Source organism: Macaca nemestrina, chromosome 1, assembly GCF_043159975.1.
Source record: "Macaca nemestrina isolate mMacNem1 chromosome 1, mMacNem.hap1, whole genome shotgun sequence".
Classification (NCBI taxonomy): domain Eukaryota; kingdom Metazoa; phylum Chordata; class Mammalia; order Primates; family Cercopithecidae; genus Macaca; species Macaca nemestrina.
Window position 1 is genome coordinate 107,998,783 of NC_092125.1, and position 140,544 is coordinate 108,139,326.

The 140,544-nt window shown below is 47.7% G+C and overlaps 8 protein-coding genes, 1 long non-coding RNA gene and 1 other non-coding gene across 20 annotated transcripts in view; 7 read left to right on the forward strand and 3 right to left on the reverse strand.

Annotated features, from left to right (window-relative positions):
* The first annotated feature begins 3,760 nt into the window (after nt 1-3,760).
* On the forward strand, nt 3,761-12,004 carry LOC105497865 (thioesterase superfamily member 5). The gene is given in 6 exon segments (XM_071068717.1): nt 3,761-4,357; nt 5,825-6,026; nt 8,039-8,177; nt 11,083-11,193; nt 11,513-11,637; nt 11,961-12,004. Coding segments are annotated over 6 exon segments (750 nt in total). The 5' UTR covers nt 3,761-4,228.
* A 12,665-nt stretch (nt 12,005-24,669) lies between these two features.
* Nucleotides 24,670-25,833, forward strand: LOC105497866 (C2 calcium dependent domain containing 4D). Its single transcript, XM_011769379.2, has one exon. It carries the CDS (start codon nt 24,670-24,672, stop codon nt 25,729-25,731), a length of 1,062 nt encoding a protein of 353 aa, XP_011767681.1. The 3' UTR covers nt 25,732-25,833.
* Nucleotides 25,834-32,127: 6,294 nt separating this feature from the next.
* Nucleotides 32,128-56,948, forward strand: LOC105497867 (RAR related orphan receptor C). Of its 4 annotated transcripts, none has more exons than XM_011769380.2 (11): nt 32,128-32,223; nt 34,534-34,563; nt 46,580-46,665; nt 47,047-47,188; nt 48,424-48,936; nt 49,152-49,273; nt 50,148-50,361; nt 50,520-50,627; nt 50,798-50,908; nt 52,417-52,526; nt 56,274-56,948. In XM_011769380.2, the coding sequence occupies exons 1-11, from the start codon at nt 32,184-32,186 to the stop codon at nt 56,433-56,435; spliced, it is 1,638 nt and encodes a 545-aa protein (XP_011767682.2). In that variant the 5' UTR covers nt 32,128-32,183; the 3' UTR covers nt 56,436-56,948. The 4 variants fall into 4 exon arrangements, with proteins under 4 accessions (XP_011767682.2, XP_011767684.2, XP_011767686.2 ...); XM_011769382.2 differs by having other exon boundaries at nt 50,229-50,361; XM_011769384.2 differs by lacking the exon at nt 56,274-56,948 and having other exon boundaries at nt 51,277-52,520.
* A 130-nt stretch (nt 56,949-57,078) lies between these two features.
* LOC105497856 (leucine rich repeat and Ig domain containing 4) lies at nt 57,079-65,282 on the forward strand. The gene is made up of 2 exons (XM_011769357.2): nt 57,079-58,663; nt 61,166-65,282. Exon 2 carries the CDS (start codon nt 61,179-61,181, stop codon nt 62,958-62,960), a length of 1,782 nt encoding a protein of 593 aa, XP_011767659.1. The 5' UTR covers nt 57,079-58,663; nt 61,166-61,178; the 3' UTR covers nt 62,961-65,282.
* Nucleotides 65,283-73,154: 7,872 nt separating this feature from the next.
* LOC105497857 (tudor and KH domain containing) lies at nt 73,155-96,366 on the forward strand. 8 transcript variants are annotated; one of them, XM_011769359.2, is made up of 14 exons: nt 73,163-73,439; nt 80,980-81,128; nt 82,417-82,523; nt 84,105-84,294; nt 85,001-85,140; nt 85,237-85,558; nt 87,660-87,820; nt 87,992-88,164; nt 88,375-88,439; nt 88,717-88,868; nt 89,095-89,196; nt 89,454-89,550; nt 89,756-89,847; nt 93,915-96,366. In XM_011769359.2, the coding sequence occupies exons 2-13, from the start codon at nt 81,005-81,007 to the stop codon at nt 89,806-89,808; spliced, it is 1,686 nt and encodes a 561-aa protein (XP_011767661.1). In that variant the 5' UTR covers nt 73,163-73,439; nt 80,980-81,004; the 3' UTR covers nt 89,809-89,847; nt 93,915-96,366. The 8 variants fall into 8 exon arrangements, with proteins under 8 accessions (XP_011767666.1, XP_011767665.1, XP_011767664.1 ...); XM_011769360.2 differs by lacking the exon at nt 93,915-96,366 and adding an exon at nt 90,034-92,773 and having other exon boundaries at nt 73,163-73,464; XM_011769361.2 differs by lacking the exon at nt 93,915-96,366 and adding an exon at nt 92,584-92,773 and having other exon boundaries at nt 73,163-73,464.
* LOC105497858 (ornithine decarboxylase antizyme 3) lies at nt 93,251-96,257 on the reverse strand. Its single transcript, XM_011769365.2, is given in 6 exon segments — nt 93,251-93,506; nt 94,338-94,423; nt 94,886-95,061; nt 95,800-95,874; nt 95,876-95,936; nt 96,220-96,257. Coding segments are annotated over 6 exon segments (564 nt in total). The 5' UTR covers nt 96,243-96,257; the 3' UTR covers nt 93,251-93,363.
* Nucleotides 96,367-99,670: 3,304 nt separating the features above from the next.
* Nucleotides 99,671-103,498, forward strand: LOC105497859 (mitochondrial ribosomal protein L9). The gene is made up of 7 exons (XM_011769366.2): nt 99,671-99,845; nt 100,027-100,183; nt 100,670-100,794; nt 101,008-101,058; nt 101,608-101,709; nt 102,244-102,327; nt 102,972-103,498. The coding sequence occupies exons 1-7, from the start codon at nt 99,693-99,695 to the stop codon at nt 103,101-103,103; spliced, it is 804 nt and encodes a 267-aa protein (XP_011767668.1). The 5' UTR covers nt 99,671-99,692; the 3' UTR covers nt 103,104-103,498.
* LOC105497860 (uncharacterized) lies at nt 103,447-108,781 on the reverse strand. Its single transcript, XR_011616928.1, has 3 exons — nt 108,245-108,781; nt 105,818-105,904; nt 103,447-103,574 (listed from the first exon to the last, which is right to left on the reverse strand). It is a non-coding gene; the product is annotated as an uncharacterized lncRNA (long non-coding RNA).
* Nucleotides 108,782-117,571: 8,790 nt separating this feature from the next.
* Nucleotides 117,572-117,675, forward strand: LOC112429577 (U6 spliceosomal RNA). The gene has a single exon (XR_003021846.1). It is a non-coding gene; the product is annotated as a U6 spliceosomal RNA (small nuclear RNA).
* A 20,444-nt stretch (nt 117,676-138,119) lies between these two features.
* LOC105497861 (regulatory subunit of type II PKA R-subunit domain containing 1) overlaps nt 138,120-140,544 on the reverse strand; it is an 8,327-nt gene continuing 5,902 nt past the window's right edge. The window contains exons 3-5 of the mRNA XM_011769367.3: nt 140,105-140,151; nt 138,835-138,962; nt 138,120-138,238 (exon numbers count right to left, since the gene is read on the reverse strand). Coding sequence (XP_011767669.1) covers nt 138,892-138,962; nt 140,105-140,151 — 118 coding nt within the window. The 3' untranslated portion in view covers nt 138,120-138,238; nt 138,835-138,891. The remainder of the gene's footprint in view (nt 138,239-138,834; nt 138,963-140,104; nt 140,152-140,544) is intronic.

Sequence of the window (140,544 nt, forward strand, 5' to 3'; positions counted from 1 at the left end):
TTTGCCACCTAGGCTGCAGTGCAGTGGCACAATCTGGGCTCACTATTGCCTCAAACTCCTGGGCTAAAGTGATCCTCCTGCCTCAGCCTCCTGAGTAGCTGGGACCACAGGCACACACCACCATGCCCAGCTAATTTTTTTTCTTTTTTGTAGAGTTGGGGTCTCACTATGTTGTCCAGGCTGGTCTCGAACTCCTGGGCTCAAGTAATCCTCCCACCTCAGCCTCCCAAAGTGCTGGACTTAACAGGCATGAGCCACTGCACCTAGCCACCTACTGGCTCTTTATTTTTTTTGAGACAGAGTTTCACTCTTGTTGCCCATGCTGGAGTGCAATGGCGCGATCTCGGCTCACCGCAACCTCCGCCTCCTGGCTTCAAATGATTCTCCTGCCTCAGCCTACCAAGAGCTAGGATTACAGGCATGCACCACCATGCCCAACTAATTTTGTATTTTTAGTAGAGACGAGGTTTCTCCATGTTGGTCAGGCTGGTCTCGATCTCCCAACCTCAGGTGATCCACCCGCCTTGGCCTCCCAAAGTGCTGGGATTACAGGCGTGAGCCACCGCGCCTGGCCCTACTGACTATTCTTAGGAGGACATCTTTCCTCCTGGGGCCACCTTGCTGGATCCAGCTCCCAGCTGTCAGGGTTGCCTGAGGATCCATCCCCTCTTGCTCCCCACTCGCCTTTCCTCTGACTTCTCTCCAGTTCACCTACCCTTCTTAGGATTTTTCTTTTTCTATCCTGTCTTCTCAAGTCCATCCTTCCAGATCAAGGATGGACCCAGAGAATGAAGGAACGCCAAGTGCCAGGGGAGGCCTGGGCAAGCCACAGGCACAGGGTACCAGCTACAGCTGTTGCGGTAAACTGAGGACCAGAGAGACAGATATGGAAACACAGGAGGATGTTTATTTTAAGGTAGGCACTGGCTCAGTGAATTCACATCCAAAAAGCTGAGCATTGAACAAAGACTGAGCAGGATTTTTATAAGCAGGCTTACAGAAGCAAAACAGAGGCAATTCATCATATAATGACAGGTCACATAATCTATAGCATAACTGATGACTTGGCATAACTTGTGTCTTTGCATAGCTGGTGGCCTTGTAGCTGTGTGGAAAGAAAAAAACAAGAACTGGCTAAATACAGACAGACATTTGTCCATTTTTTTTCCCTTCATCCTTGCTCCAGACAGGGGATGTCTGGAGCCTATCCCTTTGGTTTCGACTTCTCGAACAGCGTTATCTTATAACTGTCTTTGAAGTGAGCTTGCTAGGCAGAGGAAAACTTGTTCTTCCTTTCTTTTTAACTTTTGCCTTGTCACATTCTGGGCCTTGGCTTTTACTTCTCAGACTAGGTCACTACGACCTTCTTATAGCCTTGTCTGTTACTTTTCTTGGAGTGAATGAATGTAGTACTTATTATTATTATTATTTTTAAATTTCTGCCTCACAGCAACGGCTGTGGCCCAGGGCTGAAAATGAGTGCTGCCAGATCTTCCCACTTATCTGGGGATGGCAACCAATTCAAATATCTTTGCTTAGACCCAGAGCCTGAATCAATAAAAAAAAAACTGGTTCCAGCTGGGCATGGTTCCTCATGCCTGTAAATCCCAGCACTTTGGGAGGCTGAGGCAGGTAGATCAGCCAAGGTCAGGAGTTTGAGACCAGCCTGGCCAACATGATGAAACCCCGTCTCTACTAAAAATACAAAAATTAGCCGGGCGTAGTAGCAAGCGCCTGTAATCCCAGCTACTTGGGAGGCTGAGGCAGGAGAATCGCTTAAACCCGGGAGGTAGAGGTTGCAGTGAGCCGAGATGGTGCCACTGCACTCCTGGGCAACAAGAGTGAGACTCTGTCTAAAAAAAAGAAAAAAAAAACTGGTTCCCCCCAGTCCTTGAGGATGTTTAATTCAAACCTTTGCAGGAGGTGAGGAGAAATATTTATATTCCAGTCTTCTTCTAGGGCAACAAAATACAGAGGGTGAACCAAATCTTTTAAATTTCCGCATTAAATCAGTTTCATCTTTCGGAATCTGCCAAAATTTCATAATCATCACAACTATTATTATCATTATCATCGTTATGATTCCACCTTTGCACAGGTCTGATTTTTTTTTTTTTTTTTTTTTTTTTTCTGAGACAGGGTCTCACTCGGCCTTCCAAAATGCTGAGATTACAGCTATGAGCCACCGCATGAGGCCTGATCTTTAGAGCATGCTTTTATTTTAGTCAATTTAAAACTGGGACTTTTGGCCGGGCGCGGTGGCTCAAGCCTGTAATCCCAGCACTTTGGGAGGCCGAGACGGGCGGATCACGAGGTCAGGAGATCGAGACCATCCTGGCTAACACAATGAAACCCCGTCTCCACTAAAAATACAAAAAAAAATTAGCCGGGCGTGGTGGCGGCGCCTGTAGTCCCAGCTACTCGGGAGGCTGAGGCAGGAGAATGGCGGGAACCCGGGAGGCGGAGCTTGCAGTGAGCCGAGATCGCGCCACTGCACTCCAGCCTGGGCGACAGAGCGAGACTCCGTCTCAAAAAAAAAAAAAAAAGGCCGGGCGCGGTGGCTCACGCCTGTAATCCCAGCACTTTGGGAGGCCGAGGCGGGCGGATCACAAGTTCAGGAGATCGAGACCACGGTGAAAAAAAAATAAAAATAAAAAAATAAAAATAAAAAAAAATAAAAAATAAAATAAAATAAAACTGGGACTTTTTTTTTTTTTTTTTTTTGAGGCGGAGTCTCGCTCTGTCGCCCAGGCTGGAGTGCAGTGGCACGATCTCGGCTCACTGCAAGCTCCGCCTCCCGGGTTCACGCCATTCTCCTGCCTCAGCCTCCCGAGTAGCTGGGACTACAGGCGCCCGCCACCACGCCCAGGTAATTTTTTGTATTTTTAGTAGAGACGGGGTTTCACCGTGTTTGCCAGGATGGTCTCGATCTGCTGACCTCGTGATCCACCCACCTCGGCCTCCCAAAGTGCTGGGATTACAGGCTTGAGCCACCGCACCTGGCTGCTAAAACTGGGACTTTTAATTGAAAATTGGCAGTTTAAATTCAATAGAAGACACAACGCCACCAAATAAAGCCCACCGCCTTGCAGATGTTGGCTGAGTGTCCCTTCCCACTCACAAAGCCTCACTGCCACGCTCACCTCACTGCCAGCACTGCCTGCTGACATCAGCCACTCCCTGGGCATGGGGTTCCCAAAGCATGACAGTATACCTGCCAAGTTGTTTCCTCCCAAATTATGTTCTGCCCTCCCCATCAAGCCCTCCCCCACCCCAACTCCTATCCCCAGCCAGAGACCAGCAGGTGAGACTCTTCTGTGCTAACCCTTGTCTGGGATATAAGAAGAGGTGTCGGCCGGGCGCGGTGGCTCACGCCTGTAATCCCAGCACTTTGGGAGGCTGAGGTGGGCAGATCACCTAAGGTCAAGATTTCAAGACCAGTCTGGCTAACATGGCAAAAATACATCTCTAGTATACAACCCCATCTCTAGTAAAAAAAAAAAAAAAAAAAATACAAAAATTAGCTGGGCGTGGTGGTATGTGCCTGTAATCCCAGCTACTCTGGAGGCTGAGGCAGGAGAATCACTTGAACCCGGAGGCGGGGGTTGCAGTGAGCTGAGATTGTGCCATTGCTCTCCAGCTTGGGCAACAAGAGCAAAACTCCGTGTCTCTCTCTCTCTATCTCTCTCTCTCTCTCTCTCACACACACACACACATGCGCACACACACACACACACACACACACAAAAGAGGTGTCTAAGGCTGTGAGTTGGTTTTCTGAGTCACAAAATCATACCAGAGTTTTCAGTCTGGTATACACTGCAGAGCACAAACACTCCACCAGCACCCTCCAATCAAGGGACAGGCTTCCCTTATCCTTCTGGAAATATTCTTGGATTTTCCCTCAGAACTGCCAGGCAGCTCTCCAAGGCTCTATATACCCCATACTATTTGTTTATGTACTTGTTTACTCCTTTTGCAACTCAAGCCAGTCCTGCTGCCTTTTCATGCCCAAGCAGCATCTGCCCCTCCCCAAGCACTGGGTGGGGCTCTTAGACCAGTTAAAGGCGCTGAGCATCTGTGGGTGTTGCAACACGCCAGCCCAGCCTTGCCTAGCGCTCTGAAAGAAAGCCTGCGACAAGGGAGAGAAGTGGCCCCAAGTGCAGCTGAAAGCACTCCTTGGGAGTCAGCCAAGACCCTCCATCCAAGCAGGGCCAGATCCTTGCACATGGCCATGATAAGGAGAGGCTTCCAGGTGGCAGCAAGACTTGGCCACCACAGAGGCCTTCTTGGGGCCCCCCGTATCCTGCCCAGACTCAACCCTGCCTCAGCATTTGGATCCTCCACAGACTCCGTGGTAAATGAGTTCCCAACTCAGCCAGATGGGCAGTGTTTTCCCAGAAGCCTAGGGCTTAAGGAACACCCCAAATCTCCTCTTCCCAGCCCATGGCCAGGGCAGGTGGGCAGTGTTCGGAGGAGCAATTTGATTTGGCAAAGAGAAGGTGCTCTGGGATACCAAGTAGCCCCCATTCAAAACTAAAACCACCAGGAGACCTGCATCTGGCTCTGAATCTTGTGTGGCCACCAACAAATCGCTTTCCTCCTGTGGGACTCAGACTATTGCAGCAAAGCTGAGGTATCCCCAGACAGAGGACCCTGTCTGTGGCATTGACAAGCAGCTCACATGCTGCCTACAGTTGTAACTGGTGTGTGAGCAGGTGATGCTACAGAGGACTTCCTTACGTCACAACACCTCTGTGGGGGCCCAAACGTGTTTCAAAGGAGCCACCCTGCCCAGGCAGGCCCACAGCAGTGGGCAGAGCTGGAGTAGCCCCTGAGGTGGGGGTTGCTAGAGTGGTCCTCAACAACTGTGGCCCTGCCCTGCAGAGGAGACAGCATCTAGTGCGACCACCAGCTCTCACATTCACATGCTTGGCAACCTTGGCCATATTCCCTTGTTATGCCCAGACCGTTTATTCCCCGAAGAAGACCACCAGAGTCCAGAGTCAAAGCTAAGCAGCAAGGATCTTTATTACAGGTTCGAACCTGGAACTCTCCCTCGCTCGTGAAACGAGACGGGCAGGAGAGCTCCCCCACTGAGCTCTGAGCAGTGTTATATAGTCTAAGAAAAGTGGGCATAGAGTTATTATACAAATCAGATATATGATTGGCTAGTGTTTGAACAAGGCGATTTGGCTAACTATGATTGGTTCCCGCCATTTCTGATATTTTGGTTCAAACTTTGAGGCGGGAGAGCAGGTTTATGGCAGCAAGAGTTTATCTTACTTAAACACGTCTTGTGACCTTGCCTCAGAACTTACAAAATCTCTGGTATGTGCAAAACAAAATCTCTGGTACGTGCAGAAAACCAGGTACTCACAGAACTTACGAAATCTCTGGTATGTGCAAAGATTAGAGAGCAGAACAAGGGTGTAGCGGGTGGGGGGCGGGTACACATCTATCTTTGTGTCCTTTCACCCTCAGTTTCCCCATCTGTACAGTGAGGCTAACATGAGCAGTTGTCAACTTTAAAGAACTGCTCACATGTTTTCAACAGAACAGGGGTACATCAAGCAGCATGCCCATCATCTCTGGCCCCACTCCCTGCCCACCCTTCCCTTGCTCTTTAGCATCCCTGGGCCCCATCACCCATACGGGTCCGCAAACCCCCTGCAAGGAAGATGGGCCCTTTCCCTTGGATTGATACTCTGGCAGAAGGGATGGAGAAGCCCCAGCACCCAGGAGCACCTGTTTAGAGGTCCTGAGCCCACACAGCAGCCCCACTCCAGGACGCTGTCTAGTCATTCTGATTTTTCCTACCCAGTTCTCAAGATTCTTGCCAGAGAAGACAGAGTTGAAGGATGATGCTCTTCCCAATGCCAGCTGGTGTTTGGACATGCTGTGCCTGTACCAAGAATTTCTGGAGAAGACCAAGTCTAGCGGCTGGATCAAGCTGCCCTCCTTCAAGTCTAACAGAGACCACATCTAGGGACTCAATCTCCCATCTGGACTGGCAGTTTCCTCGGGTAAGGATAGGACCATGAGCACACACATCCCCGCCGCCCTTCCCTGTGTTCTAAGACTCTGAGAAGCAACTTCACAGACCGCCTTCCAGTTCTCAGCCCAGTTCTTCCTGCTGTCCAACTCCACCCCTCATGCTGCAGCCCCAGGTAATAGGCGGTGGGTGTCCTCTCAGGTCTCCAGTTCCCCTCCTCCCATCTGAAGCAGCACACCCTGGTGGGCCCACCTTTGCTCCCAGCCAAGCATGTCTCCACTGGAGGACAGCCAGCCCAGCTCCCGCCCTGACTTCTCACTGACTGCCCCTCCCTAACTATCAAGCCTCATTCCAAGCCTTCTGCCCCAACCCCATGAAAGCCCTTGGACCCTACACCCCTTCCACTGGAGGCCCTGCACATCATCCCTGCTTTGCCGGGTCTGGAGCAGCACTTCTGAAACACCTATTGGATCCTAATGATAAAGCTTCCACCTTCGTGTGTGTGCACACTCGCACGTGCACGCATGTGTATCTTCCTCATAGTGTATCTCTCACTCATATATGTGGTCTTCCTGCCTAGTGATGAAGGAGTGGTACAGGGGACAGATTACCCTTGGGTTTATGGCACAAACAAAGCAGAGATACCAACATAATTTTTTTTAAAAGAATTTGGTACTTCCAAAAAAGGATATAGCAGTGGTAGTTGTCTTGGGAAAGAAATCAGAACTTTGATGGATTTTCTGCTCTTATTTTACTGTTTAGTACTATTCTTTTGAATTATATGTGAGTTACATGAGTAATTACATTTTCAATTTTCAATGCTTATGGTCTCTTAAAGTCTTGCCCTGGCCCTGATCCTATCTCCATTCTCAGCCAGGGCACTTCCTGCATGCTTCTCCCCGAGATGGAAAGGCTCTGTGAGGACAGCAATTGTGCCTCTGCTCCCAGAGGGAAGGCTCCCTGGGGGTGGACCTGGTGTCCTGTGGGGAAAAGAAAGAGAGTTCAGACTATTACTGTGTCTATATAGAAAGAAGTAGACATAAGAGACTCCATTTTGTTCTGTATTTGAGATGCTGTTAATCTGTGACCCTACCCCCAACCTTGTCCTTGAAAGAGACATGTGCTGTGGTGACTCAAGGTTTAACGGATTTTGGGCTGTGCAGGATGTGCTCTGTCAAACAAGTGCCTGAAGGCAGCTTGCTGGTTAAAAGTCATCACCATTCTCTTAATCTCAAGTACCCAGGGACACATGCACTACGGAAGGTCACAGGGACCTCTGCCCAGGAAAGCTAGGTATTGTCCAAGGTTTCTCCCCACGTGAGAGTCTGAAATATGGCCTCGAGGGAAGGGAAAGACCTGATCGTCCCCCAGCCTGACACCCGTGAAGGGTCTGTGCTGAGGAGGACTAGTATAAGAGGAAAGAAGGCCTCTTGGCAGTTGAGATAGAGAATAGCATCTGTCTCCTGCCTGTCCCTGGGCAATGGAACATCTCCGTCTAAAACCCGATTGTATGTTCTATTTACAGACAAAGGAGAAAACCGCCAAGGTGCTAGCGGCAATGCTGCTCTTTATGCACTAAAAAGGTTTATGGAGATGTTTGCATATGCATATCAAGGCACAGCACTTTTCCTTAAACTTGTTCTTGTCACAGAGATCTTTATTCATATGTCTTACTGCTGACCTTCTCCCTACGATGATCCTATTATCCTGCCACTTCCCTTTTCTAAGATGGTAAAGATAATGATCAATAAATACTGAGGGAACTCAGAGACCAGTGCTGGCGCGGGTCCTCTGTATGCTGAGCGCTGGTCCCCTGGGCCTAGTTTTCTTTCTCTATACTTTGTCTGTGTCTCATTTCTTTTCTCAAGTCTCTCGTTCCACCCAACGAGAAACGCCCACAGGTGTGGAGGGGCAGGCCACCCCTTCAGTGTACTCTGGTTTTCTCTCCTTAATCTTGTACCAGAGGCAAGACTCAACCAAATGGTGCTGTATCCTGACCATGCCCTCCCTTCTCCGGCTGCGACACTGCCCATCTCTCCCCAGACAAGGGTGACTGTCGCATCTTCACCAGGTGCATCCAAGTGGAAGGACAAGGCTTTGAGTATGTCATCTTTTTCCAGCCATCCAAGAAGAAGTCGGTCTGTCTTTTCCAACCAGGCCCCTACCTGGAGGGGCCCCCAGGGTAAGGTCACTGGTAGGACCTTGGCTGCCTCCTGGGCTTGACTCAGCAGGCAGGTTCAGCATCCATCAGGCTGGCACTGGAGACTCCGTCTTTCTCTAAGCGGGGAGGATGAGAGTGTGGGGCACTGGGCTTCAGCCTCACAATACCAGGCCTGGAAGGACACACAGGGTTATCTGGCCTAATCCCCAGTGTGCAGATAAGGGCTCCTCATCAAAGTCTCAAAATTTTCCAGACAAAAGACCTGAGAGGCCACTTTGAGAAGAATGTGGTACACTTGGAAGAGGGCAAGATCTGGACTCTAGACTCTGACTTCCTGTCCTGCTCGGCTGCTGCTGGCTGTGGGACTCTGAGCAAGCAATTTGACCCCTGGTCTTTAGTCTTCTTACCTGAAACCTGGGGCAATAATATCTACCTGCCGGGATGACCAGAGATATGATATTATGGGCCTATGTGTGCATGCTCATGAACCATAAAGCACAGTATAGCTATCAGACACTTCTATCCAAAACCCATGTTCTACCCATGGGGAAATGGAGGTGCACACAGCTAAAGTAACTCGCCCAAGGCAGCACTGCTATCAAAGTCAGATCCAGGACAGTCGGATCTGGCAGGTGAGATTCCAAGTCCACTGTTTTCTCCACTCCCCTTTCCACTCCATGGTTGTCCCCCTTATCCTCTATCCCTATGCCTGCTCCAGATGGTCACTGAAGGCTGGAGGTGGTGCTGGAGCTCCTGCAAGGGAAAGAGAGACAAGAGAGGGCAGGAGTGGCTTTAGGGTCCTGAAGCCTGACAGGGGCTAAACTGGGGTTAAATAGAATCCAGAGTACTAAATAGATGTCAGGGCCTCCAGAGGCTGTGGATGCCAACTGCAGCCTTCAGTCACTTTGGCCATAGGATGTGCAGATACTATGAATTGTTCGGAGTCCTGTCCAGGCCATGGACTCCCTCCCTTCTGAAGCATGGCTGACTTTTATTTAGGAGCTGATGGAGGTGAGGCCAGAGAGGCAGAGGAGGACCATCCAACACTGAGGCTAGTCAGTGGATTGAGGGGTTGGGGGTCTAGAGAAGAGATTAGTATCCACGAGGCCCCTAGACCATGGGGAGTGGGAAGGGGGAGTTACTCGCTGGCCAAGAGCTACTCTGTAGATCCACATACTAGCCAATGGGTCCCCAGGTTGGCCAGTGAGGACAACGTGTCCTTTGACACCAACTCTTTTCACCCTCTTTCAAGCAATTTGGGAGGCAGAGAGGGAAGTGCTTAAGAAGCCTGTAATCCCAGCACTTTGGGAGGCCGAGGCAGGCGGATCACCTGAGGTCAGGAGTTTGACACGAGCCTGGCCAACATTGCGAAACCCCGTCTCTACTAAAAATACAAAAATCAGCCGGGCGTGGTGGCAAGCGCCTGTAATCCCAGCTACTTGGGAGGCTGAGGCGAGAGAATCGCTTGAACCTGGAAGGTGGTGGTTGCAGTGAACCGAGATCGCACCACTGCACTCCAGCCTGGGTGACAGAGCGAGACTCCATCTCCAAAAAAAAAAAAGAAGTATGTAAATTACATTTGCAAACATTTGTTTATTTAATCCGCTGAGATTGGAATTGTGAAATTCATGGTGGAAAAACTAAGGCTCAGAAAGGTTTAGCAATTTGCTCAAGACAAACAGGTAGTGAGCTGTGGGACAAGGAGTCCAACTGGGTGGGTAGAGACCAAAGAAGCAGGGAGGGAAGGGTCTGGAAAAGCCACTGGTCACAGGAGCAGGAGGGTAACCCATGGCAGTACAGTGTGCACAGCTGATCTGGCTCCGTGGAGAATTGGGACTGTGCTTTTGAAAATCAGGGACTCAAATCTGTTTGATGTTAATTGAATTCTAAAATTGGGTGCCTTTCTGTTTTCCCCAAATTAGCCAACCATGAAGTAGCTGACATGAAGCTTGCATAAGCAAGAATGAACATTTTATGGGTTTTTTTCGTTTGTTTGTTTGTTTTATTTTGAGACAAAGTCTTGATCTGTTGCCCAGACTGGAGTGCAGTGGCGCAATCTCAGCTCACTGCAACCTCCATCCACCAGGTTCAAGCGATTCTCATGTCTCAGCCTCTCGAGTAGCTGAGTTACAGGCACTTGCCACCACACCCGTCTAATTTTTGTATTTTTTAGTAGAGACAGAGTTTCACCATATTGGCCAAGCTGGTCTCGAACTCCTGACCTCAAGTGATCCGACTACCTCGGCCTCCCAAAGTGCTGGGATTACAGGCGTGAGCCACTGTGACCAGCCATTCTGTGCATTCTGAATAAAGCAAATGTCTGCGGCATTTGAGCATTTCACCTCAATTTCAGCACTGAGCCTGCTGAAGTGGGCTCTCTGCTTTCTGTGGCAATGCTGCACAGAAGTGTGTCATGCCAGCCCTTGATAGGTCATAAGTTATGTTTCACATTTACTTATCTTGAGATGTGGGCCCCGCACTGGCTGTAGTGACTGGTAAGGTGAGAAACAGCCCAGGGTTGTGCCTCAAAGACTGAGTCACAAAGTTCAGGGACTTTTTCATTTCCTGTATATGCCCATCCTTCCAAATTATGGCAGTTGTTGCCAGCAATTAGGTAATGAATCAGAAAAATGTTTTCTATTAACTTTATCAGAAAAAAAAATTTTCCCTGATGCAGTGTCAGTGGCTACAAAAGCATGCTGAAGCAAACCAGAAAAGCTTAGTTGATTTTGACCGGTCTGATCAGATGGGATGCACCTGTTTCCTTCTTTCCTATTTGGCTGCCCTGAGGCTGAAGGTCTATGTTTGGAAGGGTCTAGGGAAAGGGAGAGGTAGGGTCGCCACAGGAGGGAGGGAAGGCCCAGTGAGGGGGTCTGCCCAGTGGCCCCAGCCCAGGCCTTGCTCCTCACCTTACCCCCACCCCCAGGTTTACCCACAGCGGGTCCCTGGCAGCCATGATGGACGAGACCTTTTCTAAAACTGCCTTCCTGGCTGGAGAGGGGGTGTTCACACTAAGCTTCAACATCAGGTTCAAAAAGTAAGTACGGGCCTTCGGGGCATTGACCAAAGTCATAGCCCTTTTCATCCCTGGGGGTGGCCATCCTCAGCAACTGGGGTGTGGGAGCCCTGCCTGCCACTCTCCTTCCCCAGCCCACTCCCAAGCAGTTCCTCTAGTCCCTGGCCAGGACACAGCCTCTGCTGTCCAACTTTGGGAGCTGACAAAAAGGCCGTGAGCCCAGGGCCACCTAAGAGTCCTCAAGGCAGGGAGGGATGAAGAGAGGGAAGAGGACACAGAGAGTGAAGGGATGGGGAGCCAGGTTCACATGAAAGAAGGGCTAAGCTGCCTCCTCTCCCAGCTTGATCCCCATGAGCTCTCTGGTTGTAATGGACATAGAAGTGGGAAAGATTGAGGACCAGAAGCTTTACATGTCCTGCATCGCCCACAGCAGAGACCAGCAGACAGTTTACACCAAGTCCTCAGGTAAAGGAGCCCCCAGCCCAGCCCCAGGCCCTGTCCTGCCACCACCCACCCCCAGAACAAACAGGAGGAAGGAAAGATGCCAAGGATTCTTCCCAAGCTGCAGTCCAGCTTCTTTAGGGGAGGGATAGGGCACCTACTGGGGACACAGATGAAGTGAGGGAGAGCAGAACTAGGATTTTTTTTTCTATGTATGAGTTATCCAACCTGTAACGAAAGGACAAGACCCAGGTAATGGGTAATTTGGAGCCAAATGCTCAGAGTGTCCATCAAACTCCTGCCATCTCAGTGCAGCTCTTGCAGCTCAGCTCACCCTTCTCTTGCAGGTGTTTTCCTTCAGCTGCAGCTGGAAGAAGAGTCTCCCCAGTAACAGTCACTCTGCCTGCAGGAGAGCCTCCCACTGCCTCCCTGCCTGCCTGGGACCCACCAAAGAGCAACTGCTTCCTCAAGAAGCAGTTGGTGAGGCAAGGGAAAGGACCCTTTTCTCTGAGTAAATAAAGTCTCACAGCCCCATTCTCGGCCCAAGGCCTTTCTGTGGTTGGAAATAAAAATCCTTCCAGGGCATCCCATATACCCACCTTCCCACTCAGCACCGACTGTAAAGGTTTACTGAGTACCCGCCAGGTGTCAGACACTGTGTGAGGCACCAGGCATCCAGAAGTGAAAGACAGGGCCGCAGCCTCAAGATGCACAATGCGGAGGCGAGGTGCCAAGTCACAGAGTGCCCTATCATGCTCCTCCCACACCCACCCTGGCTTCTATCATGAGTGCAGCGTCGTCTCAGAGGAAGGAGGGGGCAATTTTACTCTACAAAAGCAATCAGAAAACATCTTCTAGAAGAAGCTCTTCCTGAACTGTCTCAAAAGTTAAGTGCTGGTCACTGGGCAGGCAGGGGAGGGGAGGATATCCCAGGCAGAGAGAAAGTAAGACAAAGCAGCAGAGGTGTGAAAGTGTACAGGGGCTTTGGAGAAGAGCAAGGTGTTGAGGAGGGCAGGCATCCAGAGAAAGATAAGGTGGGCAGGACCAAGCCACGGGAAGGCTTCATAATCCCTGCTGGAGAGCTGGAACTTTGTCTTGCAGGCAATAGGGAGCCTCTAAAGGGCTTGGGCTGGGGAGTGACAGAGCTTTGTTATTTAGAAAGATGACTCAGTGGCAGTAAGGCATCAGCAAGACTGAAGGCAGGAGCGCTGGTTAGGAGATCCCTGCAGGCTTTACACTAGAGAGCCTGCAGGGGTCAGAGCTGCGAAGCTGAGAGATATGGAAAAATGTTACAAATACAGGAAGTGCAGGACTTTGCCACTAGTTATACAACGTGGATCTGTGAAGAAGAGCTGTCTAGGATGACTCCAAGTTTCTGGCTTATGGGTTTCCAGGTGGTTATCACTAGAAATACAGAAAGAGATGGGGGTAAACAATGAGCTCAGTTTTACATGCATTGAGCTTGAAGTGCCCATGGAACTTGCACCATGTGGCAAGTGCCAGCAGGAACATGGATATTGTGATATGGAGCTCGGAGAGATAAGCTACTGACTCAAATTGTGAGCCAATATAAAATGTGACATGAGGCTGGGCACGGTGGCTCATGCCTGTAATCCCAGCACTTTGGGAGGCCGAGGCAGGCAGATGATCTGAGTGATTTGAGAGTCGAGAGAACTCAACTCATGACCAACATGGAGAAACCTCATCTCTACTAAAAACACAAAAAAATTAACCAGGTGTGGTGGCACATGCCTGTAATCCCAACTACTCAGGAGGCTGAGGCAGGAGAATCACTTGAACCTGGGAGACAGAGGTTGCAGTGAGCCGAGATCATGCCATTGCACCCCAGCCTGGGCAACAAGAGCAAAACTCCGTCCCAAAAAAAAAAAAAAGTGTGACATGAAACCCCTGGGAATGCCTTATGCAGAGTGGAAGTGAGGAGGAGGCAAGGGGAAAGACAGGGGTGGGGAGGGAGGGGAAAAGGGGAGGGAGGGAAGAAGGGAAGAGGTCAAAAACAGAACCAGAACCTTATGTTGCACTAAGGCTGAAAGTTGGGATAGAAGACCAAGGATCCACTAAAGAGGCTGAGAACAGGACAGGAGTGACCATCCTTAAGAAGAAGAGGTCAGCGGTATCAAATGTTGAAGAGAAGGCAAGGAAGATGAGAATTAAAAAGAAGCTTTTGAGTCAGGAGTGGTGGCTCACACCTGTAATCCCAGCACTATAGGAGGCCAAGGCAGGAGGATTGCTTGAGGCCAGGAGTTTGAGACCAGCCCGGGCAACAAAGTGAGACCCCCATCTCTACAAAAACAAAAAAAGATAAGAAACTAAAATAAGTAAGTGCATAATAAAATTAAAAAGAGACCTTTCGATCTGGTCATGAAGAAAATGTAGTTTCCTTTGCCAGAGCAATTTTAGGAGATGGGACAAAAATCCAGATTACAGGGGATGAAAATATGAACAGGGAATGAGGAAATGAATGTAGATGCTTCTTTCCAGGAATGCTGTTGTTGTTATTCAAGGAAAGATATTTGACTGTATTTTAATTGCTAGTGGAAAGAGGCTAAAACTTTTAGGAGAAAGAGGGACAGAGGTGTCATCCAACAGAACAGCTTTCTTAGAGCTGCCTTGGGAGCCATGGGAGAGCGTCAGCATGACTCTGAGACCGAAAGGAAGGAGGTAGAGTGCAGAGCAGGACAGGAAGTTGAGGGGATTCAACCCGGAGTGCTTCAACTTTCCCAGTGAAATGGAAGGCAAGGCCATCAGTGAGGAAAGAGGTTGGGAGGAAGGGGGATGGTTTGGAAAAGCTGCTGTAGGGATCAGGAAAACAGGTACCAGGTACATGTGTGACCAAGACCTCCTGAGCGCCCAGCTGCTGGTAAAAAACAGGTATCTGGAGTGGCACCAACCTTACGAGAAAGGAAGGTGGGAGCCAGCTGGCAAAACCCAGGGGCGATGGTGGATGAGTCAGATGAGAACAGTGGAAGGGGAGGAAAGACAGCAACATGGCTGGTACACATTTCTAAGGAGAAAAGATTTGCCGTGAGGGAGAAGAACAATGGAGGAGGCAATGGCTATCCAGAAGAAGTCTGTAGCTCCTCTGAGCCTGGGGAGGAGAAGGGTGAGACCAGCTTCCACAGGGACGGCTGTAAGAGAAGAGGTGTCCCGTCTCGAGACAGCCAGAATTCCACTGAGGCTAGTAGGTGGAGGGGATGTTCAGGAAGAGGTCAAGATTAGAGAAGGTTTACCAAAGAATTAAGGCTTCCGGGCCATATTATAAAGGACTTTGTTATTAGGTATGGTAAAACCAAATGTTGAAACAGATAAGCCTTTAAATCTCAGTAGCTTAACCCATATCTTCAAATAGAATGCATTTCTCACTCAAATAAAGTCCAGCCCATGGTTGTCTAGGAGTCATTCAGGAACCTGGCTGACAAAAGCTTTGTCATCTCCAACACATGACTCCAAAATCACCCTTGGTGTTGGCATCCAGTTGCCAGATGAGAGAATCCACAGGGAGATGTTCTGGGCCAGGCCTCCAAGTGGTTCCATTGGCCAGAACTCAGTCACAAAGCCCCACCAAACTGCAAAGAAGGCTGGTTAGAAAGTATGGTCTAACTCCAGCCTGGCCAATATGGTGAAACCCCGTCTCTACTAAAAATTAAAAAAAAAAAAAAAAATACCCAGGTGTGGTGGCACTCGCCTTGTAGTCCCAGCTACTCGTGAGGCTGAGGTAGGAGAATTGCTTGAACCTGGGAGGCAGAGGTTGCAGTGAGCCAAGACGGTGCCACTGCACTCCAGCCTGGGTGACAGTGAGACTCCGTCTCAAAAAAAAAAAAAAAAAGAAAAGAAAATATGGTCTAACTATATGTTTTTTGTCTGTTGTTTTTTTATAATCTACAAACTTTATTCAGATTTTGCCAGTTGCCCACTAATATCCTTTCTGTGGTTCAGGATCCAATTCAGAATCATATGTCACATTTAGTTGTCATGTTTAATCCCCTTTAATTTGAAACAGTTCCTCTTTCTTTGTCTTTCATGACCTTGACATGTCTTTTTTTTTTTAATTTCCTTTTTTAGAGACAGGATCTTGCTCTGTTGCCCAGGGTAGAGTACAATGACAATGATCACAGATCACTGCAGCCTCAAACTTCTGGGCTCAAGGGAGCCTCCTGTTTCAGCCTCCCAAGTAAATGGGACTACAGGCACATGCCACCACACTCAGATAAATTTTATTCGATTTTTTGTATAGATGGGGTCTCCCTATATTGCCCAGGCTGGTCTCAAACTGTTGGCCTCAAGTGATCTGCCTACCTTGGCCTCCCAAAGTGTTAAAATTACAGGCATGAGCCACTGTTTGGAATTCAGTCCACTGATATGTTTCTCAGAGTACGAGTTAGTTGTTTCGTAGCGTGTTCCAAGGTCTGGATTTCTCCAATGTTTTCTCATCATTAGACTCAAGTTATGTATTTTTGTCAGCAATATTTCAGAAGCAATGTTGTGGCCTTCTCAGTGCTTCATGACAAGAGAAACGTGATGCTGATTTGTCCCATTAATGCCAATGTTCCCTTTGATCAGTTGGTTACCGTGGTGTCTGCCATATTTCTTCACTGAAAATTACCATTTTTACCTTTTTAATAAGTATCTTATTGGGAGATACTTTGAGATTGTATGAATATCCTATTTCTCATCATACTTTTGCCCATTAATTTTAGCTTTTATTGATCATTCTTGCCTAAAGCAATGATTACTGTGATAGTGGTCAATGGTAATTTTCTAATGCCATCATCTCTTCAACATGTTTTCATCCTAACTATATGTTAAAGAAGAAAGTAAAATAGGGGGCCAGGCACGGTGGCTCATGCCTGTAATCCCAGCACTTTGGGAGGCTGAGGTGGGTGGATCACTTGAGCTTAGGAGTTCGAGACTAGCCTGGCCAACATAGTGAAACCTCCATCTCTACCATAAAATACAAAAATTAGCTGGGTGTGGTGGCACATGCCTGTAATCCCAGCGACTCAAGAGGCTAAGGTGGAAGAATCGCTTGAACCTGAGAGGCGGAGGTTGCAGTGAGCTGAGATCACACCACTGCACTCCTGTCTGGGCGACAGAGCAAGACTCTGTCTCAAAAGGAAAAAGAAAGTCAAATGGGTTTGGTGAGTAGCTAGCAGCCACTGCCTCAGTTTAAGGGGAGGGCCAGTAGAAGACGACAGAGTCTATGTAAAAACTCTTACTCTGGCAAGTAAAATATTCAGCTTCAGGCATATGCTAGGGCTCCAGTATCTGGGACTGGAGCTGGGGCTTCAGGGAATCAGAGAGAATGAAACCCTTTGTGACACGGAACCAGGTCAGAGAGCTGTGCACAAATTCAGCAGCAGAGGTGAGGTAGGTGGGTCAGGCTCCCTCTCCAGTACCTAGACCACATGCTTGCTAAGCCATCAATCTCACATGATGGGCAAAGGAGAGGTGGACATGGATTTGAACGGCCTCAATGTAGTGCCTTCCAAAAGCTAGAGATGTACCAGAGGCCATAGCCAAAAAGCTTATGACAACCAACTATTTCCTCTCCCATATACTCACATAAAAACTTTTTCTCCTGTGCTTTCACAGTGCCCAAGATATCTACACTCTAGACCCAGAAGCTAAATCACTGTACACTAAAAAACTGGTTGCCCTTCATCCATGGTCAAGGAGAGTCTAATCTTCATCCAAGCACTCCCAGAAGAAGGAAAGAAATACATTCCATCCTTCCTATGCAGTCAGGAAAAGGAAGAGGTTGGTCCAAGTGCAGTAGTGTTTACAACTAATTGATCACAACCAGTTGCAGATTTCTTTGTTTCATATCCACTCCCACTGCTTCACTTGACTAGCCTAAAGAGAGAAAAGAAAAGGAAGAAAAATAAAACAGTAAAACAGTTGTGTTTGGGTTTCCATACTAAAATAGATTAAATGCATCCCGTGACTTCTCTGCTGAGGCCACTGTCTAAGAGAAATAGGCACAGGGTGGAAATCCACAGAGGTGAGAGCCTCTCAGGCAAGGCCCCACAGCCAGGCTGGGAGTGTCAGCCTTGACTGCATAAGGCCAGCTGGGTAGGTAGGAGTCTAGGTAAGGGAAAATGTCCCAGCTGCTGGGGCACTTTTCTGGTGTCTACGGTGGGGAAGATGCCTCTCCTCTCCCAGAGGCTGAGTATTGCACTGACTGGCAGAAACGAGGGACATTGCTGCCATCATATTTGGAAGCCCATTCCCATATATATCCAGTGCATTTATGAGGAATGCAGCTACTGCAGAGGTAGATGGGGCTGGAATCCAGTAGGCAATTCAGGAAAATGTGACAGCTCCTTCTGTTTGAAGCAGAGGATGTATATTCTCCAGATGCCTGAGTCAAGTGCCAAGAGAAACCAAAGAATGAATAAGGCCATTGTAAGGCCAACCAGTTCAAGAAAGCAGGGGATGTCAGTAGCTCAGACTAGTTCTTATAGGAGGGGCCCACTGAGACCTTTCTGGAACTGAGACTGCAGAGACAGGTCATTCATTACAGTTCCTGGGTGAGAAGCAGGAGCTTCAAGGCACAGTTTATCACCAACCCTATCACATGCTAGAGCCCACCATGAGCATTGGTGGCCAAGTCATGCTGCCTGAGGCCACCACTAAGCCACAGGACATACAGCTTAGAAAGACTCAAAGCCCAAGGATCCTCATAGCAGTTGCCTTCCTACCAGAGGAAAGGCCTGTCCCCTCTCTGCCTCTCCCTCTGGCTTGGACCCAGGAAAGCACTCTGTGCTGCTTAGACCCCTAAGTGTCCTTCTGCAATGGTACCTAGAAAGGAAGGTAAGGCCCTTGGGTCACCTGGGAAGTTCTCAAGGAGTGGCACCAATGGTGCTGGGAGAGGTGAGAAGACAGCACTCTGGGTCCTTACTCGAAGGAGCAGCTCTGCTCAAATCTGAAGACCCTTAGTACATAAGAAAGAACAACGCTTTTTGAGATAAGAGATCTGGGTTCTTATCTCAACTCTGCTACTGTTTGGCACATCATTTCTTCCTGGGTCTGTTTCCTGTTCTGCAAAAATGACGGTATATGAGGTGACATCCAAGTTCCTTCCAGGTCAGATATTTCATTGTTCCAATCAAGCCAACTTTTGGCTATACATCTGCCAGTCTTGCCTGATGGCTCACAGATTCCCAGCCTCCCCACATTCTGCTTTATATTGCAGAGGGCCAGTGCCTGGGTGCCTGCAAACTGTATTCTCCAGTCTCTTTTGTCATCTGGCTTTGGAAGCCTTGGTGGCACATTGGAAGGTGGGAAGAGGGAGAAGCAAGGTGTGATGGTTAATACTGAGTGTCAACTTGATTGGATTGAAGGATGCAAAGTATCGATCCTGAGTGTGTCTGCAAGGGTGTTGCCAAAGGAAATTAACATTTGAGCCAATGGGCTGGGAAGGGCAGACTCACGCTTAATCTGGGTGGGCACAATCTAATCAGCTGCCATTGAGGCCAGAATAAACAGCAGGCAGAAGAACATGAAAAGACTAGATTGGCTTAGCCTCCTAGCCTACATCTTTCTCCTGTGCTGGATGCTTCCTGCCCTCCAACATTGGACTTCAAGTTCTTCAGCTTTGGGACTCCGACTGGCTTCCTTGCTCCTCAGTTTGCAGATGGCCTGTTGTGGGACCTTGTGATTGTGTGAGTTAATACTCCTTAATAAACTCCCCTTTGTGTATATTTGTGTGTGTGTGTGTGTGTGTGTGTGTGTGTGTGTGTGTGTGTGTGTGTATCCTATTAGTTCTGTCCCTGTAGAAAACCCTGACTAATATATACAAGGGATTTTTCTCCCTTTATCTTTGCTTTGGGAGGGAACTTAAGTAATGATTGTGTCTTCATGGTTGCAGATCCTTCTGAACAGCCCCTCACCATCCCGTTTGCCTTTTAAACTCTTCTGACACCTTTATCACAAGCTCCCTGTGTTAAACTCCTTCTGTTGAGCCACTTAGCAAGTGCCATTTTCCTGACCAGTCCCTGATGAATACAGCCAGGTTGTGGATTATCTGTAGTCAGTTTTCAATCCCACTGGTGTACAGCCCAGATGGTATGCAGTCTCGTATGCAGCCTTAATTTAACATCCACAAAGAGAAGGACGTGGAAGAGAGGGAACAGGAAAGTGAACAGTCAAACATTTAGCACAATCTGGCTAAATCCAAATCTCTGTCCATCTTTCCACTGCACACTGCACAGCTGAACAGCTAGAGAAAAAAGACATAACCATGCTGTCTAGTTTCACTTGAAAGTCATGATCACTACCCTCAAGTGGGCTGTTAATGCTTCCCTGCAATCATCCTGAGTTCCCTAGGCCATTCATTCTCCTGCTTTCCTAGGCAACTATTCCAGTCCTTACCCTCTCTACTCAAACCCCTGACACCACCTTCTCCTTTATCATCACTATTAGCTGATGACCTTGCTTCCTGTTTTGTGGAGAAGTCAGAAGCATTCAAAAGAAAACAAGCTTTTGTCATCACATCTGTCCACCTGCCAGCCTCTACCCATTTAGTCTACCTTCTCTCCAGCATCTGTCCACACAGCAGGCAAAGGACAACCCTTAGAGCTATCTCTTATGCACAACATAAGAAATGGTCTTGTCTACCCACTTGTACTGTTCCAACAATTCTTCTTTCTCCTCTGCATTATCAATTTTCCCCTTTCCGTTGGATCTTTCCCATCAACATACAAATGTGCCATTGTTTCTCTCATTTAAAAATTTTCCCAGCCGAGCACAGTGGCTCACGCCTGTAATCCCAGCACTTTGGGAGGCCGAGGCAGGTGGATCTCCTGAGGTCAGGAATTCGAGACCAGCCTGACCAACATGGCGGCATAAGCTTGTAATTCCAGCTACTCGGGAGGCTGAGGCAGGAAAACCGCCTGAACCCGGGAGGCGGAGGTTGCAGTGAGCTGAGATCGCACCACTGCACTCCAGCTTGGGCAACAGAGCGAGACTCCATTGCAAAAAAAAAAAAAAATCGCTTGACTCTACCTCCTCTTCTGGCCATTACCCCACTTCCCCCCTACTCTTTCAGCAAACTCTTCAAAAGAGTTGTCTTTGCTCGCTCTCTTTCTCCTCCCATTCTTTCTTTCTTGAGCCCACTTAGATCACACTTTTGCCCCCAACACTCCACTGAAACTGCTCTTGTCAAGGTCACCAATAACTTCTCACTGCTAAATCCAATTATCAATTCCCAGTCCTCATCTTACCTCATTTTGCCTCAGCCTCTGGGACAGCTGGTTCCTCCTCTCCCCAGTCTCTCAATGTTGGGGCACCCAGGACTCAGTCTTTGGATTCTTTCCCTTTTTACCTATACTTCATCAAGTTTCATGGCTTTAAGTTCAGTCTATGTTTCTCTTGGTGTCCACATTTATACTTCCAGCCTGGACCTCTCCCCCGAGCTCCAGACGCAACAGCCTACTGGACATCTCCCCTTGATGTCTAACAGACATCTCAACTTTAACAGATCCAAAACTGAGCACCTGATTTTGCCTCTTCTCATTCTTGGCAACTTCATTCTTCCAGTTGCTGCTCCTCTCTCTTTGGATGGGGATGGATCCATCAGGAAATCCTATTTACTCTATGTTCAGAATATATCCAGAAACTGACTACTACATCCCTGATCATGTCCAAATCATCTCATCCCAAGATTATTTCAGTCATCTCCTATTTGCTCTCCCTACTTTGGCCCTTACCCACTTCTGTCTACTCTTAACACAGCCACCAGAGAGAATCTTTTAACACGTAAGCCAAGTCATATCACCCCTTAGCTTACCAAAAGTAGAAGCTAAAATTGCTACAGTGCCTATGAGCCCCAACAGAGTCTGGCCCTGTTACCTCTCTGACTTCATCTTCCCCTCACTCATTCTGTTTCAGCTACTGTGGCCCCTTTGCCTCCTGGATCACTCCAGGCATGCTCCTAAGGGCCTTTGCATATGTGATTTCTTCTGCCTAGAATGCTTTTCCCTAGATATTCTTCCTCCTTCCTTCATATCAATACTGAAATGAGGTGACCATCCCTGACCAGTCTATTTAAAACTGCATACTCCCCTGATACCTTCGCTCATCCTTCCCTATCTTAATTTTTCCTACAACACTTATTTCCAGCTAACAAATCATATTTTTATGAATTTATTTATGTCTATTGTCTTTCTTCCCCCACTAAAGCATAAACTACATCTAGCCAAGGGAGTTATCACTGCTATATACCCAAAGTCCAGAATAGTGCCTGGAACATAGTAGGTACTCAATAACTGTGGTTGAATGAATGAATGAAGCCACAGAATCAAACTTCCCTGGGTCCTACCCTACTTCTAGACTTCTTATTATGGAAGTCAAGTATCCATATTGTTAAGTCAGACTGGGTTGGGTTTTCTGTTTTCTCACATTTTTAGCGGATGTCAGCCTAAATGATGCCCACGTATTCTCTTGTTCAATCCTCATACCAACTCTGAGAGTTTTATTCTTTCTGTTTTCCAGGTGGAAAAGGTAAGCCCCAAAGAGATTAAGTTACATGCTAGAAGTCACACAGCTAGTCAGTCGCAGAATCCAGATTCCCAGCCCATCTGACTGATGGCAAAGCCATGAATACTGCAGCACTCCAAGAAGACTGACCCTCCCCAGAAACAATACCAGGGCTGAGCTGAGTCAGGAGCCACAGGAATGGAAGGTCTGGAGGTCGCCAAGGATCTCCACAAAATAAACATTTGCTTTGTTAAAATCTTCAAGTGACAAAATAATCATTGCATTCACTGGTTTCATTTTGTTTGCTGCATTTCACAATTTGTCTTACTGTTGTTTGCATGTTTATTGTCTGTCTCTCCCCTTAGACAGCTCTCTATTCTATGTATCCCCCTAGCACAGTGCATGGTACATTTTAGGCACTTCAGTGAATGGATGAACAAATTAATTCAAGTATAATTTTGCTTACTACTTCACTCATCAAATACATCCTGATTGAGTACCTGCTTTGCACTAAGCACTGTTTTTACAATTCTTAGTCTAGTAAGACAGGTAGGCATTAAATAACCACATAAACTGAGGGGTAAGAACTGTAATCAATGCCATAAAGGAAAAGTATGAGGTACTATGAAAGTGTACAGCAGGTGCCCCTAATTTAGATGGGAGGGTGTCAATGAGGGCTTCCAGAGCTGAAGGATGAAGGGGAAGAGTGGTCCTAGGAGAGGAACTAGGCTTGCTTCCTTTTGGAGACTGAAGGATGGTAGGTGTGCCTAGAGTGCAACTGATGGTCTCATCCTGTCCGTGGTGGCCTGTGCTTCCTAAGAGCTGCCAGGGATGGAGGGCATAGGCCAGCTTGATCCTGACTGTTGGATCCAGCTTTATCTTCATTGTTTCTAAGTCCAGAAATCCTGAGTCTGGTAAGTCCAGAAATCCTGAGTCTGGTCACTTTTCCTTCAGCCAGAATAATTCAGAAAACTATTAACCAGAATAATGCAGAGAACTGATCACTGCAAGTCACTCTGCCTCGGAGCTATTGGAATGGCTCCAGAATAGGGCACTGGGGGTCAAGGCAGGATTTCAACAAGGAGGGTTTTACAGAAGACAGACTTCACCTGCGAGGGCTGGGGTGGGAACCGAGCACCAAAGAAGACGAGTGGCCACTGTCCACTGATGGCCGTCTCCCTCTTCTCTGTAGCCCTCCCCCACTCCTAAGCAGCCCAACTTCAGCAGAGGAGGCCTGGGCACAGGAATGGATTGTTGCTAGAAACCTGGCTTCAGCTGGAGGAAGTCAGAAGGCCGGGCTGATGGCCGCGCAGACAGAGCTGTGTTTATCCAGGAAAAGAGGTAGGACGTAGGCAGCGGAGGCCCCTGCCAGCTCCTCCCAGAAGGACTGCGCTGGGGGAGCAAGCTGCAGAGAAAGCTGCTCCCCTCTGGCTCTGAAAGTGTCAGACCCTGAGGCCAGAACCCAGAGGCAACCCACAGGTGAGGCCAGCACTCCGGGCGCGCGACGGAGAGGGTCGCAAGTTCGGATCCCAGGGCAGAGGGTCGGAACGCGGTGCTCTTGGTGGCTCCGCGCAGGGGTGAGGCGAGCGCGTGGTGGCGGAGCCTTCCAGAGACCGCTCTGGGGGTGGCAGAGAATCAATGCTGCCTTTGTGCTCGGTGGTTTCCGAGGGAGAAAAGGAATGGAGAGTGGGAGGGGCGACCCAACGGCCCGGTCCCGCCCTTTAGACGCGGGATGCGGTAGGGCTGCGAGGCGCGGGAGCTGGAGGGTCAGGGCTACCGAGGGGTGGGATTCTGTGCCCCCGGGAGGTGCGTCTCCTTGGACCAGCCCTGGGTGTCCTGAGGTCAGCAGCCAGGTGTGTCCCCTGGCTGCCAGGAGCAGAAGTGAGTCCTCTTCTGGCTTGGAGCGACTCGAGGAGGGGAGGGAGGAGCCAGAGGAGACAGGTGGGGCTAGGACTGAGGGATGGCTCAGGCCAGAGAAGCTTGCGCCGGGGCAGCCTGGCAAAGGGAGGAAGTCCCGAGGGGCGCCAGACTGAATCCCAGGGGAAAACCCAATTCTTCGAAATGGGCGGGGGAGAAGGGGAACCCGCCGAGGGCAAGGTGTCCCTTCCAGGGGGTTTGGGATCTGGGTCCTTTTGGTATAATGCGGTTATTATCCTATTTGTCTTAATAGTACCCTAGGGTTCTAGTGGGTACTATATGGGCCCTCAAACTCTAAGGTGAATGGGGCATCTTTAGTACCAGTGAGGGAAGCTGTGTACTTGGTGACGGAGGCCCATATCTGAATATGTGACTGACTGGCCCTTGGCTCCCTCCATTTCTCCTCACCCCCCCCAGACTTCGCCGCCCTTTCTTTTCCTGCTCAAATAGGGGTCCGCGCTCCCAGTGGGTCCGGAGACCCGAGCGCGGTAGCTGATCACCCGGTCTACGCCAGCATCACTCACCTCTGACTCCTCTTCGCTACTCGCCCAGCCCCGCTCCGCCGAGCACTCCAGTCTGAGACTTGGGATTTGGACCCTCTCGGCCCTGCGGAATTCGTAATTCTATTACCCTACCCACCGCATGTGGCTCTTGGAAAAAGCTGGCTATAAGGTGGGGGCCGCGGAGCCTGCGGCCCGTTGGGCGCCCTCCGGCCTGTTCTCCAAGCGTCGCGCCCCGGGCCCGCCCACGAGCGCCTGCCCCAACGTCCTCACCCCGGATCGCATCCCGCAGTTCTTCATCCCGCCTCGGCTCCCGGACCCGGGTGGCGCAGAGCCCGCGACCAGGCGGGACGTGACGGGGCGCGGCCTCCCCGCGGCCTGCTCGCTGCCTCACCTGGCGGGCCGCGAAGGCTGGGCCTTCCTGCCCGAGAGCCCGCACACGCGCCGGCGCGAGTCCCTGTTCCACGCGCCGCCACCCGCCCCGGCCGGGGGACTCCCCACGGCGCAGTCCCGGCTGCACGTCTCCGCCCCGGACCTGCGCCTCTGCCGGGCCCCCGACAGCGACACGGCCTCGTCGCCGGACTCGTCGCCCTTCGGCTCCCCGCGGCTGGGCCTGGGCCGGCGCCGGGTGTCCAGGCCACACTCGCTGTCCCCAGAAAAGGCGAGCTCGGCCGATACCAGCCCGCACCCGCAGCGCCGCGCCGGGCCGCCCACGCCGCCGCTCTTCCACCTGGACTTCCTGTGCTGCCAGCTGCGGCCCACGCGCGAGAGCGTGCTGCGCCTGGGGCCCCGTGGCGGGCAGCTGCGGCTCTCCACCGAATACCAGGCCGGGCCCGGGCGGCTGCGGCTGCGCCTGGTGAGCGCCGAGGGCCTGCCCCGGCCGCGGTCCCGCCCCGGGAGCGGCGGCGGCGGCTGCTGCGTGGTGCTGAGACTGCGGCCCCGTGTCCGGCCGCGGGAGCAGCAGAGCCGCGTGGTCAAGTGCAGCGCCAACCCCATCTTCAACGAGGATTTCTTTTTCGACGGGCTCGGCCCACGGGACCTGGCCGCCCGCAGCCTGAGGGCCAAAGTGCTAGACAGGGGCGCGGGACTTCGCAGGGATGTGCTGCTGGGGGAGTGCGAAACGCCCCTCATTGCGCTGCTGCCCCCGCTGGGTGGGGGACTAGGTCCCGGGTCCTCCCTGGCGCCCACCCATCTCAGCCTGTAGACTGAGCCCCTGGCTTCCTCAAGACGTCTCCATTGTGTCTGCAGTCCACATTCTTTCCACCCTGCCCGGCTTGTATTTATTTTTGCTAATAAAATGTCCGCTTGTCCCTAGCCAGATCTTTCCCCTTACTGGCACCTTACACGCTCGGGCGTAGAGCCTGCCCATCTTCCCTCTGTCCCGGCCATACGCCGGGGGAAGATGCTCATTCAGACGGTGGGTGCGAGTAGAGCAGACCTTAAGCGGTGGTTCTCAAACTTGAAGAAACATCAGAATAACCAGACATCAGAAATCCTGGAAGAGCTTGTTAAATATGCAGGGTCCTGGGATCCATCCCCATGAGATGCTCCTTCAGTAGATCTGGGCCAAGTAGGTCCTAAGGTCCCCGTCCAACAAGGCCCCCCAACTATCAGGGAGCCGTTCAATCAGAGTCACTCTGACAGAAACCAACACAAGCCACCTTCCACTTGGGGGTCCCTTGAGGCTGCACAGAGGAAATTAACACTCCCCTCCTGTGCCCCTCTAAAACCCACATCTGTCCTGAAGACAGATTAAATTTCTGGGCCTTGGGAGTGAGTCAGGGGATGTCAGATGAATACACAGTGCCCTTTAGTCTTCCTTCTTCCCTCTGCCACACCTGTGCCTCCCTTGAGGGGTAGGGCAAGTCTGGAGCCAAGAACCAGAGAGCTGCTTGGGTACCAAATGAATGAGATATAATGTCCCAGGGATTGAAAGCGGGGAGGAGGGGTACTACCAAAGTGTGAGAACTGTTCTCAGGAATGCCAGAAGAGGCTCCTCCAGCCAGAAAGAGGTGGGGTTGAGGGGAGGTGAATAATTGTAGGTCACATCGTGTTTACCTCTACCTGAATGTCCCTGACGTCAGCAGTGACCTTCTTCTCTCTCCCTCCACCTTCCCAGGAGCCGGTTCCTCTGGACGCAGGCCAGGCTTGAAGGAGGGAGGGAGGAAGGGAGGTAGGCACTAGGCTAACCCAACTTCTTTCTCCCTCTCCCTTGGGCCCTTTCTCATTTTTCTTGGTGCCAGCTGTGGCCTGCACCAGGGCTAAGCTTTCTGGATCTGACAAAACCTCAGTACCTGGACATGTTAAATTCCAGCACAACACACACACACACACACACACACACACACACACACACACACACAGAGCTTCATTTAGACAGCTCTCCAGTTCCTTCTCCCTTCCTCCATCAGGTCCCCACCACCCAGCCCTAGGCCAGAGAACTCTTGCTGCAGGTGTCCACCAGGTGGTGGCATTGACCAAACAATCCTAAGTGCTAACTACTACACGTGGATTATAACCACGTGAGGAACTGTTCTAACAATTAAGTCAAGCCGTTTATTCCTCCCAGCACTTCCTATAAGGGTGTAAAGACTATTGTTATCTAATGTGACCTTGGGCCTCAGATAACTAGTAAAGGGAAGAACTAGGACTCACATAGCTAGTAAAGGGAAGAATTCAGGGAGTCTGACTCCAGAGTCTGGACTCTTAATCACTTCACGATAATACCCTCAACTGCCAGCTGCAAGGGGCCTCCTTCCCTAAGATGGTAACACTGCAATGGTTTCGTACCCTGCCGGTTTAAAATCCCACGTTTGAATTCTGGGAAGTCCACCTATAGATTTAGGTCTACCCCTAGTACTGGATTTCTATTTCAGCCCCCAAATTCTCCTGTAACAACCCTTGGTGAGAAACTGGATTTGATGCCCATTTGGAAGTATCTGGAAAGAAAGTTAGAGGCCGTAGAACCTTCATTCATGCATTCCTTCAACAAATACTTCGGGAGGGTCCATCAGGTGGCAGGCATTGGATACAGCAGTGATTAAAACAGACATGGGGATCAGAAAAGTGACAAAATAAGCCATTAAAATGTAAAGAATGCTACTTGGTGATATGTTACACAGAAAAATAAAACAAGATAGGGAATAGAAAAGAGGGGTCAGATAAAGAGAAGGGAAGATTATAGGGACAGAAAGAGGGAGGGAGAAGAGGAAACTATTTTTTTTAACCACGGTACTTTGGACCAGGTCCTGAACTTTGTCTGTGTTATCTCAGTTAGTCATCACAACCACTCTGCAGAATAGGTATTATTATTCCCCTTTTTTTTGGGTGGTAGGGGACGGAGTCTCACCCTGTTGCCCAGGCTGGAGTGCAGTGGCGCAATCTCAGCTCACTGCAACCTCCACCTCCCGGGTTCAAGTGATTCTCCTGCCTCAGCCTCCTGAGCAACTGCGACTACAGGCTCACGCCACAACGCCCAGCTAATTTTATGTATCTCTAGTAGAGACGGGGTTTCACACTGTTAGCCAGGATGGTCTCCATCTCCTGATCCGGTCCTGTGATCTCGGTTTCGGTCTCATGATCTGCCCGCCTCGGCCTCCCAAAGTGCTGGGATTACAGGCGTGAGCCACCGCATCACAACCACTCAGGAGAGTAGCTATTATTATTCCCACTTTACAAAGAAAGAAATGGATCAGATAGGTTAAGTAAGCTTGCCTGGGGATCAGCCCTGGCTGGAGGGAAGAGTTCTGACCGTGACTCCACCCAGACACCCCCACTGCCACCCCAACTGCTTAGGGGAGGTTGTGAGGAAATCCAAGGCCACTCCTCCCAGGAACAGTTCACTCAGCTTTCACAGCCCTGAGGCTCTGTGATGGGGGCCCCAGCATTGCTGGAGGAATATCCTGGGTAGCTAAAGTACAGAAACATGACAGTGAGGTGGACGGAGGGATGTGTGCAAAATAAGGTCCTAAGAACCCCTCCAGTGTGCAAATTGCTCTGGCCCCAAAGCACTTCTATGAACGCTAGTCAGAGGCTAGGTGTGGTGGCTCAAGACTGTAATCCTAACACTCTGATAAGTGGATAAATGTGGGAGGCTGAGGCAGACCGATTACCTGAGCTCAGGAGTTTGAGACCAGCCTGGGCAACATGGTGAAACCCCATCTCTACAAAAAATACAAAAATTAGCTGCATGGGCGGCATGCACCTGTAGTCCCAGCTACTTTGGGAGGTTGAGGCAGGAGGACCACTTGAACCCAGGAGGTCAAGGCTACAGTAAGCTGAGATCATGCCACTGCACTCCAGCCTGGGTGACAAAGTGAGACCCTGTCTAAAAAAAAAAAAAAAAAAAAAAAAAAAAAAATTCCACTAGTTAGGATAGGTACTATTGCCCCATTTTTATTGATGTGGTAGCTGAGGGCTGAGATTTCCCTCAGGACCCACAGCTAGTAAATGGCAGACCACCTTCTTACAAGTGGTTCTGCTCTGGCATTTAAACCCTTCTTGCCTCCTCCAAGCCTGTGTGACTATAAATATTAATTGGTAGAGGAGAGGTACAAGCAGGGTCACTGTGGAAAGTTCAAGGCCAAGAGCTAGGGTCAAACTCCCACAGTTCCCTCCACCCACAGTGGCCTTTGTGACAAGAAAGGGGCGGGGTGGGGACTGTGAGATCTGGAGGCTACCAAAGTTTATAGAGCCTGGGCTGTCCTTTTTTTTTAATGGTTGAGGCACAACCCATCCCTGAGTCACTCCAATGAGTTGAGGCATCCCCAGGCATGGACCCCCCTAGAACCCAAAGAAAAGTGGTCCCTAATCACTGGATCAGGCATCCCAAGGAGAGGGCCCTCCAAGGATGGGGCTGGGGAAGTGTGTGCCACTGCAGACTACCTGGGCTCCACATATTTTCCACCTTGACCCCCAGGCCCTCCCTGAAAGGGCAGACTTGTGCTGAGCTTTAAGTGGTTTCTGTGGTTTGGGGGTGGGGAGGGAGGGAAAGAGATGTTGGGGACTGCTCCCCAGTTCCAAGCCACCACCACCACCTCCCATCCCTTCCAGAGTGTTTGCCCCCAGCATGGAGATTTCCCCAATAAGGGGACTGGGCACGTGGGGATGAAAAGATTCTCTGATCCCTATCAGCCCCTTCCTTACATAAGAGTGTATTTGAAGAGGAAATGACCACTGCCCTGCTTTGAAAGGACCGATTCCTCCAGACAAGGGACTGTGATTGCAGTAAGAGGGAGAAAGTTTAGGCAAGAAGGGGAACTGCCCAAAAGGATAACCAAGGGAGCTTCTTGCCCTGGGGAGAAAAAAAACTCAAGCTATCCATGCTTAAGGCAGGGGAGAGGTAGAGAATGCCTAGGAAGCATGTGACACTCTTAGGCCAAGAGGCCAGGACTCTGTCTTCTCAGTCTCCAGTCACTTCCTCCCCACCCTACACAGCAGCACAAAGCGGCACAACCGGGGGAGGCAGCTGTGCCTGCAGTGTCTAGGGATGCCCTGTGTCCATCTGCAAGCATTCTACGTGACCTCCACTCTGTGCTTGCGATTGGTGGGTAGTAGGAGAGGTAGTCAGGAAGGGCCCCTGGAGACCCAGAGTCAAGAGGAAGAGAGGCCTAAAAAGGAGAAAAGATAGAGAGGGGAGAGCTGGAGAAGAGCCATAGACAGGCAGGAGCTGGCAAGGAGAGACAGAGAGATGGGGGATAACTGAGGAGTTCTGGGCAGGAGGGGAGCAGAACTGCATCTCCCCTACACTCCCACCCCCGACATGCTGCTGGCTCCTCCTGTCAGCTGGAAGGTGCTGGGTGTGGGGGGGTGCTGGGTGGGGGATGCCAGGTGGGGGGGTTGTTGGGTGGGAGGTGCTGGGTGGGGGGTGCTGGGTGGGGGATGCTGCATGGGGAGTGCTGGGTGGGGGGTGCTGGGTGGGGGTTGCTGGGTGGGGAGTGCTGGGTGGGGGGTGCTGGGTGGGGGATGCTGCATGGGGAGTGCTGGGTGGGGGGTGCTGGGTGGGGGAGTGCTGGGTGGGGGAGTGCTGGGTGGGGGAGTGCTGGGTGGGGGAGTGCTGGGTGGGGGAGTGCTGGGTGGGGGGTGCTGGGTGGGGGAGTGCTGGGTGGGGGAGTGCTGGGTGGGGGGTGCTGGGTGGGGGCTGCTACAAGGCACTTGACCTCTCACTCCAAACCTGCCCAAGGGGCAGAGCCCCCAGACCAACATCCTGTTCTGTGCAGAGACTCATACATGGATGCGTGCGCCCACATTTACCAAAAGAACACAGGGATAATCAGAGCCTCAGAGGCATAGACACACACCCTCAGACTCCCAGTGCAGAAGGTCCCCAAAACTTCCCCTCCTCTTTCTCACTACTCATCCACTGTCAGTGACCTTAGCAGTTGAAAAGTCCTTCTCCACCTCTACCTTTATCCCTCAATCTGCAGCCATGGGGAGACTCTGGAAGCTACCTAAGAACAGAGGTGCTGATGGTAGCAGAGTGTGAAGCTCCAGGGTTGGGCAGGAGTGGAGGATGGCGAGAAGACAAGGCAGAAAAGGGAAGGGACAGCTGCCTGCCCTCTCCATGCCAGGTGCCACGTGCACCAGATGGGGGGGAGTGGGTGAGTCACGAGGCTGTGGCATGGCTGACTCCTGCTCTGCTGTTTACCAGCTGGGAACGAGAGCAGGAGGAGGTGCCAGGGAGCCTCTTGCTGCAGCCTGGCCCCTGGCCAGTTGCCTGTTGGGTAACCAGGAGAGCCAGGCCCAGCTAATCAAACTCTGGGCCCAGGCTGTGCAGGAGAAAAGCAGCACCAGGATCCCCAGAAGCCTCGTCCTCTTGGCCCCCCTCAGAGCCTTCACTGCAGGCCTCAGTGTGGGCCACTCAGTCTGGGAGCCTTTCCTTCTCCCAACGAGTCCAGTGCAGGATCTCTCCTCTCCTCTTCCCCACCAGGGCTTCTCTGCCTCCAGGCACTCCTCCAGGCCTGTCCCTTGTCCCAACAGTTGAGGAGCACGTGGAAGCATCAGGGGGTCAGGGAGTCCTGGCAAGAGCAGCAAGGGTTACAGGCAGGGGCCAAGCAGGCAGCGGCCTCAGGGAACTGAACAGTCAACTGGGAGGAGTCTGACTGCATCTTAGAGAAGAGACAGAGTCCCCCAAACCTGCCCCCTCCATCTCCCCTATGCCTGTCACCTGTCTTAGGTAGAAATCACAGGATTCTGAAGTCACAAAGACTTGGGTCCAAATCATAGCTCACCCATTTATTGTTCTTGTGTGAGTCCTTGGGCAAAATCACTAATATCTCTGAGCATCCCTCCACTCACTGATCAATCTGGAATAATAATGTTTCCCTGTGGTGGGTGTTGTGAATATTTACACAAAGTAAAAGCATGGATTTACATAACGGACCCTGCAAATGACCCAGCACACAGTAAGTGATCAATAAATGCTACTTCCCTTCCTTTCTCCTGTCCTGTTTCTCAAGGTTCCATGCGCTGGTCCACTGGTCTCTCCTCATGTCCCCTCCTGGTGCCAGGACACTCTGCCAGCCACTCCTTTTCCCTGCCTGCTGGAGGGCCAGGTGCTCCCGCCCTCCACCCCCCGCCCTCCTCCTTCCCCTGGGCCCTGCTCCCTGCCCTCCTGGGCAGCCAGGGCAGCCAGGACGGCACCAAGGGAGCTGCCCCATGGACAGGGCCCCACAGAGACAGCACCGAGCCTCACAGGGTAAGAGGCCCATGGCCCTGCCTGCAGGTGGAAGAGACTGCCGGAGGTTCAGAGGAGGGGAGAAATGGGAAGAGAATGGGCAAGAAGTGAGGAGGGGAGGGAGGGACAAGAGTGCAGAGGAGGAAGGCCTGGGTTGGGGGGCAGTGCAGGAGGCTGAAACCGAAGGAGAAACTGGAGGAGGGGCTGGGAAGATAACAGAGGAGAAGAAATCGGAAAAGGAGAGAAACAGGAAAGAAAGGGAGAAGCAGGAGAAGGAAGGAACAGGTTGGAGGGTAGATGGGAAGGGAAGAGCCAAGTCAGGGGAGCCAGATCTAGACCTAGCAAGGGGTCAGAATGTGGACAGGCCCTCCCAGGTGTTGGCCTGCCCCAGGAGGCACGGGGACACTGCCTCCTTGATCTGGCCAGGACCCCAGGCAGCAGTGGCTGGAAGGCTGGCTGCTCCACTTTCTGTTCATTCACCAGTGGAGAAACCTGTCCTTTAAGGAGTGACAGACTTGGGGAGTGTGGCAGGGGGAACCACACCCTGTCAGCTGCCCACGACCACATAGCCTGCTGGCCCTTTCCTCCCACTCACCCAGGGGTGTGGGATTTCATCTCTGCAGAGAATGTGGGGCACTGGGCCATCAGCAGGCAGGGACAGAATGTCAGGCCGTCCTTGGCCCCACCCATGGTCCAAGTCAGGAACCCCCTCAGAGCAGGATCCCAGGGCCACGGGCTTGGTCAGCTGTGAGCATGGAGGAGGAAAGTTTGAGGGCCAGAGCCACCAAGCTCCAGGGCCACCTGGTGGAGGAAGAACTGGCTGCCTGAGTGAGCAAGGGGAGCACCCCCACCACGCGACTGCTGTGAGGTGTAAGGCTAGAGGCCAGGAGCCGGTGCCACGTCAGGGAGGAAGCTGGGTGGGGCCAGGCAGGAGCAAGGGGAGGTGGATGGGGCTGGGTGGGGCCTCGCCACCTTGGGGCAGTCTTTTCTCCTCCCTCACCCCAGCAGAGCCCAGAGCCCAGGCCATCAGGCCACTGGCCTCCACACAGCCCAGTGAGCACGGCCTGCCAGTGGGGAGCATCTCCTGGGCAGAAGGGCATTGTGTGTGTGTGTGTGTGTGTGTGTGTGTGTGTGTGTATGTGTGTGTATGTGTGTGTGAGCCAGGTGTCGAGACTGAACAGCAGAAGGAAAAAAATAACAGAACAGAGTCAGAGGTTAGGGAAGCTATAGGGGGTGTAGGGCATGGTTGAAGGGCTTTCTGAGACAAAAGACTGGCCCTGTGCTCTGTGATGAGCTGCTATGTGGATGTAGGAAATGGACCAAGGTCTGGCAGGGGAATCCTCTTTCCAGGGGCTCCCTGGCTAGGTGTTTCATAGATGCTAACTGCATGAATGGGTGACCCCCGCAATCATGCTCCAGCGAAGGCCCTCCCCTCAATGGCTGCTCCTCCTGGAGGTCCACGCATCTCTGTGACCCCCATCAACCCACTCATGCTCCCGACTGCCTAATCTCCACCCAGACCCGGCCACGCAGCAGCAGCAGAAACGGGATGCCTTCCTTTTCAGGCTGGTAGGCCAGGGAAGCCTGGCCCGTGGAAGCCAGAGAGGGGTCTGTGTTTGCAGCTCTCCCTTCCTCTTCCTCCAAACATCCTCTCCACCTTCTCCCAACCCTCGCATCTCTAAGCCCTGGTGTTTTCAGGCATAGATAAGCAACCAAGAGACTTCAGTCCCACAGAAATTTAGCTGTGGCTGTAGGATATTTCTTGTGCACCTCCAGTGAACCAGGTACTATGGAGGGCTCTGGAAATTACAAGGTGAATAAGACTGACACGGTCCCTGCATTCACAGGGCTTTACAATTTGGCAGGGAAGACCCATTTCGTAGACAACGACACAATTACAGCAGTTAGGTGACAGGTGACATGGTGAGTGCCAGGAAATAAAATGCAAGGAGCTAAGTGTGTCAGCACGAGGGCAGGGAAGGGGGTGTGTGTGACTTCTCCAAGGAAGAGACATAATCAGAGACCTGAAGGAGAAAGAGAAGTTGGCTAGATTAAGGGGTACAGGAGGGACAGGCATTCTAGGCAAAGGAGTAGCCTGGGGGAGCCCCAGAGGCAGTGAGGAGCCTGACAGTTCTGGGTACCTGGAAGAGGGCCAGCGTGGCCCAAGAGCGGAGGAGGAGATAGGGGCACTGCAGGGGTTGGCCTGTCTGCCCTTCAGACGCCAGGCTCTGAGGGAAGGAGTGCGGCAGTGGGATCGTAGGAGTGGGGGAAGTGTCTCAACTCCTCATGGTCTTCAACCTTTGACGTCAACCCCCTCTCTTGTCTTTACAGAGCTGCTGGCTGCAAAGAAGACCCACACCTGTGAGTAGGTGGTCCAGGGCAAGAAAATGGCTGGGGCACAATGAGATGGAGAAGAATTCAGGAAGTAATCTGGTGGGGGACTGAGGTTGGACAGAGGTGGAGGAGTCAGGAAGAAATGGCAGGCAACAGGAAAGCAAGGGGAGGTGCGAGGAAACCACAGATCAGGGCAATGGGAGGAGATGAGGAAGAAGCCTAAGCATGAAAGGAAACACTGTGAAGAAACCAGGAAAGAACAAAGGAAAAGGGAACCGCCTTGTGAAAAACGGCGAGGAGAGATGCTGGACAGAGACAGGGAGATGGGAGGGGGTGGGGGCGGACTGCCAGGCCGGGGAAGGAAGGAGATGGAGGTGGGGGAGTGTGCAGAGGCGAGGTGGCCTCAGGAACTCAGCGCTGCTGCCATGGGAGGAAGGGAGCCCGCACCAGGCTTTTTGTTGTTGTTGTTTGTTGGTTGGTTTGTTTGTTTGTTTGAGACGGAGTCTCACGCTGTCACCTGGGCTGGAGTGCAATGGCACGATCTCGGCTCACTGCAACCTCCACCTCCCAGGTTCAAGAGATTCTCCTGCCTCAGCCTCTCGAGTAGCTGGGACCACAGGCACCCGCCACCACGCCTGGCTAATTTTTGTATTTTTAGTGGAGACGGGGTTTCACCATGTTGGTCAGGCTGGTCTCAAACTCCTGACCTTGTGATCCACCCCCCTTGGCCTCCCAAAGTGCTGAGATTACAGGCCTGAGCCACCTTGCCAAGCCTGCACCAGGCTTTGTGGTGCTGAGCCAGGTTTGGTGTTCATCTCTGTGGTTAACACATTCTGAGGTGTGAACAAGCCTGAAGCCAGCCTGTGCAGGACTAGAGAGCAGGAGAGTTTTATCTCTGTAGGAAACAGAATGGACAGGGGCACTCTGTGTCCTGGGGCCCTGAAAGCCAGACTACAGCAGGTAGGAAGGGCACTAGAGCTCAGAGAGGACTTCCCAGTGGGTGCTAGTGAATGAGCATCCTCTCTAGGAACCACTCAGCACATCAGCTCTCCTCTCCTAGTTTGTGGTAAAGGCTAGTCCCCCAGAGAATGCACATAGTCCCAAAGCTATGCCCATTAGGGCCACGCATGCCCTTCTGTAAGCATAGGTCCCTGAATCGACGAGAATCCCTCCAGGGTAGGAGTAGCCACACCATTTCTCCATGGCTGTCCATGAGACGAGTAGAGACATGTCAGAGAGCAAAGCATTGCCCTCCTCCCTGAGCTGGGCAGCCCAGGGCTGAGGGCCATCCAGGATGCTACCTCCTCCTGGGTGGGGGTTGCTTTGCTCAGCATAATCCTGATCAGTGTTTCGCCTGCCCCTAGCCACAGGGCCCCACGGAAATGCTGAGCAGGGCCCCAGGAGGAAAGCGGGTCAGGGAGTGACGCGGGTGAGCTGGGGGAGGTGGGTCACGGACCATATGTGGGTGGGGGGAGTAGGGGGACTTTCGGAGCAGTAGGAACTGGGAGAGGTCAACCCCTATTCCTTCCTTTAACCCCTGACCTCAGAAACCTCAGCCAGGACCATACCTCCTTATCCCTTTCCCAACCCACCGGGCCTCATGTCCCCACCCCAAGAGTCCTAAGGATCCAGGCTGACAGCCTCTCCCCCCACTCCACAGCCCAGCTCCTAAAGCCCCAGGAAGGCCCGGGAAGGCAAGGAAAGGCCTGTGCCTGGATGAGAGGGTCTAGAGTCCCAGCAAGATTAGATACCCCTCAGGAGTTTGCCCCACAGAATCCAGGAGACATTAAGGCCTCCCCCAGGCCGAGACTCTGAAAATTGGCTCCTGAATTGAGACAACCCCAAGATGGGGGTCCAAGATGGGGAACCTGGGGGAACTCCCCAGACCAAGAGGGAGCCTGAATACTGAGGGGCCCTGAAGAGGGACTCTCAAAGCCAGCGTACAACATAGAGCACATAAGAGGCTGAGAAGGCCTCTGGAATTGTTTGGCCTCTGAGAAGGATCTCCCTTCCCCAGGCCAAAAAACACTCCAGAGAGACTCACATGCCAAGGGACCTCCCAGACTGAGACACCCTCAAAAGCAGACTTGAACCAGAGAAACCCTCCCATCCTTCAAGTGGGATCCGAGGCCAACCCGCCTGGGCTTGAATCCTGACTCTGCCACTAACTAGCTGTGTAACCTTGGACAGGTTACTTAACCTCTGTGTATCTCACTTTCCTCCTCGAAGTGAGGATAATGGTAGCTACTTCATAAAGTTTTTTTTATTTTTTCTTTTTGAGACAGAGTCTCACTCAGTTGCCCAGGCTGTAGTGCAGTGGCATTATCTCAGCTCACTGCAACCTCCGCCTCCCGGGTTCAAGCGATTCTCCTGCCTCAGCCTCCTGAGGACCTGGGACCAAAGGCGCTCACCACCACGCCTGGCTAATTTTTGTATTTTTAGTAGAGATGGGGTTTCACCATGTTGGCCAGGCTGGTCTCAAACTCCTGACCTCAGGTTATCCACCTGCCTCAGCCTCCCAAAGTGCTGGGATTACAGGCGTAAACCACCACCCCCAGCCCACATAAAGTATTTTGTGAGGATTAGATAATCCACATAAAACATTGAGAACCAGTTCTGATACATAATAGTAAGCACTATTATGATTATGAGCATGATGATGGTGATGACGATCATTATCGACACTCCAATTTCAGCAGTTTGGCTCCTAAGGAAATTTCTGATTTCCTTCTGCGGATTGTGGGTATTTGCCTGGTGATTATCACTGCTTCTATCGTTTCCACGTATTCCCTAGCACAAGATAGACGTGGTATCTGCAGGGAGGAGCGTGGGCATGGGGGTGGTAGGACAGCCCCCCAGGCTGCACCACACTGGGCATGGCAGTTGGCAGTCCACAGGGTGTCAGGTGGCACATGCCACCACCCCAGGCAGACATCCTGTGACTTACCTCTGAAAACATCCCTGTCCCTGAAGTCACCTGGCAAAGAGGGTCAGGCTCGGAAGGTCCTCAGGGGGAGGAGGAGTAGAAACCTGGCCTCAGGCTCGTGTGAGCTCCATTCCGGCTCCCCAACCAGAACTACCCTGGCGGGTGGAAACAGCTTTTACCGCGTGTGGCTGTCGCATGTGGTTTTGGAATTTTCCAACGCCCCCTACGATTGGCTGCCCCTCCCCTCACACCCTGCCCCAGGCCCAGATTGGCCACGTGGGGCGCCTGTCATCCTACTCACTGCACCCCTTGGGGGTGGGGTGGGGGGTTGTCACTTGGCCACCTGTGTGGTGCGGAGCTTAAACCCCCCAGCCCAGAAGCACTGGGGGAGAGTTAGGTGCAGAGCTTCAGGCTGAGGCACTGCTGAGAGGGCCTCGCCCCGCCTCTGCTGCCAGCTGCACCCCACTCTTGGACCACCCCCTGCTGAGAAGGACAGGGAGCCAAGGCCGGCAGAGCCAAGGCTCAGTCATGAGAAGTAAGTGAATGGGGCCACCTGGGGGCGGGGGAGCCTGGACCCCGTCGTCACCCCTCTGGAAAGGAGGATGTCTTGGGAGCAGTGCGAGCAAACCTGAGTGCTCCTCCCTGGCAGGGTACGTCCTGGTCAAGGTCAAGATCTGTTGGGAGATGGGTGGAGCAGCTGGGGAGTCCTGCTGGCCAGGCGGCTCCCTGACAGCAGCGATGGTAAGAGGACTGTTGAGGATTTCCTGAGTTCCAAAAAGAACCTCCAAGAGTATCTAAGGTATCCAGGCCCCCCATTTTACAAAAAGACTGAGAGCCAAGGAGGCTGCATAGTTCGCCCAAGGTTACACAGCTGGTATCTGATGGAGGCTGGTAATTACTAGGGGCCCTGAACGCACTCTCCTGGCTCCTGTTACAGTGTTTCCCTCTGTGCCTCCAGCCTGCTTGTGAGGAAAAGGAGGCCAGAGCCGTTGCTGTGCTCTGAAGCAACAGGACGGCAAGAGTCAACTGAGGTCGGCAGGCAGCAGGGCTCAGAAACCCTGCATCCAGGCCTTAAAGCCATCAGGCTTTCTGCCCAATCCAGGGACATGAGGACTAGGTAGAATCCAGTCAGGGTGCACCCTGGCACATGCCTTTGTGTGTGTGTGTGTGTGTGTGTGCACGCGGTTCTCCAGGGTCAGTCCTGGAGTTCCACCCATTTGACGGGGGAAGCAAGGCAGTGGAGATGGGATTGGAAAGACCTCAGCCTCACCCTTTTCCTGGCTTGGAGCCCTGGGCCAACAGTTGGTGGGCAGATGTCTGGGGTTCTGTGCCTTCCAGCAGAGCAAGGGTGGGCAACCTCAGGAAGTCCCCTGTACTCGTTGTGAAGGGAAGCCAAGGTGAAGGAGGAAAAGGGAAGCCCCATGCCCCTATGACTGAGGCCTGAGGCAGCCCCAGCTTCAACCTGGGGTCTTCCCACAAGCCACAGAAGGGAGGCCGAATTGAGTCCTGGAAAGACCCCTGGACTGACAGTGTAAGACCAGGCGCTTGTGCCACCTGTCACTGGCTGGCCAGATAGACTTCGACAAGCCAAGTCCCTGGGCCCTGGTCTACCATCCGCAAAACAAGGGAGCTAAATTTTAAGATAAAACAACAAAACCAACTATGGAGAGTCTCGCAGTTCCAAAGGCCCAGGGCCAAGAGAGAGCCCAGTGCCCTGAGACAGGCATCCCCAAGGGTGATGAAGGAGACTCAGCTCTCCCAGAAGTTAGAAGGAAGGGAAACCAAGGAAAGAAAAGAGTTCCACTTCTGTGGTGGGGACTGAGGCCACAGTGCAGGCATAGGAGCTGGAGTGGATAAGGAAGGCTGGGGAGAAGAGCCAACAGCTTCCACACAGAGGAAAGAGCCCCTTGGAACTTCAGTTTCCCTTCTAGCTTCTATTAGCAGCAAACGCTGGCAAACTGGTCTTCCCAGAGAGGGCCCCTAATGAGCAAATCAACCCTGGGATGAAATGACCAGGTGTGCTTCCAGCCCAGCAGCAGAGCAGGAGTCCCCAGCAGGGGCTGAGGGAGACACTTGGCCAGCTCTTCATTATACCTACCCCCACCACACACACACAGCCCTACCCAGGCTGGGAGGTAGGAGAGAGGGCCTCCTCCGACGAGGGGGTCAGTGCCACTGGTCCTTCTCACTTTGACATTTACGGGTATCTCATGGCCCCAAGTTAACTGACCCCAATGAATGCCAGCCACCACCAGCCCCTCCAACCACCGATGGCGAGAGTCAAAGCAAGTGAGGTTTGGGACTGTGACACACCCAGAGACCAAGGGCCTGGCAAAAGGAACAGAAACAGATCAAGAAATAAGGAGAGATGCAGAGGCCCAACTCAAAGGGCAGGTTTCTGGAACACCTGAGGAGAGAGTAGTGTCCAGCTGGAGGTGTGGATGGAGAAACACCAGTAGAGCCAAACATATGGAAGTGCGGCTGGGCGCAGTGGCTCATGCCTGTAATCCCACTTCGGGAGGCTGAGGCTTGAGGCCAGGAGTTTGAGACCAGCCTGGACAACAAAGTCAGCCCCTGTCCCTACGAAAAAAATTTTTTTAATTAGGTGGGCATGGTGGTGTGTACCTGTAGTCCCAGCTATTCAGGAGACTGAGGCAGGAGGATGGTTTGAGCCCAGGAGTTCAAGGCTGCAGTGAGCTATGATCAATGTCACTGCACCCTAGCTTGGGTGACAGAGTGAGACCCTGTCTCTTAAACAAACAAAAAAACATGAAGGTGTGAAGCCCAGAAACAGAGCTGAAGTGCAGAAGATCACAAGGCACATAGACACAGGGAGAGGCGGAGAGAAAAGATAACTGGCAGTAAAGGGAAGACAGGGAGACACAGGGTCTAGGAAAGTGGTAAGGGGGAAGTAGGGTGGCTCTGACAAGGATGGCACCAGTGCCCTGCCATCCGACCTGCTGCTGTCAAGTGGAGAGAATGTGTCTGTACACCAAAGAGACTCCCAGCCAGCCAGAGGGAGGGTAGCCCAGACATCTTCCCCTAAGGGCATGGCCAGTGTGGCACCAATAGGCACTTAGGCCCTGGCATTTGGCCTGGATGGGGAGGTGGGAGGCCGAGGGGTGCGAGATCACTGTGAACTGGTCTTTCTTAGGTTTGGTCATGATCATGAGGAACAGTGGGCCAGGAAGAACTCCAAGTCTCCAGGGTACACAGATATCACCCTGAGAGCCCAGGGTCATCTGAGGACTCTGTGAAGGGCTTCTTCCTTCCTTGCATCACTCCAGCACCCTTCTCTTTCCCCATCTTCCCATTCCTAACAGAAATACCAAACCCCCGAGCCCAAGGCACTAGACTCTGAAAAGACTCAGCTTGTCCCAGCAAAATGAAAATATGTGGTCCCTACCAGGGACTCCTCCCCATCCCCTGCCTCTGTGCTGCTGACTCAAACTAACAAGTAACAGGACTTTCTAAGGGCTAAGGGCAGGCAGCCCAAGGCCCTTGCTCCAGTTCTCATATGGCTAGTCCTTTCTGAGGTCTCACCTTCACGCCTGCTGCTGCAGTGCAGCCCCTTCCCTGGGGCTCTGAGGCTCAGAAAGGATGGAGATGCCTATTTTGGAGGAGGGACAGTGACAAGGCAGGGCCTCAGGGCCAGAGCCAAGGTCTTTCTGGGTCCACTACACTCCTGGGCAGCAAAGGTGCTCTGGGAAAGGGGACAGACGGCCCTGGAGGCAGGGAAGGCGCCGATGGTAACGTCTGGGCTCCCACTCGCCAGAGCTTCCTCCTGGTGATTCATCCCCTCCCCCATTCACTGGTTGTTTTCACTCGCCTTTCTCCAGTCCCAGACTGCGGGGGTGGCGGAGGCACCAGGAGGGGGGGTTTCGGGTGGCTGGCTGGCTGTCATTCATGGCTTTTCAAAACCCCAGACTCTCCCTCGCCCACCTGAGTTTTAGCTTCACTATTTTCTCAGCCCTAGGATCTGGGTGTTTCAGCAGAAAATTCTCACCAGGAGCTGCGGGGAGGGCCCTGGCCTGGGCTGGGGTAGTGTTCACCAGGTAGAACCACTTCTTCCCCGGCCCCCATCCAGCCCTCCCACTCCTGCTCCCCTGTGGTGGCACCCACCACCTTGGTTTCCAGCTTTGCAGAAGCTGGGGGAACTGAGAGCTGAGAAAGGAGGGAGGCTGGTGACAGGTTGGGGTGTGCAAGGGACCCCTGCCCAGAGCTGTGGTCTCAGTGGGGATTGAGACAGAGAGTTCTGGCTGTGGGGAGAGGAGGAGCCTAAGCTAAGGAAAGAGATGTATTCCTCTTTCTCACTCATTCATTCATTCTGCAAAGAGAGGCATACCAAGATGTATGGAAACCTAGTCTATACGCTAAAGGGGCTGTGGTGTTCCCGAGGAGTCCCCCAGAAGCCTGTTGAGATATATAAGTCATCCCACTTGGCCTTAGAGAAAGGGGTAAGGGCAGGAGGAGGCTGGGACCTCAGAGGATGAGTTGGGACAGAGGGAATAATATCTCTTGGGATCTTTATACAAACAGGAGTCCTGGCTTTAGTTCTGTGGGTTTCCTCTGTGAATTCTGTTCCTAGACCACCACACTCACCTCACACTTTTTCCCCTACAGCCAATAACCATGTCCTCTACCCAGGTCTCCGGTGTGCATTTGGGCGTCTTATCCTCGTAGGGTATGTAGCTTAAGGCTTGAGGGCACTGGCTCCAGGATTACAGAGATCTAGGTTCAAATGCCAGATCTGCCACTTCTGGCTGTGTGACCTTAGTCAAGCTGCTTACTCTTTCTAGGCCTCAGTTTTCTCGTCTGTAAGATGAGGATGATACTAGCAGGGCCTACTTCACAGGGTTGTTGTGATCATTAAATGAAAATGCATGTAAAGCCTGGCACAGAGTAAGAACTCAGCCAATGCTTATGTCTATCATTATCCTTTCTCCTTAATCAGTATCCACTGGAGAAAAGGGAGAGAGAAAGAGGAGAGGAAAAGGCCCAGCTCTAGACTGATGAGGCACCAGGAGGAGATGCGGGGTTCCTCTGTGTGAACCCATTCTGTACCATGATGGTTGGGGGGTGGTGGTTCTGGGGTTTGAGGGGAGAGATCCCCCTGGGTTGCAGCCCCTCCCCTGCTCCTACCACTTCCTCTCTGTGGCATAGGGCACCTGGACGGGGCCTAGGGTTGGCTTCCTAAGCTGGCACAGAGCCAGGCTCTGGAAGTACTCAAAGAGCACTATCACTGAATCTCGCAGCTGTGAGAGGCTCGATTAGAGGAGGATGGAGGACTTTGCCTCTACCGTATTTCCCCTCATAGGAGGAGCTACTAGGATGCTCCTGGGGATACTTCAGTCTCTAAAGCAATCCAGAGGAGATTCAGGTTCTTTTTCTAGTATTGTCTCACAATGAAGTTGTAGAGGTCACACTGGATGGCAGAAAAAATACAAGAATGAGCTCAGGAAAAGATCGCCAACCCTGGCCCCACTTCCTGGAAGGAGCAGCCTGGCAAAAAGGCAGGAATAGGGACTAAGTTCTTGCTACTCAAAGTATAGGCTGAAGACCAGCAAGCTTAGGCACCAACTAAGAGCTGACCAAAGTGCAGAATCTTGAGCCCCACCTCAGATACCCAGGTAATCTTGTTTGAGATGCAAAAAGCCATAGTCATTAGATGTCAGTCATTAGATGACTTAAGGAGCTGGCGTGTGCATTTGGGCATTTGTCTCTCCTTTTGGAAGCATGTGGAATTGGAGTCTTCTTTTGGAGAAAGTTCTCTCTCAGGAGAGAGCTACAGTGAGAGAGCTGCAGGTGAGATGTAAAGATCTTTCCAAGACAGCAGACGAGGGTAGAGTTAGGGCTGCCATGGGAGCAATGGTGCAGGGGCTGGCTCGAGGTTCCTGACCTTTGCTTGGCTCTAGTTCCTGGCACTGGCAGGCCCTTAGATGGTAAGTTCCTGGCAGACCTGGCTCCTGGGCAACAGTTTGAGTAATCCTGTGATTACTCAGCTCCTTCTCCCCAATCTGAGTTCCCACCACCTGCTGCTTCAGGGACGTGTCTCCCAGGGGTAGCTTTTGAAGGTGAGTTATCATCAGAGGTGTTTTCAGCTCCTCTCCCCAACCCCCAAGTCTACCAGCCCCCTTCCCGTTCTCCCCCACCCCTTCTCTACAAGTAACACACACATTTATGTACACAGCACTGGTACTTTCTTTCTGAGGTTTGGGTAGATGGCATTGAAGGGAGTGCAGGTGGCAGGGGAAGGAGGGGGTAGCAGGACTAGAGGGCTTGAAGTGCTGAGGGGGCTATGGGTTGGGCAAAGGCCAGGATACAAGCGTGAATTTTCTGTGTTTCAGTGTTTCCGCGGCCATCTCTCCATCCCTAAGTCTATGTCTCTGTTTTTCCTGGTCCCAAACCTCTTGGTCTCTCTAGCTCAGTGAGGGTGGGGGGTCTGACATTCCAGCTCAGAGTCTTTGGCCCTGTGTGCCTGTCTCACTGGGTACTTCTGTCTTGGACTGGGAGGATGGAGGATGGGCTGACCGGGTGACTGGAGTCCAAGGCTTTGGTGTCCCCCAAACATGGGTATTTGTGAACGGGGTCCTTGACTGGCCGCATCTTCCTGAGAAGGTCAGGGTCTTGGTGACACTGTTGTGAGGTTCCTAGGGCCAGGAGCAGCAGTGGGTCAAGCATGGGGCAGGGAGATGTGTGTGGGGTCACCCATGTGGTCAGCACACACACGCACACGGATGTGGGTCTTGGAGAAGGGAAGAGGCAGGGAGGCCTGTGGTTGACTGCTGGGCCAGAGCCCGAGTTCCCACTGTGGCTTGGCCTAATCTCCGTCCCGCTTACTTTTTTGGGTGGCCTACGTTGGTTTCTCCCATCTCTGGTCTTAGGCCACTGAAAAGAGAGATGCCGCAGTGTTGAAGGGGGAGGTGTTGGGCAAGAACAGAGTCCACAGGGCCCGAGTGCTCCTCCCAGCCTTACCAGGCCCACTGGGCTTCTCGGCCTCACCTCTGCTCAGGAGTAACTTGAATACACAGTGCTTTCCATGGGTGATGTCATTTCATTACTCTCTGTTACCTACAATCACCCCATGGACAGGCAATAATATTTTTATCCTGATCTTGCTGACAAGAAAACACAGGTCGAGAAGGAGAATCTAAGTGACTGGAAGTACGAGTGCCCCCACATTTTCTGCCCCCGTTCCAGACACCAGTGCCCTTTTATTCTCTCTTCCCCTCCATGCATTAAAATCTGCTCTTAATTTACCGGAAAGAATCTGGAAAGCTCACTTACCGCCTGGTTCTGGGGGGACCACAGCTCACAGCGTGAGCACTGGAAGCTTGCTACTGGGCAGGCACGTGTGGCTGGGGGTTGGGGGAGGAATCAAGTGCTAACGAAGGGATTTCGGATACCCATATGCCCTGTCCCCGTCAGGGGCAGCTACTGCCTCTAACTCACTTCAAGGCTGGCCTGAGGGATGATGGTTTAAGAATGATGGAAATAATATTTTGGGGAATGGCGGGCAAGCCGTGGTCTCCCTGCCCACTTCACATCAACAGGCCCTACCTGTGACCAGCGTCCAGGCCAGGGACTGGAGGTGAGCTCACAGCAATGTGCATTCGCCCTCCAGAGAGGCTGCCACTTCTTTTGCCCCTTTGGTGGGAGACATGTCATAGATTAAAAGGGGCTTTGGCCCTTCTCTTCACTTTTCTGGCCTGCCCTGCCCCAGGGCTCTCCACTCAGGGGGGAGGCAGCAGGTCAGTGATGGTGGAAAAGAGACACGTATGCTCCGGGAAATGTTAAAAAAAAAAAAACAAAAAAAAACCCCTACAGTAACCAGGGATCCCAAGCTTTGCCCAACTACCTTTCAAGGAAGAGCTGGGAGAAGGCCTCCTTGAAGCTCAGCAGAGAGCCGTGGACATTGACAGGGACAGGGCAAAGCAGAGATGAGCCTAGGGCCAGCAGCGACTGGGGAAGGGAAGCAGGTACAGGTTACAGTGAGTTCAGTGGGAGAGAGAACCTGGGGTCCTAGTGCCCCATGAGCAGATGCTAACATACAAACATGCACATGTGGACGCAGGAGTAACCAGATATTTCGTAGGCTCACAAATGACACGTACTTTTCATGCATATGCACACACATAAGCACGCCTTCAAACATACCCACTGATATGTGTACTCCAAAAGACAGGTACACAGAGCAGCATAATGGAAAGTTGGGGGGAACTGGGATATAGACCCAGCTCTCAGGCAAACTAGCCTATGACCCTGGTCCAACTGCCTTGCCTTATCTGGCCTAGTCCTTCATTGGTAAATGAAGAGGTTGAATGAGATGGTGTCTAGTCTCAGCCAGTTTTAACACTGATGATTCATGTTCACACAAATGGGTACGGATGCCCTTGTACAAACACAAGTGTTCACACTCAGACACACGGATGTACACAAAGCCACCCTCTCGCTGCTCTGGGGCCAAGAGCCTAAGAGCCCTGGCTAATTCTTTCCTTGGGCTCTCAGGCATCCAGCAGAGCTGGGATGTTGAGACCCAGTTTCCTGGGCTCCTCCCTGCCACCCCCTCATCCCTTCTCTGTATAGCCCCTCCCTGAGCCTTCACTGACTGGCTGGGAAGAGCTGGCATCTCTGCCTATCCCCCACCCCGGGTGTACCACATCTTCCTGCCATACCCTACACTCTGCCCATGGGAGCTGAGCCCCAGTGGGGGAGGGAGGCACAGAGGAAGCCCCTTGGGCGGGAAGCAGGTGTTGTGAGGCAGTGAGCAGTCCTATGTCCCAAGGAGGGAGGGAGGCAACTGGAGCTTTTCAACTCGAAGGGCTGAGCAGGTGGCCCCTCTGCAGCTGCTTTCTCTGCCTCCGTAGCACTGATACAACTCCCGGCCGCCCCTCAACACTCCCCTCCTCTGTGAAACAAACACAGTTTCCTCACATCCTTTGCTGAGAAGCATTTGGCATTTCACTTCCCCTTCCATTTTGCAAGAGGGAAACAGCAAGCTGTAGCTGGTTGGAGAAGTGGGGGAAGCACCAGGTACCTGTATCTGCAGCCCAGGTACATAGTGGTTGAATGCAGAAAAGGCTCCTGGGCTGACCTACTTCTCTTTCTCTCTTCTAGCACAAATTGAAGTGATCCCTTGCAAAATCTGTGGGGACAAGTCGTCTGGGATCCACTACGGGGTTATCACCTGTGAGGGGTGCAAGGTGAGTCGTAGGCGTGTGTATGCATGCATGTGTGCGTGTGCACACTCACACACACACACACACACACACACACAGCGTCTCCTTAGAGATAAACAAGGGGCTTAGTGGTCTTTGTTCTGACTCCAGGGATGATCTCCTGGGCAGCCAGGAAAATACCTGAGTAGTGCCTCCCTGGAGAACCCTCAACACTGGCAGGGCCCTGTCTTAAACTAGGGAAATGACTGCAGGATAAATTGCAATTACACAAATAGATGGAGGCGACAGAAAACTGACAGGTCGCGGAATATAGAAAAGCTGCCAGAGCTTGTGGGCTGGAGGCGTTTGTGAGTGAGCTGGGGCTGGCCAGGATAAGCAGTCTTGCCCTCCACCTGCTTTCCCCAGGGCTTCTTCCGCCGAAGCCAGCGCTGTAACGCAGCCTACTCCTGCACCCGTCAGCAGAACTGCCCCATCGACCGCACCAGCCGAAACCGATGCCAGCACTGCCGCCTACAGAAATGCCTGGCGCTGGGCATGTCCCGAGATGGTGAGGCCAAGTCGACAGTCCCCTGGGGTTTTCCTGGTGTCTCCGGAGGGGCAGCCTGGCCTGCTGAGCTAGACAAGGCTTAACCTGCAAGACTGCCCATCCTCTGGTCTGCTCTCCGTTCCTCCCCCTTACAACCCTTTGTCTCCTCCCCTGACGGGATGGATGGTCACCCCATCAAAGTTCTTTGGAGTCCCCAACTTTAGGCTTTGCTAGAACAAACCACCTCTTTCCAAGGTCCGATACCTCTTCATCTCTTCTTACTTGGAACGAATTCTCCTCACTCTGCTTCCCTCTGGCCCAGCTCCCATGCAGCTCTGGCACCTTCCCCCGCTACCCCATTGCTGTAGTTCTAGCTCTATCTCCCTTCCTAGTCCCCCATTCCCATACTTGGACACGGGACTGTGGCCAGGAATGGAAACAGAATTGGCCTGAGAACAACCAGAGAGTGGTCATGGGGGAGGGCTGGTGTGTTCCTGGTGCCTTATCCACCCTTCTCACCCACCACCTCCTCACCGGTCCCCCTCCGCACCCCCACCACAGAAGGAGCCCAGGGTGGAGCTGGGGGGGCATGAGGTGATGAGGAGCCAGAAGGAGCCCGTCAGCACTTTTCAGTGCCCAAAATAACAAAGCAAAAGGAAGCACGCAGGGGTGCAAAGGGGCAGGCGGGGCGAGGGGCTGTGCCCCCACACCTGGGAGGGGTGGCGGGGGGAGTAAAAAGGCAGGAAAGAGAGAGCAGAAGAGGATGTTCAGAAACAAGCCGCGGAGCCCGGGTTGGGCTGTGGTGAGTATCTAGGTCACCAGGGAGCCTGCAGGCCTGACCACAGGGAGACCTGTGTTCTCAGCTCTCCTCTTCCTCCGACCCTCCCAGAAAGGTGAGGTGACCCCAATACAGCCTGAGGCCCTCTGCGCGACCACCCCCAGCCCCAATATCTGGAGGCCAGAATCCCCAGCCTAGACTCATTGCTGGAATTTTGCCATGATTCAAAGCTGATTTAGAACTTAGAAGATTTTGCTTAGCAGATCGAAATGGCAGGCTGGACAGACCCCAGAAGCAAACAAGAGTGAGAGGTGGACGGGGTCTTGAGCATAAGTTCCCTAAAGGCTAGAAAAACTGTGCCTAGAGTCAGTCATTCAGAGAGCAGCAAGTTAATCCTTTAATGACCAAATGCCTGCTGCCCCTGCCCTGTGCCATGTTCTCCTGCCTCATAAACCCCTGGTCCCTGGACCTCTTTCAGCTGTCAAGTTCGGCCGCATGTCCAAGAAGCAGAGGGACAGCCTGCATGCAGAAGTGCAGAAACAGCTGCAGCAGCGGCAACAGCAGCAACAGGAACCAGTGGTCAAGACCCCCCCAGCAGGGGCTCAAGGAGCAGATACCCTCACCTACACATTGGGGCTCCCAGATGGGCAGCTGCCCCTGGGCTCCTCGCCTGACCTGCCTGAGGCTTCTGCCTGTCCCCCTGGCCTCCTGAGAGCCTCGGGCTCTGGGCCCTCCTATTCCAACAACTTGGCCAAGGCAGGGCTCAATGGGGCCTCATGCCACCTTGAATACAGCCCTGAGCGGGGCAAGGCTGAGGGCAGAGAGAGCTTCTATAGCACAGGCAGCCAGCTGACCCCTGACCGATGTGGACTTCGTTTTGAGGAACACAGGCATCCTGGGCTTGGGGAACTGGGACAGGGCCCAGACAGCTACGGCAGCCCCAGTTTTCGCAGCACACCGGAGGCACCCTATGCCTCCCTGACGGAGATAGGTGAGCGGCTAGGGGGAAGGGAGAGGGTGGTAGAAATGAGGGAGGGGTTTCCACCAGCACCCTATATCAATCAAACATGAGCCTGAGGGAATTGAGAGGTCCGGAGGGGCAGAGGGAGGAGGTGGAGCAGGATAGGCCAGGCTGAGAAGTGCCCTTGCATGAGTAGGGGTAGGAGCTGGCTGAGATCACGCCATGCCTTCCTTCTTCGACTCCAGAGCACCTCGTGCAGAGCGTCTGCAAGTCCTACCGGGAGACGTGCCAGCTGCGGCTGGAGGACCTGCTGCGGCAGCGCTCCAACATCTTCTCCCGGGAGGAAGTGACTGGCTACCAGAGGAAGGTGAGGCCAGGAGAACTGCAGGAACGCAGCCCACCCCCACCGGGAGAGCTCAGAGATGGCTACCTGCACACACTTGGGTACTGGGGCAGGGTGGCACATCACAGACACAGGCTGGCCAACAAGCATGTGCACACCCTCTAGTACATTTGTGAATGTGTATATCTGTTTACACCCCAGCAGATGGATGAGCGCTTTTCCTTAGTCCTTGCCTATTAAAATTGTACCTGGCCTTCATCCTACCTCCTCTACCATGCAGACCTTGGTGCACTCTCCTTCCTCCTCTTCCATCAACAATAACAATAATCAGAACCCTGATTACCATTTGTTAAACACCCCTTCTCTGCCAGGCATCGTGCTAAACACTTAACGTAAATTATCCTCAGCCCCTACCACAACCAACCTATGAGGGTGGCATTTATTCCTATTTTTAACAGACTGAAACTGAGCCTAGAGGGGTTAATAGATTTCCTCAAGGTCACAAAGTGGTGGAACCAAAGTCAAATTCAGATTCATCAGGCTCCAAAGTTTATGCTGCCTTTTCGATCACACTCTCATGATACCACCTGCTCTAAACACACTCGCTTGGCACTTCACATTTGCTTCTCTAGGTTACTGAGATCTTGGGCATAAGCTTTGTGGGGGAAGGGGCAGCAGTATGTCCTTTTCACCTCAACGAGATGTACATTGTTGGAGGGCAAAGCTGTATCTCATACTTTTTTGATTTTCTTACAACAGCTAACTCGGTGTCAGCAGCCGGTGGGTGCTCAGTGTGTGGGACTCACTGGCAGGAATCACCCTGAGTGCATTTGTGCTAAGACCAGGTTTTTGAAAATGCTAGTTGAGAACATAGGAGTTCAGAGCCTACCCCTTGCAGTTTATTAGGTGGGGCTCCAGGGCTCAGGACGATCACGGGGCCACACAGAGCGTACAGCAGGACCCTCCTCCCTCCCTGCAGTCCATGTGGGAGATGTGGGAACGCTGTGCCCACCACCTCACCGAGGCCATTCAGTACGTGGTGGAGTTCGCCAAGAGGCTCTCAGGCTTTATGGAGCTCTGCCAGAATGACCAGATTGTGCTCCTCAAAGCAGGTGCTCAGGGATGGGTGGGCAGGCCTGGGGACAGGGGGACAGAGCACAGCACGGGGCAGAGCCAAGTGGAGGGAGGTGGCTTAAGGAAATCAGGGGGACAGAGTCAGATCCTGGCTTTGCCTGACACTGTCCCTGCATCTTCTCTCCCCACTGCCCAGGAGCAATGGAAGTGGTGCTGGTTAGGATGTGCCGGGCCTACAATGCTGACAACCACACGGTCTTTTTCGAAGGCAAATACGGTGGCATGGAGCTGTTCCGAGCCTTGGGTGAGGGGCAGGGAGAAATGAGAGAGAAGATTCTGATGCCAACCCCGGGCAAAGCTTCGTGACCCAGGGCACCCTCTTTCCAGGGCTCTGCTCTAAACACCATAAGGGCAGTGTCCTCGGGCACCATCGCTCCAGCCACTCTCTCACTTTTCTCATTTCCACTCCAACAGGCTGCAGCGAGCTCATCAGCTCCATCTTTGACTTCTCCCACTCCCTAAGTGCCTTGCACTTTTCCGAGGATGAGATTGCCCTCTACACAGCCCTTGTTCTCATCAATGCCAGTGAGTGTTGCTGGGCTTGGGTGAAGGACATTCAGGTGGCAGGGGAATGGCAGATATTCAAGAAGAGTCTAGAGCTTCAGATGTGGTTAAATCTGGGAAATACTTTTAAATAGCAGAATGAGCCCTACTCAGTATTGCTATAATATAAAATGACTTAAAATAAAGATTCAGAGGACTCTCAGAGAGGGACAAGAGCAGCATAATGTGGGGTTGTGGGAAGTGGGGAGAAATGAGGTTGAGAGGAAATGAGCCACTTTCCTGATAGAAAAGTATCTGATTGTTAGTCTACGGCAGTGACATCATTGTAGCACACATCAGAATCACCTGAGGAGCTTTAAAAACTATTGCTGCCTGGGTCCCACTTCCAGAGATTCCAGTGTACATGTGCTTCGCTACTTATGATGGGGTTATGTCCTGATAAACCTATAAGTTGAAAAATGGTAAGTTGAAATTACATTTAACACGCCTAACCTACTGAACATCATAGCTTAGCCTGGCATACCTTAAACGTGCTCAGAATGCTTACATTAGCCTACAGTCAGGCAAAAGCATATAATACAAAGCCTATTTTTAAATAAAGTGTTGAATAGCTCATATAATTTATTGAATATGGTTCTAAAAGTGAACAGCAGAATGATTGCATGGGTGTTCAAAGTATGGTTTCTACTGAATGCAAATGGCTTTCTCACCAACACAAAATTAAAAAATAGTAAGTCAAATCGTCATAAGACTGGGACCATCTGTAATTGATCAGGGGTGCACTGAATTTTAACAGCCACCCCCAGGCCACCAAGACTAAGAATCACTGCTCTGTGTGAACTAATTTTAAGGCTGTATGCCTATAATGGGAAGACTCTGGATAGCCTATCCACTCCCCTGGCATGGAGTAGCTGGGCTGAGCCAGCTGAATGCTAAGTATTCCGAGAACCTAGGGAAGTGGGTCAAGATGCTAACCTGAGTTTGCAGATCGAGACTATCAGTCTTCTGGCTCTGCCAGTGAGTGGACACCTAAATATGCCCCTCAAACTAGAGATAAAAACTTTAAAGATGACTTCTGGGTATTTTATAGAATCAGGGCAAAAGTTAGCCACAGATTGCTGCAAGCCCCCTGGTGCAGGCCTGGGCACCTTCAGGAAGGCCACCTCCTATCAGGAGACTTTTTCATACATCGGGGAGCTCTTTTCCAACTCTTGTTCCCCCTATGGCAGAATCTTAGTGCCTACCATTGAATGAGCTATGTGGAATATCAGGTGACCAGGGAGAAGGTAGCGTGGAGTCAGGAGATCAGAAGTTCTCATACCTTTCATCTCTTCCCAGTTCTCCTTGTAGACAGTTAGCCAAGCCCAGCGTCCCAGAGCTTACCATCATCAAACCAAGGCACATACATGCACACACTCAGCAGAGAAGACCTCTATCCAGCACAGATGTCCAAAAAGATACACCCTTTTGTTGGGAGTTAACGTCCACCTTCTTTCTTGTTCTCATTATGGTCCCACCCCCTCCTCCAGACCGGCCAGGGCTCCAAGAGAAAAGGAAAGTAGAACAGCTGCAGTACAATCTGGAGCTGGCCTTTCATCATCATCTCTGCAAAACTCATCGCCAAAGCATCCTGGCAAAGGTAGGAGCAGTCCCTGGAGTAGAAGAGGCCAGGCCCATCGCCAGCTCTGTGACATCAGAGTTTGCGAGGGCCGGGTTCTGTGGGTACAGAAGAGGAAGTGCGGGAATACCACGCTCTGTTAGAGAACTTGCATCAGCAGTGGGAACTAAGGGAATGAACAGCTACTTCCATGTGCATGAAGACTGGAAAGTTAGAGAGCCTGGAATTGGGAGGGACCTCCAGGGAACAATTCAGTTTAATATAGCCAGCACTTACCCAGCACCTGCTTGTATAAGGCACTGTGGAAAGATACAGAGATTCGGTTGCTGCCCCCACCAAAAGATTTTAATCTGGTATGAAGAAGAGATCTGTGTATCACTAACTCTAACACAGAGTAGAATGTGGTATGTGATATAATAATAATGCAATTAACAGGGCGCTTTTGCTGACATGCTTTCTCATCCTCATGGCAACACAGTCAATAGGACAGGTGTTCAAATCTCCCTGTGTAGCAGCCAGGCACAGTGGCTCACGCCTGTAATCCCAACACTTTGGGAGGCTGAGGCGGGTGGATCACCTGAGTTCAGGAGATCGAGACCAGCCTGACCAACATGGTGAAACTCCGTCTCTACTAAAAATACAAAAACTTAGCCAGGCGTGGTGGCAGGCGCCTGTAGTCTCAGCTACTTGGGAGGCTGAGGCAGGAGAATCGCTTGAAACCGAGAGGCAGAGGTTGCAGTGAGCCAAGATTGTGCCATTTCATTCCAGTCTGGGCAAAAAGAGCGAATTCTGTCTCAAAAAAAAAAATCTTGTAGCTATCAGGAGACTTCAGTGACTTAAATGAAGATTGAATCCCAGTGCCCTTTGTGCTTTTTCTATCCCTGTGTCCCCTATGTATAACTATAATAAGAGACACCAGAAAAATGTTATGAGAGTATAAAACAGGGATTAAAAATAATTTGGGGGTAAAAGGAGTGGGTCATAAATACCTCCCAGGGAAGGTGACATTTATACTAGGCCATGAATGATGTAAGATTTTAACAGGCATTCATGGGGGTGGGGCAGGCGTTCCAGGCTTAGGGAACAATAGGAGCAAAAAATATATATATACACACACACATATATATACACATATATATATACATATATATATATACACCCATTTCCTGGGGTCTAACCAAAAAAATGGATGGGATGAGTATGAGAGGCTGGGGATATTTGCTTTATGGGATTTGGGGGTGGGACTAGGGTACAATGAAGACCAAGAACAACAGGAGCAAAAATAAGGAGGCAAAATAGTGCATACGAGAATAGCTCATGGTACATCCTGACTAAAGCGTAAAATCAGGAGCTGGGATAGACCTATGGGGCAGAAGAGCACCAGATGATGAGCCTGAAAATTAGGTCAGGGGCAAGTCAGAGAGGACTTTCAATGGCATATAAGAGTTAAAGCTTTATTTCTAGGCCACAGGGAGCTCCAAAGGCTAGAAAAATGACACAATCAGAGCTGTTATTTAGGCAATTTACTTTGGAACCAGTATAAAGGAACCATTTATGTAATTATTCAAGCAGGCCTTTGCTATGTGCCAGGCACAGGGCTGGGTATTAAGGATACGGCAATGACTTACAGTCTGTGCTCTGAAGAACTTGAACTTTAATCTGCTACAGGATGGATTTGAAGGAGGAGAGACAGGAATCTGGGAGAGCAATTGGAAAGCAAATCTGGTTGGATCTGCTTTCAAAATACATCACCTTCCCTACTATTACCACCACTCCGGCCCCTACCAGCTCTCAGCTCTCACTTGGACTTTAAGAGAGGCCTCCTAACTGGGCCCCTGTTCCACCCTCATCTGCCCTGTAGCAACCACACCACACCTACTCAGCACCCACAGTAGCCCTTTTAAAAATGCAGTCTCATCATGCCCACTCCTGTGGTTTTTTCTTGCTTTTTTGTTGTTGTTGTTGTTGTTGTTGTTTGTTTTGTTTGTTTGTTTGTTTTGAGGCAGAGTATTGCTCTGTCGCCCAGGCTGGAGTGCAGTGGTGTGATCTCGGCTCACTGCAACCTCCACCTCCCTGGTTCAAGTGATTCTCCTGCCTCAACCTCCTGAGTAGCTGGGATTACAGGGGTGAGCCACCATGCCTGGCTAATTTTTGTATTTTTAGTAGAGACGGGATTTCACCATGTTGGCCAGGCTGGTGTCGAACTTCTGACCTCAGGTGATCCGCCCACCTTGGCCTCCCAAAGTGTAGGGATTACAGGTGTGAACCACCACGCCCGACCTTGACTCCTGTTCTCAGCCCTCCTGTAGCTGCCCGTCATGCTGAGAATCAAATCTAGAGTCTGTGTCATGGTCAAGTGGCTCATAACATGATCCCTGCCTTCTTTTCTCACCTGATCTTCCGCTGTCCCTTCAAACACCCATTGCAGCCACACTTGCTTCCTTGCTATTCCTTGAACACATCAAACCTGGTCACAGGGCTTTTCTACCTGCTATTGTAGTCACCTGGAAGGTTCTTCCCCCAGTTTTCCAAAGGGTTTGCTCCATCTCTTCATTCGAGAGAGGTTTTTCCTAACCAGTAACCCCATATAAAAAGCTTTACTTTTCTTTAAAGAACTTATTATCTGACACATTACATATTTATTTTCTGGGCCCCTCACCAGAATGTAAATTTAATCAAGGTAGAGATTATACTTTATTGACTGATATATCTGATATATCACTAGAGGCCATCACAGTGTCTAGCTCAGATTCAGATGGGTTCTCAACAAATATTTGTTGAATGAACAAAGGAAGCTATTGCCATAGCCCAAAAAAGCTCAGAATGAGGCAGTGGGGAGGAAGAGAAAGAATTCAGGGATCTTTCTATATGAAGGGATCATACCCTGCTGCCTGCTTTTCCCTGACTCCCTCTTTCCAAGGAAACTAAGCTAGGGGGAGGGAGGCAATGGCAGGCAAGAGACATGTTTAAGCCCCTTGGTTATAGAGGAGACTGCAAGAGATAAATTGTTCTTTCAGCCTTGCTCCGGTGAGGTCTCCCTGCCTCCGTCTGCTCACTGATTTCTGCGCCTTTTTCACCTTCCCTTTGGCTGAGTGCTGGCAGCGTTGGTTTGACTTGCAGTGTTAGGCGCCTGCTTAGAAAGTCTGTTTAGTTCAAAGAGTTATTAAGCATTTGCCATGTGCTAAGCATTATGATAGGCACAGAGGAGACAGGGAAAGAGAGACCCCAGCTAAGGAGCTGAAATCTAGGGTGGGAAGGCAGACAAATTGGACCATTTTCCTGCAATGTGGTAAGTGCTACACAGAGGAAAGCCCAAAAGAAGGACCTTAATCCAGATGGGGGGAGTTAGGGAAGTAGTCTTAGGAGAGGTGACACTAGAGGGTAAGAATTAGGAACGGGAAGAGGGAAACAACATGCACAAAGGCAGAGGCATGTGACCGCATACAACAAGAGTCACAGACAGTCACTCTTATAAAAGCATGAAGTGCACATTAGAGTCTTTGATAAGGTTCATTCTAGAAGTATCGGGAACACAAATTGAGGGCTTCACCCAGAAAACATTCACCTGTCCCCCACCCACTCTCGCTTCCCTCCAGTGTCCTGAACACACTCGTACTTCTACCAGTGGGATTTGGCTGGTACCAAAGTGCCAAGTACATAAGGGGAAGGCAAGGAGGGTTGGTCCTAGCCCAGGAAGAATGAGCAGACTTCTTTGCTCTGAGGAGAGCTGAAGTATTGACCCTCCCTTCCCCATTAACCCATATCCAGCTGCCACCCAAGGGGAAGCTTCGGAGCCTGTGTAGCCAGCACGTGGAAAGGCTGCAGATCTTCCAGCACCTCCACCCCATCGTGGTCCAAGCCGCTTTCCCTCCACTCTATAAGGAGCTCTTCAGCACTGAAACCGAGTCACCTGTGGGGCTGTCCAAGTGACCTGGAAGAGGGACTCCTTACCTCTCCCTATGGCCTGCTGGCTCACCTCCCTGGACCCCGTTCCACCCTCGGCCTTTTCGTTTCCCATGAACCCTGGAGGGTGGTCCCCACCAGCTCTTTGGGAGTGAGCAGATGCTGCGACTGGCTTTCTGTCCGCAGGCTGGCCTGGCAGTGGGACAATCGCCAGAGGGTGGGGCTGGCAGAACGCCATCTCCAGCCTCAGCTTTGACCTGTCTCATTTCCCATATTCCTTCACACCCAGCTTCTGGAAGGCATGAGGTAGCTGGGATATAAGGACTTCTGGGGGACCAAGCCATCCTCAAGAAAACAGGGGCATCCAGGGCTCCCTGGATGAATAGAATGCAATTCATTCAGAAGCTCAGAAGCTAAGAATAAGCCTTTGAAATACCTCATTGCATTTCCCTTTGAGCTTCGGCTGAGGGAGATGGATCAAGCTCAGAGACTGGCATTGAGAGCCCAGAAGGACCCGTATAAAATGAATCTGGAGCTTTACATTCTCTGCCTCTACCTTCCTCCCAGCTCAACAAGGAAGTGTTTGGGCACCCTACCCTTTTCCTGGGGTCTAACCAAAAATGGATGGGATGAGGATGAGAGGCTGGAGATAATTGTTTTATGGGATTTGGGTGTGGGACTAGGGTACAATGAAGGCCAAGAGCATCTCAGATATAGAGTTAAAACTCAAACCTCTTATGTGCACTTTAAAAATACACTTTAGGGGCTGGCACAAATCTGATTAGAGACACATATCCATACACAGGGGAAACACACATAGACTCAACAGCAGCCATGCAGTTCCAGAGACACATGAACCTGACACAATCTCTCTCATCCGTGAGGCCACAGCTTGGAGGAGCCTAGTGGCCTCGGGAAAAGTCTCAATCCTGAGGGACCCCCCAGAGATTTCCATGGTGCTCCGGTCCACTGATCTTGGGCCTGGGGTGATCCAAATACCACCCCAGCTCCAGCTGTCTTCTACCACTAGAAGCGCCAAGAGAAGCAGAGGTGGCTGGCACTGGCCAGTCGGAAGGCACGATCAGACCTTGGAGGACTTTGCTGGCCTGCCTGCTAGCCCTGCTCTTGTTGTGGAGAAGGAAGCAGATGCGATTGCATCACCCTGTCATTGGGCACCGCTGACTCCAACATGGAGGACACCAGGGAGTAGGGCCTGGGCCTGTTTCCCCAGCTGTGATCTTGCCCAGAACCTCTCTTGGCTTCATAAACAGCTGTGAACCCTCCCCTGAGGGATTAACAGCAATGATGGGCGGTTGGGGGGTTGGGGGTGGATTGTGTCCTCTAAGGGGACAGGTTCATCTGAGTAAACATAAACCCCAACTTGTGCCATTCTTTATAAAATGATTTTAAAGGCAAGAGGTGTGTGTGTCAGGGGGTAGAGGAGATCCTTAAATTAGATTACCTGCATGCCTGCTCTCCAGTCTCATTCCTGGGTCAAGACTCAGATTTCCAGCTCAGCAATCCATCAGCATTATACAGATCCAACCCACCCTCACCCCACCCATGCAGTTTCTCCCAGGTGGAGCAGTCCCTCAGTGAGGACTGTGAATGAATCCTCAGGAACCCCCACTATAGGAGCCTCAAACTGAGCTCCACAGGAGATGCTGTAGACTGAGAACTTCCCATAAATGATACCCACAGGGAACGTTTAGATTTAGAGGTTGCACAGAATTGCTCCACATCTGGGAGACCAAAAGACAATCCTCTGGAAGGTGTCTGGCCTGAGCTCCCCTGCGGGGAAATCAGGATGTCAGAGAGATCCTCTAGAGCCTGCTGCTCTTGCTATTGCAATGACCCCTCCCTGGCACCAGAGCCTCCCTCCTGGATCCCTCCCCTGTCACTCGCCAGCCTGTAGTGGTGCTTGCTGCAGCCCTCCCTGGTTGCTTTATTTATTTATTTTGCACCAACAGGGTTGCTGCAGACTCATTCTTGCCTGGTTTAAAAAGAGAGAGAGAGGAAAAAAAAAAAAAAAGGAGAAATGCTTTCTGGCTCTTTTCTCCACCTCAGTCTTGGCAGCAGCGGCCGCAGCAGCAACAGCAGCAGCAGCAGCGGCAGGCAGCAGCCGGGCAGCCAGGCAGCGGGGGTTGAGGCACACAGGGAAGGTGCAGGGGCCTGAGGTGCAGCTCGAATGGGACAGGGCCCCCAGCGCTGGACAGATGCAGTGCCAAACTTGATGCCACCTTCCAGCTTCTCCGGTAAGTGCCCGCACCCTCTGTCCCGAAGATGCAGCTGCCCTTTTCCATAACATTCTCAGAGACAGGCCAGACTAGTGTGCCCCTCAAGGCAAGAGGGTTTGGGCCCCCACCCTGCCAACAATTAATCCTGGCCCCATGGGACTTTGAGGGGGAAATTCAAATATCCCAAGTACCCCTGAGTGGAAGAGCTCCAAGGAGACCTCCCTTCCATCTCCCCAGTGCTCGCCTTCCTCTGGAAGGGTTTTTCTCCACAGCCAGTGTGGATCTTCCAGAAATATTTCCCCCAGGAACCCTCTCCCCACACAGTTCCCAGTCGTCAGTGAGGTGTGCTTTAAAGAGGATACAGGATACCCAGGTTCAAAAGTGTCTCTGGACTGCCACACAAAGAAGAAAGCTCCCTACCCTTGAAGGGGTGATGCCCTCAAGAGTCATGTCTTGGTGATGTCCCCACCCCACTGAAGGGACAAAAAAGTGGTTCTGACATCTCTCTTCCTGCAAAGTGGCCGGAAGCCGGTCCTGCAGCCATGGAGGTTGACAAGGGAAGTTTGTGATTAAATTAGCCACCTTAGAAATAAAATAGGTTGCTCCATCTCCCTCAGCCCCTGGCCCAGCAGGCTTTGGGACTCAGGGGAAACTCACCGGAGCAGGAAGGAAGAAAGCTGGGTTACATGCTTCACTGCACTTTTGCTGAATGCAGAGCAGAGGATGGGCAGGAACTGCAGCAGCAGTGATGAAGAGCTAGCTGTCAGGTGGACTTCCCAGAACAAGCCCAGGGAGAACAAGGGAGGCTGGGCCATCTTTCCCAGGAGAGCTCCGGGCATGCCACAGAGACCCGTTAGGTCAGGATGGGGCGAGAGGAGTCTGCTCTGCAGTCTTTGCCCCACGTTATTCTTTCTCATCCCCAAGCCTCAGACCAGTTTTCTGCATCCTTCTGCTCTTTTGGCCTCTTTCTTTAGTTTTCCAACTAGGACAATCCTCTGAAGTGGCTGTAGGATAACCACTAGAATGATCCTTCCAGGGGGTGGAGAGTGGGAAGGAAAGGGGAAGAAATGACCGTCTCTTAAACTGCCTCTCCTAAGTTCCACATGAGAAAAAATAGGGCATGTAGTAGAAAGCTGACCCTGTAGAGCTCAGAGAGCCTGAAGCCCTCAAGCCCAAAGGTGATCAGGATTGCTGCTCAGGAGAGACTCAGACACCCTGTCTCTGAGAGAGCATCCGTGGGATTTTGCTCCTATCTCTGTAGACATCCCTTGCCAATTCCAGTACTTCCCCTCCCTTGGGGTCCCTGTTGACATCGAACAGGGTGAGTCAGGGGTCCTCACCACCTAGAGGGCCCCTTCTCCTCTGTCACCTCAGCCATTGTAGTCAACATCTTCCTGAGAGTTCCCAGACCCTGGTATCCAGAAACTGACTATAAGTCTAAAGGTTCTGCACGCTGCCTGTGCCCAGATATCTGCTGTGCCAACCGAGGGCTCCCTTCCTCCCCACCCTACAGTGCTCTGTCAGATGCTGTCTCTCCTCACTTATCTATGCTCCCTGGTTCACAATCTGTCTCTTGGGAATTTCTCAGGCAGCTCAGGCCAAAAGGGACCTCAGATCCATACACTGGACCAGAATCCAAACACCATTAAGGAGGGATATGAGGGAAGCCCAAGACTGAAGACCAAGCAACAGAACTCAAAACCTGGGCATCCTTTGGGTCTCTCACACACCCCAGCTTCATCTGTAGTGGAGAAGCAGTTGCCCTTGGGCTCTTGCAGGGGATTCCCAGCTTCCCAGTCAAGTGCCCCCTGCATCCTATGCCACAGCTAATGTACAGCTTGGCCATTATCCACACAGGCATTTTGGGGAGATTGGATCTTGCTAGTCCAGGGCTCAGGCCCTGGGCCAGGCTGGAGAAGGGCTCAGCATGGGGGTGGAGCTGAGGCCTGCATGTTTCCCAGCCTTGGGTGAGCTAGTCAAGGTGAGGACCTCTCCAGTCAGGACAGGGAACTCTGGGCCAAGGACATGATCTCCCTGAGCCTTAGGCAAAGCTATGGGTACATAACATGAAAGAATAAGGGCGAGCAGAGAGGGACAGAGCAGAGCTTGGGGAGAGTAGATATCAGGTAGAAGGGACCTGAGATACTCCTGGATCTCACAGACATCGGGAAACCCCAACTAAGTCAGAAAGACTTAGTTACCTCCCTGCTGTTCCCTGACCCATTCCCATAAGTCTTTCCCCCACAGAAATCAGGCTTGGTAGGGTTCTATGAGCCAGTAAGCACTTGGCTGGTTATCCAGGGCTGGAAGAGGGAGGAAAGCAGAGATTCCCCAAAGAGAAGCTCCAGGAAGCCCCAGGGAGGTGGCACACAATAATTCTTCCTGGTTCTGTGCCCTACTTGTTGGCAATGCTGAGACAGATAGCTCAATTTCTCTCCCCTCTAAGAAGGGCCAGGAAGTCCAGGGTCACCATCATCTGAAGCCACTTTCCAAAAAGGGTCATGTCATCATCTGTTCCAGGACTGAAGAGGGAATGGATGCGGCCACAGCTCCAAAGCAAGCCTGGCCCCCATGGCCCCCACTCCTTTTCCTCCTCCTCCTACCCGGAGGGAGTGGTGGCAGCTGCCCTGCTGTGTGTGACTGCACCTCCCAGCCCCAGGCTGTGCTCTGTGGCCACAGGCAACTGGAGGCTGTACCTGGAGGACTCCCACTGGACACTGAGCTCCTGGACCTGAGCGGGAATCGCCTGTGGGGACTCCAGCGGGGAATGCTCTCCCGCCTGAGCCTGCTCCAGGAATTGGATCTCAGCTACAACCAGCTCTCCACCCTTGAGCCCGGGGCCTTCCATGGCCTACAAAGCCTACTCACCCTGAGGCTGCAGGGCAATCGGCTCAGAATCATGGGGCCTGGGGTCTTCTCAGGCCTCTCTGCCCTGACCCTGCTGGACCTCCGCCTCAACCAAATTGTCCTCTTCCTAGATGGAGCTTTTGGGGAGCTAGGCAGCCTCCAGAAGCTGGAGGTTGGGGACAACCACCTGGTATTTGTGGCTCCAGGGGCCTTTGCAGGGCTGGCCAAGCTGAGCACCCTCACCCTGGAGCGCTGCAACCTCAGCACAGTGCCTGGCCTAGCCCTCGCCCGTCTCCCAGCACTAGTGGCCCTAAGGCTTCGAGAATTGGATATTGGGAGGCTGCCAGCTGGGGCCCTGCGGGGGCTGGGGCAGCTCAAGGAGCTGGAGATCCACCACTGGCCATCTCTGGAGGCTCTGGACCCTGGGAGCCTCGTTGGGCTTAATCTTAGCAGCCTGGCCATCACCCGCTGCAATCTGAGCTCGGTGCCCTTCCAAGCACTACACCACCTGAGCTTTCTCAGGGTCCTGGATCTGTCTCAGAATCCCATCTCAGCCATCCCAGCCCGAAGGCTCAGCCCCCTGGTGCGGCTCCAGGAGCTACGCCTGTCAGGGGCATGCCTCACCTCCATTGCTGCCCATGCCTTCCATGGCTTGACTGCCTTCCACCTCCTGGATGTGGCAGATAACGCCCTTCAGACACTAGAGGAAACAGCCTTCCCTTCCCCAGACAAACTGGTCACCCTGAGGCTATCTGGCAACCCCCTAACCTGTGACTGCCGCCTCCTTTGGCTGCTCCGGCTCCGCCGCCGCCTGGACTTTGGCACTTCCCCCCCTGCCTGTGCTGGCCCCCAGCATGTTCAGGGGAAGAGCCTGAGGGAGTTTTCAGACATACTGCCTCCAGGGCACTTCACCTGCAAACCAGCCCTGATCCGAAAGTCAGGGCCTCGATGGGTCATTGCAGAGGAGGGCGGGCATGCAGTTTTCTCCTGCTCTGGAGATGGAGACCCAGCCCCCACCGTCTCCTGGATGAGGCCTCATGGGGCTTGGCTGGGCAGGGCTGGGAGAGTAAGGGTCCTAGAGGATGGGACACTGGAGATCCGCTCAGTGCAGCTACGGGACAGAGGGGCCTATGTCTGTGTGGTCAGCAATGTTGCTGGGAATGACTCCCTGAGCACCTGGCTGGAAGTCATCCAGGTGGAACCACCAAACGGCACACTTTCTGACCCCAACATCACCGTGCCAGGGATCCCAGGGCCTTTTTTTCTGGATAGCAGAGGTGTGGCCATGGTGCTGGCAGTCGGCTTCCTCCCCTTTCTCACCTCAGTGACCCTCTGCTTTGGCCTGATTGCCCTTTGGAGCAAGGGCAAAGGTCGGGTCAAACATCACATGACCTTTGACTTTGTGGCACCTCGGCCCTCTGGGGATAGAAACTCTGGGGGTAACCGGGTCACTGCCAAGCTCTTCTGACCTTTCCTTCCCCAGTGGGGAACCCACCAAGTCCGCTTCAGATACCAAAGGGGAAGACAGAACCAAGGCTGCTTGAACCAGAACCTGGTCCTGAGCAGCACCGCTCTCCCACACCTCCCGTCTGCGTTGTGCCAGCAACTAGCGATGCCTCCTGCCAGAGAGTCTGCCTCCTGAGCTTTTCCAGTCTGACGATAGCAGTGTCATTTCTTCTCTGAGGGTCCCAGGGAGCTGCAGATACAGACCCCGTCGTTAGTCCAGCCCTCCCTTCGTCCCCTCCACACACAAAACAGGAAACAAAAAGCTCTAGTCAGCTAGTTTAACCACTAGGCTTTCTTCACACACGCCTATATCCTTTAATAACCAATTGCCAACCACAGCTATAAGATTATTTCAGAGGTGGGGCTGGGAAGTGCCACTTGCTCCTTGGAGTCTCTGTTTGTCAACCTGGCAGAGTCCCTTTCTTTTCTGCTCCCCACCCCAACCCTGTCCCTAGGTACAGGATTAAGAGCAAAGGACCCTCAAGCCACAGAGAAGAGGATGGGGACAGAGTGTGGGATGGGGAGGACAGACCACACACTGCACTGTGTTTGCATGAGCCTCTACCACCTTCCTCTGTCTGCCAGATCATTAAACCTGCTGTCAAAGGGCCACAACAGTAGCAGCCAAAGCTAAATGTCATATCTGGAGTTTTCTTTATTTCAGTCTATTTCCTACCCTCATTTCTGTTATATCTCCCCACTCCTTCTCTTTCTGCTTGCGCATTGATCATGTGTCCCAATGGCTTTGCCTCCATCTAACCTGCCTGACAAACAGGGTAAGGAGTGCCCCTCCCACCTCCACTCTCCTCACCCCCCTACACCCCCACCCCCATGCCTGGAGGGATCAGCACTCCTAGCCCTGGTTTCAGCCTCAATCCTTTCCTTTTCACTCCCCATCTCTGGAACTGGAGAAGGAGCGATCCTCCACCTTCCAGGGGTTCCCTACATAGAAATTCCACCTGAGACACCGAGCTGCTGCCCCTCTTTCCCATTTCTCCATGGCAGTTCCCATCATTTTTGTGTCACAGATCCCTAGTGTCCTTGGGGAAAAGTCAGAACTCCAAGATAATGACTAACAAACGCAAGAATCCGCAGTTGTCAAAGGAGAGAGACCCAGGACACTGCAGAGACTAGGCTTGGAGGAACAGGGAGGAGGGCACAGCAGGCCGTAGTGAGAAGTGGAGGGAAGGGGGAGCAGCAGTAACTGCCTGCCTAGTTAATTTCCACCATCCTTCTGCAGCTTCCTCTGGTTCTGTGATTAGTGCAGCCCCAGTGGGAAGCTGTCTCCGGGTAGAGGTCACTGATTTACAGAGACCCCCAGATGGGGAGGTGGAGTGGGAGGTGAAACTGCTGAGTACCACTGACTGTGCTTCAAATAGAGGGCAAAGCAGAGCCCAAAAAGAAGTAGAGATGCTGGAAGCTCAAGGTACAGAGCAACAGCCTCAGCATGACTGGAAGGGAGGAGTGACAGGGAGAGGAGAGGAGTGGGAGGAGGGACTGAGAAGGGAAGAATCACGTGGCCCCAGGGAGCCTTTCTCCGCAACAGCATCTGCCCAGCGTCCTTAGTTTCCTCCCACCCACCACTACACCAAACCAGATGCAAGCATTGTGAGCTTTCTAGTTGATTCCTGCTGCTGTTGTCCTTGCTCTGAGGAGACTCCACTCATTAGAAGATTCCCAGCTCAAACTGCCTGACAGGTGAGACACTCAGCACCACTGAGGAGGTGAAGCTGGACTTCACAGGCAGGCCGCTCTTTAGTGGGGCAGAGATAGGAATATGGGGGTAGGACCAGAGGTGAATGTGAGAACCAGGCAGACAGGAGAGTGAGGCTGGAGAAACTGACCTGCTTGAGAAATGAGTTTCCCTGAGCCTGCAACCTCCCACCCACCATGCACACACAACTCAATTAGCATCCCAGCAACTTCCCCTTCTTTAGTGTATAATGTACCAGATAGATTTCCTGGGGCACAGCCCTCCCCCTCCTTTCCATAACCTTCCACCAGCAGCTTATTAGGTTGGGACTTGGGAGTCAGATGCTGAAGGTTCTCACTCTAGTTGCCCTCTCTGCAATGCGGAAGCAGCAACACTGTTCAGAGAAATCTTCTCTGGGAAACCCCTGACGCAGTGGGGAACAGACGACTGTCTGGCGCTGGGACATGCTGCTGCCCAAAGTCTCTGAAGTCTCAAAGACTCCAGAACAGAGCTACCCAACAGACGTAGAATCTAAGTCACATATGTAATTTCAAATTTTCTAGTAGCTACTCCATTAAAAAATCAAAATGAAACAGATACATTTAATTTTAATACTTATTTTATTTAACACAATATACCCAAACTATTATCATTTCAATATATTATCAATACAAAAATCAATCATAAAATATTTAACATTTTTTCATATTAGGTCTTTAAAATCCATGTATTTTTTACACTTATAGTACATCTCAACATTGCAATTCAGTTACTAAATTTTCACCAGAAAAATCCATATTTAGATTTCATACAGGTCACTGTTGAGAAAGTAGATTCACACATCTAAGCTTTTCCAAACATAAAACATTTTCTGATAACTGAATCAAATGTTTTAAATTTTTAATTAAAATTAAATAAATTTAAAATTCCATTCCTCAGCTGTACCACCTACCTTTACAAGCATTCAATAGCCACATGTGGCCAATGGCTACCATATTGCACAGCAAAGCTTCAGACATCACGACCTGGGGCATAGACTAAGGTCTCCTTGGCAGTGGTGGGTGGACAAAGTATCCCTCAAGAAACACATTTAATCTCAAGGAAATGCCTATGGAGTTAGTCCCACCACAGCCCCTTTGTCTCCTTTCACAGCTTTTCCAGAATACTTTTGAGGGGTGAAGCACATTCATGTAACAAGCTTACTATGATGAGTACTTCCGCAGCTTGTCCAAGCGTTAGCATGCCAGTCCCTCATCTTACCTGTTGGGAAGACTACCCTCAGCTCAGCTGTGACAGCACAGGCTGCTGTGTGTGTGCTGATGAGTGTGCAAATGCAGCCAAGGACACGAGTGGGTGTTGTGTGCAGAAGTTTTGTGGGCCATGTGCAGGGATGTATGGTGCTACACCATGGGGACAATCTAATGGAGGTTCTGCCCAGGGTGGGACAGCAGTTCAAAGAGAAGAACTGCATTTATTGAGGGCCTATTCTATGTCCGTGGCTTTATAGATATTTTCTTATTTAATCCTTACGTCAACCCTATAAAGTAGGGAGGCATCTTAGCTGATGAAACTAAAGGTCAAATAGAGTAAAGTGCGCAAAGCTAGTTAGTAAATAGTACCTAGCTATTTGAGCTCACGGCTGTCTGACTGAAAACTCCCCCTTTCCACCACACTGCCATCCTCACCGCCACGCCCTCACGGCTCTCTCTCCCAGGGCCTTTCAGTTGCAGGACATGACCTGTAAGAAAGGGGAAATTTTCCAACCCATCCACTCGGAACTTTCAGGGGGGACTGGGCTCAGTTATTGGTCCTCACCTTCTTCATTAACTCAAATGCACCTGATTCAGGAGGTTGGGGTTTTTCTTTGTTTTCACTCTTTCCTCTCTCCGAATGTCCTTACAGCCTCTGCCTCAGGGACTGGTAGAAAGGAGCAGAAATTCCAGGGAGCAAATGGACTGCAGTGAAATGCCTGGCTTCCAGCGAAGGATTCTCTGAAATGGAGGCTTCAGATTTCCTAGTTCTTTTCTGGGTTCTAACCTCAACAACCTCCGAGGTTAGAGAGAGGTTGCACAGATTGGTGGAACAATCTGTGAGCTATTTCAGATTGGAGAAGAATTTGACTCTGCCTACTTTCCGCCCATCCCTGCTTGACAGAACCTTTCTGAGGGTATTCCATCCTGCCCTCCTTCCACCCCTCTCTCTTCCATCTCAGACATGGTCTCACCTAAGCTGAGCGAGAACTCTGGACCCAAAGATCCTGTGGCACCATCTCAGCACTCCACATTTCGGTCCCCGATACAATCTTTCTCTATTTCCAATTTCTATTTCCTGTGCTGTGCTGGATCCCTGATTCAGGAGATGAGAGCCCAGCTAAGCAATGATCCTCAACTTTTTTGAGTCACAGACCCCTCTGAGAATTCCTGATGTAAGCTATGAACAAAAATGTTTGTAAATTGTCCAGTTATTCTGAAGCTATCACAGACTCCACAGAATATGTTAAGAAATTCTGCTATAAGAAGCCACAGGTTGCAGGGGAAACTCTGAGGCCTCAGGCCACCTTTGCTCCCCAGGGTCCATTAGAGGCAAAGAGAAAAGGCTGAGAAGGACTACAGTTCAAAGTGGATGTTAGCACAGGTAAGAGCAGGTATTAGAATGAGCCCAGCAAGAAAACACACAAAAATGCTCCAGCATTCTCTCCACCCCTGTCCCCTTCTCCCACCAGCACCCATCTGAGGGAGACTTTGGGTGGAACTCTTGCTGTAAGAAGTCAGTACGGTGGTGACTCAGGCTGGAGAGCATCTGAACCCAGGGACTCCTGGGTCCTGTTCCTCCAAATTGCTTCATAAGGGGAATTAAGTAGGAAGATACAGCTGGGTAGTGGTGGTCAGAGAGACTGAGGAGAATTCTCTCCTAGGGCATCTGCCACAATTCAATCCGGTCTAAAGACGGAATAGCAGCACCAGCATAAGTGAGGACACTGAGGCTCATGCTCCCAGTCACTGTGGTTAAGAGGCTTAAGTGGGGAGGAGGGGGGTGACTCCTACGCTGGGCAACAGGAGAGATGAGTGCTGTTTTTCAGACTCAAATAGCTGAATGGCACTTGAATGGATCATTTGTATGTTGTACAGGGAGGGAACTCTGTGGGCAGCCAAGGCTCTGGAGCCAGGCTCCTTGTATTTCAGAGCCCCCCTCACTGCCCAGATCCCTAGCTAAGATCTACTTTCCTGCTTCAGTTTATTAAAAGGAACACCTGCTCACTGAACCCTCTGGGCAACCCAGACCTTATCTTAACTCACTCCACCTAATGCCTCCCACAGCCTGTTCAGAACACCCTTCAGGGAGAGAATAGACTCTTAGGACTGGAGATGAGAATAAAGAAATTACAGTTCACTCAATCCCAGCATCTCACAATTCAATCTTTCAATCCTGATTTGGGATCTGAGAGGATAAATGAGATGACAAATCCCAAATGTACAGTGACTTGAGGGTGAGTTTGGCATCAGCTCACTCAAAGTTATTTCTTCTGCTCCCCAACCTCCCTACCCAGCAAGTTAGAATTCAATCTCATTTTTAAATAAGATAAAATGAATCTTATTTAAAAATAAGATCACGGTGGCTCACACCTGTAATCCCAGCACTTTGGGATGCTAAGGCAGGTGGATCACCTGAGGTCAGGAGTTCAAAATCAGCCTGGGCAACATGGTGAGACCCCATCTCTACTAAAAATACAAAAATTAGCCAGGTGTGGTGGTGTGCACCTATAATCCCAGCTACTGGGGAGGCTGAGACAGGAAGATCACTTGAACCTGCGAGGCAGAGGTTGCAGTGAGCCGAGATCGTGCCACTGCACTCCAGCCTGGATGATAGAGTGAGACTCCATCTCAAAAAAAAAAAAAAAAAATTCCAGAAAAAAGTGATGCCACCTGGTTTTTCACTGCTCTGATTAAGAAATTCCTCCTTTGAGGCTGAGCACACTGGCTCACTCCTGTAATCCCAGCACTTTGGGAGGCTAAGGCAGGCAGATGCCTTAAGCCCGGGAGCTGGAGACCAGCCTGGGCAACATGGTGAAACCCCATCTCTACTAAGACATAAGTTAGCCAGGCGTGGTGGTGCATGTCTGTAGTCTCAGCTACTTGGGAGGCTGAGGCAGGAGGATTGCTTGAGCCTGGGAGGTGGAGGTCGCATGAGTAGAGACCATGCCATTGCCTCAAGCCTGGGCAACAGAGCAAGACTCTGTCTTTAAAAAGAAAGAAATTCCTCTTGTGGTTTATCTATAAACTGTAACCCCCTTTTCAGACTTCATTTCCTCTTTTTTGCCCATCCCACCTTCACTGGAGCTAGAAGAAGATGGACCCATAAAGTAGGCCTGTATTTTTATATAAACACTGGACACATTCTTCCTTGGATTTGAACTACCATTTTGTCCTTTTTTTTTTTTTTTTTTTTTTTGAGACGGTGTCTTGCTCTGTCACCCAGGCTGGAGTGCAGTGGCCGGATCTCAGCTCACTGCAAGCCCCGCCTCCCAGGTTCACGCCATTCTCCTGCCTCAGCCTCCCGAGTAGCTGGGACTACAGGCGCCCGCCACCTCACCCGGCTAGTTTTTTGTATTTCTTAATAGAGACGAGGTTTCACCGTGTTAGCCAGGATGGTCTTGATCTCCTGACCTTGTGATCCGCCCGTCTCGGCCTCCCAAAGTGCTGGGATTACAGGCTTGAGCCACCGCGCCCGGCCTCATTTTGTCCTTTTTAAAGTAAAAATAGCTATGGCAATCAAGGCACTCAAATACCTAGGAATAATTTTAACAAGAAGTATGTAAATTCTACATAATGAAAACTAAAATTCTACTGATGGGGCGCCAATGACTTAAATGTATAGGAAGACTCTATATCATACATTCTCCTTTATATAATCTAAAAATATGTGATTCCAGTCAAAATAACAATAACAGAATAGAAAAGTAAATTATGGTTCAATATAGCCCCACAATATTATACTACACAGTAGTCAGAATGAAGGGACTAAAACTATACACAATATGACTGAATCTCACATAAATAATTTGAATAAAGGAAGCCAGACACAAAAGAATACACACTCTGATTCTCTTTACATAAAAAGCAAGAACAGGCAAAATTAGTTTATAATATCAGGAGTCAGAAGAGTGGTTGTCCTTGAGAAGAGCAGTGACTGCGAGGGAACACACAAGTGGCTTCTGGGGCACTAGTAATGTTCTGTTTCTTGATCTGCTGCTGTTTACACAAATGTATTCCATTTGTGAAAATTCATCAAGATATATACTTGTCATTTGTGCATTTTTCTGCATGTATATTGTAAATTAATTTTTTAAATTGTGGTAAAAAAACATAATGTACACAATTTTAAAAATTTTTAAATGATCAATGGAACAAAATGAAAAAAATCCAGAAACAGACCCAAATACATATGGCAATGTGGTATTATAAAGGTAGCATTCAAAAACAATGGAGAAAACATGGGTTATTCAATAAGAAGGATTTGGAAAAAACAGAACAAAGTTGGATCTCTATCTCACACCTTTACACCAAAATAAATTCCAGGTGAATCAAATATTTACATATACAAAGACACTATCAAAGTACTTTTCAAAAAACATAGGACCTTTAAGAATAATCTTAAGTAGTGGGAGACTTTTCTAAAAATTATATGAAACACAGAAGTTGGCCAGGCACAGTTGCTCACGCCTGTAATCCCAACACTTTGGGAGGCCAAGGCGGGTGGATCACTTGAGGCCAGGAGTTTGAGACCAGTCTGGCCAACATAGCAAAACTCTGAGTCTGCTAGAAATATAAAAATTACCCAGGTGTGGTGGTACACGCCTGTAATCCCAGCTACTCAGGAGGCTGAAGCACAAGAATCTCTTGAACCTGGGAAGCAGAGGTTACAGTGGGCTGAGATCACGCCACTGTACCCTGGCCTGGGTAACAGAATGAGACTCTGTCTCAAAAAAAGAAAGAAACAAACCCAGAAATTATCAAATAAAATACTGATAAATTCAATTACATAAAAATTTTTAAATTTTGCAAAGAATAATCATAAACAGGCTAAGGGCAGGGGCTCAGGCCTCTAATCCTAGCACTTTGGGAGGCCGAGGCAGGCTGATCACCTGAGGTCGGGAGTTGGAAACCAGTCTCAAAATATACAATATACATAGAACAAACTGGGAAACCGGAAAATACTTGTTATATGTATAAACAATATACATAGAACAAACTGGGAAAAGGGACTTTTTTTTTTTTTGAGAGGGAGTCTCGCTCTGTCACCCAGCTTGGAGTGCAGTGGCAATCTCGGCTCACTGCAACCGCCACCTCCCCAGTTCAAGCGATTTTCCTGCCTCAGCCTCCCAAGTAGCTGGGATTGCAGGCGCTTGCCACCACAACAGGCTAAGTTTTGTGTTTTTAGTAAAGACCTGGTTTCACCATGTTGGCCAGGCTGTTCTCGAACTCCTGACCTCAAGTTATCAGCCTGCCTCAGCCTCCCAAAGTGCTGGGATTACAGGCGTGCGCCACCGCACCTGGCCGGGAAAATACTTTTAACTTATATACAAACAGCAAGTATTAAGAAATGACCCTATAACCAATAAAAATATGAACAGAATAGAAAAACAGAATTTACAAAAAAATTGCCATGTAACTATATTAAAAGATGCTCAACTTATAAGAGCAATGAAATTTTATCTTGCAATGAGATAGCATTTACATGATCAGATTGTCAAAAATCAAGAAGTTTAACAGCACCAGTGTGCTATCAAACAGGTTCTTTTCATACATTGCTGATGGAAGACAAAATTGGTAAAATTTCCAGGGAAGGCAATTTGGTAATACTAACTAAAATCATTTTCAAAAATTGCTGGTGGGATGAAAATTATAAAAATCTTTGTGGGAGGAAGGGAATTTGCAAAATTTTATCTATCCAAATGAAAAAACAATGCACACACTTCTTTAACTTGGCACTTGCATTTCTAAGTATTTATCATACAGATATGCAAGAAGGAAATGAAGTATCCTTGCATATCAATAAAATGTTAAAGGACTGGTTAAATATATCTTCATATGTCCCTCAGGCACACTCCGAAACTATCACTATGAGGCAGATACGTATATGCTGCTACGGAAAGATTTCCAGACTGTATCAAAGAAAGTTGCAAAATAGTACGTATGTTATCAACTGGGTTAAACAAAATATATGTGTGTATATATATACACTGTATATATTACACATATACACACATTAACTATAGAATATCTTGTGAAAATTTTCACAAGAGACTGGTAACCCTGGTTGCCTTGAAGGAAAGAAGATTTATTCACTATAATAACCTTGTTTTTTCTGAATTTTGTGGAATGTAAATGCATTACTTATTCAAAACGCATACACATTTTTATATTAATAGAAAGCAAAACCTGAAGCCCAAAGGCATCTCCCTAATTGACAAAAGATACAACCTTGCGTTCTTTCAGCAAACGTTAATTGCTCATCACCTGCCAGGTATTGTGATGGAAGCTAGTGCGGAAGATCCCCCAATGACCAGGAGCACCCGACACCTGTCCCCAGGGTGAGCCCCTAGCGCGGGGCGGGGACAGGGTGGACCGCGTAGGGCGCAGGGTTGGGCTCGCGAGTCTCCCCGCCGCGCGGAGGCGGTAGCAGGACCCAACCGTTCCTAACGGTCCAGGGACCAGGACAGCGTCTGGAATAAAATCTTCCAAAGCAAACTTCCGCCTGCAGAGACCCGCTCCCTTCCTCGCCCCCACAGAAACGCCCCCCGCCACCCCGCGGCGTAGGCCTTCACGCTGTCGCCTCGACTCGTTTCCTCGAATCCCCAGGGAAGGGTGGGCCCCTGGCGCCCCTACGGTCCCCTGCCCCCTTACCACTGCGGTCGGAGCTCGGGTCTCACTCTCCTGCCGCTGTTTCGGGTCACACCTTGTGTCCGTGCCTCCGCAGAGGAATAGAAGAGTGGGTCCTCGCTCTCTGCGGCGCACCGCTTGTCCCTTCACCTCCTCTCCATCTACAAAGCCTATTTCATGTTTTCCAAAAAGAAAACGTTTTCTGTGTCTCTTGAGTACTCGTCGCCATACGCGGAGCCAGACTGATCTACGCAAAAGATCGCAAGAGAAACAACTAATAGAGCATCGCCCATCATGAGGCTGCTCTCCCGATGGTCACTGAGTTGTGTTGTGGCACTGTCTTTGTACAAAGACACCAATTTTGTGCGAACGGTGACACGCATGATTCAACGCTCTCACGCCTAGGTCCCAGCAGCAGGAGCGCCGATTTTCCCCCGAGCGTTAGAAGATAGAAAACTCTTCGGTAATTGGCCTAGAGGTGGTCTGCGAGGTCTCCGGGAAGCTTGTAATTGGTTGTTTAATTCTCAGCAGGTGCGGTCTCAATTAACAACATCTGCTTTTCCTGGATCTTATTGGCTGACAGGGTGGGCCTGCTTTGGATTCCATCCGGGTAATTGGGCAGTGGCTAGCAGCAGCCACGTCGCTCAGGGGCAGCCCGCGGAAGGATTGGTTGTTACGGGAGAAGGCGATTGGTCGGACTGCGAGCAGGGTGTTGACTGGTGCTAGCGGGCTGCGGGGGCGGGCAAGTGGCGGCTGAAGCGCCGCAGGCGGGCCTCCCAGTCGCAGTGTGAGTGGGAGGCGGCGGCGGCTGTGGCTGCAGCTGGGGTGAGGCGCGAGGCGGCGCGCTCGACGGCTGACTGGAGCAGCGGTAAAGGCGGGGATGGAGAGCGAAGGTTTGGGGAGTGGGAAAGACTGGGTCATGGGCAGCCCTGGCCACTAGGAGACGGAAATGCGGGATCGAGGGAAGGGAGGGGTATGGCGTGCTCCGGGGCGAGGGAAGGATGTGGGGCGCAGGGGCGGGAGTCAGAGCCCTGGGCTGTGAGACGCCGCTCGGGGGCAACTTGACCCACTGGGAACTCGTAACTATATCTGAGGAAAATGCTCCAGTCACATGCTTACGCCACAACGGACCCGGTGCAGGAGCGTTTGTGTTTGCCCTGAGTCAGTTCACACTCGTCCACTGGGCCTTTTTGAGACGGAGAGCTGCCATCCGTGTATCACTTTGCCTTTAACTTTCCCCAGCTTTTTCTTTAGTTATCGCTAATAGGATGGCTGTTGACAGTTGTCAGAATAATACTTTGGGGTTTTTGTTTTTCCAGTATCCCTCCTTATTCTTTAATGCAGGTATCATCGTGGGGGTTGGCTGGAGACCCCCATTAGAAAGATTGACTTTTAGACCCTTTCCTTGTTTTGAGAGAAAGGAGTTGACGCTTTTTTTTTTCTCCTGAGTTTAAAATAAAACGTACCAAGGATGAGAACATTGGGCTGCTTCGATTCAAGCATGTCACCATGTTGTAGGTCCTTGGTAGGTTCTGGTTATTAGGAGATACTGGAATGAGTTATCTATGCTTTCATGAAGCTAACAATGTGATTTGACTCCTGATCACATCCTGTTTGACTCCTGTCATTTTAAATGATAAAGTAAGCCTTAGCAATGCATATCAGATAGTTGTTGGCAATTGTTCAATACAAATGTCAGGAAATTTCAAAGTTAGCTTTTACTGAAAACCGTTATCTAACCACATACCTCACTCAGCAATGATCCTCATCTCCTCTTCTTAGCTTCCCCTAGGAACTGTGGTCTTAAGTTCTAGTCTTTTCCTCCTTCCCATTCAATTTTTAAGTAATAAAATCAAACACAAACTAGCAGTCAGTACTACGCAGTTATCCCCGTTTACATTATATTATTTTCCATTTCTCTTTAAGAGAAACCTACAACTGAAAGGATATGAAAATTGTGAACAAAACCATAGTGACAGATCAAGTAAATTCTCATTTTTGAGACATCAGCTGATAACTAGCACAAATTCATTTGTAATGTCTGAAGAGGAGTTAGTGAAATTTACCTTTTGCTTCAAATAGAAGTCAGCCAAAAAAAAGCCACGTCTATAATCTCAGCTACGCCCGATGATTGTGGGAGTTCAAGGCTGCAGTGAGCTATGATCATTCACTGCATTCCAACCTGGGTGACAGACCAAGGCTCTGTCTCTATCCAAACAACAACAAACTCTCCAATTCGTCTACTTTCCAACTCCATCATTGACACCTGGACTAGTCCCTGATTGGTCTCCTGAAGCTACCGTTGCTGCCTTCAATTCATTCTCCTCACCACGGACACAGATGTTAATCAAGAATGACAAGCATGGCATGTGTGAATGAAGGCGTATTGGGGATCCTGTGGAAGCGCATAGCAATGTAACTCAACCCAGTGTAGGGGATCGAGATTGAGGGGCCTTGGCTGCAGAGGCCCCTCGGCACTTGATAGTGTCAGAACTGGAAAACAAAAGTTCTGCTAATCCTTTGGGCCTCTGTAAAGAGGTGTGATTATGACTGGCCATCAAAACAGACTTATTTCCCTTGCACACTGTATTGTGTAGAAATGACTAATTAGTGGTGTGACCTTAGATCAATACTTTTCTATCCCTGAGCCTCAGTTTCCCAAATTGAACATTATTAATGGAATCAAATAAGTTCTGTAGTCCCTTCTAGTTATAAAATCTTTTGATTTCTATGCCCCATAAGCATGAATTATGGCCAAAAAGGTGTTTTTAGAAGCAAACAGCATGAAAATACAGATCAAGTTCATTCTTGTTCATAGGGCTAGATTTCAGTTTCCCAAAGCCTTTAAGACCTAAAGACTCCTGCCCGTCAGGATCTTCCATGCCAGACAAGAAACTCCATGAAGGCAGCTGCCAAGTCTATCTTGACTGTTGTGTCCCCAGTGCGAAGCACACATCAGAACTCGATACTTATTGGCTTGAATAAATGTCCATTTACTGCAGTTCATTCATGTAGTATTGGTTTGCAGAAGGAAAATGAGTTGTATTGTAATGAGATGATTTTCAGCTATGCACCATCTAAGAAATAAACCTTAAGGTTCTAGCTCCTTTCAGCTGTCACATTGACCAAGAATTTATACAGTCGTCTCTCCCTTCATTATCTGCAGGGGATTGGTTCCAGGAACCCCACAGAACCCAAATCCATAGATTCTCATGTCCCTTGTATAAGATGCATAGTATTTGCATATAACATACACACATCTTGCCCTATATTTTTTTTTTTAACCCCTTCAGGCAAATTCTCACTCTGTTGCCCAGGGTGGAGTGCAGTGGTGTGATCAGTTTACTGCAGCGTCCACCTCCCGGGCTCAAGCCATCCTCCCACCTTGGCCTCCTGAGTAGCTGGGACTACAGGTGTGCACCACCACGCCCAGCTAGTCCTTTGGGCCTCTGTTAATTTTTTTTTTTTTTTTTTTGTAGAAACAGAGTCTCACTGTGTTGCCCAGGCTAGTCTTGAATACTCGATCTCAAGCAGTCTTCCCACCTCAGCCTCTCAAAGTGCTGGGATTAACAGGCAAAAGCCACTGTACCCAGCCTGTTTTGGCATTTGTTTTCTAGACTATGAAGGTTTCCAAGTAGAAATTCTTCTTCCTCCTTCTGTCCCCAACATGCTCAGCACATAAGAAGGAGGTAGCACTATTTAACCAAGACGCATTAATAATGGAGACAAGCTAGGAACTTGAGTGGTCATATAAGAAAATATCTAAGTGGGCACGGTGGCTCACGCCTTGTAATCCGTCCCAGCACTTTGGGAGACCGAGGCGGGGGGATCACAAAGTCAGCAGTTTGAGACCATCCTGGCCAGTATGGTGAAACCCTGTTTCTACTAAAAATACAAAAATTAGGCAGGCGTGGTCGCGGGTGCCTGTAGTCCCAGCTACTCATTAGGCTGAAGCAGAAGAATCCCTTGAACCCGGGAGGTGGAGGTTGCAGTTAGCTGAAATCGTGCCACTGCACTCCAGCCTGGGCAACAGAGCAAGACTCTGTCTCAAAAAAAAAGAAAAAAGAAAATATCTGAAGTAATCAGAGGACAAAAGAAGTCAAATCCTTTCTGGAATAAACCAAGAATAAACCATCTCAATGTAGGAAAGTAGCAGTTTGGGAAGTATGTATTCAAGAATTACTTAAGCCAAAAATCTCCTTTATGAAACAATTTGTTTCCTTTGGTATATACAAAGATGCTTATATAATACCATCCAAATTTTCAGGGTGGTGAAGGGTTTTATTTGCAGCCTATTTAAAAAAAGAGAAGCTAATGTTTATCCAATGAGTTGGAGAAAGAACCTCATAAATGAAAGCAAACAGCCTACATTAAACTCAACCCTTTCTGTCCTACATTCTAGAAAGGTCAGGAGAGAACAGTATTCCCTCAGATTGATAGTCTCTAAAAATGATATACTGAATTTACTGAGTAATGACCCAAAGTAGACAACGCACTTGAAAAGAGGTACCCATCCCCCACCCCAGTAGTAAAAGGCGGTTTTATTTTTTGCTCAGGCTGCGAGTCCGGGCAAGAAGGTGGATTAAATTTGTTTAAAACCAGAATATAGAAAAAATAGATTTGGCAAACTTCTGGTAGTTCTCTGAAGAACTTTATTCAGTTCTATTGATCAGTAAAACTCTGAGGCCAGATGCAAATTCTGGTCATCTGTATGACAGTGTAGTAGTCTCCCCTTCTCCGTGGTTTTGCTTTCACTTACCCATAGTCAATCCTGGTCCAAAAAGATTAAATGGGAAGTCCCATAAATAAACAATTCTTTTTTTTTTTTTTTTTTAGTAGAGACGGGGTTTCACCGTGTTAGCCAGGATGGTCTCGATCTCCTGACCTCGTGATCCGCCCGTCTCGGCCTCCCAAAGTGCTGGGATTACAGGCTTGAGCCACCGCGCCTGGCATAAACAATTCTTAAGTTTTAAATTGTGCACCATTCTGACTAGCATGGTGAAATCTCCATCCTGATCCAGATGAGAATCCTGCCTTTGTCCAGCGTATCTATGCTGTATATGCTGCCCGCCTCTTAGTCACTTAGTAGCCATCTTGGTTATCACATTGAAAAAACCTGTAGTTTTCAGTACTCCAAGGCATCCACTGGGGTTCTTGGAACATATTTCTCGAGGATAAGAGAGGATGACTGTTGTAAGAAACCTACCTCCAGCCTCCCTTACCTGACTCTATCTGCTCCTCAGTGAGATTTCAGTGCTAGATGTTCTCCTTTCTCTCTTCACTCTTCCTGATCGGCTGTGCTTTCTCTGAAAGCCTAAGTTTTATTCCACAGTAGGTTTTGTATTAGTGAGTATGTTTTTAGCCTTACCAGGATAAAGCCAGATTTTCCCCCCAAGGTGAAATACATTTTTGTTTATTATAATTATTTGGGTTGAATTTTTGTACCTGGAGGCAAATTATAGCAAAGTTACATTTACTCATTTTTAAGCAAATCTCATTTAAAGCCAGCTTGCTTTATTCTACTTGATCGTAATATCTAGAAATACAGATATTTAGTTTTCAGTTTTTTATTACCTATCTTTAGTTTTTTTAGTCTTCAGTGTTTTTTTAACCACCTACAATACTTTCTGTCAGTATTAATTTTGAATTGGATATGTTAATCAAAATAAAGAATAAAAATGCAGGTGCTGTTACCCTGAGAGTTTAGGTAAAAAGAAGGGTGGGGAAGGATTTCTAAAATCACTTTACAAGGATTTTTACACGCAAATAATAACCCAGACTCTGGGTTAGAGATTAGATAACCTCTTCAAGCGTGTGTACTCTTCTATAGGATTAATATTTCCTACTTTACAGGGTTATATGACTATTAAATAAAATTATGTAATGTGCCTGGCATAGTAGCTACTCAACACATTTGTCTTTTCATTTTTGTGTCTTTAGTGCCACAATAGCATCTAGCACATAGTACTTACTCCAGCTCTTGTGCTGAGAATAAACTGAATGGACAATGGCAAATGCAGGAACGTCATTAGGCAATGCAGTAATCTAGGGAAAAGATGGTATTTTAGAGCAGGGTCATAGAACTGCAAAGAGAAAAAGTGGTCAGATTCTGGATAATTTGAAGGTAGAGCAAATAAGATTTGTTGACAGGCTAAGTGTGCAGTGTGAGAGAGAGGATGACGAAGTAAGAGAATGCAGTCGAGGCGGAGCACAGTGGCTCACCCCTGTAATCTCAGCACTTTGGAAGGCTGAGGTTGGTGGATCACGTGAGCCCAGGAGTTCAAGACCAGCCTGGGCAACATGGTGAAACTCTCTCTCTACAACAAATACAAAAATTAGCCAGGCGTGGTGGCATGCACCTGTAGTCTTAGCTACTGGGAGGCTGAGAGGTGGGAGGATTGCTTGAGCCCAGAGGTTGTGGCTGCAGTGAGCCATAGTTGCACCACTGCATTCCAGCCTGGCAACAGAGAAAGACCCTGTCTCAAAAGAAAAAAAAAGGAATTGCCATTTGCTGAGATGGCAAAGATTATGGCAAGGGGGTGAATCGGGAGCTCAGTGTTAAGTTGAGATGTATATTAAACATCAAATGGAGATACATGTAGGCAGTTGAGAAGGGTCCTACATGGATCTATTAATTTGGAAGTTATCAGCATATAGATAGGAGTTAACGCCAGTCTGTGAATGAGACTTGAGATCACCAAGGAAATGAGGTAGAACAGAGAAGAGGGCAAAGGACAGATCCCCGAGGCACTCCAGTGTTTAGAGGATAGAAAAATGCGAAGAAATCAGCAACTGGGAGACTGATGGAATAGCCAGAAAGGAAAGAGGAAAACCAGGAGGGTGTGCTATGGAGAAAGTGTTTCAGAGAAGAGGGAATCACCAGCTGTGCCAAATACTGTGGGGACATCTGGTGAGATGAGAACTGAGAATCAGTCTTTGGATTGAGCAATGTGAAATCATTGGTGACCCTGATGTGAGCAGTTAGAGTGGATTTAAGAAGAGAACTTGAGGACAGATATATTGACACTCAAGTTTTCCTTTAAAAGGAAGAAAAGAAATGGGAAGTAGTTGAAGTGAAATCCAGGGTTTTCTTTAAGAACGGAGAATGTTTGTCTGCTGATGGGACTGTCTAGTAGAGGGGAAAGAAAATGTTAATAATGCAGGAGAAGCAAGGAGAATTTGTGGAGCAGTGCTTTTATGAAAGACTTCAGTGCTAGGAGCAGAGACAGTTCATCTGTGGTCACAGGAGAGAACAGCAAGCATTTAGGCACAGGTGGAGGTAGGTGGGAAAATGTGTAGAAGCTTGTGGATATTTTCTCTGAATGCTCTACTTTCTCAGTGAAATAGAAAGCAAGGACCTCAGTTGAGAAAGGTTGGAGGAGGCAGCCATGAGAGGTTTGAGTGGAGAGGGAGGCTGAGAAACTATGTGGAATAAGGAAATATAATGAGGAACACATTAAAGTTTGCTTGGCAGCAAAATGAAGATACAGTGTCAGAGAGAAACTCAGCACGAAAGCCTGTAAGAAGGCCATTACAGTGGTCTAAATAAGATTTGGGCTTCTCAATCAGGCCAGATGCAGCATTGTTGATGTTATTAACATATAGGTAGTAATTGAACCCACATATGTGGATGAAATGGTCTAAAGAGAGCAGAGTGACATTAACAATTGATGGCACAGGATGAGAAGCCCAAACTTGGAAGGACCCTCCAGGGAAATAAAAGGAAACCAACAGAAAGAGGGCACAGAAACCAAGGAAAGAGTTTTGTGGAAGGAGTGGCCACCTTCCTGCTACTGCAGAGAGATGGATGAGATAAGGCTCCATGCATGCCCTCTGGGTTGATTATCTGGGAAGTTACAGTTTTGGTGATGGAGTAGGGAAGAACCCCATTTCACTGTTCATTAAGGAGTAAATAAATAGAAACCAAAAGTAGAGACAGTAAATGAAGACTGTACTTCCAACAAAGGTAAATAGTAAGGCCTTTACTAAGCCTGGAATGGTATTACTTGCAGAGGCAGCAGCTTCTGGAAACCCCTGGAGGCATAAAAGGACTTAGATAAGTAATTTTAAATAATTTAATATGAAATCTAAGTATATATATTTTAAATATTTGATTCATTTAGTTGTTTTTTTTTTTTTTTTTTGGTTTGTCTTTTAAAACTGATCAGTTCTCCTTGGGTGGGGAAAGTGAAGTATGCTTCTATTTAATTCTATGTGTACCTTAGCTAACTTTAAAAAAATACCCTGAGCCCTTTTTATATGAAATAAATTTTGAAATTGCTGAAGCTCTTGAAATTGGAAGGTAGGCAGTAGTATTCTTTTCAATAATAATGTGCTCCCATGCCTCTCTGCTATTCATACAAGTATTGGATGAAAGCTCCCTCTTTTCCCTGCTTTGCTTGTTTCAGGATGTAAGTCAGAGTACAGTGGAAAATGTCCACTGAACGAACTTCTTGGACAAGCCTGTCCACCATTCAGAAAATAGCCTTGGGCCTCGGGATCCCAGCCAGTGCAACAATTGCCTATATCCTATACCGCAGGTATAGGGAAAGCAGAGGTATGTGAACCCTATGACTGTACATGTGAAAATGTTCAGACATGCTCCTGCCTTGTTAAATTGAAAAAAAAACTCTTTCCTTGCCAGGTATTGTGTGGGTTTTTTGTGGGGTTTCTGTCACCTAGCCTGGAGTACAGTGGCACAATCTTGGCTCACTGCAGTGTCGACCTCCTGGGTTCAAGCAGTCCTCCCACCTCAGCCTCCAAGTAGCTGGGACCACAGGCGTGTACCACACACCTGTATTTTTTGTAGAGATGGGGTTTTGCCATGTTGCCCAGGCTGGTCTTGAACTCCTGAGCTCAAGCAACCTGCCCACCTCGGCCTCCCAAAGTGCTAGGATTATAGGCATGTGCCTCCATGCCTGACTCAGGTATTGTGATTGGCTTTCTGTGAGGAATCTTTGACTAAAATTATTTAGTCTTTTTTTTTTTTTTTTGCTTTGATATGGAGTCTCACTCTGTTGCCCACCCTGGAGTGCAGTGGAGCAATCTCGGCTCACTGCAAGCTCTGCCTCCTGGGTTCAAGCAATTCTTCTGCCTCAACCACCCTAGTAGCTGGGATTACAGGTATGCGCCACCACTCCTGGCTAATTTTTGTATTTTTAGTAGAGATGGGGTTTCACCACCAGCGTGGCTGACCTCAAGTGATCCACCTGCCTTGGTCTCCCAAAGTGCTGAGATGATAGGCGTGAGCCACCACACCTGGCCTAGTCTTTGCTATGTTCTTACATAGCAAAGTAAGCCAGTCTATGAAATGAACTCATAACTCCATTGATGTGTTTTATTCAGCAACATCAACATAGCAAAGAGTTCTTTTTTAATTTCTGTATTCATCTTTTTTCTATATTCCTGTTCCCTAGTTGTTAGTAGAAGGCACTTACCTCAAAGGCTGGATCTAATAGGACCTAGAGAAATGACTTAATGTACATATCAGTCAGGAGAAGTTCTGAGCCTAATGGACCCCTCAGACAACCTTTGGCCTTCATTCTTCTCCAGTAGTCATGTCTTAGGAGAAGTAATTTGCCCAGACCCCAGCACCTCTTTATTGCAGAGTCTGTTTTTCCCATTTTAGCATCTGAAACAGTGTCCCAGAGAAAATGCCCATCTCTGATCTTTTGGGACCTTCTAATTCCCATTCAGATGCCACTTTTCCTTGTTACTATGGTTGAGATCCTCACTTTATCTCTTGGATCAGTGTCTCTTTGACAGCCAGATTCTGGGGAGGACTGGTAGTTATAATAGCTTTGGGTGTTACCTAAGTCTGATCTGATGAACAACGATCTGTGCAGAAGAGCGGCTGACATTTGTTGGGGAAGATGACATTGAGATAGAGATGCGGGTTCCCCAGGAGGCTGTGAAGCTCATCATTGGCCGGCAAGGAGCCAATATTAAACAAGTAAGTGTCTGAGCAGGCAGTCTGCTTTCCCAAGGATTGATTCTGTTTATTGATTTCTTGTTTCCTTCCACTGACCCCATATCACAAAACATTCCCATACTCTGTGTGTGTGTGTATGTGTGTGTGTGTATATGTGAATATATATATATATATATATATTTTTTTTTTTTTTTTTTTTGAGGTGGAATTTCGTTCTTGTTGTCCAGGCTGCAGTGCAATGGCATGATCTCAGCTCACTGCAACCTCCACCTCCTGGGTTCAAGTGATTCTCCTGCCTCAGCCTCCCGAGTAGCTGGGATTACAGGCACTCACCGCTGTGCCCGGCGAATTTTTGTTATTTTTAGTAGAGATGAGGTTTCATCATGTTGGCCAGGCTGATGTTGAACTCCTGACCTCAGGTGATCCGCCTGCCTTGGCCTCCCAGAGTGCTGGGATGGCCCAGCCACTATGTATATTTTTAAAAGAACAAATAGAGGAACTTTTTAGCTAACTAAACTTTTTGGACTTCCCTTCTAGAGAAGAGTACTTCTCCGTAGAGAAAGGATGACTTAGTTTGAAATATGGGTTTTTGACTGGGTGAATGTCAGCATGTTATAGCTTGAATTTTCTTCTTCTTCTTCTTCTTCTTCTTCTTCCTTCTTCCTTCTTCCTTCTTCCTTCTTCCTCCGTCCTCCGTCCTCCTTCCTCCTTCCTCCTTCCTCCTTCTTCCTTCCTTCTTCCTTCTTCCTTCTTCTTCCTTCTTCTTTCTTCTTCTTCCTTCTTCTCCTCCTCCTTCTCCTCCTCCTTCTTCTCCTTCTTCTTCTTCCTTCTTCTTCTTCCTCCTCCTCCTTCTCTTTCTTCTCCTTCTTCTTCTTTTCTTCTTCTTTTTTAGACAGAGTCTTGCTCTGTCACCCAGGCTGGAGTGCAGTGGTGCTATCTCAGCTCACTGCAAGCTCCGCCTCCCGGGTTCACACCATTCTCTTGCCTCAGCCTCCCGAGTTGTTGGGACTACAGGCGCCCATCACCACGCCCCACTACTTTTTTTGTATTGTTAGTAGAGACAGGGTTTCACTGTGTTAGCCAGGATGATCTCTATCTCCTGACCTAATGATCCACCCGCCTTGGCCTCCCAAAGTGCTGGGATTACAGGCATGAGCTACCGTGCCTGGCCAAATTATCCTTTTCTACTGTGGAATTAATGAACTCTCATTAATTGACAGTAAATATTGAAGGACTACCTGGTTCTTCTTACCATCTTCCATTGTTCAGCTGAAATGTCAAGAAAACAAAATATTTGATTCTCTAATCCAAATAAAATTAGTGAGGGGAAAGGATTCTAAACACAAAGATAAATGGGTTTGAATTCACTGCTATTTGGGGTTATATTTGTTGCTAATTTCCTTCCATAAGGTGAGGACTGGTTGTATAGATAGTAACAACTGAGGTTGTATATAAAGTAACTGAGGATTGGTTGTATAGATAGCATTAGCTGATGCCTTTGGCTAACTCTATCTACCTCCAGGGTTTGTTTTAGAGTGTCTATAGCTGGGCTCAAAAGGGAACTCTTCCAGAATGTACTGCCAAATGTCCTTTTCTTTGCAGCTGCGGAAACAGACAGGTGCTCGGATTGATGTGGACACAGAGGATGTAGGCGATGAGCGAGTGCTGCTTATCAGTGGTTTTCCTGTTCAGGTGTGCAAGGCCAAAGCAGCAATCCATCAGATCCTGACAGAGAATACCCCAGTGTCTGAGCAGCTTTCAGTTCCCCAGAGATCTGTGGGCAGAATCATAGGTACCACTGGACGGCTTCCTCTACTGTTTCCTTTATTCTTTACCTTTGCCTCTCTTTCACACCTTCCCAAGGATTTTTTCTGGCCTAGTTCCCCTTTACCATGTGAGGGGGAAAAAAGGGGCATTGAGACCAGAGGTTTACTGTTTGCAGAACTAGTGGTAAAACCAAACCTGTTTCCTCAAAAAGTTGTGTGATCTGAACCTTACAAATTGATTCTTTATGGGTTCTAGTAGATGTATTATATTTACCTTATAATTGATTTTTAAAGGGAAGCTTGGGATGCTCATGTTATCTCAAGTCTTTTAAGATAGTGCTCTGGAGAGTACCTTTTATGCTTTCCCCTAGAGCATCGCTTAGTGCTGCTGTTAGAGGCAGAGAAATGTCCTGTCCTTGATCCAGTGTTCTGACACACCATGTAGCATATCTTATGACCTGATATGGCCATGCTGAGTGGTCAAAATGAAAATGACATGAAGTTAGCCAAAGTATAGAGTTTAAATAAAATGAAAAAAACAAAGAATATGGTATTCTCCTTTTCACAGTAATAATTTCAGTAGCTCCTGCTTTCCATTCAACATATTGAATTTTGTTCACTTTAGAAATGAGAACTGATTCTCTTCTCCTAGTATATGCAAAACAGTGCTTTCTCCAGTAGCTAAGGTTGGCCAGGAGGGAAGGGCAGGTTTTTATGTATTGTTTAATGTAGGGAGAGGCGGCGAGACGATTCGTTCTATCTGTAAGGCCTCTGGAGCCAAAATTACCTGTGACAAAGAATCAGAAGGGACATTACTACTATCAAGACTTATAAAAATCTCAGGAACACAGAAGGAAGTGGCAGCAGCCAAGGCAAGTAGCTAATAGACTTGAATTATACCTGAACATGAGAAGATCCTTTTACTCTATCCCGGATCAGAGTATCAGCCTTTCTCTTATTTTCCACAGCATTTGATACTGGAGAAAGTTTCAGAAGATGAAGAACTTCGAAAGAGAATTGCTCATTCTGCAGAAACCAGAGTCCCACGCAAACAGCCAATCAGTGTGAGAAGAGAAGACATCACAGAGCCAGGTGGAGCTGGAGAGCCGGCTTTGTGGAAAAACACCAGTTCTAGCATGGGGCCGGCTGCGCCCCTGGTGACTCCTCCACCCAAAGGAGGAGGCGACATGGCTGTGGTGGTGCCAAAGGAAGGTTCCTGGGAGAAACCTAGTGATGACAGCTTTCAGAAGTCTGGAGCCCAGGCCATCCCAGAGATGTCCATGTTTGAAAGTATGTAACAAAGAGGTAGCCCATTAATCATAGAACATAGAAATACTGGCTTAGACATTGGAGAGATTAGAAGGAATGCTTTCTCAGTCTGTGACCAGCCAGTATAATATGGCTGGGGTCAGGACAGAAGATTCAGTAAGATGTTATGAAGATGGGATGGAGGTAGAATCCACACCAATAGTTGCTGGACATTTGAGGATACAGATGTTGATCACTGAAAATGATTTATGCAGGTTTAAGATTCAGCTCCTAATTGCAGGAGAGAACTTGGTGCCTCTTCCACTCTGGAGCAAAGTTGGTGAAAGTCTTCTTCCTTTTCCAAAACCCAACCTGAACCACTTCTTTCTTGAGACAGACTATACTGAGATAAGTTGTCACCAGCAAAAGATAGATACATGACCTTTATTAACAAAGATGAATTAACCAAGAGGATATTTGTAGTTTATTATTTGCCCCAAAACTTTCTGTGTCTGGGTACCCTCTGAATAGGCCTATAATTCTTGCCTTCACTATATGCATTTTTTATGAGCTACAGACCTATGTGGTGAGCTTGGAGGTATAAGTAGACAGGGTGGGAAAGAGAGGGCTCCTTTTGCCATGTTTTACCAGCCTGCTCTGTTATAACCTCTTAGGTTATATCCTTTAATTTCCAACCTTCTAGGTTAGTTTCTGTAACAGAACAAATGAGTCTGGGATAAAGTCCTAAAAGTACTTCAAATGGTAATTGTTTTGTTTTTGTAACAGCTTAACAAATAACCTAGGTTTTCTGCTAAAGAAAAAAGAAAAAGAAAAAGAAATACTGGCTTAGGGCGTGGTGGCGCAACCTGTGGTCCCAGCTACTTGAGAGGCTGAAATGGGAGAATCACATGAGCCCAGGAGGTCGAAGCTACAGTGAGCTGGGATTACACCGCTGCACTCCAGCCTGGGTGACAGTGAGACCCTGTCTCAAAAAAACAAAAAAAACAAAAAAAATTAAATATTTTTTTAAAAAGAAATACTGGCTTAGATTACCCAAAATAGAAAGCAATAAAAAGCTTGTTTCATGAATACACTTAATGTCTATCATCAGAGATAATCCTTTCTGGTAATAATATTTTAGTTGAATTAATACTAAACATAAATATTTTTCTAAATATAAAACAGCTGATGAAAATGGCAAAATGCTGACACAGGAAACAAATGAGTAATACATCCAATAATTGGATTTACCTGATATTGTTTCTCTAGACATACTTTTATTTTTTTTTCGAGACAGAGTCTTCCTCTGTCTCCCAGGCTGGAGTGCAGTGGCGTGATCTCAGCTCACTGCAACCTCTGCTTCCCAGATTCAAGCGATTCTCATGCCTCAGCCTCCTGAATAGATGAGACCACAGATGCACACCATCACACCCGACTGATTTTTGTATTTTTTAGTAGAGATGGGGTTTCACCATGTTGGACAGGCTGGTCTCAAACTCCTGGCCTCAAATGATCCATCCTCCTTGGCCTCCCAAAGTGCTGGGATTACAGGCATGAGCCACCACGCCCAGCCTAGACATACTTTATCAACAAGTAAAATTCTCAGCCAGATTTTATATTGCGTGTTTCATTATTGTTTTTAAAAATCATCACTATTGAAAAAGAAAAGGCTGTGAGCTATCTCTTCTATACATAGGTGCTAGCGTGGGCAAAGAGGACCTGGGTCCCCAAGAAGCTCACAGACTTGTCCAGGGTGACATAAGCAGTCATTGGTAGAATGGGATCTGGAACAGGCCCACATCCGTCGCTGTCCACGTAAAGGTTGCTGTCCACATATCTTTTTACTGATCCATGCTGCAGCTAGCATATGGAGGTTTACCTTCTTTATAATTGGTGACTGATTTGAATACGTAGCACATGACAAAGAATGTAAGCTGTTATTACTCAGTTACATGGAAAGGTACAAAGGATAGCTTAGTATCTTTCTTTAGGATATTCTTGTTTGATTCATCCAGTTGCCTCTCCTGCCATTTTAAAGTGGTAACAGCCATTGGTATTTGTACCTCTCACTGCCCTGGTGTAATCTCTTCATTCCAACCAGAGATGGGTCCGATGTGGCCACCATCCTTATCTCTGTGTTTAGTCCCCAGTCCTGACTTCAGTTTCCATGCTGATGAGTACCTAGAAGTCTACGTCTCTGCTTCTGAACACCCTAACCACTTCTGGATCCAGATCGTTGGCTCCCGCAGCCTGCAATTGGATAAGCTTGTCAACGAGATGACCCAGCACTATGAGAATAGTGTGGTGAGTTGCCATAGGGACAGGGCTGGGGTTTAATGAAAAGAAGGCAGATCTTTTTCATTGTACTCTCTTCCTTTCCCTGTGGAGTAGCTACTTGTTCTTTCTTCCACCTGTGATTCTGTTTATGAGCCTACCACTTTGTAACTCTGCTTTTCTCCTCCTCCCCACATATAGCCTGAAGACTTGACTGTGCATGTAGGAGACATTGTAGCAGCACCTTTACCTACAAATGGTTCCTGGTATCGAGCCAGGGTCCTTGGCACCTTGGAGAATGGGAACTTGGACCTCTACTTTGTTGACTTTGGAGATAATGGAGATTGCCCACTGAAGGACCTCAGGGCTCTCAGGTCAGTGCTGAGGTCAGCTGAATCCCAACTACTGACTCAGTTCTGGCCATAGAGTGGTGAGCTGTTGGCAGTTGTCAGGGGGATTTGGAAGGGAACCTGTTTACAGAGAGCAGATGGTTATCGTCTCATGTTAGTTGGTTCTTTCTAAAAGAGCAATATAAGAAGATGTTTCTGGCCCCAGGATTCTAATTTTAGTTTCTTTTACTTCAGGAGTGACTTCCTAAGCCTTCCATTTCAAGCAATAGAATGTAGTCTGGCACGGATCGCTCCCTCAGGTAAATTGGTCATGCCACCTTTTGAGCTTACCTCCAAATAGAATAACTTTCATACAGTTCATTGGAAGGAATTCTCACATTCCCAGGCTTTTTGAATTCTGGGGAGTCAGGTGCCTTTTCCTCACCAACACTAGCAGCAGCCAGAAACTTGCCTGGCGGACCCAACCCGACCAGAGAAGACACAGGTGCCTTCCTGAGTAGAAAAGGGTAGTTCCAGCTTCCCTCCAGGGTATAATCCCCACCCCTATCAGCAGTAACCCCTACAATCTTTTGCCAGGTGACCAATGGGAAGAGGAAGCTTTGGATGAGTTTGATAGACTCACTCATTGTGCTGACTGGAAGCCTCTGGTAGCCAAAATCTCTAGCTATGTCCAGACTGGGATCTCAACTTGGCCAAAGATCTACTTATATGATACTAGCAATGGGAAGGTAAGACTGGTATTCATTCACTGCTTACCATATCTTCAGTATATTTATGGCCTAATTTACTTTTTCTTTCTCAGAAACCTTTATCTGATATTACTCTTACTTTTAAGATCCTTCTCACCATCTCACCAAAGGAATGTCTTTGAAGTGTCAGTCCTTCTGCCTTGTTTCCTCAAATTTGCCCTTGCTTACTGAGAGAACATCATTCCCTTTTCATTTTTCTTCTCAGAAACTTGATATTGGGCTAGAATTAGTACACAAAGGATACGCAATTGAGCTTCCTGAAGACATAGAAGAAAACAGAGCTGTCCCAGACATGTTGAAGGACATGGTGAGCCATTGTAGTTATACAGGGTGCTGCTTCCAGGCAAATCTAGCACATAGACACTAAGGACTTACAGTCCTGATACTGTGTTAGCTTTCCTGAGGACTTTGAGCTCCTCCAATAGTTGACCAAAGGAGCATTTTGTCCCTCTTGGTAGCCAAATGCAATTGCCTTAACCAGGTCCTATGAGAAGAATGAAAGGTGGCCTCTTTTTTCCTAAAAGCCAACATGTTCCTCCGTTTTTACTGTTTTCATCCACTCAGGCCACAGAAACAGATGCCTCTCTCAGCACCTTGCTCACTGAGACCAAAAAGAACTCTGGAGAGATAACACATACCCTGTCCTGCCTCAGCTTATCAGGTACAAGCAGTATTTCCTCCCTAGAGCATCTTTGGAGATTAACTTTTCTCATCCAGTCGTTCCAGACTAGGGAGGTTAATTGAAGGCTTGGTTCCTAGTCAGGTCATTGAGCACCAAGAGGTCTATTTTTCGTTTGAGCCTCGCTGGCAGTGCCTGCTAGAGTAGGGCAGTGTCTAACTTTCTCCTTCTTATTTCTCTTCAATAGAAGCTGCTTCCATGTCTGGTGATGATAACCTTGAAGATGACTACTTACTCTGAAGTCTGGGCTTCAGCTTGCTCAGCCATCTGCTTTGCTGTGTGAGTGCAGCTATCATCTTATCTGTAGCAACAGGAAAGTAATGAGGGTGACAGTGGGGCACTTGCTTTGATTCCCTCTTCCCTGTGCCCTGTCTTAATATACTTCTTTGCAGCTGCTTTCCTGCAGCTTAACTTGCTCTCAGATTGAGCACTTTCAAGCTTTTTGTGTATTTCTGTCTTTGGCAGGATTTGGCATAGGAACTGGTGCCTGGAGGAGAGGAGTATATGATAAAGGATCCATGCAGTCCTTCCTTTATTATACATACAGTCTGGCTTGCTGTGGACCAAATTCATGTTCTCCTCCCATTGGACTACCAAAAAATTGGACTACCACACTACAAGTGTGTCTCCCCCATTCCACCTCCTGATCCCTCCCCAACCCTCCAGTGTTTGAATACTGCTGTGTTACTTCCAGGCCATTCAGCGTCAGGCTCAGTCCCTCTACCAGTCATGATACACATTACTGCTAAGCTGTATCCTTTTCAAGGCTGGGAAACAGTCAGGCTTTGGTCATTGGAAGTGATGATTCTGCAGACTTCTGACTCACCTTATCAGGTGACTCTGGTTAAGGAAAGCTTTTGAGTGGTGAACGCAAAGACTCCAGTTGAATCAGGAGGCAAAGGCAAAAATTAGCATAATTATATTTAAAAGCCTCAGGAAGTGGGAAGAGAACACTGCCTCCTAGCCTCAATTGCTGATATGTTATTGGAGACAGGCTTTTGAAACTGCTTCGGCTATTTCTCCGTAACCTTTAGTTAAAATACAAGTAGAAAGGAGACAGGAGGCTCAGGAAATTTTCTAAATTGCTAGTATAATATCTATATGTATACACACATATACACCCGTGAAGAGAGAGGAAGAGTATACAGTTCTGTTTAAATCATTCGGAGGATTTTTTTGCCGAATAAAGTTCTCAAGAAAATTTTCTAAAACCAAATTCTGATTGAATCACAAGGTGGAAGCAGGCTGTGAGCCTAAATCTGGTGAAAACTGCCAACTGCCTCACAGAAAGGCAAGTGTCCCTCCCATATACACATTCATATTCTTTTCCTAAAGTCACTTCAGAAATAACCATTCACTGGCTGGGCATGGTAGCTCACACCTATAATCCCAGCACTTTGGGAGGCTGAGGCAGGCAGATCACTTGAGGCCAACATGGTGAAACCCCATCTCTGCTAAAAATACAAAAAATTAGCTGGGCGTGGTGGCATGCACCTGTCGTCCCAGCTACTTGGGAGGCTGAGGCAGGAGAATCACTTGAACCTGGGAGGCAGAGGTTGCAGTGAGCTGAGATCACGCCACTGCACTGTAGCCTGGGCGACACTCTGTCTCAAAAAAAAAAAAAAAAAAAAGCCGGGCACGGTGGCTCATGCCTGTAATCCCAGCACTTTGGGAGGCCAAGGGGGCAGATCACGAGGTCAGGAGATTGAGACCATCCTGGCTAACACGGTGAAACCCCATTTCTACTAAAAATACAAAAAATTAGCTGGGCGTGGTGGCAGGTGCCTGTAGTCCCAGCTACTTGGGAGGCTGAGGCAGGAGAATGGCGTGAACCCAGGAGGCGGAGCTTGCAGTGAGCCGAGATCACGCCACTACACTCTAGCCTATGCGACAGAGCGGGACTCTGTCTCAAAAAAAAAAAAAAAAATAGAAAAATTAGCTGGGTGTGGTGGCAGGCACCTGTAATCCCAGCTGTTCAGGAGGCTGAGGCACGAGAATCACTTGAACCTGGGAAGCAGAGGTTGCAGCGAACCCAGATCATGCCACCACACCGCCAGCCTGGGCAACAGAGCAAGACCTTGTCTCAAAAAAACAAAAAAATTCACTAAGAACCAGAACCAATTTAGGTTTAGGCTATATGAGTAAGACCCCACCTATACTATTCAAAAGAAAAGGCCCAGATTAAGATTCGAGAAACCTGGATTCTAGGAGCAGCTCTGGTAAGTAGCTCATGTAGTCTTGGAGGAATCTTTAAGGAGTAGATCTCCACTGTAAACTTTTTCCAAAATTTTAACGTGTTTCCTTATAGTATCTTTCCATTTCTGACAGTGCTGTGACGCTCCAGTGAGAGCCCTGAAGTACTTGAGGTGCTTGGAAGTAAATATAAATGTATAGTAATGTGGATGGTAGAAAAATGGCAAGTGAAATGAACTTTTTTTTTAAGGATAAAGCAAGATAAACTAGAAAATTAAAAATTAACACGTAAGGATGCCTCACATAGGTCTTTTAAATTTAGGGATTAGTGAAGTCTACCTATATACTACATGGCAACTATATTTTCTCACAACCACAATTCTCAAAATTTATTTTCTCAGAAAAATCTCAGTATTAGGCACCGGTGGCTCACGCCTATAATCCCAAAGCTTTGGGAGGCTGAGGCGGGCAGATTGCTTGAGCTCAGGAGTTCGAGACCAGCCTGGCACCATGCTGAAACCCCATCTCTACCAAAAATACAAAAAAGTAGGCGTGGTGGTGTGTGCCTGTGGTCCCAGCTACTTGAGAGGCTGAGGTGGGAGGATCGCTTGAGCCCGGGGGGCAGAGGTTGCAGTGAGTGAGCTAAGATTGCACCACTGCACTCCAGCCTGTGTGACACAGCCAATGCTGTCTCCAAAAAAAAAAAAAGAAAGATCTCAGTACCAATTAGCAGAAAGGTTCTGGTGAAGGAACAGCTCTGGGAAGTAGTTCATGTAGTCTTGGAGGAATCTTTAAGGGACTTCCATTTATTTGATGTTTCAGATGTTGGCTGCAATGAACTCACTGAAGCATGCTCAGCCCTGGAATTGGTGCTACCAGAGTTCCTTAGGGAACCTTTACTCTTAAGATAGAGATCCCTGATATAAATCATAAGACTTGCTACCCTGGAAAATGAGTAATGTCTCATTCTTACCTGCAGTTTGTTACTATGTATAAAAGTCTTTTTCTTTAATATGCCTTTAAGTCTGACCTGTTTACAGCCCATTCTGATGGGTTGTCATTCTGCTAGTATAACCCAGTACTTTTCCTGCTCCCTGGAATGCCCTCTTCTATGTTACCTATTCTGTCTGTTGAGAATCCCCCACTTGGACCAAAGCCAAGAGATCTATGTCTTTGGTTTTCTCCACATCTGTAGCACCTCAACTGAAATATATGGATAAAAACAGCCCAACAAAGCTTAGTCTTTCTGAACTAGGGAGTTCACTGATTAGTGCTCAGTAAATGGTTAGAATAAATGAGGAAATGGTTTGGGGCATGGAGGAAGGCAAAGGGAACCAAAAATCCTTGGGTACTTTCCCTCTGTAGTTCAGGTACCTGTGGTCTTTTTAGTGAATTTAGCTCTGTAAGGTGTATGTCCCACTCCAGCCAACCCTATTACCCACCCCTGCCCCCCACCCCCGCCCCCACCCAAGAAACAGTGAACACTTGATGATTGCAACTACCCTTTATTCCTAGGATGGAAGGTGTTCTGAATTACATCTCGGGCCCCTGATTCCCAGGTGTCAAGGCTTCCAGCCCCTCAAAGCGTTGGAATAAGCACGTTCAAGGAGGCTCACTGGGCAGGTGGCCAACATCCCTTTCAAGGGGATACACCATAAAGATGACATTGTCCCAGGGAGGGAGGGCAGGGTGACCTGGTCTGACCACCTCAAAGCCCATGTAGCTGAAGGCCCGCAGCAGGGCACCTGTGAAAGGATAGAACAAATGATTAGAACATGCTTTAAAACTCAATACATGTATGCCCCCAGATTTGATTTCTTCCACTAGGGAGTGGCCCTGGGAAGCAGTATAGTGCAGGCATATAGGATGTGCTTTAGTCAAACAGACCTAGGCTCTAACCTTGGCTTTAACACTTGTTCTGTGAGTTAGTCCTTCAGAACTTCAGTTTCCCATTTATAAAATTTTCCATTTATAAATCATAGAACCTTCCTCCTCAGAGAATTTAAGATTAAATGAGATGTTCATGAAGTGCTTAACACTAGAGATTGGTGAGGTCTACTTATATACTAATACAATGATGGCATAGTAAGCTCTGAAATAGCAGCTATCACTTATGAATGGTTATTCACCATCCATTGTCTTATATCCAACAGAGTTTGAACTCCGTGAGGCAAGAGGCTGTGGTTTTTGTAACATATGCTCCAGGCATCTGGTTAAATATGTTCCCATTCCCTTGGCCTTATGTCTGACCCTTTCACATTGTACGTGCTCAATATATTTGAGATCCATTTTGTCCTGCTGACCACATCCTTCGAATGGATTCTGTCTAATTTTGCCAGTGCTCCTTCAGTCTGGCCCCTAACACCACCTGCAGGGGCTTCCTCAGAGTCCACTTGTAACTTGATGGAACAGAATGCTAGGCACTTTAACTTCCTTCGCGGTGGGTGGGAAGAAAAGAATCCCTGAAATGCCTGAGGGTGCATTTTTAAAGATGGGGGAAGAGGGTCTCCTATAAAGGAAAAGGAGTTATCCAGCTGCCTCAGCACGAAGAGCAAGGAAGAACAGCAGATCCCCACCTCTGTCGTTCCGATCATTCTGGAAGTTCACAAACACGGAGTCCACATTTGTCTTCTCTTCCACGTACTCCAGCGTTGCAGTCAAACTAGCAGCCACAGAAAAACAGTTAAAATGTTTGGCCAACTCAGAATCCAGAAAGACACCTACTTGGAGCAGAAAAAATCTTATTGGTTGTTTTCTGCCCTCCACCCACCCAAGCCAGGAAATGGAAGTTGTTAAACTAGTTTTGGTAGATTTTTCTCTGAAGCCAAGAGATTGCACACCACTGGATGTAAGCCACAGAAGGGGCCTGGAGAGAAACGACTACTGAGATGAACAGTTAGAAAGTACTTCCCGTTATTCAACTATTTCTGGATCTGAGTCCAACTTCCCATGGACTCTTATCCCTTGAAACCCAGATCTTGGCTTAGCTCACAGGCTTGTCTGCATGCCAGGTGAATGGATTGCTTATATCTAGCTCTAGAATTAGCCCTATGTACTATGACATGATAGAAGGGTGAAATCCCCTACCTGTTCCCTCCCCATTCTCCCTTCCAGGCTCAGTCACCTTTCCCGGTTGCCTTGATCCAAGGCCCGATATGGGATATCCAGGAAGAGTCGACGGTCACAGAGAAGGCCGTGCCAATGGGCGGAGGTTTGGGGGGTGAGGCGGAAGTGAAAGTCTAACTGTACTGGGTCCTGGTGGAGCAGGGGATCAGTAGCTAGCACCGTCAAGTTCCCAGCCTGGAAAAGGAGTAAAAATGCTCCTCTAGCCTTCAAATCAGACCTCAGGCAGATTGGGGTGTGTCCGTTGAAGCAAGGTGGGCGTTGATTGGGGGAGCCTGGGAGAATCGGAGCCAAGATCTTAAAGATGCAATAATATCCTTTAGTCCTAGGAACTAATAGCCTATGCCTATTATGGAGTTCTCCTTTATATCAAACAATCCAGCTGAGGCAGTATTACTGCCTGCTGACTTCAACGTAGGAGTACGATAACCATTTAGGAACTTAGAAATGTTTACATCAGAGAGCTTAGGATTTAAACAAAGGTTTATAATGTGCTTCCTTTCTCACTAATAATTTCCACTTTTTTCATTATATGGGTTTTCTCTAAATTCTTCTATTTAAAATGCCGTGATTACAACCAGGCTTGTTACTGCAATGTGATATGTGGGCAAGTTCTGGACTCCAGATCCTGCGTAGCATCTAAACAGCTTTATGTCCCAGAAGTCCTATAAAGTTCGTTCTACCTTTGTCCCCACTCCCTTTTTTCCCATCCTGATTTTCACTACCATCTGTATGACCTTGATTTTATAGTCTGTGGGCCAGAATCCTTGTCTATATAAAAAGTAGCTTTTACACATGCATTCCAGGATTCCATCTACCTCTATAATTGATCTTCCAACTTGCCAATGTCGCTCCTCTGCAAGGTATGCAAGCAAAGGGCTGCCCTGTCACAGCACCAGCTCACAGTTCACTTACCGAATACAGTTCTTTAAGCTGGTCGTGGTTACCCTGCTCGGTGCTTTTGCCCACCTGGAGGCCTACTAGGGACTCAGGAGCACTGGAGGCAGGAACGGGGCTGGAGTGTCAAGTCCTCCTCTTCCTTATAAGTGATGCTGGTTGGGAAGGAGACCCAAATTAGTTTATCTTGGAATCTGAGATGGGAAGACATAACTTCTAGATACACAGTACCAGGCTCTGGCATGATCTGTATTTTCTGTTGTCCAGCCTGTTTCTATGTTCCTGGGTCAACCAGATGGAAATATTCTAAAGTTCCATGCCAGCTTTCCACCCCCTATTCTGTTGTTATTTCTTGCTATTTGGGAAATTCTTTCAAATTCTTACACTTTTTCCTTACATTTTATATAAACAACTACAAATAGAGATGAAAACAAGTACCTTTTATAACAACGAGGCAGCATCTTCTCCCGGAGGGTGATCCGGTACTTGTAACAGTAAAGGTAATAGGCGTATGGTGACCAGATCGGGTAGAGGTAGTTACGTGTTTTTCCCCTCTTGATATAAGAAAGGGAGTAGACAGAGGGGCGACACCTGTTACAAGGCAGTTTTTCAGTTCAGTGCCTCCCTGTGGCAAAGTGAGGTTCACAGGTGGGTGGCAGAGGTTTAGGCAACCTGGTGTCATTGTGACCCGCTGGGCACTATGACATGGACAAGGGGTCAGCCCTTATGTCACCTCAGGACTCCACTCTGCTGCTCACCTACCGTAATCCCTTATCTAAGGCTCATATTCGACTAGTATGCACGTTATGGCTGTATGAATGATTTAAAAATAGAACTTGACTTCTGTACTGGTTGGCCAAAAGCCCTGCCTGAGCACTTGTGCCCACCCACCCTGCTCCTCTGGGGACACTCCCCTTCCCCTAAAATCCAGCAAATAAAGAGTTGGTATCTGACACTGCAGGAGTCTTCCAAGGCTCTGATCCAGTGGTGACCTGATTAGTTGGTTCCCAGTTCATACCAGTTGAGTGTTTTTATTATCCCTACCCTTAATAACCCAGGGTTGCTACAGATTGTTGAATCCTACCTTGTAGGGTAGGAATTGCAAACTAAATGCCTTCAGGGGCCTAGACGGCTTATGGAAATTAGTGGAGTGGCAGGGTAGGGCTGTAGCAAAATAGGAAAGCTCACACCTTATCTAAAGGAAGTCCACACAACTCAGTTCCATCCAGTTCCATGCAGGAATGCAGACTTGATGGTGCTGTATCATATGATTTTTGAACAGAAACTGGAAAGAGAGTTTTGTAGTAAATTTCTCCAATTTAAAAAAATATCGACTACTAAAAAAAGGTTGATACATTGTAAGCAAAATTTGGTTCTGGGGCTGCCAATTTGAGACCTCTGCATATTTATCCATTCAACAAATATTTATCAAGGGTCTATTATGAGCCAGGCACTATTCTAGGTGCTTGAGATACATCAATGAACAAAACAAATCCCTGCCCTAAGGAGCATATCTTCCAAAAGTGAGAGGACAACCCTAGAAAAATAAACATAGTAAATTATTTAGTATGTTAGAAGGTAACTGCTATGGGGTGGGGGGAATAGAGCAAGATAAAGGAAGATAAGGAACATGAAGGGGATGGGTCAGGGTTACAATAACAAACAGGGTAATCTCTCATTGAAAAAAACTGACATTTAAACACTTGGAGGATGTGAGGTTGTTAACCAAGCCAGCATCTGAGGATAAGAGCATCCAATGCAGAAGTAGCCAGTGCAAAAGCCCTGAGCAGGAAATGTGCCTGCTGTTTTCAAGAAACATGGAGGCCACTGTGGGTGGAGCAGTGTAAACTACAGAGGAGCTAATGGGGTCAGATTACGTATGGCCTTGTAGACCATTTGATGGCCTTTTTCTTTTACCTTGAGTAAAGGAGGAAGTCATTACAAAGTTTTGGGTGGAAGAATGATATGATCTGACTTATGCTTTAAAAAGATCATTCTGGCTGCTATAAATAAGCTACAGAGAATTATAAACTGTAGAGAATGAAGGGATATCTTTTAGGGGACTATTGCAGTAATCCAGGAGAAAGTCGTGTCTTATTCCAGGGTAGAGCATTGGAGGTGGTGACAAATGGTTGGATTCTGGAAATACAAGTGCTCCTTGACTTACAATAGGGCTATGTCCTGATAAACCCATCATATGTTGAAAGTATCATAAGTTGAAAATGCATATAATACACCTACCAAACACCATAGCTTAGCCTAGCCTACCTTAAACATGCTCAGACAACTTAGCCGACAGTTGGGTAAAATCATCTAACACAAAGCCTATTTTATAATAAAGTGTTGAATATTTCATGTAACTTATTGATGTCCTACTGAGTGCACATCACCTTCACACCATTACAAACTCAAAAATTGTAAATCCAAGTCAGGGACTATCTGTAATTTAAAGGTAGAACCCACAGGATTTCCTGATGGAGTATGAGGGAAAAGAGTTAGAATGGAAAGAATGGAGTTTCTGTCAACTGAGAGGAGAAAGGCTGCAAATGGGGCAGTTTTGGGGACGGGGGGGGGGCCTTAAATAAATTAGGACAGTTAACTTTGAAGTGTCCTTTAGATACATAAGAGGAAAATGACGAGTAACAGTTGAATATTTGAGACGAGTTTGGGAGATGTCTAGGATGGACTAGAAATTTGGGAGTCACTGGCATATAAATGGTATTGTAAGCCACGAGACCGGATGAGATCCACAGTGACTGTATACCGAGAAGAGTAAAGGTTTAAAAACGGAGTCCCGGAGGCTTTGTTTGTTTGTTTGTTTGTTTTTTGTTTGTTTTTTGTTTTTTTGAGACAGAGTCTCGCTCTGTCGCCCAGGCTGGAGTGCAGTGGCGCGATCTTGGCTCACTGCAAGCTCCGCCTCCCGGGTTCACGCCATTCTCCTGCCTCAGCCTCCCGAGTAGCTGGGACTACAGGCGCCCGCCACCTCGCCCGGCTAGTTGGTTTTTTTTTTTTTTTTTTTTGTATTTTTTAGTAGAGACGGGGTTTCACCGTGTTAGCCAGGATAGTCTCGATCTCCTGACCTCGTGATCCGCCCGTCTCAGCCTCCCAAAGTGCTGGGATTACAGGCTTGAGCCACCGTCCCCGGCCGTCCCGGGGGCATTCTAAGAAGCAGGGAGAAAAGGAGAAATCAGCAGAGGAGACTGAAGAAGACCGGTGTCCCGGAGGCCACGTAAAGTGTATTTAGCAGGAAGGAGGACTGGTCAGTACGTTTAAGGGCCAGTCTTTCCATAATCTCCATAATCACGGACCTTCTTTCATCCAATTTTTATGGTCTTCTGTCCAGTACTGAGACCCTCCCCAGAGGGAACTGTCGGGGCCCTACCATAGTTGCTTTTTTTCTATGGCTTACACAGCTTGTGATTTAGAATTCTCCTTTATTAGCTTAAATACTGCAATGTAATGATTAAGGGTTAGGCTCTTCCTGGAGCTGGCAGAATTTTCCAAGGGATCCCATCCTTTACTACTTTTAGGTAGATTTGAAGTAAGGAAAAGTGAGAGCATCATTCATTCTCCCGTCAGTATCCAGTCATCACAAAACGTCAGAATTAAAAGTTACCCCAGCAACTAGAGCTAAAGCAAAGCCCACACTTTCCAGAGGAAGAGCGTCTTTTCCAGCGTCAGTCCACCTAACACTCATTCCATTATCAGTCAGTAATTCTGGGCGTCCCTCCCCTCTGCCAAAAAGAAAAAATAGGCAAGCCGCACTGCCATCTGTCCCCCGGCCCAATCCCCATCCACCAGCTCAGCCCAGACCCAAGCCGCCCCGGCGCGCCGCAGGCAGCCCTGGCGGGGGCCTTTCCTGCCGCCCGACGCTGGGGTCCTCCCTTAGGTCTCATTCTGTGCCTGCGAACATGGCGGCGCTCGTGGTCACGGCTCCGGGCAGAGCTCTGCTACGGGCGGGCACTGAGCGGCTGCTGCGGGGAGGTATCCAGGAGCTACTGCGGCCACGACATGAAGGGAACTCCCCTGGCCTGGCGCGCGACTTCAGCCTCTCTCAAAATCGGGTGAGGGCCGAGTCTGGGGTAGGGGGTAGATAACGCTCGAGTATTGTTTCTGGAGGCTCACTGGGACCTGGAGGGGGCCGATGTGGGGGTGGCGGGCTTTCCTTTAAGGGCTGGCGGCCGTGGTGGAGGGAGACGGTGTTCCTTGTGGAGACTAGCTCACCGTCGCTTTCCTGGCCGCCAGGGCACGGTCATCGTGGAGCGCTGGTGGAAGGTACCGCTGGCCGGGGAGGGCCGGAAGCCGCGCCTGCACCGGCGACATCGCGTCTATAAGCTGGTGGAGGACACGAAGCATCGGCCCAAGGAAAACCTGGAGCTCATCCTCACGCAGTCGGTGGAGAGTAAGGCCCGGGCCGAGGCTCCTCCTCTGAGGCTGGTCCAATTTGGCATCAGCTTTTTCCTGCCTGTCCCCCTCAACTATTTGCCTTGTTTTTTCTTTGTGGAAATAATCAGCTCTATATGTGAGAAGAGGAAGCCATAAAAACTATTGTGATTGTGACATTGGCCTCCAGCATTGAAAATTAAAACATAAAGACAGCAAGCAACATCGTTAACAGGGTGTGGGGAGAGGAGCCTGACAATTTGTGCCACAACTGACATCCTCTCATGGGACAACTCCTCCCTGTATACAGGGGATATTAAATTTATACATCAAGTCGTAAAGAAACTAATTAGCAGTCTCTTAAATCTTGTTCCTAGTGAGTATGAATTAGCATTTCTTTTAGGAAAAATAAGCACTGTGAGAAAGAGGTGCTTCTCTCTTTGATCATCTTTTCTTTAGGGACTCCTAGATGGTTCTAATCCCCTCTCTCTGTTCTCATTGACAGATATTGGAGTCCGGGGTGACCTGGTGTCAGTGAGGAAATCTTTGGGCCGGAATAGACTCCTTCCTCAGGGACTGGCTGTATATGCATCCCCTGAAAACAAGAAGCTGTTTGAAGAGGAGAAATCGGTGAGCTCAAAGGAAGGACAGAGACTTGGAGAGATAAAACAACTTTTCTCTCGCAGCTTCCTTCCCTTTGATATTTAACTTGAAAATGAAATAGGAACTAGAAGAACAGGAATCCAGAAGCCCAGCCAATGCCCAGCATGGGAATAGTTTGATGCTATTTAACATGGGTTCATTTTTCTCTTACTGCTTTTCATCTTTAACTTTTTTTTCTAGCTGAGACAAGAAGGAAAATTAGAGAAGCTCCAGACCAAGGCAGGTGAAGCGGTGAGTAGAAACGTAAAAAGTATTTATTGATCACTTACAAGACTTAACAACCTTACCCTGAGAGTCTTCCTGATTCCCTTGAGGTCTCCTGATTGCAGGCAGATCCAAGAGTGGGAGAAAGGGGAAGTGTTGTGGCTGCCCCACAAAACCGGTATGGAGACCTCTTGGGAGATCCCTGATGTGTTGGGTGAAGTGCCCTAAAGTACCAAGGGAGGTCCCAATCTGGGAATCAGGGAACCCATGGAATAGTCTGAGATGAGGCCTCCACCTTCAAGGATATTTATGTACAAGTTGGAGAGAACATAGACACATGAGAAGATAATCAGTACAGGCGCCCGCCACTATACCCAGCTAATTTTTGTATTTTTGGTAGAGACGGGGTTTCACCATGTTGGCCATGCTGGTCTCAAACTCCTGGGCTGAAGTGATCCAACCACCTTGGCCTTCCAAAGTGCTGGGATTTCAGGCGTGAGCCATCGTGCTTGGCTTGCATACCTTGTGACCTGACATGTTTCCTCTCCTTTGACTCCAACTCATAATTCCTTTCAGACAGTGAAATTTCTAAAAAGCTGTCGCCTGGAGGTAGGAATGAAGAACAATGTCAAATGGGAGCTGAACCCTGAAATAGTTGCCCGCCACTTCTTCAAGAATGTGAGTGTTCCCAAAAACCACTCTACCCCTGAGGTGGAAGCTGCCTCTGGGAAGGAGGCCTGAGATTGATCCCTTTGTTAGGGAGGGGTGTGATCATCCAGCTGTAGTTAGGGAAAGTATTCTTGGTTGGTTTGCAGGCGTGTGGGAAGGAAATGGCTAAGGACTGAGGATGGTCACATAGAATTTGAAGATTGGTAGGAAAAGGTGATGGTTTCCATTTATTTCCTGTCTACCTAGGGAAATGCTGGGGATTTGTGACTCACTGGAGAATTGTTACTTCTGTAGATGAAGTGGTTTTGGCCTCAAACCCTGTTTCTCTGTGAATCTACCTCCCTTTCTGAGAAATCAGAATTGAATATCTCTACTACTGTCTATGAAGGTGTATGCCCTTCTCTCCCATGGAATCAGCCAGAGTAGACACCCCAGTTTTATTCATCCCTGTGCAGGAAATCCTGTAACCCTCTTTATGAGGTTACCTAAAGTGGCAGTCACGAAAACAGTTCATTTGAGCTGAGATTTTTTTTTTTTTTCCAGCTTGGTGTTGTGGTTGCCCCACATACATTAAAGTTACCAGAAGAGCCTATCACACGGTGGGGCGAGTATTGGTGTGAGGTGACGGTGAGTGTTTTGCATACTTTCTTTTCTTCTTTTCTTTCTCCTTTTTCACCCCCTTTTTCCTTTTTTTCCTTTTTCTTTCCCAAGACAGGGTTTTGTTTCATTGCCCAGGCTGGATTCAAACTCCTGGGTTCAAGTGATCCTCCCACCTCAGCCTCCCAGGTAGCTAGCTAGGACTACAGGCATTAGCCACCGCACCTGGCACCTAGCTCTCCCTTTTTTCTTTTTCTCTTTTTTTTTTTTTTTTTTTTTGAGATGGAGTCTCACTCTGTTGCCCAGGCTAGAGTGCAGTGGCATGATCTCAGCTCGCTGCAACCTCTACCTCCCAGGTTCACGCGATCCTTCTGCCTCAGCCCGCCTAATAGCTGGGATTACAGGCATATGCCACCATACCCGGCTAATTTTTGTATTTTAGTAGAGACAGGGTTTCCCCATGTTGGCCAGGCTGGCCTCAAACTCCTGACCTCAGGTGATCCATCCGCCTCAGCCTCCCAAAGTGCTGGGATTACAGGCATGAGCCACTGTGCCCAGCCCTAGCTCTCCTTTTTCTGACTGGGAGAAAAGTCAGGGTGAAAAGCTGGGATTAGGTAGTGTTAATTCTTACCTACCTGACTGATCTCTGAGAATTTCCATTGTTTTGTGTGCAGGTAAATGGGCTTGATACTATAAGAGTGCCTATGTCTGTGGTGAACTTTGAGAAGCCCAAGACCAAAAGGTATAAGTACTGGTTAGCTCAGCAAGCTGCCAAGCGCATGGCCCCCACCAGCCCCCAGATCTAAATCTCTCCCTCCAAGACAGCAAAGCAGAATCAGGAGCAGTGGAGCAGAAATGGGCAAGCACCTTGATCTCACTCCCAGTTCTGACCAAATGCAGAATTTTAGAGAACATCCGAAGACATCAGACTGCACTGCGTATACATGTTGAATTCTTCATTTTCGCCATCTTTAACTATCGTCACTGGGGCAGTCTTGTTCCAGAAGTACCAGGCTGTAGATTTGATAAGCCAGATACAATAGACCGAAACTATCCAAAACCTGTTTAGCTTGTTCCTCCATTGGAGTTTATTGGGACAAACAGAAGAACCAGCCATTGTCTCCAGTACTTGCCACATTCTCATCATCCCAACTGAACATTTGTATCCCAAGCAGACATAAAGAGATTATGTTCTTTTTAAGTGTTGTTTATTGGTCTTGAGTAGATGGGACAGGACATCCAACTGACATACTTCCTTGAGCCACAGAGGTTTGCTGCTACAAAGGAAAGAAGAGAGTATCTTAGACTGCATCCACAGTTACTGTGGTATGAACAAATTGTGCTGAACAAGTTGATGATGTGTTTGGTCTTAACACTTACTCTTCTTAGATATATTGATGTAGTCATCAGTGTGAATAAGCACAATGGATTCTACTTCTCTAAGACCTGAATAAGGCCTAAGGGTAATTGTTGGAAAGCTGGGATGAAAGAAGCTTTAAAAGGGAACCTTGTTCCTTGAACCAGCTCCCGAAATTCTGAAAAAGAAGTTACCTTAATTTCCTTGACCAAGATTAAGATAGGGAGCTAGTCGTGAGGTAACTCTGGAATGGATGAATGGATGTCTTGATGGGAGATAAGGAAAGTAGATAGTTTTCTTTCTTTTTTTTTTTTTTTCTTTTTTGAGACGGAGTCTCGCTTTGTCGCCCAGCCTGGAGTGCAGTGGCATGATCTCCGCTCACTGCAGCCTTCCAGGTTTAAGTGATTCTCCTGCCTCAGCCTCCCAAGTAGCTGGGACTACAGGCATGTGCCGCAGCACCCAGCTAATTTTTTATATTTTTACTAGAGACAGGGTTTCACCATATTGACCAGGCTGGTCTCAAACTCCTGACCTCATGATCCACCCACCTCAGCCTCCCAAAGGGCTGGGATTACAGGCATGAGTCACCACGCCTGGCCTGAAAGTAAATAGTTTTCTATAAGTTCAGAGTTTCATTAGTAGAAAAAAGAACATTCATTTTCAGGTGGATTGTGCCAAGGTCACTCAAATACAGTGTGAGGTCATTCAGTTTAGGGTAGTAGATGGGATCATTGACTCCTTTGCTATCCATACCATACCAGATGTTGGTTTCTTTCCTATTTGAGCTCACCTACCACTCTGAGTCAGTTAAGCACTTCCATTCACTTTCATCCCTTCTCAGCTAATGAGAAAGTCTGTCATCAATAGTTGCACTGATAACTATTGCCAACTTCATACTTGACAGAGCTCTATAACTCAAGTCTGGCGCTGGCACTATCTGAAATTTAGCATTTCTCCCCTCCTCACCTTTTTTTTTTTTAATAGGAAAATAACATATTAGGGAATAGGCAGGCATCCAGACTCAGAACTGGAATTGCTTCTTGGTGGCACTGGGGACCATGAGCATGTTGAAGTGCACCATCTTGCTCATGCTGGTGCTTACCCAACCATGATGATGTTGCTGATCTGGACATCCCTGATGCAAGGGGATGGGTGCATTAACATGTTCTTGTGCTTCTTGAAGCAACTGTACTTATACATGTAGTGGAAATAATCTTGGTGGATGATGTTGATCTTTTGCATCTTTTATCTTGGTCACCATGCAGACAGGATCCACCCTCAGATGGAGACGTTACCAATGAAGGGGCAATCAGTGTAAATATAGGTGCCCTCGGCCTATACAGGTATATTGACGCCAAAACTGATTTTCTTTTTTTAGAGATGGAGTTTCTCTCTCGTTGCCCAGGCTGGAGTGCAATGGCACAGTCTCAGCTCACTGTAATCTCCACCTCCCGAGTTCAAGCGATTCTCCTGCCTCAGCCTCCCGAATAGCTGGGATTACAGGTGCCTGCCACCACACCCAGCTAATTTTGTATTTTTTTAGTGGAGACGGGGTCTCACCATGTTGGCCAGGCTGGTATTGAACTCCTGACCTGAGGTGATCCACCCACCTCAGCCTTCCAAAGTGCTAGGATTACAGGCATGAGCCACCGCGCCCAGCTGCAGACTGATCTTATGGTCCTATAGGAACTTATCATTGCCAGTATCTCCCAGCAGGACCCTCTTGTTTTGAAAGATGGTTGGCTGCTTTTGGTAGGCACACTCAGTCTTGGATTTAACAGAACTTCCTGAAAGGTTTGAGCCTCCATTAACTTGCAGAGACCCCAGCATTTAGGAAGCGCTAATCTAGATTGAAGCAGATGCATACACTTCCGTACCCCAGTTAATCCCTAGTGTGTTGGGGACACCCAGAATTAACCCCCAAACTGAAGCATAGAGTTCTGCCATCCTGTACACGCTCCTGAGGTTTGGAGAGGACCTGCAGCCTCATCATGAGCCCCAAGCCCACTGAAATTTGCCATTTCAGTGATCCCCATTCCTATTGTCCTTGAAATGGTAGGCTCGTTAAACACAGCATCTCTCAACATGACCATCATGAAGCTCTCTGAAATTGAGCAACAGGCACACATTTAATACAGCTAACCTTAAAAAGCATTTAAATACCTGCCACAGGTTGCGTTCCTGGCAAAAACACTGTGTTGGAGATTCATGTGCAGGAAGTTTATTGGGAGGAGTTATCTGCATCAACACCTGTAGGGGAGTAAAGGCAGTAGAATTGGGTAGAGGGAGAAATTGAGCTGATGCAGTCTTAAAAAATGCCTCAGTCAACCAGGAACTCAAACAAGGATGGCTCTACCGGATGCCCTAATAGGACAAATAGGCTGGACCTTATCTCCCTACTTGACCAGGAAAGGGGTATGATCTTGAGTGAGTTGGCTGACTTCAGCCAAAGGCAGGCCCCGAATGGGGCACAGGTGACGGCTGTCAGCATTCATAGCAGCTTCAGTCCTGAAGGGGAAGATATGGGCAGCACACCGCAGTCAACACTACAGTCCACCCCTTGCACTGCTCAGACTGATTTGTTTCATTAGTTCTGGAATGGTTTCTTCAGGATTCTGATGGATCTCTTTCTGGGGAAACTTAAAAGAGGAAGGTCTGGGACAGGCCACAGCCTCTGCTGCTGTAGCTTGAGTTTGCAACTGGCATTCACCTCCCTTCTCTACTACCCATTGTTGATCTTTCCCTAACTCCCTGAGACTTGTACCTCTGGTTCATGGGGGTTACCAGATGAGGTACCTGGCTATCATGCCCTTCTCAGGCTATGACTGCACTTGTTCATTTATCATCAAAATTGGGCAAGGAGAAACATACTCAAGTGGATGATCTGGGTGCCCAATATATTCTTCCCTGTCCCCACTGTGTAATAGCAGCCCCACCTCCTGATAATGACTCCTTTCCTTGCTTTCTTGTCTCTTGGTAGTGAGTTGGAGTAATCTGGTGCCTGCCATAGCTTAAAGTTTAGTGAGACTCAGTGTGTCCACTGGTGCAAATATTCCCCTTCTGGGAACCAGGACTTCTAAACCCTTAGAGACCAGAGTTGGGATAGAAGGCACAGTTTCTCCAATTGGATCACTGGGAGTGATGATAATGGTGGGCTGCTCCTACACCCACCCTTTGTTCCCCAGAGCCATATATTTTCCTTAAGGATACACTATTCAATGGCAGTTGGTCTCGGTCGGGTATGTACTGCATCATGAAGGATGATGCCTCCTCCTTACAAGGTATCATCTCCAATCTGGTGCCTTAGCTGTGCTTTTAACAAGCACTATTGGGGGAACCACCCCTGATAATTCAACGTAGGTTCTTTTCTATTTCCCTAAGTGTTGGCCAGTCTGAGAAATAAAGGGAAAGAGTGCAAAAGAGAGAAATTTTAAAGCTGGGTGTCTGGGGGAGACATCACATGTCGGCATTTTCCATGGTGCCCCCTGAGCCGTAAAACCAGCAAGTTTTTTTTAGTGATTTTCAAAGGGGAGGGAGTGTACGAATAGGGTGTAGGTCACAGAGATCACATGCTTCACAAGGCAATAAAATATCACAAGGCAAATGGGGGCAGAGCACCAGGGTGAAATTAAAATTGCCAATGAAGTTTTGGGCATGCATTGTCATTGATAACATCTTATTAAGAGACAGGGTTTGAGAGCAGACAACCGGTCTGACTAAAATTTACTAGGCAGGAATTTCCTCATCCTAATAGGCCTGGTAGCGCCACGGGAAACCGGGGCTTATTTCATCCCTTATCTGCAACCGTATAAGACAGACTCCCAGAGTGGCCATTGTAGAGACCTCGCCCTAGGAACGCATTCTCTTTCTCAGGGCTGTTCCTTGCTGAGAAAAAGAATTCAGCAATATTTCTCCTACTCACTTTTGTAAGAAGAGAAATATGGCTCTGTTCCGCCCAGCTCTCAGGCAGTCAGACCTGATGGTTATCTCCCTTGTTCCCTGAACATCACTGTTATCCTGTTCTTATTTCAAGGTGCCCAGATTTCATATTGTTTAAACACACGTGTTTTACAAACAATTTGTGCAGTTAACACAATCGTCACAGGGTCCTGAGGCAACATATATCCTCAGCTTACGAAGATGACGGGATTAAGAGATTAAAATAAAGACAGGCATAGGAAATCACAAGAGTATTGATTGCGGAAGTGACAAATGGACAAATGTCCATGAAATCTTCACAATTTACGTTCTTCTGCCATGGCTTCCTCTGTTGGGGTCCCTGCCTTCCCACAAGAAAGCACTGTATCAGGGAGCAGCTTCTGCATAGTATGGTATGTGATTAAAGCCGATCCCACCATCATGTACCCAGCATTCTACCTCCTTGCTATCAAGTGGGTCTCTTGGTTTGATGCAATGCTACACAAGATTTCAGGCCAATGGATCAAAATTTTGTAAACCTTTGGATGGTGTTGCTGACCGAGGCTGTGCAGGCAGGAAAGGCAAACCAATACCCATAATATACATCAATGCCCCTTCAATATAGAACACTTCCCCTTCCAAGGTAGCAAGGATACAGTGTAATCAACTTACCACCAAGTGGCTGGATGGTTTCCTTGACGAATGGTGATATCAGGCTAAGAGTTAGTCTTTGTTGCTAGCAAGCTGGACATTTCACTGATGCAGTAGTTAGATCAGACTTGATGAGTCCATGACGTTGAACACTTACATTAGCTCTACTGTGGCTCCTCCATTCATATGATCACTTTGCCAGCATTGGGGTGCCAGCAATAAAGCCTGGTTAAGATTATTTGGCGAAGTCATTCCATCTGCTTGGTTGGTGCCTTTTCTGTGGTGGATGTTATCTGATGGGAAAAAACCTGCAATACAAAAATCATACACTGTACACCCATTCTCAGGTACATTATGTGCCTTTCCCCCACACTTCCTCGTTTTTAATCTTCCAGTTTGTCTTCCAGGCCCATGAATCTATATATATTCTTTCTTCTGGCAGGTACACAGGCCATCTCTAAGTGGGGCCATAGTGCAGCCACAGTGTATTTCCAGCTTACTTTCACCTACTAAGACAACCTGTACATTAACCAAGCTCAGCCTTTTTCCTCTTCTGTCATCATGTCATGAGGGATCGCCGACCAATGTGGCTACAGATGTAAACTGAGAAAGAACCACCAGTGCATCAGTGGTGGGTGACAGGGGATCTGGGCACCTGCTTATGTAGCTCACTTTTGCCTTCCAGCCCTGCTTGTGCCCAATTCTACATATACCACTTTCATTTTATGAAGGATGACTGGTAGACCCACCCAGCCTTATGACTTGTGGGTTTGACAGAACCCAGGTTATAATACATCATCACTTACCGTCCCATAGGTAAGCACATTGTCTCAACTAGGACTCAGTAGCATTCCAGGAGCTCTCTTTTGAAAGGTGTATAGTGCTCTGTTTCAGATGGCATGGCATTGCTCCAGCACTATAGGGGGTGTGTGACTTACTATTGGGATTTATCACTAACAGTATATGATCTTTTCTCACCACTGACATGTCTAATATAATATAGTGTCTTGTGAGCCAAGCAGCAGGGCCATTTGTACCACAGTCTTGACCTGTTACAGAGCTTTTTCCTGCTCTGGGACCCACTCAAAATTGGCAGCCTTTTGTGTCACCTGATATTTGGGTCAGAGCAACATTCCCAAGTGTGGAATATGCTAGCAACAGACCCCAAGATGTTTGCAAGGCATTGTGCTTTTTAATGGTGAGAAACATGAGATGCAAAATTTCATCTTATCATCTTTGGAGGGAATGCCCTGGTATGCTTCAGACCACTGGACTTTTAAAAACCTCACTGATCTGGCAAAATCCTGAATATTTTTAGGGTTCTTGCAGTACTATTTGAAGAAAATTTATCCTACCAAGGCCTCTGATATAGGCATCATTTCAGGTTCATCCTGTACAATTACCATGATGTCATCAGTGCAGTAATGGGATGTCCTATGGAATGTCCGAATGGTCCAGGTCCCTTCAGACTATATTATGACAGAGGCAGGAGAATTTACATGGTCCAGAGGCAAAACTGTAAATGTATATTATTGCTCATCTCAGTGGAAGCAAGCTTTTATGGTCTTCCTTTTCACAGGGATGAAAAAGGGTTCACTGTCCAGATCAATACATTACCACGTAGGCTATGTTAATCTTCTCCAGCAAACATACCACATTTGGAACAGCAGATAGAATTAGCATTATTTGTTGATTGAGATTGCAGTAATCCATACTCATTCTCCAAGATCTGTCTGGTTTTAGCAGTTGCCAGACAAGTGAATTAAATGGCAATATGATGGGCACCACCACCTCTGCATGCTTTAGGTCTTCAAGCGGGGCACTGATGTAGGTAATTTTTATTTATTATATTGGTCCGGAATGGTGGAGGCAGTTCCAGGCACTTCATGTTGGTCTTCCTCACTATGATATTTCCTACATCACACACCAAAAAACCAACCTGGTGGTTCTGCCAACTGTCAAATATGTCTATTCCAACTGTCCGTTAAGGACTCATGAAATAACCACTAGGTGAGTGTAAACCTGATAGACCTACTGAGAGTCAGACCTGGAGCTGGAATACAATTATTACCTACCCTCCACACCCTACCACTCTAACAGAGTGAAGCTTCAGATCCTAGGGTGTCAATGTCAATGGACTCTCCAACCGTGCTTTAAATGTTTGCATAGTCCTCTTTCTCTCATGTGTGTTATGAAAATAAAAGATCTTAAGTCCCTGTGGGTTAGGATTGGGAAAATTACTACCTTATATACTTGTCATGGTGTCTCAGGGTCCTTTCTGCTAGAGACATAGCCTTTTTAGTAAATTGTTTCCACCTGAAAAATTGTCCCAATAAGACTTTCGCTTCTCCCAAGAAGGAAGTACAGCTACAGAAATTGCCTTCCCACTATACAACTATGAAACCAGATAAAATTATGAAAGAAATATTTATAGACAATGGAGAGCCGGTAGTGCAGAATTTTAACTGACAAAAGGGAAACAAGGTGAGTCACATGATTGCCTCAGCTTACTGCCTAGAGGCAGTTTCCTGCACTACACTGTTAGGAGCAGTGCAGAGAGGGGAGCCCCAATAGAGCTAGCAGTCTCATTGAGTAGAGAAAACAGATTAGAGTTGGTGGAGAATGCGTTGGCTAGAAATTAAGAGGGAAGGCCAGGCATGGTGGCTCACATCTATAATCCCAGCATTTTGGGAGGCTGAGGCAGGCGGATCACCTGAGGTTGAGTTTGAGACTGGCCTGACCAACATGGAGAAACCCCGTCTCTACTAAAAATACAAAATTAGCTGGGTATGGTGGCGCATGCCTGTAATCCCAACTATTCAGGAGACGGAGGCAGGAAAATCGCTTGAACCCGGGAGGCAGAGGTTGTGGTCAGCCGAGATCGCACCATTGCACTCCGACCTGGGCAACAAGAACGAAACTCCATCTCAAAAAAATAATAAACAAAAAAGAAAGAAAAAAAGAAAAGAAAAGAAAGATTAAAAGGGAAAACACTAGAGACGAGGGAATGATATAGAGAGGGCTTTGGAGATCTGCCAAGAGGTCCCAGACCTCAAAACTTTGGCTGAATACTGGTATGTACGTTAATGAGGTAAAATTCCACAGGGCAGGGGGTTAAAAACAACAACAACAACAACAACAGAAAATGAAAGGCCAAACAATTCTCAGAACTTACACAAGATTGGGAATATTTTGTTTATGTTCCTGACAGCCCATATGAATAGATCCTATAATACATGGGGCATCATATAGAGACTTTAAAAGGACTTAGTAGTGAACGATAGAATAAAGGTTACTCTGGAGCCATCATGCAAAGCTTGAAAGCAAGCACTGATGATCGAACTGATACCAAGCATGGCAGAACCAAGTCCAACACTCATTAGAGAAATGCAACAAAACCTAGCACTGAACAAAATCAAATTCCCAAGGTCTGACATTCAATTTAATATTATTGTACTGGATGTGGTGGCATGTACCTGTAGTCCCAGCTACTCAGGAGGCTGAGGCAGGAGGATCACTTGAGGCCAGGAGTTTGAGGCTGTAATACACTACAATCACACCCAATAAGAGCCACTGAACTTTAGCCTGGGCAACACAGTAAGACTCCGTCTCTTAAAAAAAAAAGGATTGTAAAAATAGATAGGAAGGCTGGGCGCGGTGGCTCAAGCCTGTAATCCCAGCACTTTGGGAGGCCGAGACGGGTGGATCATGAGGTCAGGAGATCGAGACCATCCTGGCTAACACAGTGAAACCCCGTCTCTACTAAAAAATACAAAAAACTAGCCGGGCGAAGTGGCGGGTGCCTGTAGTCCCAGCTACTCGGGAGGCTGAGGCAGGAGAATGGCGTGAACCCGAGAGGAGGAGCTTGCAGTGAGCTGAGATCCGGCCACTGCACTCCAGCCTGGGTGACAGAGCAAGACTCCGTCTCAAAAAAAAAAAAAAAAAATAGGAAAATGTTACCCAGAACCAAAAGAAACAGTCCCAGAAATGTCAGAAATGGTGGAATTAGTAGACAGGACATTAAAAGAGATATAAATATGCTTTTTTTTTTTTTTTTTGAGATAGAGTTTCACTCTTGTTGCCCAGGCTGGAGTACAGTGGTGTGATCCCAGCTCACTGCAACCTCCACCTCCCCGGTTCAAGTGATTCTCTTGTTTTAGTCTCCCCGGTGGCTGGGATTACAGGCGCCGGCCACCATGCCCGGCTGATTTTTTTCAGTAGAGATGGGGTTTCACCATATTGTCCAGGCTGGTCTCAAACTCCTGACCTCAGATGATCCTCCCCCCTCGGCCTCCCAAAGCGCTGGGATTACAGGTGTGAGCCACCGCGCCTGGCCTTCATGTTCTTAAGAATGAAATAAAGGAAATGCAAGTAGACCCTTATTTCATACCATATGTAAATATCAACTCAAAATGGGGTAAAGACTTACATGTAAGACCAGAAACAATAAAACTACCAGAAGAAAACATAGGGGGAAAGCTCCATGACATTGGTCTGAAAAATGATTTTTTAGATATGAGCCCAAAAGCACAAGCAACAAAATCAAAAGTAGACAAACAGAATTGCATCAAAATAAAAAGCCTCTGCACAGCAAAGCAAAAAATCAACAGAGTAAAGAGACAACCTAGCCAGTGGGAGAAAATATCTACAAACCATACATTTGACAAAGGGTTAATATCCAAAATATATAAGGAAACCTAACAATTCAATAGCGAGAAAGCAAATGACCTGACTTTAAAAATGGGCAAAGGGCCGGGTGCAGAAGCTCACACCTGTAATCCCAGCACTTTGGGAGGCCGAGGCAGGCAGATCACTTGAAGTCAGGAGTTTGAGACCAGCCTGGCCAACACGGTGAAACCCCGTCTCTACTAAAAATACAAAAATTAGCCGGGTGTGGTGGTGCACGCCTGTAATCCCAGCTACTGGGGAGGCTGAGACAGGAGAATTGCTTGAACCCAGAGTTGCAGTGAGCTGAGATCCCAATACTGCACTCCAGCCTGGGCAATAGAGTGAGACTCAGTCTCAAAAAAAAAAAAAAAAAAAAAAAAAAAGGCAAAGGGCCTGAATAGACATTTCTCAAATGAAGAAATGACCAACAAGTATACGAAAAAATGCTCAATTAAAGCCATAATGAAACGTCGCCTCACATCTGTTAGAATGGCTACTAATAGACAAAAGATAATAAGTGTTGGTAAGAATAAGGAGAAGAGAGAACCCTGGTCCTCTGTTGGGATTTTCAGTCAGTACAGCCATTATGGAAAATGGTAATTTCTTTAAAAATCAAAACTCTAACTACCATTGAAGACTTTTCTGTGGTACTAAAAAGAAAAAAGTAAAAACAAAAAAAAAAAAACAAAAAAAAAAAAATAGAAATACTATATGATCCATCAATCTCACTGCTGGGTATATACCTGAAGGAAACAAAATCATTATGTCACAGAGGTGTCTGCACTCCATGTTCATTGCAGCACTGTTCACTCAGCCAAGATATGAAATCAACCTAAGTGTTGGTCAAATAATATAAAATTTCAGTTAGAAGGAATAAGTTCAAGCGATCTATTGTACAATATAAAGACTATAGTTAATAATCTATTGCATGCTTGAAAATTGCTAAGAAAATAGATTTTATGTCCAGGCGCTGTGGCTCACGCCTGTAATCCCAACACTTTGGGAGGCCAAGGCGGGTGGATCATGAGGTCAGGAGCTTGAGACCAGCCTGGCCAATATGGTGAAACCCCATCTCTACTAAAAATACAAAAAATAGCTGGGCGTGGTGGCGCGTGCCTGTAATCCCAGCTACTGGGGAGTCTGAGGCAGGAGAATCACTTGAACCCGGGAGGTGGAGGTTGCGGTGAGCTGAGATTGCGCCATTACACTCCAGCCTGGGCAACAAGAGCAAAATTCCATCTCAAAAAAAAAAAAAAAAAAAAGAAAATAGATTTTATGTGCTCTTACCACACAAAAAATGATAAGTACGTGAGGTAATATATGTGTTAATTAGCTAGGTTTAGCCATTCCACAATGTATACATACATCAAAACATCATGTTGTACCCTACAAACACATACAAGTTTTATTTGTCAATTAAAAAAAATAAAAACAGACCCAGTCAGGAGAAAAAGTTCAAAAAAGGAGTTTATACTATTAATTTCACTAGGGCCTCAGAGGAGACATAGTATTTTAGTTCTGAACTTAAAAATATGTGAGATTAGGGGTTCTAGAAATAAATATTTAGCCATTTTCCTAGTTGTCTTTTTGTAAAGGTTAACAGTATCATACTGAATTAAATTTAAAGTGAACATATTTAATCTGTTAGTTAAATAATGTAAAGAAAAACAAAAATATAATGAGAGAAATGGAAGGTATTCTTAAAAGACCAAAATGGAACTTCTTGAGATGAAAAATATATCTGAAATGGAAAATACACTGGATGGAACTTCTGCCTCTGGGAGGATGGGGTAATGTATTTCACCACTCCTAGAACAACCGTAAACCCTGGAAATTATTTATTAAACATAAGAAGACTTGGAAAGGTGGAGAAAAGAAAGCAGGCTGGATAGAAACCTAAAGACCCAAGAAATACCACAGTGGTGAGTTCTCTGAGTTTTCTTTCAGCTCCATTTATTTGACACTTGGAGCTGAAGAAACCAGCAACCAGGAAATGCCAATGGGCACAGACCAAAAAGCAAAAGAAAAGCTCCAACAAAAGCCTGTTTCTGCTAGCCAAAGGCAAGGGGCAGTCTGTAAGACAGGAACTTTTAGCCATACTACAGGGTGCCTAGATTAAACTTTATTCTGGGTGGTCTGTGAGGTGTTTCTGGATGAGATTAGCTTTTGAATCTATGGACTCAGTAAAGCAGATTACTCTCCCCAGTGTGAGTGACGTCATCCAGTCTGTTGAGGGCCTGAATAGAATAGAAAGGCAAAGGAAGGACAAATGTCCCTGTTTTGCTTCCTACCTGCCTGCTTGAGCTGGGACATCAGTCTTCTCTTGCTCTTGGACTGGAATTTACAACACTGGCTCCCTTGGTTCTCAGGCTTTCAGACTCAGACTGACATTACACCACGGACTTTTCTGGGGCTCTAGTTTGCAGATGGCAGATCATGGGATTTCTCAGCCTCGGTAATCACATGAGCCAATTTATACATATATTCCATTGGTTCTGTTTCTCCAGAGAACTCTACTACAGTGGCCCTACCCCAACCCATGCCAAAACTAAGTGGGAAACCTAGACTTCCACTCTCTCAAGGTTGCAACAGGCCACCCCAATACCCTCACTAGAGTGGTGTCACACAAGGCCAAGTAGGGAACTGGGACTTTTGTCCCAGCCAGCCAGTAATGAGCCCTCCTCTCTGTGAGCGTGGTGGCAATAAAGACCGTGGTGTCCATGGGGAACCTGGACATCCATCTGGCAGAAATGAGGTACCCCTCTGCTTTCCTGCTCGGTTGGTATCAGAGGAGGCCTAGTAGAGTCAGGACCTTAACCATCACCCAGAGGTAATGAGGCCACCTCTACCACAGTATCAGGAGAGACCACGTGGGGCTGGAACAAGCAGCCCCATCCAGCAGTAAGGAGGAGACCTGTCCCGCTTGAGTGTCAACAGAGGTACAGAGGGAAATCTGAACTTCTCCCTTCACCTGGCAGCAATGAAATGACACCCCCTCTCATGCCAAAGCAGTGACAGACAAAGTCAGTTAAAATAAAAATTTTAAATTAAGATCCAAAGTCTTATAACATAATACAAAAATGTCCAGATCTCAAACTGAATGAAAAAATACAGTAGATGTCAACACTGAGATGGCAGCTATATTAGAATATCTGACAAAGATTTTAAAGCAGCTATGATAGAAATGCTTCAAGAAGCAGTTCTGAACACACTTGAAAAAAAGTTAAAAATATACAACTTCAGCAAAGAAATAGAAGGTATAAGGAAGAAGCAAATAGAAATATTAAAACTGTAAAATACAATAACCAAATAGAAAAGCTCAGCGGATAGGCTCAATGGCAGAATAAAGAGAACAAAGGGAAGAATCAGCATACGGTAAAACAATAGAAACTACTCGATCTGAACAACAGAGAAAATAGAGTGAGAAAATGAATAGAGCCCCAGGGACCTGAGAGACTGACAAGAGATTTAATGCTCCTGTGGCTCCTGTCGCTGGAGTCCCAGAAGAAGAAACAAAAGAGGGCAGGGCTGAAAAAGTACACCAAGAAATAATGACTGAGAACTTCCCAAGTTTGTCAGGAGACATAAACATAGTGATTCATATACGTAGTGATTCAAAAAGATGAGGAAGGCTCGGTACAGTGGTTCATGGCTGTAATCTCAGCACTTTGGGAGACAGAGGAAGGCAGACTGCTTGAGGCCAGGAGTTCAAGACCAGCCCAGGAAACATGCTAAAACCCCATCTCTTAAAAAAAGCAAACCAAAAATAAACAAACACACACACACACACACATACACACACACACACACACACAAAATTAGCCAGGTATGGTGGCATGCACCTGTGGTCCCAGCTGTGAGAGGATCATTTGAGCCCAGGAGGTCAAAGCTGCAGTAAGCTTTAATCACACCACTGCACTCTAGCCTGGGCAACAGAGTCAGACTCTGTCTCAAAAAAAAAAAAAAGAGAAAAAGAAAAGAAAAAAGAAAAAGAAAAAGAAAAAGAAAAAATGCTGAGGAAACCTCAACCAAGATAAACCTAAATAATCTGTGCCAAGCATGTTAAAATTAAACTTCTGAAATCAAAGAAAAAATCTCTTGAAAATGTCACTATAAGGAAACAAACAATTCAATGACAATGGATTTCTCATCAGAAATCATGGAAGTCAGAAGGAATTGGTACAATATTTTTCAAGGAAAGAAAAATCCTCCAGGAATGAAGAGGAAACTAAGATATTATCGGAAGTTTTCTTAGGGAAACAAAAAGAGTTTGTCACCAGTAGACCTACTCTAAAAGTGGCTGAAGGAGATTCTCTAAATGGAAAGGAAACAATGAAAAAAGAAATCTTGGAACGTTAGGAAGAAAAGACACAGTTAGCAAAAAATATGGGTAAAATCAATAGACGTTTCTTCTATCGAATTTTCTAAACTATGTTTGACAGTTGAAACAAAAATTACAACACTGTCTGATTTTATTCTAAAGGTATGTACAGGGAATGTTTTTAGAAATTATAAATTAGAGAGGGAACAGGGACAAAGAGAGGTAGGGTTTCCATACTTCACTCATACTGGTAAAATAATGACAACAGTAGGCTGTAATAAATTATGTGTATATATAATATAATACCTAGAACAATCAATAAGAAAGCTATGCAAATATACTCAAAAACACTGTAGAAAGTGCTCACTTCAGCAGCACATATATTAAAATTGAAAGGATAGAGAGATTAGCATGGCCTTTATGTAAGGATAACACGCAAATTTGTGAAGGGCTCCATATATTTTTTTAAATGCCATAGATAAAATAGAATTCTAAAAAATGTTCAAGTAATCTTTAGGAGGTAGGGAAAAGAAAACAAAGAAACCAAAATCAGAAAAAAACAAACAAAAACAAAAATTGGCAGACTTAAGCCCTAACATACCAATAACTACATAAAGATTAGTAGAATGAATTAAAAAGCATGACCCAAACTATGTACTCTCCACAGGAAACTTACTTTAAATATAATGATATAGGCAGGCTGAAAGTAGAAGGATGGGGAAAGTTATATCTTGCAGACATTAACCAAATTAGCTGGGCTTGGTGGCAGGCACCTGTAATTCAGGCTACTCAGGAGGCTGAAGCAGGAGAATCACCTAAACCTCAGAGGCAGAGATTGCAGTGACCCGAGATTGTGCCACTGGACTCCACCCTGGGTGACAGAGTGAGACTCTGTCAAAAAAAAATCCACACATGGTGGCTTACACCTGTAATCCCAGCACTTTGGGAGTCCAGGGCAGGCAGATTACTTGAGGTTAGGAGTTCAAGACCAGCCTGGCCAACATGGTGAAACCTCGTCTCCACTAAAAAAACACAAAAATTAGCCAGACATGGTGGTGGGCGCCTGAAATCCCAGCCACTCAGGAGACCGAAGCACAAGAATCGCTTGAACCCACAAGGCCGAGGTTGCAGTGAGCCAAGATGGTGCCACTGCACTCCAGCCTGGGTGATGGAGTGAGACTGTCTCAAAAAAAGACAAACATTAACCAAAGGAAAGCAAAAGCGGCTACACAGATAAAGTAGACTTCAAAGCAAAGAAAATTATCAGAGACAAAAAGGATCATCATATAGTGATAAAAAGGGTCAATCCACCGATAAGACATAATAATCCTAAATGCACCAAACAAAGGAGCTGAAAAATGTGTGAGGCAAAAACTAATGGAACTCAAAACAGACATAGACAAATCCACAATTATATTTGGAGACATCAACACCCCTCTATCAACAATGAATAGAACAACTAGACAGAAAATCAGCAACTATACAGAAGAACTCAACAATATCATCAAACCAACAAGACCTAATTGACATTACATAGAACACTACACCCAACAACAGCAGGGTACACATTTTTTAATGCTCTCACAGAACATACACCAAGGTGGACCGTATCCTAGACCATGCAACAAATCTCAACAAATTAAAAAGGATTGCACTATACAATATGTTCTCTGACAACTATGGAATCAAATTAATAATAGAAAGATGGGGGCCAGGAGCAGTGGCTCACACCTGTAATCCCAGGACTTCAGGAGGCCAAGGCAGGTAGATCACCTGAGGCCAGGAGTTCAAGACCAGCCTGGCCAACACGGTGAAACCCCATCTCTAATAAAATACAGAAATTAGCCGGGTGTGTGGTGGGCACCTGTAATCCCAGCTACTCGGGAGGCTGAGGCAGGAATTGCTTGAACCTGGGAGTTGGAGGTTGCAGTGAGCCAAGATCACGCCATTGCACTCCAGCCTGGGCGACAAGAGTGAGCGAAACTCCGTCTCAAAAATAAAGAAGATAGGAGGAAAATTTTCAAATACTTAGAAGTCAAACAACACATTTCGTAAAAACCCATGGGTCAAAGAGAGAGTTTCAAGGAAATTTTTTAAAAATATCTTGAATGCCCTGAGTGCAAAGGCGCAAGCCTGAAGTCTCAGCTTCTCAGGTGGCTGAGACAAGAGGATTGCATAAACCCAGGAATTCCACTGGATGATTTAAGAAAAAAAAAGAGTTTTGAAATACATTGAACTGAATAAAACTGAAAACACAACATATCAAAATTTCTGTCACACAGCTAAAGCAGTGCTGAGGGAAAAAATATAGCATTAAATGTATACATTAGGAAAATCAAAAAGTCCAACATCAATAATCTAAATTCTCACCTCAAGAACTTAGAAAAAGAAGAGCAAACTAAACCCAAAGCAAGCATGAGCAAGGAATAATGAAGATACCAAAAAAAAAAAAAAAAAACACCAGGAAATCAATGAGATTTATTTTTTAAAAATCAATGAACAAAATCAATAAAACAAATAACTTTCTTTGGAAAAAATTATTAAAATTGGCAGGCCACCAGCAAAACTGATGAAAAACAAAAAGATACAAATTACCAATATCAGGAATGAAACAACCTATCACTATAAACATCCAAAGTATAAGGGAATACCACGGATCTATATGCGTAAATTGACAATTTAGACAAAATGGACCAAACCGAAAAACACGAATACCACAATGAACCCAATATAAAATATATAATTTAAATAGCTCTGTAACTATTAAGGAAATTAAATTCATAATTTAAAACTTCTCCCACTCCCTAGGAAAGGAAATCTCCAGTCCCAGATAGTTTCACTAGAGAATTCTACCAAATGTCTAAAGAAGAATTAACACCAATTCTACCTAATAGAAATAGAGGAGGAAAGAACAGTTCCTGCTTCATTTATGAAGCCAGTGTTACCCTGAGTGGGAAAACGACAAAACAGTATAAAATAAGTACAAACCAAAATCTCTCATGAGTATAGATGCAAAAAGCATTAACAAAGTATCAGTAAACAGGTATCAGTCAGCCGAGCGCGGTGGCTCAAGCCTGTAATCCCAGCACTTTGGGAGGCCGAGACGGGCGGATCATGAGGTCAGGAGATCGAGACCATCCTGGCTAACACGGTGAAACTCCGTCTCTACTAAAAAATACAAAAAACTAGCCGGGTGAGGTGGCGGGCGCCTGTAGTCCCAGCTACTCGGGAGGCTGAGGCCAGAGAATGGCGTGAACCTGGGAGGCGGAGCTTGCAGTGAGCTGAGATCCGGCCACTGCACTCCAGCCTGGGCGACAGAGCGAGACTCCGTCTCAAAAAAAATAAAACAAAAAAACAAAAAAACAAAAAAAACCAGATATCAGTAATGTATAAAAAGCATTACACACCACACCCATCTTATTCCAAAGATGTAAGACTGGTTCAATATTCAAAAATCAATCAATGTAATCCATCAGATTAAAACTCTAAAGAAGAAAATCACAAGATCAAATCAAGTAATGCAGAAGACTCATTTGACAAAATAACACCCATTTGTGATTTAAAGAAAAAAACAACTCTCAGAAAAATAAGAATACAGAGACACTTCCTTAACTTGACAAAGAGTACCTGTAAAAAGCTTACAGTTAACATTACACTTAATGGTGAAAGTCTGAATGTTTTTATATTCAACATAGTGCTGAGGTAGTACAAAGGTACTACCTCAATTCAATCAAAAGGTACTACCTCAATTCAATTTTTAAAAAAATCAATTCACTGGAGGAAAGCTAGCCTTTCCAACACATGATGTTGCAGCAACTGGACAGCCATAGGCAAAAAATGAAACTCAATCTAAGTCTAATACTTTCTACAAAAATTAGCTCAAAATGGTTAAATACTTAAATGTAACATGTAAAACTATAAAACTTATTTTTAAAATAGAAGAACACTTTCAAATTCTAGGATTAGACAAAGAGTACTTAGATATGATACCAAAAGCACAATTCATGAAAAGAAAAATTGAGATTTTGGACCTTATCAAAATTAAAAACTTTTGCTCTTGGAAAGCCCATATGAAGAGGGTGAAAAGACAAGGTATTGGGAGAAAATATTTGCAAATCACATATCTAACAAAGCACCAGTATCTTCAGTATATTTAAAAAAGAAAAACCCTCAAACTCAACAGTAAAAACAAAACAAAACAAAAAAAACTGCCTGTAATTCCAGCACTTTGGGAGGCCAAGGTAGGAGGATCACTTGAGGCCAGGAGTTGAAGAACAGCCTGGATAACATAAGGAGACTCCATCTCTACAAAAAATTTAAAAATTAGCCAGGTGTGGCAGTGCACACCTGTAGACCCAGCTACATGGGAGACTGAGAAAGGAGGAACACTTGAGCCCAGGAGTTCCAGGTTATAGTGAGCTATGATCATGCCACTGCATTCCAGCCTGTGCAACAGAGTGAACCCCTATCAAAGAAACAAAACAAAGAAAACCCCACAAACAATCCACTTAGAAAATGGGCAAAAAACAAGACTATTCAACCATATGAAAAGATGCTCAACATGATTAGCTATCAGAGAAATGTAAATTAAAACCACAATATGTCACTACACACCTATCAGAATGACTGAAATAAAAAAAAGCAACAGCACCAAATCCTGCTAAAAATGCAGATAAACTGGTCATACATTGCTGGTAGCAATGCAGAATGGGGTAGGAACTTTGGAAAAGAGTTTGGTAGTTCCTTACAAAGTTAAAACATATACTTACCATTTAACACAGCAATCCTATTCCCAGATATTTACCAAAGAGAAATGAAAAGTTACTAATGATATGTTAAAGTGCATAGGAGTTTTATTCATAATAGTCCCCAAATGGAAACAATCCAAACATCCATCGCTGCTGCAAAAACAATGGAATACTACCCAATAAGAGAAAGGAACAAATAAATGATATGTACAACAGTGATAAACCTAAAAGTGTAATGAAAGAAGTTGAACACAAAAGACTACATGCTATATGATTCCATTTATGTGATATTCTTTAAAAAGCAAGACCATAGTGGCAATTTATCAGTGGTTGCTAGGGGCCAGAGCTGTGGATGGGAATTGACTGCAGAGGGGAATGAGCAGTGGTGTCCCGGGAAATGTTTAACAACTGGCTCTTGGTGGAGAGGGAGCCCTGGTTTGTAGCATTCGCTGATTTCCATGGTGTAAATACTCCTCCATTGCCAATTTCAAGTTACCGATGTGACGTGACTGACCATTTAGTAGAGAAGAGAGGCTAGTTAACAACTGGATCTCACAAGGTGGCATAAGTGGGATCCAGCGCACCACTGGCCACAAGGAAATTTGGGGGCATGATGGAAATGTTGCATATCTTGTGTTAATGGCTGAACAACTGTACATATCTGTAAAACTCATTAAAGTATATATTTATAATGGGTGAATTTTAATGTAGGTAAATTGTGCCTCAATAAAGATGAATTTTTTTTAAGCTGGGTGGGTGCAGAAACAGTAAGGAATTGTAACTTTTTATCAGGGTGGCTGCCCTCCACCTCCTAATCATCCATCCTTAATCTCTTTGTTGTTGTATGTTTGTTTTTTAATGCATTGAACAATATCTTTGTTGAGTGCCATCTATCTTGTCCTCAGGAAGCCATGCTCTATTAATGATCGCCAAAGTTCTCTGCTGGTCAGACCCTGGCTACCTCTCCAACCTTTCTGCTCAGCACAATAATTCTGCTACTTTGACTCTGGCATCCTAATGTCCCTCTGCTCTCAGTAAGCCCAGCTCTGTGACCGGATACCCTATGTCAGCCCTGGCCTACAGAGAACAGCAGTCCCTGAGCTTCTCTTACCAGCACATTCTTCATCACTTCAAGAAACTGAGTATTCTTTCCACGCCCAGCCTTGCATGCCCACTCTTTTGAGCCTTTTAAAGAAAGTGAATATTCTTTGGGATGTCTGATGGAACATAAGCATTTGGTGAGTTTTCTGACTTTACATAACATATTAATTCTAGCATACCCACTCTTTTTTTTTTAAATAGAGATGGGGTCTTATTATGTTGCCCATGCTGGGCTTGAACTCCTGGGCTCAAGCAGTCCTCCTACTTCAGCCTCCCAAAGTGCTGGGATTACAGGCGTGAGCCACCACGCCTGGCCTAGCAGGCCCACTCTTTTGAGCCATTTAATACTTCTTCCACTGTTTGCCACAGCAGTTCTCACATGCCTACTTCACTTAATGTGGGCCATGGCTTTCTCCAAGCTTCCCAGAGCCATCCTATTGTAACCAAAACAGGTTCAGTCGCTTGCTGCTTGCAGAGTCCAATTAACAAGAGCAAGGTCTGGTATAAAGAAAGTGACTTTTTATTCCAGTTAGCTTAAGGGAAGAAGGTATAGCCTCCGGCTTTTAGGGTATCACTTCGCTTTTGGAGCAGAAAGCAGATGCTTTTAAAAGGGGACCTGGCATGCTGATATAAATGGCATGCAGAGGAAGAAGCAGGCAAGTGGGGTGCCTGCATACTCGCTTTGGTGCCTTCTCTACTGGGTGGCCGAGCTGGTGACTACTGGTGCCTTCATGGGAAAAGCAGCCCAAAACTCTCCAGGTGAGAGAGTCTCATAGCAGGCACACATTGGCTTGTAGATGGACTTGTAGGTTGTCTCTTCAGGTAACCTCCTGCTTGTCTACAAGAGACAACTTGTAGGTTGTCTCTTCAGGTAACCTTCTGCTCTGGGACTTCTAAACACACAGTTAGATGAACTTGCCTTGTAGGGAGTGTCTGGTAAAGAGGAGGTAAAAGGCTATAACTGCATTTGGAAAAGGAGAAAAGAGAAAATGAGAGAAAAAAATAAACTATCGCTTGGAAAATGGGGTACTTAGTTACACTATCAGAATGTTAGCAACATCTCTTGGGGTCTTTGTCAGAGTATTAAATACCATATCATAAAAATGGGCTCCCATAGGCCGGGTGCAGTGGCTCATGCCTGTAATCCCAGCACTTTGGGAGGCTGAGGCGGGGCAGATCACAAGGTCAGGAGTTCGAGACCAGCCTGGCCAACACGGTGAAACCCCATCTTTACTAAAAATACAAAAATTAGCTGGGCGTGGTGGCAGCCATGTGCCTGTAATCCCAGCTACTCAGGAGGTTGAGGCAGGAGAATCGCTTGAAACCGGAAGCTGGAGGTTGCAGTGAGCTGAGATCACACCACTGCACTCCAGCCTAGCCAACAAGAGTGACACTCTGTCTTAAAAAAAAAAAAAAAAAAAAAAGAATGGGCTCACATATCCATATATTCTCCCTTATCAAACTTTATGTCCCACCCTCCTTGATCCAATAGCCTCAGAATCCAGTCCCATACATCTCCAACCTGTATTTGCTAGTTAGGTCCTCTTGAATCTCCAGGGCATAGTGCATGTTTTCTCTTAGGGGAGTCTTAGCTGAGTTCTAAAAGGACTTAATCCTAGTTATTGGTTTGCAGATCAGGTGAGGAGGTGGGGTAGGTTTTGAAGGGAACCTGTGTGGTCTTGCAAGCCAGAGGCTTCTCTATCATCCTTAAGTAAGGAAGTAGTGATAGCCTTTACCAGGAACAAGTGGGCACTTCTGCAGGCCCAAAAGATGGAGAATTTAAAAATTCAAGATTTTTTAAAGCATTAACCCAGCTGCCGCCACTCCTATGTCTCAGGGTCTCACTTCTTCTTGCCAGAGTTGAGAATTCTGCAACTCTTACAATTAAATATTGGAACTTATTCTCAATTTTTGGGGGCCTCTAGATGCAAAAGATAAAAAACATCTTTCAAGTTGCTAAGGAGGGCCTTGGGCTTTCACTCTTAGACTTTATTTGGTGATCAGTCACCTTCAACCTTTCATTGCCTTTGTCCAATGCATTAATTGCCTCCAGCTAGCCATCCAATTCCATTGTCTTTATAAAATCTGATATATTTATCCGACCTGATATATTTCCCCCACTAAGCATTGCCTTCCCCCAGGATCCCATCCCAGTTCAGCACTAGTGAAAGCTTTGACAGTTGCACTGATCCCCTGCTAGGGAATTTCCATGCTCCACCTACTGCTAGTGGCCCTCCCTGTCAGCGGGCCAGCAGGTATTTCCAGTTTAGAATCTCATTTTAGAATGTGCTTCCTCAGCACTCTTGGCACTGACTGTCAGGCTGGGTTCCTCGGGAAACATACTCTCAGATGGAGATTTGAGTAAAAGAAGTTCATTATGTCATGTTCTCAGGATCAACAACATTGGGAGAAAGTGAGGGCCTTAGAACTGGACAGCAGGAACTCAGGAACTGTTGTGGTCCTGCAGAGTTGTGCCCCACCGAGACAAGGAAATCAGAATCATGCAGGGGAATATACTTCCACATTGATCAGTAGATGCAGGCTGTCTTAGGAGGGGGCATAATCTTGAATGAATTTTCAGTTGAGGGCAACTCCTGGAGGAAGCTCAGCTGGGAACTGTCAGTCACCCAAATTTCCAGAGATGCTAGTGCAACTGGGAACTGTCAGTCACCCAAAATTCCCAGAAGTGCTAGGGGCAGGACAAGGATGAATGCTTCAGTCCTGATGGGGGTGGACATCTGGGTGGCACCACAGTATCCACTATAGTACCTTTTTTTCTTTCTTTCTTTCTTTCTTTTTTTGGGACAGAGTTTCGCTCTTGTTGCCTAGGCTGGACTGCCATGGTGCAATTTTGGTTCACTGCAACCTCCGCCTCCCGGGTTCAAGCAATTCTCCTGCCTCAGCCTCCCAAGTAGCTGGGATTACAGGCATGCACCACCACAGCCAGCTAATTTTTTGTATTTTTAATAGAGACGGGGTTTCACCATGTTGGTCAGGTTGGTTGCGAACTCCCAACCTCAGGTGATCCACACATCTTGGCCTCCCAAAGTGCTGGGATGATAGGCCTGAGCCACTGTGCCTGGCCTATAGTACCTTTAAATATGAGAACTGAGATACATTTTTTTTATACTTCTCACCTAGATAAATATTTTTTAGATACTTCTCACAGCTCTAAACAGCTACTCTTTCTTCCTCGTTGATTTGGTTGTGGAATTTCACAAGGTTACTTTACCATGTTACTTTACCATTGAAGGGGCATCACAGAGGAAAAGAAATCATACAGTGGTGTATTTCAAAGCCAGACAGACATTGTGCTTGGATTTTATTCAAGATTAGTCCTGGCTGGGTGCAGTGGCTCATGCCTGTAATCCCAGCACTTTGGGAGGCTGAGGCAGGTGGATCACAAGGTCAGGAGATCGAGACCATCCTGGCCAACATGGTGAAACCCCGTCTCTACTAAAAATACAAAAATTAGCTGGGCATGGTGGTGCATGCCTATAATCCCAGCTACTCAGGAGACTGAGGCAGGAGAATCACTTGGAACATGGAGTCGGAGGTTGCAGTGAGCCAAGATCACACCACTGCACTCCAGCCTGGTAACAGAGCGAGATTCCATCTCAAAAAAAAAAAAAAAAAAAAATTACTCCTAACAAAGCTATGTCTGTTCTCATATTGCTATAAAGAAATACCTGATACTGGACAATTTATAAAGAAAAGAGATTTAATTGGCTCACAGTTCCACAGGCTGTACAGGAAGTATGGCAGTATGTGCTTCCAGAGGGGCCTCAGGAAGCTTCTAATCATGGCAGAAGGCAAAGTGGGGAGAGCATCTTACATGGCAGAAGCAGGATCAAGGGTTGGGGGAGGTGCTACACACTTTTAAACAACCAGATCTCACAAGAACTCACTATCACAAGAAAGGCACCAAGGGGATGGTGCTAAACCATTCATAAGAAACCCTCCCCCATGATCCAATCACCTCCCACCAGGCCCCACCTCCAACATTGGGGATTACAATTTAACATGATATTTGAGAGAGGACACAGATCCAAAAATATCATTCCACCCCTGGATGCTTCCCAATTCCATGTCCTTCTCATGTTGCAAAATACAATCATGCCTTCCCAACAGTCCCTTGAAGTCTTAATTCCTTCCAGTATTACTCAAAAGTCCAAAGTCTCATCTGAGACAAGGCTAGTCCCTTCGACCTATGAGCCTGTAAAATCAAAAACAGGTTGGTTACTTCCAAGATACAATGACGGTATAGGCATTGGGTAAATATTCCTGTTTGAAAAGGGAGAAATCGGTCAAAAGAAAGGGGCTACAGGCCCCACACAAGTCTGAAACCCAGCAGGGCAGTTATTAAATCTTAAAACTCCAAAATCATCTCCTTTGACTCCATGTCTCACACTCAGGGCACACTGATGCAAGAAGTGGGCTCTCAAAGCCTTGAGCAGCTCTGCCCTATGGCTTTGCAGGGTTCAGACCCTACAGTTGCTCTCATGGGCTGGCATTGAGTGACTGGAACTTTTTGAGGTTAAGGATGCAAGCTGTCAGTGGCTCAAACATTTCAGGGTCTGGAAGGTGGTGGCCCGCTTCTCAAAGCTCCACTAGGCAGTGCCCCAGTGGGGACTGTGTTGGGGGGCTCCAACCCCACATTTCCTCTCTGCACTGCCCTAATAGAGGGTCTCTGTGAGGGCTCCACCTTTACCAGCAGGGTTCTGCCTGGACATCCAGACTTTTCTATACATCCTCTGAAATCTAGGCAGAGGTTCTCAAGCCTCAGCTCTCGCACTCTGTGCACCCACAGGCTTAACACTACATGAAAGCCACCAAGGCCTAGGGTTTGCACCCTCTGAGCAGTACCTTGGCCCCTTTGGAACTGTAGTGGCCAGGATATGAGCAGTAGTGTCCTGAGGCTGCACAGGACAGCAGGACCCTGGGCCTGGCCCACGAAACCATTCTTCTCTCCTAGGGCTCCTGGTGTATGATGGGTGTATGCATGTGGAGGTCTCTGAAATGCCTTCAAGGTATTTTCCCCATTGTCTTGGATATTAGCACTTGGTTCCTTTTTACTTATGCAAATTTATGTAGCCTGCTTGGAATTTCTCCCCTGAAAATGGGCTTTTCTATTCTATCACATGACTGGGCTGAACATTTTTCAAAAGCTTTTATGCTCTACTTCCCCTTTAAATATAAGTTCCAATTTTACATCATTTCTTTGCTCATGCATATGAGATAGGTTGTTAGAAATAGCCAGTCCATATCTTGAATGCTTTGCTCCTTAGAAATTTCTTCCACCAGATACCCTAAATCATCACTCTCAAGTTCAAAGTTCCACAGATCCCTAGGACGGGGCACAATGCCACCAGGTTGTTTGCTAACATATAACAAAGGTGACTTTTGCTCCAGTACCCAATCAGTTCCTCATCTCCTTCTGAGACTTCATCAGCCTAGACTTTTTGTCCATATCACTATCAACATTTTTGTCACAACAATTTAACAAGTCTCTAGGAAGTTCCAAACTTTCCTTCATCTTCCTATCTTCTTCTGAGCCCTCCACACCACACTCTTCCAACCTCTGCCGGTTACCCAATTCCAAAGCTGCTTCCACATCTTCGGGTATCTTTATAGCAATGCCCTACTCCTCAGAACCAATTTTATGAATTAGTCTCTTCTCACATTGCTATAAAGAAATACCTGGGCCGGGCGCGGTGGCTCAAGCCTGTAATCCCAGCACTTTGGGAGGCCGAGATGGGCGGATCATGAGGTCAGGAGCTCGAGACCATCCTGGCTAACACGGTGAAACCCCGTCTCTACTAAAAAATACAAAAAAAACTAGCCAGGCGAGGTGGCGGGCGCCTGTAGTCCCAGCTACTCAGGAGGCTGAAGCAGGAGAATGGCGTGGACCCGGGAGGCAGAGCTTGCAGTGAGCTGAGATCTGGCCACTGCACTCCAGCCTGGGCTACAGAGCGAGACTCCGTCTCAAAAAAAAAAAAAAAAAAAAAAGAAATACCTGAAGGCCAGGTGCAGTGGCTCACTCCTGTAATCCCAGCACTTTGGAAGGCCAAGGTGGGTGAATCACAAGGTCAGGAGTTTGAGATCAGTCTGACCAACATGGTGAAACCCCGACTCTACTAAAAATACAAAAAAATTAGCCAGGTATGGTGGCATACACCTGTAATCCCAGCAGCTCGGGAGGCTGGGGCAGGAGAATCACTTGAACTTGGGAGGCAGAGGTTGCAGTGAGCCAAGATTGTGCCACTGCATTCCAGCCTGGACAACAGAACAAGACTCCATCTCAAAAACAACAACAACAACAACAAAAAACCTATCTGACAGCAGGCAATTTATAAAGAAAAATTGGCTTATGGTTTCATAGGCTGTACAGGAAGCATGGCAGCAACTGCTTCTGGGGAGGCCTCAGGAAGCTTCAAATCATGGCAGAAGGCAAAGATGGAATAAGTATCTTACATGGCAGTACCAGGACCAAGAGAGAGTGGGAAGGTGTTACACACTTTTAAACAACCAGATCTCAAGAGAACTCACTATCATGAGAACAGCACCAAGGGGATGGTGTTAAACCATTCATGAGAAACCATGCCCTGATCCAATCACCTCCCACCAGGCCCCACCTCCAACATTGGGAATTACAATTTGACCTGAGATTTGGGTGGGGACACAGATCCAAAACATATTAACTATTGAATACTTGTAATCAAGAATACACTGTGCATCTTACATTTTACTTTTGAAATTGTACTGTAATTATGTATCTATATATCTGTCTTCACTCACTAGACCATGGGTTCCTTGAGGAGTGTGTCTTATTCCCAAAACTTTGCATCTTGAGTATATAATATGCCCTAATATTTGTTGAATGAGTGAATAAGTGAATGAATAAATGAATGAATAATCAATTTGCAAGGTTTCTCTTCAGATACTTTAAAGAAGTAAACACTGAATGAGTATGGTGGTTCACGCCTATAATCCAACTACTTTGGGAGGCCAAGGCGGGTGGATCACTTGAGATCACAAGTTTGAGACAAGCCTGACCAACATGGTGAATCCCCATCTCTACTAAAAATACAAAAATTAGCTGGGCATGGTGGCACATGCCTGTAATCCTACCTGCTCGGGAGGCTGAGGCATGAGAATCACTTGAACTCAGGAGGCAAAGGTTGCAGTGGGCCGAGATATCACCACTGCACTCCAGCCTGTGGACTCCATCGCAAAAAAAAAAAAAAGAAAAGAAAAGAAAAAAGAAAGAAGTAAACATCTAAGGTACTCATTGAAGCAGCACTGCCCAGGGCTAAGGCCCTGGTCTTTGTAACATCTAAAGAACTTTCTATTACAGGAATCTGTGTGTTTGTTACTATTTTCCCACTCCCAGCCTAGCCTTGTTTCCTCTTCTCTCCCTCCTGCTGACACTCCACTCAGGCCTTGAGCCTGCATTCTCTGAACAGCATGTCAACTCTGCAGACATGCCCAGGAGAGGGCAGCAGAGGCCAGTCCAGCTAGACTGAGAGTGGCCTGCTTTCCAGACATTGCCCTTCCTTCCCACCCGGTAGACACAGCAAGGCAACCACACACTGAGGCAATCCTTACTGCAAGCCTAAGGAGAACTACTGCTCCAATTTTGAAGACGAGGAACCTGACACGGAGGGGTTGCTGAAGGTCACTAGGTGGCAAAGCAGGCCTGCCTGTAGCCAGCTTATTAGCTTGTGTATTTGCTCTCAGGATATCAGATGCAATCTGCACAGCTATTCCAAGACACTCCTAACTTTAGCTTAAAAGTAAAATCTATCAGAAGAGATGAAAGCATCAAATTACTGGATGCTCAAGCATCTCCCATTACAAGAACCCACCCTTGACCCTGCTTCCCCTTCCAACGACTGCCCTTTCTCCATTTCCTCTCCCAGCCATGCTCCTAGAAAGCTGTCTTCAAGGGCACTGTGAATATACTTCCATGTCTTCATCTCACAATTGCCACCAAGTTTACCGCAATCTGACTTCTGCCTACCCCACTGAAGTTATTCATGTTCACATCACCATGACCCAGTTGCAAACTCAGTGGAAACCTTTTGGCCAAAATTCATCTCCCCATTTCCCCTGCCCCTACCTGCTTCCCCTCTGTATTAGTGAATGATTCCAGCATTCTTCTTCTTCCCGTGCAAGAAACCTGGAAGTCATTCTAGAATCTACAACTTCTGTAATAACTCCACCCCATTCAAATTACAGGCCCTGCCAATTCCCCTTCCTAAATATGTCTAGAATTCACCTCCCATTTTCATGCCACTGCATATATCAAGGCCTCACCCTGCAGTTCGGTCTTCCAACACCCCATCGATTTATCTTTCAGCAAATGCATATTGAGCAGCTGCACGAGGTCAGGAGATCGAGACCAGCCTGACCAACTTGGTAAAAATACAAAAATTAGCTGGGTGTGGTGGCATATACCTGTAATCTCAACTACTCAGGAAGCTGAGGCAGGAAAATTGCTGGAATCCAGGAGGTGGAGGTTACACTGAGAGTGCATACTCTGATTTTAGTTTCTTAAAAGATCATTCTAGGCCAGGTGTGGAGGCTCAGAACTGTAATCTTAACACTTTGAGAGACTGAGGCAAGAGGATCACTTGACCCTAAGAGTTTGAGACCAGCCCGGGCAACAAGGCAACCTGGGCAACCCATCTGTACAAAAAGACACTACTGTGGGTGCTGGTCACAGAGTGATGAACAGGGCTGACAAGGCCTCACTGGAGCATGCATTCTTGGGGCCACAGATAGTAACAACAAAATAACCAAGATAGTATCAGACAGTGATAGGGGATATGAAGAAAACAAAACAAAGTGATGTGAGAAGAATGACTAGGGGGATATATATATATATATTTATTTTTTTATATATATAAATATATATAAATATATATATTAATATATATTTTATTATATTTATATTATTAAAATAAATATATATATATATTTATTTTAGACGGAATCTCACTCTGTCTCCAGGCTGGAGTGCAGTGGTGTAATCTTGGCTCACTGCAACCTCCGCCTCCCAGGTTCAAGCAATTCTCCTGCCTCAGCCTCCCGAGTAGCTGGGATTACAGGCATCTGCCACCACGCTCAGTTAATTTTTGTATTTTTAGTAGAGACGGGGTTTCACCATGTTGGCCAGGATGGTTTCGATCTCCTGAAGTCATGATCCACCTGCCTTGGCCTCCCAAAGTGCTGGGATTACAGGCATGAGCCACTGTGCTTGGCCAAAGGGGAGGTATTTTTTAGTTAAATATTGAAAAATATTTGGGGGAGGCTACTTTAGTTGGCTCACTAGGAAAGGACTCTGTGGCAGTGACAAGAAGCTGTCTAGGGCACTGTTGGCTGCTGGAATACTCCATTTTCCAGCCTCCCTTCAAGAGGAGGCACGTCCACAGTTCTGGCCAATGAAAGTCAGCTGTGGTGGAGGGAAAGCTCTCACTTTTCTGGAAAAAAAAAAAGACAATTGCATTGGCAGAGTCCCTTCCTGGTCCTCCTGGTCCTCCTCTGATCATGAGAGAAAGAAAGGAAACTCCAGAGAGATGCAGGCCCTGAACCAAGGCCAGCAGCCACCACCCCCAGACTCGCTATGGGAGAAAAGCAAGCCCTGTTTGTTTAAGCCACTCATGGTGGAGTTCTCTCTTCCTTTCAGCACAGGGCATTCCAACTTCCATCACGAGCCATGTGAACATCTGGAGCAGAGAAATCAGGGAGAGTTCAAAGGCACTAAAATGGAAACTACCTTGGCATGTTTGAGGAACAGAAAAAAGATCAGTCTGGCTAGAACATAGTGAAGTGAGAGGGAAAGAGTAGGTAAGTCTGAGGGATGGATGGGGTCTTGCAAAGCTTTGTAGCCCCTGGAGTGCCATCTGGATTTTAAGCTCATGGGAAACTACTAATGGGTTTTAGGCAGGAGAGGGCATACTCTGATTTCAGTTTCTTAAAAGATCATTCTAGGCCAGGTATGAAGGCTAACACCTATAATCCCAACATTTTGAGAGACTGAGGCAGGAGGATCACTTGAGCCCAGGAGTTTGAGCCAGTCTGGGCAACACGGCAATCTAGGCAACCCATGCCTACAAAAAAAAAATTTTTTTTTTTTTTGAGATGGAGTCTTGCTCTGTCACCCAGGCTGGAGTGCAATGGCACGATCTCAGCTCACTGCGACCTCTGCCTTCTGAGTTCAAGCAATTCTCCTACCTCAGCCTCCCAAGTAGTAGGGATTACAATTGTGTGCCATCATACCAAGTTAATTTTTTTTTGTACTTTTAGTAGAGATGAGGTTTTACCATGTTGGCCAGGCTGGGCTCGAACTCTTGACCTCAAGTGATCCACTGCCTTGGCTTCCCAGAGTATTGGGAATACAGGTGTGAGCCACCGCACCCAGCCTACAAAATTTTTTTTTAAATTAGTGGTGGCATGTACCTGTAGTCCTAGTACTAGGGAGGCTGAAGTAAGAGGACTATTTGAGCCCAAAAGTTTGAAGTTACAGTGAGCTACACTGTACTCCAACCTGAGTGACAGAACAAGACTGTCTCAAAAATCAATAAAATTAAACTTTAAAACAAGAATTATCCCAGCTGTTACATGGAAGATGGATCAGGGAGTGCAGGTGGGACAGATGCTGATGTGGGTCTCACCCAGCAGTTTTCCTCCCATTCCTGGTCTCTGTTGAGCTTAGGATAGGCCGCGTGACCCTGGTCTGGCCAGTGAGGGGGAGGTGGGAGACCTTCGGAGAAAGCTTGTCTTTGCTGATAAAAAGGGAAAAAGTCAGCTGGTGCAGCTCTCTGCCCTTCTCCCTGCCTGAAATGTAAAGAGGACACCTGAGAGTGCAGGAGGCCTCACAGCCACGAAGGGACAGGCTAAGCTGGTAGAGTGAGGACAGAAAATACCTGGTCTGGGTACTTGTCAACATCATTGACCCTTTGACCCTTGCCTACTGCTGAACTGTTTAGGTGAGAAAAATGACCCCGTATTTGTTTAAGTCACTATAAATTTCTTTTTCTGTTACCTACACCTAAATACATTCTCAACTGAAATAGTGGACAGAGAGTCAGCAGAGACTAGGGTAAGAAGCAACTGAAATGGTGCAGGTGACAGACAATGACAGCTTGGACAATTATTTAAAAAAAAAAAAAAAAGAGTCTCACTGTTGCCCAGGCTGGAGTACAGTGGAGTACAGTGGCGCGACCTCGGCTCACTGCAGCCTTGACTTCCCAGGCTCAGGCGATCTTCCCATCTCAACTTCCTAAGTAGCTGAGAACACAGGTGTGCGCCACTATACCCAGCTAATTTTAGTGGAGTTTTTTGATAGAGACAGGGTTTCACCACGTTGGCCAGTCTGGTCTCGAACTCCTGACCTCAAGTCCGCCTCAGTCTCCCAAAGTGCTGGGATTACAGGTGTGAGCCACCATGCCCAAACAGCTTGGACAATTATGATCATCTCCCTACAGGTCTTCCCATTTCTAGACTTAGTTTCCCCTAATTTGTCTTCCACGCTATTATACTTTCTCAATGCAAATCTCTTTTTTTTTTTTTTTTTTTTTTTTGAGGCAGAGTTTCACTCTGTTGCCCAGGCTGGAGTGCAATGGCACGATCTCGGCTCACCGCAACCTCCGCCTCCCAGGTTCAAGCAATTCTCCTGCCTCAGCCTCCCTAGTAGCTGGGATTATAGGCATGTGCCACCAGGCCCAGCTAATTTTGTATTTTTAGTAGAGACGGGGTTTCTCCATGTTGGTCAGGCTGGTCTCGAACTCCCGACCTCAGGTGATCCACCCACCTCGGCCTTCCAAAGTGCTGGGATTACAGGCATGAGCCACTGCGCCCGGCCTTCTCAATGCAAATCTCTTTATAAATTCCCCTCGGCTTACAATTCTTTGCTAGCTCTCCATTGCCTACAAGATAAAATCCTAACCTCCTGTGCCTAGTACACAGTACCCTTTGATTTGTCCTACCTTCTTACCTGGCTTTTCCTATCACCACACCTACCCTTGTACTTCATACATCACCCAGGGGGTATGCCACTAGCAAACATCTCCCATGCACCAGGTACTGTCCATTCTTTACCTCTAATCCAAACGACCTGGAGAGGTGGGTATTGTAGGTCTTATAGATGAGAAACCCAGTGCTCAAGGAAGTGAAGTGATTTGGACAAGGCCAGATATCTAGTAAGTGGTGGAACAGGATGTAAACTCTTTGATTTTGAAACAAAAGAGATTCACTATTCTCATTTGCCAAGAAGTCTGAAGGTAGGTGGGTGATTTCTGGGCTGTTTAAGTGCTCAAAGATGCCATCAGGACCCCAGGGTCTCCCCATCTTCCCTTTCTGCTGTTCTAGAAGTCTGGCTTTCACCCTCACACTGGTTACCTCATGGTCTTGAGATGGCTGCTCAGGCTGAGTGTGGTGGCTCACGCCTGTAATCCCAGCACTTTGGGAGGCCAAGGCGGGCGGATCACATGAGGCCAAGAGTTTGAGACCAACCTGACCAACATGGTGAAACCCCGTCTCTACTAAAAATACAAAAATTAGCCGGGCATGGTGGCACATGCCTGTAATCCTACCTGCTCAGGAGGCTGAGGCAGGAGAATCGCTTGAACCTGGGAGGCAGAGGTGGTAGTGAGCCAAGATCACGCCCCTGCGCTCTAGCCTGGGCAACAGAGTAACACTCTGTCTCAAAAAAGAAAAAAAAAAAAAAAAAAAGATGACTGTATAGCTCGAGGTATCACATTCAGGTACAAACCAGAAAGGGGAGGGCTATTCCAACCTAATCTGTTGTCCCCAACTCTGGTTTTTTGTTAAGAAAAGCAAAGGTTTTTGTAGAACCCCCAGCACACTTTTACCTCTAGCCCATGAATAAATGGCTGCCCCAAGCTGCAAGGAAGCCTGGGAAGTCAGGGAATGCCATTGTTATGGCTGGACCAGACCAAATTCCATCCACTACCTGGGGCTGAACTCACTGCTGCCCTCAGCAAACCTGGAGTTCCGTTAGCAAGGAAGAAAAGAATAAGGGCAAGCAGGTGACAAACAGGACCTGCCACCACCATCCTGCTCAGCAGAGTCATCCTTGCTCTTGACTACTCTCGTCCCAGGTCTGCCTGTCAAACCCTTTAAAAAAATTTTTTTTTTGAGACTGACTGAGTCTCCTGTGTCACCCAGGCTGGAGGGCAGTGGCACGATCTCGGCTCATTGCAACCTCCACCTCCCGGGTTCAAATGATTCTTCTGCCTCAGCCTCCCGAGTAGCTGGGACTACAAGCGTGCGCTACCTCGCCTGGCTAATTTTTGTATTTTTAGCAGAGACAGGGTGTCACCATATTGGCCAGGCTGATCTCAAATTCCTGACCTTGTGATCTGCCTGCTTCGGCCTCCCAAAGTGCTGGGATTACAGGTGTGAGCCACCATGTCCGGCTGGCAAACCCTTTCTAATCCATCACATGCCAGTTCTCATGGGATTGCCCTCACTCTCCCAGACAAACCTGGTGCTTTTTCTTCTACCTCCCCTTATATTATGTACCTACTTCCATCAGAGGTATGTAATTGCCAGTATAGCAATTGATGTAATGCGACTGCTCATTCAATTATGCAGACAAGCATTTTCTCTGCAAATGCTTGCTGAGTGCCTGCTATTTGCCAAAGACTGCTAGGAGTCAGGAATTCAGTAGTGAACAAGTTAGATTTTCAGGTTTGGTCCCTGCCCTTATGGAGCTTTCAGTCTAATAGGTGAGATATTCAGACAGGTAAAGTTATGGGAGAAAAGAAGCCCATCTCCTCAGACTATAAACAGTTCTGTGGCGGGACTATCTTTATGTCTTGCCCCCAGGACATAGCACAGCATCTCACACAAAGTAGATGCCCTTTGAACATGTGCTAAATTCATTCTTTACTCAGGAAGGCATTGAAATGTCCCTTAAGTGTAAATATTTTATAAGAAAAGGATTTCTTATTTCTGCCAGGAAACTCCCCCAAGAATGAACCACTATACTCTCCCAGTATTAAATCATGTGCTACAGCATCTTGGAAAATGCTTTGCTCTCTCCCCACATTTGTTCCAGGTCTCTTTCCCCAGGAAAGGTTCTCGCATTGTCTAATACAACACTTCACATCAGAGGTCCTTAGTAGATATGTGTTTTTTGCTAAAGTGTTCGTTTGGATTTTCTAAAGAAGGATATCTTATTGTCAGTGCCATAGCTCCTGAAGTGTGACTCTGAAGGCACTAAAAATAACTCCTCAAGTTCCTATTCCATAGCTTATTATGTATAGTTTTAATAGTTCTTTAAACACGCTGTTTTGTTGCCCTTTCTACTACTGCAGGTGACGGCAGCTAGGAACAAGGCCGACAGAGACAAGGCACATAAAAATAATACAACCCCTGCTTTGGTCTGGGCTTCTGTTGCTATGGTGATGTTGACACGTAACGCACAGGTGAGAGGTTCTTTCTACAGTGGAGCCAGCGGATCGTGCAGGCCAGAGGGGTAGGACATAACCACGAAAGACCCCTAAGCTCCTAGGCCTGAAAAGGACTTCCTGAGGCCATCTGGTCCACTCCCATACCTCTTACCTGAAATCAAGTGGATGGGCAGCAAGTTCCCCAGAGTCCTCAAGAACAAAGCCCACAACTCCCAGATCCCTTGGTGGGCACATATTTCACAATATCCATGACCCTGAATGGGTTTTCTGTGGCTAATCTCACATTATCTTGATGTCCTTCCAGCCCAATTCCTCTTACAATTGCTTCTATGGAAATCAAAGTTAATCATCACCTTACACTCTGTACAGTAACCCAGGAAGTAAGATAAACAAGAAAACAAAACCACAGCTGAAGCATGGACTCGCTTGTTTCTGTGCCCCCGTGATCAGCTGTGTTCTTCTCAGGGGGTGGGCACGACAGCCCACTGACCCAGCAAGAGGCCCCTGGCCGCCCTGAAAGCGGAAACGGGCCTGCTGCCTCGCACGCCAAAGTGGGGCAGAGCAGCCCTCCCATGAAGGATGGCTTCCTCTTCTTGAGTGAAATAAAGCAGAGAGAGCTGGAAGGTCTGTGTTTAATGAATATCTTTGAAAGCTTTTGCGACAGTAGACAGAGCCCAAGGCAGCTTGGAAACCCACACTGATGGCAGGAGGGCTCTCATGCCTCCAGATGACCCTGCAAAACAAAAATGGTTCCACTAGATTAGGAGTGTGACCTTTTCTCACCTCATTTTTTTTTTTTTAATCCCAGCTTTCAATATCATTTCAGGAATCATTCTGCCTGAAAAACTTGTGGTGGCCTCAATGGCACAGCCTGGCTTGAAGATGAGGCAGGAATGGGAAAGTGCCCAATCCAAGATGCAAGGAGGGAAACTGCTCCCACCCCTTCCAGAAGCAATGGAAACATCTCTCCTCTCACCACCAAGGTCACACAGGAAAGGCCACCGGCAGGAACATCATCTTGATGCTAATGGTCCCCTCCCCATCTCCCTGTTGCCATCTTTACCCCTGAACTACTGTACTCCCACTTCCACTCTCTTAATCCATTCCACTACATTAAGAAGCTTCCTGATACTGACATGACAGATCAACCCTGGGCCTCTCGTCACAGTCCCTAATTCCCCCAAAACAGTATAGGAAAAACTAAACATTTGCATTAAACTTCTCTTTTAAATTCTCCACTTGATTTCTTTCACACCCTGGACCAATAAACCACAGCTTATTTTCGCAAGAGTAAAGAAGCCTCTGTCTGTAAGTGAGGTTAACACCCACCCTGAGGCTGGATTCTGTCTGGTCTCTCCCAACAGCCGAGCATCATGATGTTGCTAATTAAGCCACTTTCTTGTCTTTAATTAGCTGCATGTGAATTTTGCTGGGAAGTCTTGGATCCGTGAAGTAGTCTGGGATAAAAATCAAAAAGAAGACATCATCTATACCCAAAGGGAAAAGACTTACCCACGGAAGGAAACAGCTTACTCCACCAGAAAGTTAGGATGGCTTGGTACTAGCAGGACTGCTACTAGTGGCCCTGCTTTACAATGTAATATGGTAAAATGAGCGGTCACTGCCCCCACCCAAGCAGTTCTGAGTCTGCCAGCTCCAACATTCCCAGGAAGGGCGCCCAGAGGCTGGCTGCCGCCCCTCCACGCTGTGCCTGCCCCCACCCCCCACCTACCCTGTGCTGCACCGTTTGCTCCTCCGCCTGCTGACGCACAGAGAGCCATCAGAGGGCTCAGGGATTCTCTGGGTTTTCTGCTCCAGGCCCATCTTGGGGCCCAAATAAATGCCAAGTATTATTCTTGTCTCAGTTCGGCTTGCCAGCTCCCGTCTCTGAGCTATCACGCCTTCTCTGAGAATACCCTCTCAGAGGAGAGCCAAGCTCTCGCAGGATGACGCCAGATGAGGGTTTTTATACACCCAGCATACTGTGAATCACAGGCAGCATCTGCTGCGCTAGCAAAGGCGTATTGAGATTCCGTTAGCAATGGTTTGAGGTCTGGGAGGTACCCAATTCTCAGGACTAACAGGACCCAAAAAATTGTTGGACCCATCCCTTTCCCTCTAAATACCATTGACCTTAAGGCATCTCAGGCAGCCAGTCCATTAGAATCACCTGGGGAGTCTTTAAAGCCCTGTATGCTGGGCCCCACCCCAGACTAATTAAATAAAACTCTCTGGGGGTGGGGCCTGAGCATCAGTATTTCTAAAAGCTCCCCAGGTGATTCTGATGCACAGCTAGGGTTGAGAGCCCTGCTTTAAGATTACCAAGGGAAAAGCTGCTGATACGTTCCTTTGGGAATCTCAAAATTCTTAACCATCCTCACCATGAGGAAGTTCTGCCTCATTTCTGGTCTGTCCTCATTTTGAGGAAATGATGATGGAGGAAAGAAAAAGCTGAGAAAAAGTTCCCTTGGGGGACATCAGGTGAAGGAGTACCCCAGACTCCGCAGGGAGAATCCTGGGCTCATTCAAGTTTAAACTCATAAACATGCTCCCCGTGCTGGCTTTGTCAGATACCCAAAACCGATGCTGCCTCACTCACCTGCAGCAAATTCTAGGATGTTGTCTGGTCTTTTCAAAAATATTTCTCTGAAAAACACGAAGGGATAGGATGGGAGGTAAAGCAGACTTCAAGGCAGGCTGTGGCTACACTTCATGTCCTGTGCTTTCACAGAGTAACCTGAGACACAACCATCTTGGGAGTCAATAAATCCGCAGACTCCTGACAAAGACCCTTTCATTCGTGATTTTCCTTCAACTCCATATCTAAGGCAAGGAGCAAAGCATCCTAAATGTCAATACACTAGGATATTGCTTACGTCACAAAAGAGCTGTGCTGCAGTCAAGTGGGGCTTGTTATTCCATCAACAACCTTTTTTATGGTGCATTTATTTATTTATTTGAGACAGGGTCTCGCTCTGTCACCCAGCCTGGAGTACAGTGACGCGATCACCCTCCCTGGCTCAAGAGATCCTCCCATGT

Excerpts from the sequence above, each read along its gene's own strand:
- LOC105497857 (XM_011769359.2), top strand. The coding sequence starts at position 81,005 with ATGTCCACTGAACGAACTTCTTGGACAAGCCTGTCCACCATTCAGAAA. Across the intron at positions 81,129-82,416 it reads CAGGTATAGGGAAAGCAGAG|AAGAGCGGCTGACATTTGTT; the intron begins GTATGTGAACCC and ends CGATCTGTGCAG. Across the intron at positions 87,821-87,991 it reads AGCACTATGAGAATAGTGTG|CCTGAAGACTTGACTGTGCA; the intron begins GTGAGTTGCCAT and ends CCCCACATATAG.
- LOC105497866 (XM_011769379.2), top strand. The coding sequence starts at position 24,670 with ATGTGGCTCTTGGAAAAAGCTGGCTATAAGGTGGGGGCCGCGGAGCCT.
- LOC105497856 (XM_011769357.2), top strand. The coding sequence starts at position 61,179 with ATGGATGCGGCCACAGCTCCAAAGCAAGCCTGGCCCCCATGGCCCCCA.
- LOC105497859 (XM_011769366.2), top strand. The coding sequence starts at position 99,693 with ATGGCGGCGCTCGTGGTCACGGCTCCGGGCAGAGCTCTGCTACGGGCG. Across the intron at positions 100,184-100,669 it reads CCTCACGCAGTCGGTGGAGA|ATATTGGAGTCCGGGGTGAC; the intron begins GTAAGGCCCGGG and ends TCTCATTGACAG. Across the intron at positions 102,328-102,971 it reads AGTATTGGTGTGAGGTGACG|GTAAATGGGCTTGATACTAT; the intron begins GTGAGTGTTTTG and ends TTTTGTGTGCAG.
- LOC105497867 (XM_011769380.2), top strand. The coding sequence starts at position 32,184 with ATGGACAGGGCCCCACAGAGACAGCACCGAGCCTCACAGG. Across the intron at positions 48,937-49,151 it reads TGCCTCCCTGACGGAGATAG|AGCACCTCGTGCAGAGCGTC; the intron begins GTGAGCGGCTAG and ends CTTCGACTCCAG. Across the intron at positions 49,274-50,147 it reads TGACTGGCTACCAGAGGAAG|TTTATTAGGTGGGGCTCCAG; the intron begins GTGAGGCCAGGA and ends TACCCCTTGCAG.